The sequence below is a fragment of the Buteo buteo genome, chromosome 8 (assembly GCF_964188355.1).
Source record: "Buteo buteo chromosome 8, bButBut1.hap1.1, whole genome shotgun sequence".
NCBI lineage: Eukaryota > Metazoa > Chordata > Aves > Accipitriformes > Accipitridae > Buteo > Buteo buteo.
Window position 1 is genome coordinate 16,549,478 of NC_134178.1, and position 143,332 is coordinate 16,692,809.

At 40.4% G+C, this 143,332-nt stretch overlaps 6 protein-coding genes across 12 annotated transcripts in view; 3 read left to right on the plus strand and 3 right to left on the minus strand.

Annotated features, from left to right (window-relative positions):
- The first annotated feature begins 687 nt into the window (after positions 1-687).
- On the plus strand, positions 688-39,913 carry GART (phosphoribosylglycinamide formyltransferase, phosphoribosylglycinamide synthetase, phosphoribosylaminoimidazole synthetase). The gene is made up of 27 exons (XM_075033787.1): positions 688-801; positions 2,221-2,417; positions 3,299-3,421; positions 3,952-4,064; positions 4,305-4,425; positions 4,894-6,308; positions 9,273-9,421; positions 13,554-13,649; positions 14,379-14,553; positions 15,246-15,357; positions 16,627-16,695; positions 18,713-18,838; positions 19,721-19,808; positions 20,199-20,284; positions 20,891-21,059; positions 21,643-21,874; positions 24,700-24,794; positions 25,977-26,086; positions 26,664-26,862; positions 30,091-30,339; positions 30,693-30,845; positions 31,995-32,198; positions 32,531-32,662; positions 33,284-33,414; positions 34,952-35,093; positions 38,162-38,277; positions 39,503-39,913. Exons 7-27 carry the CDS (start codon positions 9,277-9,279, stop codon positions 39,683-39,685), a joined length of 3,012 nt encoding a protein of 1,003 aa, XP_074889888.1. The 5' UTR covers positions 688-801; positions 2,221-2,417; positions 3,299-3,421; positions 3,952-4,064; positions 4,305-4,425; positions 4,894-6,308; positions 9,273-9,276; the 3' UTR covers positions 39,686-39,913.
- A 1,990-nt stretch (positions 39,914-41,903) lies between these two features.
- Positions 41,904-67,503, minus strand: LOC142033655 (trifunctional purine biosynthetic protein adenosine-3-like). The gene is given in 23 exon segments (XM_075033788.1): positions 41,904-43,636; positions 43,638-43,853; positions 44,310-44,425; positions 45,626-45,767; positions 47,223-47,353; positions 47,686-47,826; positions 49,457-49,663; positions 50,981-51,133; positions 51,406-51,657; positions 52,234-52,432; positions 54,479-54,588; positions 55,327-55,421; positions 55,557-55,788; positions 57,906-58,074; positions 58,585-58,670; positions 59,850-59,937; positions 60,632-60,757; positions 61,575-61,634; positions 62,099-62,210; positions 63,812-63,986; positions 64,634-64,729; positions 65,534-65,682; positions 67,410-67,503. Coding segments are annotated over 22 exon segments (3,075 nt in total). The 5' UTR covers positions 65,679-65,682; positions 67,410-67,503; the 3' UTR covers positions 41,904-43,612.
- Positions 67,504-70,037: 2,534 nt separating this feature from the next.
- DNAJC28 (DnaJ heat shock protein family (Hsp40) member C28) lies at positions 70,038-73,508 on the plus strand. Of its 4 annotated transcripts, XM_075033790.1 has the most exons (3): positions 70,104-70,118; positions 70,725-70,840; positions 72,116-73,508. In XM_075033790.1, the coding sequence occupies exon 3, from the start codon at positions 72,169-72,171 to the stop codon at positions 73,285-73,287; it is 1,119 nt and encodes a 372-aa protein (XP_074889891.1). In that variant the 5' UTR covers positions 70,104-70,118; positions 70,725-70,840; positions 72,116-72,168; the 3' UTR covers positions 73,288-73,508. The 4 variants fall into 4 exon arrangements, with proteins under 4 accessions (XP_074889894.1, XP_074889891.1, XP_074889893.1 ...); XM_075033793.1 differs by lacking the exon at positions 70,725-70,840 and having other exon boundaries at positions 70,038-70,118; XM_075033792.1 differs by lacking the exons at positions 70,104-70,118; positions 70,725-70,840 and adding an exon at positions 70,130-70,273.
- A 4,878-nt stretch (positions 73,509-78,386) lies between these two features.
- On the plus strand, positions 78,387-94,618 carry TMEM50B (transmembrane protein 50B). 3 transcript variants are annotated; one of them, XM_075033797.1, is made up of 8 exons: positions 78,387-78,482; positions 85,517-85,692; positions 86,883-86,995; positions 88,044-88,111; positions 89,176-89,268; positions 89,475-89,532; positions 91,910-92,003; positions 92,105-94,618. In XM_075033797.1, the coding sequence occupies exons 2-7, from the start codon at positions 85,594-85,596 to the stop codon at positions 91,953-91,955; spliced, it is 477 nt and encodes a 158-aa protein (XP_074889898.1). In that variant the 5' UTR covers positions 78,387-78,482; positions 85,517-85,593; the 3' UTR covers positions 91,956-92,003; positions 92,105-94,618. The 3 variants fall into 3 exon arrangements, with proteins under 3 accessions (XP_074889898.1, XP_074889896.1, XP_074889897.1); XM_075033796.1 differs by adding an exon at positions 85,282-85,355 and having other exon boundaries at positions 78,460-78,482; positions 91,910-94,618; XM_075033795.1 differs by having other exon boundaries at positions 91,910-94,618.
- Positions 94,619-94,778: 160 nt separating this feature from the next.
- Positions 94,779-108,685, minus strand: IFNGR2 (interferon gamma receptor 2). The gene is made up of 7 exons (XM_075033794.1): positions 108,415-108,685; positions 103,926-104,052; positions 103,278-103,453; positions 101,188-101,336; positions 99,641-99,794; positions 98,396-98,550; positions 94,779-95,907 (listed from the first exon to the last, which is right to left on the minus strand). The coding sequence occupies exons 1-7, from the start codon at positions 108,494-108,496 to the stop codon at positions 95,734-95,736; spliced, it is 1,017 nt and encodes a 338-aa protein (XP_074889895.1). The 5' UTR covers positions 108,497-108,685; the 3' UTR covers positions 94,779-95,733.
- An 18,633-nt stretch (positions 108,686-127,318) lies between these two features.
- IFNAR1 (interferon alpha and beta receptor subunit 1) overlaps positions 127,319-143,332 on the minus strand; it is a 20,512-nt gene continuing 4,498 nt past the window's right edge. The window contains exons 2-11 of one of the 2 annotated variants that reach the window (XM_075033799.1): positions 140,678-140,798; positions 139,020-139,213; positions 138,159-138,316; positions 136,855-137,002; positions 135,809-135,923; positions 134,755-134,957; positions 133,387-133,541; positions 132,402-132,555; positions 130,354-130,481; positions 127,319-128,936 (exon numbers count right to left, since the gene is read on the minus strand). In XM_075033799.1, coding sequence (XP_074889900.1) covers positions 128,712-128,936; positions 130,354-130,481; positions 132,402-132,555; positions 133,387-133,541; positions 134,755-134,957; positions 135,809-135,923; positions 136,855-137,002; positions 138,159-138,316; positions 139,020-139,213; positions 140,678-140,798 — 1,601 coding nt within the window. In that variant the 3' untranslated portion in view covers positions 127,319-128,711. Of the gene's footprint in view, positions 128,937-130,353; positions 130,509-132,401; positions 132,556-133,386; positions 133,542-134,754; positions 134,958-135,808; positions 135,924-136,854; positions 137,003-138,158; positions 138,317-139,019; positions 139,214-140,677; positions 140,799-143,332 lie in introns of both variants that reach the window. The other variant, XM_075033798.1, reaches the window with a different exon arrangement.

Below are 143,332 nucleotides of genomic sequence, written 5' to 3' on the forward strand. Positions count from 1 at the left end.
GTAGCAGTTCTGCTGCAATCATCAGTACTTAGAGCATTTATTCATGTGACTGTTCCCTTTTAAAGCAAGAGTCAAAGCAGTGCTCAAATATGGAACCAGTATTTATTAAATCTATATTCCATAAGCTAATTTACAAAGAACTGTGAGGTTTCCACATTATAACGGGGGGGGGGGGGGGGGAGAACTATGGATCAAATCTGGTCTTACTAACAGTATTGTTGCACAATTGTAATGCTAAATTGGACTAAATATCACCCAATACTCTTTGGTTTCATGAAGTAGAAAGTTCAGTGTGGTACAAACTAAGGAGTCGCTCCTACCCGGTACTTAAAGATACCTAGGAGCATTCCCCCTGAGAGGACATAGAAACAAATTCAATCTTTACACAGTCCTACCCAGCCAACTTCATAAACCATCACCTTTACCCTCTGGAGCAATACTCTACTTCCTAGATAAAGTAAAAACAATAACCTACATATAGATAAGGGTTTTCGGCCGGCTCTAGCACCCTCCCGGCCCGGCTCAGCACGCTCCCCAGCCAGCAGCCGCCCCCAGCGGAAGATATTTCTAGACCTGAAGAACTGGCGTGCAAAAGCCAATTAGCGGGTCTCCAAGCCGAGACATTGATTACCCTTCCTTCCTTCCTTCCCTTCCTCCCTCCTTCCCGCCCGCCCCGCTTCCCGGCCCCGGCCCCCGCCCCAGGGCCGACCCGCCATGTCGCGGGGCTCCCTGGGTACTGTAGTTCGCGGCGGCGGCACGGCGGAGGATGCCTGCCGCTCCTTAAAATCCCCCTGAAGGAAAGTAAGTTTTTCTTTCGCTCTGGAGAAGGGTTCTCTCCGCGGGACGCTCGGTGTCGGTGTCGCTGCCCGTAACCAGCCTCCCGCGGCCGGGTTTGGCGGCGGCGCGGGAGGGGCGAGGCGGCGGCGGGGCCATGTGCTCCCCGCCGAGCCGCGCGGTAAAATGGCGGGGCGGGGCGGCTCGGCTCGGCCCGGCCCGGCCCGGCGCCTTCCTGCCGGCCCCTGCTGCAGCCAGAGCGCCGCGGAGAGCAGGCCTCGCCTGAAAACCCGGGCGGTTTGTTTTAGCCCGGGTCCTGCTCTGTCCCGCACCTATGGCGATGAAGGGGCGTGTGGAGATCTGTTTGGTAGCGGCTGTCATGTTCATTTGTATGTTGTAACTGCGTCTCCTGCCCAGACTGATTTCTGAGGAGCTTGATATGCAGCGGTTTTAGATGTACTGCTCTTAAAGTACTTTAAAACGCACATGGCTTTTATTTCTACGAGGATTTTTTTTCCTTTGCTCTGTTTGGCTTTGAAAAAAAGTGGTGAAATATTTGCTTTGAAGTAAATATTAAACTTCTAACCTCTCTTGTACTGGACTTTGACTCACTTCGATTCTTGCCCTGCTGTTTGTGAAGTTGGGGCTTACCAACTTTAACATTGGCCCTCTTTTTTTTTTAATCTATCCAGTAGACATTGAAATCAATGAACAGAGCTGATACTTATTTTGCTATGTTGTGTGTATAACTGAAATAATAATATAAAAAAAGCATTCCTCCCCCCCCCTTCATTCTTGTTCTCACCTAGGAGCTTCTGAGGCATCAATGGTGAAAGACACTGAGCACTTCCAGCTTCCTACACAGAGTTCTGAAGTGTCAAAATATAGTACTTTGAGGGTGGTTGTAAAACTTTATGATCCTATTTATTTTTAGCAGCCAAAATTGAGGTAATGTTTTGCCTAGGAAACAGACAATCCAGTCATTTGGAGGATCACACCAGGAGGCAAGTTGCCTGTCTTGCAGAGCCTCAATTCAGGCTATGAAAGATGTATGTTTTATTCTCAGCTCTGATTCAGGCCTTCACTGTGATGCTTGGATTTCTGCAGGGGTGCACACACAGATAATAATGATTTTCTTGTTTTGTTTTGTTTTATAAAGCAATCTGATACACCACACTATATAGCCAGGTAAGAGCCAGGAATTAGTCTTAAATAAAACACATGAGCAAAAGAAGCTTATTTAAACTCAAAGCTATAACTGAAAATCGTAATTGCTACCTGATTCTGGAGGCCTCCGAACTCCTTAAGCAACTGTTCATGGTATTGAAACCTGAGGAAATTAAAGGTTCTCTAAGGCCACATTGTTTTCCTTCAGGATGAGCCTAACGCTGCCCAAGCCTAAGCTTGCACTTCTGTCATTGCATTTTGGCCATTTTGCCGGTTTAGGTGCCATGGCTGTTTGGTTTTGTACCTTCCGTTGCACCAGCAGAGCCGCTGCACAATTGGCATGGTGAACTCCCTCTGGAAACTGATCCACACAGGAAAAAAACATGGAGAGAGACACGGATCTCTTCCCCTCCCCAGCCCTCATTTGATACTCTGATCAAACTCACCCTGTGACCATAAACAGGCTGGAGCAAGAGGTAGGAATGAGCAGTTGGGTGAGAAGGTAATGAGAAGGTAAATTGTGAAGCAGTGTTTGCCACTGATTGCGTTATGGTCTCTCGATCAGTCCAGATGATCTGAGGGTGCAGTGCACAGGACAGCTGGTGTGATGAGCAGTTTGCTGCAGCATAACCAAGCTCTTTTCACCCTCTATGCCTGCCTGCTTCTGCTGCTTCCCTTGTACTCTCTGTGGTGATCACTTCATCCCTGAGTGAGTTAGTTTAGCTCACTAAGCTGGCAGAAAAGTATTTCCTTTATATGTGCATATATATTTATATTTTCACTTTACTGGGTTGGTTGCTCTTGTAGTGTTAGCTTTCCAGCATTATTGTCTTCCTGATCCAAGTGACTGCACAACCCTTGGCACACACAGGAGGATAGAGGGAAGGAGAGACTGGAGGTGGAGAAGTTGGTGGGACCAATGGGAAGCTGCACTGGCAAAGGGCAGCGTGAGCCAATTGTGAAACACCAGTCGGTGAACCTGCAGCTTGTGCGTTTCAGCCTCCAGTTCATCTTCAAGCTTGAACGGGGTCCAGCAGTTGGCAGAGGTTCACCGAGAAGGCCAGCTCGCGGCTCACCTTGAGTGTAGCTGTGTGCACTCGTAACATGCAGCGGACTCTTAAGACATGACTTGGCCCGCTGATGAGAGCATTAATTCAGAAAGCAGAATTGCTGGGTTCAGCCTGAGGGGGGTTGGGACCACGTAACGTGGCTGCTGGCGAGTTTGAAAGCCAAGTAAAGGATGGCAGGTTCCTGGGAGGGGGTAGGCAACAGCCTAGCTGTTGGAATTGGGAGGAGGAAGTTCTAGCGTTTGGCTTCTTTTCCAATCCGTTCTTTCAATTTTTTTATCCCATTACAGGTCTATGAAAAAAAAAAACCACACACATGGTCCTGACTGCTAGGGCTAGAAACTAGCACTACGCTCAATGGGGTGGCAGCCGAATTGCACAGCCTTCCCAGTTTTGTGTTTTTCCTGTGGCCTGTGAGTCTTTATTTCTTTTTCTTCTCCTCCTGCCTAACTTCGAGAGAAAAAGTGAACCTTCTCCTTTAGTACCAAGCCAAGTGATAAGAGCTCTTCTCCAGGGACTGGGGGGTGTGGGTTTGAACCTTCTCGGTGACGCTGGGCTTGAGTTCTTTGTGTTTGGGGTAAGTGCTGTCACTGCTGGGCCATTTTGTAGCCTAAGCTCTAGGAAAGGTAGGAGTTAAGGTGCTCTGGGCAAGGACCATATCTTTTGTCTAAAGAAACTTGAATGCCTGCATCAGGTTTCCTGAATCCTTGTGTTGGGAAGCTAAGGTATTTCAGCTTTTAAATAGGCTGCAGCTAAGGTTAGATGTTACATGTGCAGTGATACAATAGATTGTTGCTGCCTGAAAGGCAGGTCTTGCCCTCAAATTATTCTGCTCGGTTCTGTTGTCCCATCCATTCACTGTTAGTGTCTCTTAGACCTTGGCTGATTGCGCTCCAAGCCAGTTCAGCTTACAGAAATCTGTTTTGGGTGTTTTTTTCCTCAGATTAGTTTTATGAAATCTCAGTGAATTGACTATGCTCAAGTCAGCACCAGAGCCAGTACAAGGAAAGGAAGAGTGTGTCTGGATTCACGACATTCCCTTTCAATGACAACAAGGTATATGAATGGGTCCAGCATTAATGCATGTGTAAATTTTTGCAGCAGAGTGTAAACCTTCTTGAGCAGTAAACCTTTTAGTGAAGGGCTGAAACACTTCGGATGCTGCACAGTGCAACATTTTAAATATACCTATGTGTTACCATTGTCACTCCACTCTCAGCTCAGATTTTGATGAAACTAAGACATGAAAAAGTATCTTTTAAAGCTACTTTGTTTTGTGGCACCTTTTTCACACAGATTTTCAAGATTTGGCTCACCAAAGCAAAACACAGTCCACCCAGGTCTCAATCATGGAGCACAGAGAAAACCAACAGCACTGGAGCTTAATTAAAAAAAAAAAAAGACACTGTCTGAAGCGGTGAGCTGCCACCAGTCATACCCTTTACTGTTTGTGCTATATTGCATAGATCTTATTTTAATTGCACCTTTTTACTGCTTTAGTTAGGGGTGATGTAATAAGGCAATGACTTATTACGAGACTCCACCTAGTTGAGATAAAATACTTAGGTAACTTGCACCACACACGTATGATACGAAACTGAAACTTGGGAAGAAATTGCTTAAGGATTTTCTTATAGAGTTACCTTCATAAATGCAACCAAGGAGCTGAGTTTAACAAGTCTGTGCACAGGATCAGTTAGAGAAAGAGTCAATGGCTCCTGTCCCTTCCCTCTTAATAGGGAAGGGGCAGCAACTGAGTTAGTAGCCTCATCTCACTTCTACCTGTATTTGAAATCTCACCATGCCTTGTGGAGGAATTAGGATGGGGAAAGCTATCAGATACTGTTGGTTTTGCCTTCCTCACTTTATTTTCTCTGCTCCACAGGCCCTGACCTAGTGGAAGAGTTGCCCAGATTCTTGGTGAGCCCTACCTTTTGTGGAGGATAAAGGTCTCTAGGCTGATGCTCGTCCCTGCTGACTTACTACTGGCAACCTCAGGGACAGGCTCTGGAAGTCAACTTGTCTTCACTCAATCTTTGTGTCCTCTCCTCTTGGATACACAGAGTGATTAGCTTGTTTTTGCTTTCCTGTTCTTACTTCATATAAGGACCTAGTAATAGACCCTTGCCTGAAATGCCATTTGTCTTTATTTTAAAACCAAACATATCTTCCTTCTTTACAATAGCAGACAATGGTTGCTGAAGGTAATTACATACCGTGCTTTGGAATCTTTAAGGATTTCACATATTGCTTCCAAATAACCTGAGTGTGTGATAATCCTTACAGAAGAAATATTTAGCTTGTGAATGGCTTTTGGTCTTTTGAGAACAAATTTTTGACTCCTGGATTAGTCACAAAATAAAAAGAAATGTCACCTCTTGGAATTTTTATTTTTAATGCAAGATCTTGCTGGGCAGCAGAGGGCCTAAACAACATCTTTCTATGACAGTGTGAAAAAGAAAGGCTGCCACTGCTAGATTTGAGCCTCCTGAACTGGGATTGCCACCAGAAGTTCTCAAGCTACATCCCTAAATAAAAGTTGCTAGGATACCACTTGTGGGATGCACAAATAACACTGAGTTTCAAAACAAATGGCTGAAATGTATTTTTTACTCACATTTTGTTATAAAATGGTTAAATTTTATTTGAACATATGATACATGGCTTGTTCTATTTACTTGCTCCCATATAAAACTTTTTGCTGTATATTATTAATTTTTTTCAGCTGACAGTAGTATTAGAATATGTTACTTCAGGGAAAAAAAGTGAGTGATTCTTTGATTGAGTTGCCAGCATGGTGAGTTACTTTAGCTGGCAACAGTGTCACTGGATCTTCAAGCCTGCCCTACTATTTTTAAGCAGTAGGCTTAATGGAGCATGAATGTGCATCATGCACCTTACTCTTTCATACTGTTGATATGCATAGGACTATGCATAGCCTCATTTTTAGATAAAAAGAGAATGTTTACAATCTGATTAGTAAGTAGTTTTTAACTGCAAAAAATACCTGGGATGGTACAGAATTTATTTTACAAGTTTAGAAACAACAGGATGTGCTGCTTCTGCTTTGCAAAGTTTTTGATCCTCACTCCGAGACCATTTGCATGCAAGTTTCTGTCCCCTTCCCAGCTGGAATGGCTGGACTTTCCCGTTCATTGGCTAGCTGCACAGTGTCGTCAATGGGGCGGTAATATTGGGACGGGGTACTACATTTTAACCAGAGTCTGCTTATCTCCTTTCTCTTTGCACATCTGAACTCTTGAGTACTACTTTCCTCAGACTGGCAGCACGTAGGATAGAGTAAGTATGTTCTCTGTTTGGGTTTAAATCTCTGCACTCAATTCTGAGGTACTTGTAAGAAAATTATGTAATGTGTATAGCTCAACTTATTATTGATAAAATTGGCCTTAAAAATTAGTATTTAATGATGACTGTCTCTGGACAGCACTGAAAACATGCTTGTTTGGTTTAACTTCAATGTATGGGATAGCTGCCTGCTACATGATAAATGTTTATTCTTTTATATTGCATTCTTTTGTCCTATGTCACTGTCTTTGTCTAATTCATCCCTTTGTTGTAGCCAGTCCCTTATTCTTTTTATCTTTTCTTTTTGCTTGAATTGTAATATAAAAGAGGTTTAGCATAACTTGGTGTCCCAAATATGTATACCATAACTGATAATTCTCACCCCAACGTGGTTTTTATTTATTGTAAGTAATCCTAGAGTTTTGTAATTAAAACATCTCCACAACTTTGCAACATGTATATTTGTCAGTGTTGATTAGAAAGCTATAGGTCTCCCCCAGCCTGAAACTACAATTAAATTTTAACTCCAGTACGTTTAGTTCATAGTGAACAACTCGGTGTTAATTTTTTGTATTTTATCCTTCTATTCATGTTTATTTTGTCTTTATTCTGACTGGATGTTTTGCCTAAGAGTATCACTCTCTGAACAAATCATTCCTTCATTAATGGATTAAAATATCTTAGCAAATGGCATATGAATAGCTTCTAAAACAAGTGTGGGCTCTTCCTGTTTAAAGTTTAGTACAGAGGGCTTGGATTTAAAAATCAGGTTCACGGTACGCATCGCATAGGGTCCTCAGAGCAGAAGCTGTTTCCTGCATAGTCCAGGTCCTCAGGAAGGACAGGTTTCTCCAGGGTCAGAACTATCAGAGCAGCTTTATTCAAGTCGAGCTGTAGCAGCTGATCTGAGGGAGAGGCACATGACCCTGCCTTATCAGTTGGCTGAAAATCTGCTTTATACCGTGCCTTTTTGCTTTTCCCTTAGAAATCTGTTAGGTTTTTTTTTTTCCTTTTCTTTTCTTTTGTTTAAGATGTGCTTTGTGCTAGTCATCCTCTCTTGTCCTCCCATAGAGGAGGGGACCACAAAGGAGATCTGGCTTTTCGCTGCTCTTGGAAATGAAGCTGTCACCTGCGTGTATTCAAGCTGCATCCTATGTTGGGTTTTTTTCTCTCAGCTCACCTTGGGAGGCACTGTACACATTGGCAAGCGCAGGTTCAATGACCAGCTGCTTAATGGAAGAGGCACAGGGAGTGACCAAGGGTTGCGTGTTATGTGTGCTGGGATTACAACAGGGAGACTCGTTGTTCTTTTTGACCAAAACTCTTATCTGGGTTGCATTCCTCATCCCGATGAATGGGAGGTGATTTGTATAGCAGAGGGACACATCCGACCTCTTTGCTGGCCATGCAAAGCCCTTTGAATAAATTGTACCATTTTCAGCACAAAACTGGTTTTGTTTATTCTCATGACTTAAAATGCTTAAGCCATTTTTTTATAGGTTTAGATTGTTATTTTGCATATGTTAAGGTTTGAAGCTTTTAGATTCTTTTTTGCAAGTAGTGCATGGTGCACTTGGGCTTAGGACCACCTGCCAATTTGTGGCTGTTCGCTTTCTGCTCCACTGAATAGCTTCTTCAGGGACTGTTTGACTTCTGTGAATAAAACTCTCACTTTAACCAGTGCAGTGGCATTGTTTGTGTGTGTAATTTTTATATGTTGGACTAATGTGACTCTTAACAGCTTATTCTTTGAATAGCTTAGGAGGCTAGCCTTTGCTTTTCAATGAACTCCAGATAAAGATACATGTACTTATTTTATAAATTATGTACTTACTTTATTTCTTTATTTACTATTTTCTGAGTTCCAGCGGGTTTTTTCAGTGTAAGTGAACTCTTCTATTCCCTTGCTGGCTGTGTGGTATCATTGTTGGGATAGCAATTCTGAGGTCACGTACATCAGTAAATATGTAGAGAATATGCATAGAAGTAAGTATGTCTTAAAAAGCAAAGGCTAACTTTCAAAGCTGCTCAAAGAAAAAAATGTAATATTGACATCACTCCAATATGTGTAAGTTATGTACACACACACAGATAATGACATGCGGAGGGCAAAACAGTTCATTTAGTTTTTGTGACCATTTTGTTTCCAAACTGCTGAAAAGGTTTTGGACAGTTTAAAATTGTAATGAAATTGCAGCCTTTGTTCATACACCTACTTTCTGCAGGCCAAGAGACTGTTAATGTATTTTTTCTAAAACTCACTGGAATGGGAAAGAGGAGTGGATGTCCTGCAGGACCTTCTCAGAGCGAGCTCCTTTATTAATGACACCTGGTATTCCCTGTTGTTTGCCTCATGGTTGTTCTCTCCTAAGGAAGGTCATAGCTGGAAGTTGATTTCCCTGTCTCATTGCTCTTAGCCTTGCCTTTTCATGAAGTATTTAGAGCTCTTTCAGATAATACCTCTAAAAACTCTTGAGTGGTCCCATTCAGCTCTTAACACTGTAATACTGTGTTCATACGGTTAGTTGATCAGAAGGGCTTTGCCCTTTGCAAACTTGGATTCTCCAGGAATTTCTATAGGCTACAAATCACAGCCCGGTCACTTGTAAGGGTTTTTCATGTATCACAGATTCTGTATAACTTGGAGCAGTTGCCAGTCTGACTAAAGGAAAACCAGGATGGATTGCCCTGCAGGTTACTTCTGTGTTCTGGAGCAGTTCAGTTTTTGACATTTAGTTTATATCACATCTGATTAAGTCAGTTATCCATTTTCAGGTACATTTTTTTAAACCAACAAAACCCTTAGAGAAATATTGTTGCCTGAAACAAAGTGACAATTCATGTCTGTTGTGAGTTGCATTGCACCCAGCACTTAAAACTGTGGTCTGTGAAGCTCTCGCTTTCCTAACCTCACGCGGCTAATTCTGGCTGTTTTGCTTGTGTTCTGGTTTTATGCAGACTAATGGCTGATCGGGTGCTTGTGATTGGCAGTGGAGGGAGAGAGCATGCGCTGGCCTGGAAGTTGGCTCAGTCCCCACATGTAAAGCATGTGTATGTTGCTCCAGGAAATGCAGGAACAGCTGACAATGGAAAAATTTCAAATTCAGGTAAAACAAAAAAAAAATACCATTTTTAAATTTGGTAACTCAGCCAGTAAGTTGTTCTAGTCATCGATCTGAAATCACAGCTGTTAATATGAAAAGATTATTATTATTACTGTTTTTTAAGGTTTTGGACACGTGAAATAGATCATATAGATGCAGTTAAAAAGAAGAAAATGTCTGAGCGAAGCCTTGCACAACTACCACTCATTTTAGATGATCTCAGTTGTGATACCTAATTCTTTAGGTTTGGGGGTGGAGGATGCAACCAAAACTCCATCTGTCTAATGCACGTTCCTCTGGGAATACAGCTCAGGGATAGTTGCTGTGGTTTCCACCTCCCAGCACCTAGCAGGGAAGGGGTGGTGGTTTCTCTTGGTAGGCACTGCAGTTCAACAACTGGTTGGTGAACAGCTGAAAATTGCCTGAAGCAAATGCCAGCACCTAAAGTACTAAATTCACTATTATATTCTCAGAAGCACATGGAAGCCCTGTGATCCCTACAACCTTTGATAGAATACTTTCTCACCTGAAATGTTCAACCATAGAAAAACATTCATTCCTTTGTCGTAGTGACCTTAAGAAGTTAAGGTTCTTTTCAAATGTTTCTCTCTTCATACTGACTGCCTGTTCTGGACTTCTAGCTTAATATGTTAAGCTCTGCTTGGCTGTAATTGAAACTATTCATAGCTATTAGTTTTGAGAAATCAAGCTTAAGGTATTTCAAATTGAGCATCCAAAATTACGCGCTGCATTTAAAAAATACTGGTAAGGTGCTTGCCTGGAGGCACACAGTGAGTCAGTACAAAACCAGGGGTAATTATTCAGAGACTCCTGTCTTTTGTCCTTTACATAACAGATCCTGAATTATGTACTTTAAACAACTGGCTTAAGTTTCCACTTTAAAACATGTGATAACATACGGAATTAAAGTTAGCATCATAAGCATGTGAACGTGAATTATATAAATCAATTTTCTGCATATATATTTATATGTGAGTAAAATCTTTTTTTGTTGCTATCTCATGTGGAAACATGAATCCTGTCAGATTCTTATACAGCAGGCAGGTAATTATCGTATTTAATTCCATTGGAATGCTTAATTACAGGCTGTTTAAATAACTTTGTCCTTAATTTCTTTGACTAGTCACAGTATTGTATTTTTTTGTTCTATTTGGCCTCTGAGGAGAGAGTGCAAGGAAGAGCCTGACAGGAAAGTCATACCTTCCCTTCTCGTCCCAGGAAGTCAAACAAAAATCTTTACCCTTGTGCTAAATGGAGTCAGTGCCAGTCTGTATGGCCTGCAGAATGTTAATTTCAGTATTTTTTTACAAGCAGTGTCTTTTAAAAACTGCTGTGCTTTTCTCTCACCTTGTTACTCCATAAAAAATACTTCACCCTCAACAGTGGAAAATATTTGAGCATGTGCATAATAATACTTGAGCCAGGTCCATGAAATCTACCATGTGTACTATAATTTTTTTTTCCTAGACTATGCGCTTACACGTACTTTGGGAGAGAAATCCTCAGGGGAGGAAGAATTTAGAATTTGTGAAGAATTTGACTTCTTTGGTTTTTAGGGAAACGATTTGTCTTACCTGCTCAGGCATTTTAGTCCTACCACTGGGGTCTAGATTTTAACTGAGGGGAGAAAATGGAAAACAGCTTTACAGAAGCATGTAAGCCCTATTGTGTGAGCCTGGGCAAAGACATCTGTGAAACTGCTACCATTGTTCCTGTTTTTTTGGTATAATTAAGATTTGGCTCTGCAAGTTCATTCTCCCTTCATGGTTCATGAGATTGCCTTTAATTAGCATTGCAACTCTGGTTCTCAGATGATTTCTGAAACATATAAAGGTGAGCTTAAAATTATAAATAACCTTAAATCCTTCAAACCTTGCCTGTATCTAAGTCAAAAGAAGTTTTCATGGTTAATTTGAGTCAGTAATCGTTTCTGACAATAAAGACAGATTTAGGTTGAGTGATTAAATATAGTTTTATATTCAATTTATATTTAATTAGCAGGGCAATTTTGATGCCAGAAACATACAGAATGGCTTGCTGAATCCAGAGATAGTTATATACGTGTCTGGGAATGGACTTTAGCATCCTGACACCTCCTTCCATCATATTTTAGCTCTCAGTGTAACTTATACTCTTAACTTTAAGCTCTAGCTTTGAAAACCTTGGTCCAAGGTCCTTCTGGCTAGTGTGAAAGGAACATTTAGCTGTCATTTTGAGAAATGAAACACAGCTACAAGAATGTCCCCTTTCAGTCTACATCCTGAGGAAAATGATGTTTGGGGGGAAAGTTAAAATTACATATTAACAATGTGATTTATTCCTTTCCGTTTGTTACTAGGACGTTTCCACATGTAAATCTCGTGCCATAATCACTGTTCATATCACTAGTAGATCAGACCTGCGGCAAGACAATTTGGGATGAAAAGCACAATCACTTTACGGGCTCTTTCCTTTCCCTGCACCCCTTTGCATGGATTAAGCTCGCGGGGAACAGGGATCGTCCCTTTTCAGTTGCCCACCAGACCTCCCACTCTCTTTAGTCACGATCTGCTGTTCTCCAGCTGCTTTCACAACAGCCCCACGGGACTGAAAGACAATATTGACCTTTATGTTAATCAGTACTTCAAAGCCAAGGGTGTTACGCTTTTGTTTTTGCTGTCTTGTGAGCCAGAAGTCAGTTGGCATAAATTGCACATGGAAGTCAAAGGCCTTTGCTACTCCTTACTTACAAATGTTGGTGGAACAAAATAATTGAACCATTAAATAGGTATCAAGGAGGTAATTTTTATTCATGTTCAGTCTGGTTTTTTCCCCCACTCCACCCAAATAGGGTAAATCTGTAACCAAAACATAGGTTTCAGATAGTTGCTTTTATGCCATCTCTTAGGCAGAAATAGCAGCTTCTCTTGTGAAAGCAGGCAATTTATTCATATAGGATGACAGGAGCTCAGAGGGCACCAACACAAAATTGTGTCTGTTTCTCCAGCAGAAGCTGCTGTATCACTGCCTCTCCTTTCTCTCCTCACTTCCCTGTAAACCAGCTGGCAGAGACCATCAGCTCCTGCCACGGTACGGTCACTAACAGGAGATTACGGACAAAACTTCAAGTAGTCCAGCTGTGCGGAGGGTGTGTTGTGCTGTACTGTGCTCCCTTTGCCAGCTTCGTGCCCTGATGCGTTAGTCTCCTCCCTGTGGGAGCAGCCAATCCACGCCGGACTGCGCTCACCGTTTTTTGGGCTCTCTCTGGGTTCGTGCTCCCATCCTCTATAGACCTTGGCTTTATTTACTCTTGATAAAAGCGGTGGAATTGCATTGCGTTGCGTTGCGTAATTTTTTTTATCATGAGACTTGACATTATTGTCTTTCATGCAAGCTTTTTCTTTTGTTTACACAGTTTTTGGCATTCCAAGTGTCGTCATATTAAATGTTTGTTTATGGAAAGATAATGGTTGTAAAAAACTAAGACCAAATATCCTTACCCATAATTACAGCACCTGTCCTTATTAAGTTCAGCCTAATGTAAGAAAAAATGTTCAGATTCCCCTTTGTTTCAGTGGGATCAGTTTAGTGCAGCAATTTTTAGCTGGCACTACAGAAAGAAGGAAAAAAGAAAAGAAACCAGTTGCAATCCTACCACCAGCCACTTGTTCCTGTCCCCTGCACTGTGCTGGCATGAACAGGTGTAAAGCTTCATGGTGACCCTACTCAGGGAAGAGACTGGCTGAAAAATGTATTTTTTGCTTGTGAGTTATTTTTCACTTGGATCTTTCGCAATGCTTCTTGTGCTGGCAAACAGGATGTTCCTAGAGATGAGACCAGTGTACTGTATGGCAGTGTTGGAGAACCACAAAATTTTTTTCTCACCTTCAAGAGCAAGGTGGGTTGACAATGCGTGTGGAACCACAGCCTTTGCCTCGGGGTTTGGTGGTGTATTTTGGTCTAAGCCTCGCATGTAAGTCTATGTATTAGTGTATGCCTCACTCTTCCAGATTCACAGTGACCTGCCATTCAAGAATGTGAGACTGGTGAAAATGCTTCTTCAGTGTTATGTGATAAATAAGTGCTACGCAACAGTAATGAATGCAGTCTTACTGCCCTTTTGTATCTTCAACAGCTGTTTCAGTCAGCAATCATGGTGCACTTGCCCAGTTCTGCAGAGATCAGGAGATCAGGCTGGTTGTGGTTGGTCCAGAGGTTCCTCTTGCTGCTGGTAAGAGAAAGCAAGCTAAAAATCATAGCCTTCATAATTTAGGAAGAAAAGTAAATTTTAGTCCCCATCTTCTGTGCACCACTCAACAGTATCTGAATGTCTTCAACAGGAATGGAAACAGATCCTCCTTGGCAGTTTCCCTGAAATTCAGGGTTGTGCTGTGATGAAAATTAATTTCTGAAGGGTATTGTGTGAGCAATATAACAGTTAAAATATCCTTAGATGTTTGTTTTCTTTTTAAGTGCTTGGGATTAGTAAAAGAGGTATCAAAGTGTTTCCATATAGGAACCTTAACTAGGCTTTTGATTTTCCTATGGAATTTTTATTTTTTGAAACAATAGTAATTTGAGACTTGGTAAAAAAAAAAGTTTATAAACATGCTGATAATTTTTCTGTTTTAATCTTTTACATGATCAACAATTGTCATCTTCCCAAAAGACTAATGTCAACTTTTTAGTTAAAAGCTAGAATAAAACAAGGAGGGATTGTCATCTCTTACCAAATGCCGCATATATTCTTAGCCCCAGATATTGCAGGGTTACCTGCTCCTGATTACAGTTAAGAATGCATCTAAGGCCCATCTGGTAGAACAGGCACTTGGTAGATTTGTATTGCTTACCATTCCTGACATACTTGTTCCAACAAATCAGTGCATCTGTAGACGTGGACTACCTGACTTCTATAAATCATCTGGTGATTTATAAAATTTTTTCATGTTGTCATTTTTAGGAATTGTTGATGACTTGACAGCAGCTGGAGTAAGGTGTTTTGGTCCAACAGCAAAGGCAGCTCAGCTGGAGTCCAGTAAGAGCTTTACCAAAGCCTTTTTGGATCGTCATGAGATCCCAACTGCGAGATGGAAATCTTTTAGTGATCCTAAAGCAGCATGTAGTTTTATTAACAGGTAAAATTCTTATCCTTTTAGAAATTTTTTTTACAGCAATATGCAGTGTGCTAGGTATCCAAAACAAACAATCAAATCGTTACTTCTGTATCAATACTTTTGGCTGTGATAGAACATCTGTAAAGGTTTTAAAGGATAATCTAACATGACACTATCACACTGCAATAAGTCTGATAATTAAATGGTTCTTATTTATTGTTCTAAAATGAAAATAAATTCCAGTGTTCAGTTTACAGGAGGATATAGGACAAGCTTTTTTTTTTTTTTTTTTTTTTTCAAAATGCCTGCTGTGGAAACACAGCTTGCAGTCTGATAGTCATATGTTCTGCCGCCCTTGTTCCTTTTCTCAACGAATATAAATTCTGCATTGGAGACTTACTTGGCAAATGATGGATCTATCTACTCATGAGAATACAATCCAGGTGACCCAAAAATGATACAACAATAAATTATTAAAAGGAAAGCAACCTTTCAGAACAGTAATGAAATTCAGTGATGGGGAAAAATACAGGAAGCAGAAATGCTTCACAAGCATAGAATAAGAAGAGAAGCCTGGTTTTTATTTGTATGTTATTCAATAAGGTAAAATGGTTGCTATGAAAACTGATAAGTATTTTGATCTTTCAACTATTGAAATGTTCAGAATGCCTACAGAGTGTTTAGTGTTGAATCTCTCTTCTCTGTCTTTGAAGTGCAAACTTCCCTGCTTTAGTTGTAAAAGCTAGTGGCCTGGCAGCTGGCAAAGGAGTAATTGTGGCTTCAAACAAGGAAGAAGCCTGCAAAGCTGTTACTGAAATCATGCAGGTGAGTATAAATGTCATGCACTAACTGGAGGAGTTCTTACACAAAATAAGTTGTTAACTGTCTTAGAGTCTCAAAGATATTCTTTATTTCTACGTAATAGGAACTTGGATAAAAGACATCAATTCTTTTACCATTATTTGGACAGCTATGAAGCTCTGTCATATTTATTGCTTAAGGCAGGGTACTCTTTTTAGGCATAGTTCCTGTAGGCTGAAATAAAATTGTTCTTAATGAAAACCCACATTTATTTCCATATGGTTTTCCTTTTTTTTTTTTTTTTTTTTTTACCACTTGAGGCTGCTGCAATCAAACAGGTACTACAATGCTGTAATATTAACACTGTGATTGAGCTGGATCTTGACAAGCAACATCAGCTTTAGGACTCCAGTCACACAGCACTTAAATGTGTAGTAAAATTCCAGTGGAATTATTTCAAGTTAAGTATACATTTAGGTAGGATATTAAAAAAATATATTAGGACCATCAAAATCTGAAGAGAAGCAAAATTAAGCAATTTCATCTGAACAGTTAGGAACATAGAGCTGGAAAATACGACACATAAAGGTCAGGTCTTCAGCTGGTGTCAGCAGCACAGCATCTACAGTTCAGTGGAGCTATGTTGATCATAGGAGATGTTATCTGACACACTTGTATTTCAAGAGTCAGAATATAGGGTTTGCACTCACATTTTGTTGTGTGTGTATGTCTGTGTATGGTTATTGGACAAATATATGTCTTAACATGTGGCCCAACGTCTTGGAACAAAAAAAACGTATGTTAGAGAGTCCTGTAGACATGCAAAATTATCTTGTCAGTGTGGGTTGGTTGTTCTTAGTTGCCTAAATATGCAGTCAGTGTTCAAACGTTGCATTGTAATATGACAATATTGCCTGCTTCCAATGTAGTCTATAGAATTGTACTTTCTTGTAAAGTAAAAGTTCAGATTATAGACTTGACAGTCATTGTTATTAGTCTCAGTATCATGGGTGCAAACTTCAGAAGATAGAGCATGAGGAATTGCTCAGTAAGTCATAAATATAATTTGCAATTTAAAAATATTTAAGCATAAAATCTGGATTTATTTAAGAATAAACAGAAAAGAGGAGCAAAGATTTTACTATTGCTGACATACCCAGGGTGGAGAATGGATTAATAGTCTCAAAACTGTGCTGCATTTTTCTTCCTGTGTTAAAAATACTTTTTCTTGTTGCATTTTGAATAATTTAAAATAACTGAAACAGAAATAAAGAGGTTTTGTTTTTACTGTAGGATAAGACTTTTGGCACAGCTGGGGAAACTGTTGTTGTTGAAGAACTTCTTGAAGGAGAAGAAGTTTCTGTAAGTGTGCATCTCACTGTAACACTTTGACTATACCTGTTCTAAACTATTTAGGAAACACTATGGAAGTACCTACAGCAGGGATGTGTAGGATTTATTACTTAAATTAAAAATAGTTATCTGTTTATAAATAAAATTGTATTAATTAAAGACAGATGTGTTAAGAACCAAACTTCCTGCAGTCTGTTAAAATAATTCAAATTAAATAAAATAACTCAAACAGTAATCAGCTGTTGCCACATGGGGGAAAAAAAATCAAACCTTAAAAATTTTGAGTGTCACTGAGCACGCAGTTCTGTGTTGTGATTTCTCTGACAGCAAAGACAGTATAAGGTGTCCCTTCCTCTCCACATTGCTACCTCTTCACTGCTGTTTGCCTTTGATTCAGTTATACTGGTTACCTGTTCATGAAGCTACAACCTAAAGACCTTTTTTCAAAGAAATCAACACCACCACCTTGCATATTTTCTGTGTTCTGCTTTAGAGCCTAGTGCCATTTGAATCAGTGCAAGTAACAGGATGGTGAAGTGCACAGCAAGGCAAGGGATGCTTGGGAGTAAGGGAGGATGGAGACTTGCTTTTATCAGCTTTGCTGATGAAGGGAATATGTTGAACTGCATCATGAGGGAGCAGTAAACTCCTTTGGAGCAAGGGAACAATCAACTCAAGGCAGGTGCAGGTGGGATCCTCTTTAACCAGTTTCATTGCCAGAGATACTGCAATGTGAAAGTGCACCTGGGGGTGAAGGACCTGGAACCAAAGGATGTTGAATGTTTTGACAGTGTTGATTTACTCTGGAGATGTAGAGAGAACATCTCCTTCATTTTAAGCTGATTCAGCTCCTTCATTTAAAAAAGTATATCTGATTTTATTAGCAGAGTGTGAAGGAGAAAAGGAGAGTGAAAGCCTAGGTTTTGAAGTGGCAGAGCAACTTGACACCTGCATCACACAAAATAGAACAGCCAAGTATCAGCTCAGGTTCCCGAGTCCTGGAGCTGAAATTGACTTATGCTGGATGTTGTGAACATTCATCTTAGAGGTGGTGGTATTTATAAAGTAAGCGATCATCTCCAACTGTTGCCAATCTTTGCATAGTCTGGTTTCCTGCCCAAAATTTAGAAATTATATGTGCAGATATTGGTCATCCTTATTCCTTCCTGGTTGGCTTGACCTTTTTAGGAACTAAAGGGTTATCCAGATCTTCATTCTCTGGTGGAAAATATGTAATGCTCTTAATTAATCCTTAGAATACCAGCAGACTTACTGTAATATAACACTAATATAAACATGCAGTTTACAGGGGTTTTTTCTATGATGACTGACAACAATGAAGAAAACATACTGCTTACCTTGCCTGACAAAATAATTCACCTTCCACAAATGACCATAGTTTTTAACACATTAATATTTTGGCATTTTGGGGTTTTGTAGGGGAATCCTTGCTTGTTTTTTAATTAGCATTATGAAATGTTTTTGAGTACTGCTAGCAGTAGTCCAGGCAGTGAACATTATCATCCAGTTGCAGGGGATGCCAGCAGGCTTGTTATTATGAAGATGTTGAGGATAAAAACATCTGCTGTATAAGTAATTTATAAATAATTCCAAAGTAAATAGTTTTATCAAGAAGGAAAAGGAAATCTTGAAAGGAATGTAATGCCTTCCTTCCAGGTCAAGGGGGAGGAAGGGGGAGGGAAGAAGTAGCTTCCGTCATGAAGTATTTAAATTTTTTTTCTAACCTTTTGAATATTTCTTTTCAGTGCAGCTACTGATGGTATAATTTTTCATATGTTCTATTAAAGGTAATTTCTGTAGGAAGGTCATACAAAATGAGACATTACTTCCTGAGGGAAAAGGGAAATGTTTAGAATACTGTAGTTCATTTTATCACGGAGACAGAATTTATACTCCTAAATATCCTTTTGCAACACTGAACATCAAATATATTTGCACTTTTTGCACTTTAATTTTAATCACGCACTGGAATTTTAATTATTCTCCTTGTTTTATTCTCCTCTAGTGCTTATGTTTCACTGATGGTGTCACAATTGCTCCCATGCCTCCAGCCCAGGACCACAAGCGATTAATGGATGGAGATGAAGGGCCTAACACTGGAGGGATGGGAGCTTATTCCCCAGCACCTCAGGTAAAAATGTATTGATAAGGAGACATTTCACTACAGCTGTACTACAGCTCTAGTATTGAAAGCATGTGTGAATTTTTAGTTCCACCATGATGAACAGGAGAGAGTGGACTCTCCTGGATGGAAGGAGTTGCCTAGAACAAACATAGTCAAGTAAAGTCCATAACTTGATAATTTTTTTTTGTCTAAAGAGGAGGATATTTCTACTGAATTGCTTTTAATTATGAAGGTGGAAGTGTTATTTCTGCAACCTTGTATTATGATTTGGTTTTTTAAGTGTTATGAAATACTGATCATTAGAACCAAGTGCTTAAAACCACATTTTTATCTTGTGCTGAACTAAGCTACTGAGGAATTTTTGCTGTAGCTTAAGGTAGTTTGGTTTCTGTTTGGGAAGGAACTTCTGTTTGCAAAAGGACTTACTTTGCTTTCTCTTTACCTATGTCATAGCCAGTGATTTTTCTTTTTTTATTTCAAAAAAATAAGGGGTTTGTTCCTCTATACTGCTATTAATTTTGTTTATTGAATAAAATTTGATCATTCATCACTATACTTTCCAACTGTGATTTGTCTCTGGGAGGCCTTATCTAAATTTCAGTATGTCTGTGCAAATGGTTTGTTCCAGTGAAGCCAATGGGATTGCTTGCACATGTAGATCTAAGAATGGAAAAGTGTCTGAAGAAATGCAGATAGTTGTCTTAATGCTGTGGTATGTTGTCTGTGGAGAGAGAAAAAAATATTAGCTTTCCTTTGCATGAAACATTTTGGAGTGAGCAAGAGACCATTCAAGTGTTCTGCTTGCCTCTTAAAAACACTAGCCATCACAGTGGGAAAAATCATGCAGTCCCTTTTTACAAACACTGTTTTCTAATCCTGTTTTATTAGATTTCTAAAGATTTACTGGAGAAAATAAGAGATACTATTCTTCAGAAAACTGTTGATGGTATGAGGAAAGAAGGTGTCCCCTATTTTGGTATGTACAAAAGTTTGGGGGTTTTAATCATAAGGAGAAAGACTTTTTTTTTTACTTTGTCCTCTTTGTAGGCCTAATTCACACTGTGAGTTAAGGAAGATAACTTTGATTTATTTGAAAACTGGGTTTGGTATAGTGGCTTGATTTAGAGTCCACTGAAATCAATGGATGTCATTTCACTCATGGTGGATAATCATCAAGTAAGGAAGAAAAGAAAAGAAAATATTTGAAAATAAGCTGCAAATTGTAACCACAACTATTCCTCAAGTGTTAACATCCTACCTTTAAATGAGCACAGGTGGCATCCTTATTAAAACTATCATGCATAGATGCAAAAGAAATGACCTATGCAGTTGCTTAGATAGTCTTTTATATAATTTTTTATTCTAGGTGTGCTTTATGCTGGATTAATGCTTACCAAAGATGGACCTAAAGTTCTTGAGTTTAACTGCAGATTTGGTGACCCAGAATGTCAGGTGAGTTATTTTGTAGATAGATACAGTTTGGCTTTATGGGAGAAGAAAAGTCAGTTACCATCTACTGTTATCCTTAACTTTCAGATGAATAATTAGCTAATTGTACTGAGATTTAAAATGTTTGGTTTGGTTATTCAAGACAGAAGGTCTGTTATGAGATTGTTCCATTCCAGAGATTTCAGCAGGTTATACTCAAATATGGGATTTACAAGGGTAAGCTTGAGTGAAACTCAGCACCTTTTCTGGAATGGATTTGGATTTTTCTTTATGTTATTAAAGAAGTGAACACTTCTTTTCCTGACTCCCTGTTGACAACTGGAACAAAACCCTTCATTTTTATTCTTCAGAACAAATAGGGTTCTTTGGCCTCTACCTTTTCCCCTCCACATGTAGCAGTTCTTTTACCCATAGAAATTATCTTCAAGGAAGAGTATTTTTAAAGGTACATAGATTAGGCACAGTATGTATATATGTGTGAAAATACAGTGTATGAACATACTTATTTAATGTTATTTTTACAGTTGCATTAGTATTTTTAAAAGCTCAGTGAAGAAAACGTAACGATGTACATTGTTTTCTTTAATTTGCTAATGTGTATTTTTGCAGGTAATTCTTCCACTGTTGAAAAGTGATTTGTATGAAGTTATGCAAGCGGTTATCAATAAAAAGTTGTCTAGTTCCATGCCAGTTTGGTTTGAAGACAGTGCAGCTGTGACAGTGGTCATGGCTAGTGAAGGGTATCCAGGAACATATCCCAAGGGTTTGGAAATAACAGGTAAATATAGCAGGAGAAACTGCAGAATTCTGCTTCCTCTCCTGGCCTCTTTCCGTTCTCTCTTTTGCCAGATAAAGGTCAATCAGTGTAACTCAGATTCATAGAAACTGTAGATCTTATGGTTATGGGTCAGCAATAGATGACTGAATTTTCACACATCAAAGTTTATTGGTAATGCACCCATTGCGTTTTCAGTTCTCCACACTATATTGAGTTCTGTAACTTTTCTTTAATATGTGTTACAGTAAAGTAGTTCTGGGCTGGTCACTGATTCTTACATGATGTTGATGCTGGTATGTTTTGTGGTCTCTGTGTCAGTGAAGTATAAAAATCCAGCTGGAATTGGATGTTGTATGCAAGTGTTTCAGCTAAATACCTCTGAGCATACAAGTAGCAGACTTGTCTCTCCTCAAAATGTAGTTTTTACAAATTTATTCCTATTTCCCAGCACGATCACACTGAGCTCGATTGTGGTTTCTAGACACAGTCAATAAGTGCTCAGTATCTATTCATTTGTAATTTAATAGGGAATGTTCTAATCAATTGCTTTTTCTGCATTTATTTTCTTAAACAACAATCACAGGACTTCCTAAGGCTAAGCAACTAGGATTGGAGGTGTTCCATGCAGGCACAGCCCTGAAGGATGGCAAAGTGGTGACTAGTGGAGGAAGAGTCCTTACAGTAACTGCTATTAAAGAGGATCTAATGACAGCACTGCAAGAAGCCAACAAGGGAGTAGCAGCCATACACTTCAAGGGTGCCATTTATAGAAAGGACATTGGTTATCGGGCTATAGCTTTCCTGAGACAATCCAGGTAGATATTTTAAATACTTGAAATGGAAATAACTGCTGTAGAAGGGACTTAAATACATCACCAGTTTACATTAATAAACTGACGTTGATATTAGGTATAACTCTAGACAAGTTTTAACTAACATCATTGTAAGCAATTTAAGCAAGACCAGCCAAGGAAGGAACAGGCTTTTTGATGGCTCTCTCATCCATATTCTTATTCTCCCAAGTCTGAGTTAAACTACAGCGACAAGCATATAGGAATAACTTGTGTGTTACTGTCTGCTATATCTGTTCAGGGAAGGTGAATTTCTGGTTCTTGGGCTTTAAAACATAGCTTTTGCTTTAGATTTGTATTGTCCATAAGCCTAATAGTAATATAATGAGATGTATATACAAAGTTTGAGCTATTTTATTGATTCATTTTAAAATTTTTAGAAATGGTTAAAATTATCTTGAAACACCTACCCTGTTGGGATATGCATTTTAATGGAATAGCTGGCTAACAACGTGGGTAGGATTTATCTTTCCTTTTTATTATTATTCCTTTTATTTTCATGGTATTCAGTTTAGCAGTCTTGACGTGATATGGGTATGGGGTTTTTTTTAAAGCAGTGTGTCCTACTGTCCCTCTAATGTTACTGAGAGCTTCTTGCAGGTTTTTAGACTCATTTTTACCTAATATGAAGCATATCTGCCTGCCTATGCTCCAATTAGCTCAAAACATAACTTTTGATAATAGGTTATTTTGTAGTCTATGAAGCATATTAATAAGAGTTCCATTTTTGCTGACAGTGTACACTGATTAGTATATTGTAAAAATGTGATCAATAAACTTACTAAATGAACAAGGGCGTTCATATTTAGTCTTCTTTCTCTCTCAAGTACTGTGCATCTTTTGAGAAATTTATGTGAAAACATGTAATTGGTATTTGTACTGTAGTAGAAAAAAATCAGGTCAGCGTGTGAGGCAAGAGAAGAAGGTACTTCAATGAGCAGTTCTCTAAAACACCGAGTTCATAGGCCATAGCCAGCAAGTTTCTTGACTGGAGTGCCTGGATGCTGGGAGGATCCCTAGCTTATGAAGGAGACTCCTGGGAACCGTTTACAGTCAGCGCCTGTGTCACTGGCCTTGGGTCTGCACCAGCTTTTTGCTCAGACATCCTAAGATTGGAAGAACAGGTAGTGAGGCGTGTTTCACTTTGGACTATGTGTTGCACACAGTTAAGGAAGAGTGATGGTTGGCTCTGTAAAGTTGGGGATGCACCTCCTCTTGGCAGCTTTGCAGGATTAAGCCCTATGCATTTCACCTTGTGAAAATATCCATAATATTTATTTAATAAACAATATTTTAGAAAATTTAAAGAATTAAAGATTCATTTAAAGAATCAAAGTAGATACCATGCTTTTAAAAATAAGGTGAAAATGTGTTGAATATTTAACATGTTCAGACTAAAAGGGCCTGACTTTGGTCTCTTGTTATTGCAGGCTAGTATTTCCTTGAGTCTTATTCACAGGCTGAACAGCTGCTTCTTAAATTATTTTCCTCTTGCAAATTTTTGAGCAGTGATATAATGTGAGTGCAGATACCTTTGTATTTTCTTGGTAGCACCGGTCTTTGGCCAGTTGTTTTGTTGTATTTGTCCTTGTTAATCCACAGCATGTTTCACCCTTAGAATTTAAACTTAATACTTAATTACATCAATAAGAGAGCTAAAATAGGTAGGAACCTAAAATAGGGATGCACCAGGTAGCCTGGTTCACGCCACTGACAGTGTAGAAATAAAATTGCTTAACTGGACCGAGATACATTTGGTGCAACTAGTAATTAAAAGTCATTAACTCACTGTCTCCAAAATGAAAATGTCCTTCTGTAGATATGGGATGGTACTTAATGTCCCCAGTGAGTCGTAGGGACAGACAAGTTACATATACCAGTTTGTACTAAGTGTGTTTTCTTTATGGTGTGGCTGTATATAAAAAAACACCCAGAGTTTATGGACATTTCTTTCTAGATTGCTAAAATGGACCTTAGGAACTTAGGTATTTTTAAATAAACTTTAAAATATATACTTTAATAGAAAGTCCATTTAAGTAAAAAAGAGGTGTGGCTGGTTTTGTGGTGGTATCATTCCAGGTGATAAGGAGAGACAACCTTTAAGCTACAGTTGTAAAACTCTCAAAGTATCATAGAGGACTACTGATTTATGTGATACTTATATTTTGAAAAGGTAACTTGAGCTTGATCCTGCATGGTGCTGAGGTGTTCAGACTTAGCAGTGCATTTCTGTATATGTTTTGTTTTGAGCATAGGAACTATACTACTGACACCTCAGTATCTGGACCAGGGATTCAAACCTTGCAAAATCAGATCCATTATTCTACCTATTTTACCTTGTTGGGTTTTTTTGTTTGGTTGTTTTTTATCTTGGTATTTGACTGGATAGCATATGATACTGATGCTCTGATGCTGTATTCAAGATACCTGGAACTATTTGAATACTGCTTATGGCAGACTCTCTGTGGCGCAAATCCATGAAGTTTTGTTTCTTTGGGATAATACTCCCTTATCTTCAGGTATATGTGTGAGGTCAGGTTCCAAACAGCAAAAACATTAACCTCTGAGCCATTGAACCTGCCTGAAATAAGTATTGCAATATTTAGAAATCATTTTATATGAGCAAAGTTACTGTACAAGTGGGCAAATAGTGGTACTTGACAGCAGAATAGGATTCTGAATGGTTAATCCCCTAGTGATGCAATGATGTAAAGAAGTAACTATTATTTTAAAAAATATCTTTGTGCATTTAGTAATCAATTGCCGTAACTTTTTTAACATTCTTTCAGAGGCCTGACTTACAAAAATAGCGGGGTAGACATTGCAGCAGGGAATACTTTGGTTCAGAAAATTAAACCCCTGGCTGCAGCCACATCAAGGTCAGGTAAGACTTGTACCTTCTATTCCTGTTTCAGTCAGTTCATGGCAATGAGGCTTTTCATTTGATCTTGATACAAAAGCTCATATTTATGTGTTCTGCATGTTTCTAGATTACATAATAAATATCTGCAGTAAGCGAATGCCTGTGATTTCTTCAAAACATACTTCCTTAAATTTACAGATTTTCTTCCCAAAATTACTCTAAACTGTATCTCCTGAATGTCATGAACATTAGAAAATACAGTTCAGCACTCTAAAAGGATAAATGCAAGCAAAAATCCTACCATTTACTGCTATTTTTGATTGCATGAATTACTATTTCTGGCACAGTGAATTATACAATTGTTTAGATGAATGTTTAGAAAGGTCTATAAGATGCAGAATTCCTCAGAGATACTATCTATTGCTTTAGATAGGTAGGGAAGACACCTCTTTTGCTTGGTTAAAACAGAATCAATTCATCCTTCTTCTGTTGTGATCTCAGGCACATCTTGCTCTAGCAAGTCATTGTAATTCTTTTGATAGTTTTAAGGTATCATTCATTTATGAGATAACCCTTTTACTTCAAATTAACTGAGAACCTTCAAATAATGTCAGATACACATAGAGATAAAAATATAGATACATACACACACACTAGTACAACTAGTAATTTCTTAGCATTCGTAGTATTTTCTACTCATGTTTGTTTCACTCTTAGGATTTAACCAAATTTAGTTTTAAGGTTACCGTACTTACCTATCACAACCAGTCTTAGGAACATGGAGTCTTAATATACTATAAGTAGCAGTATTAACAAGAGATAAGAAATTTCAGTTGGAAAATGCCTAATTATCATCCTTTCCCAGGAAGCAGTGGGCCTCAATCTGTTACCATAATTCCTTTTCTGTTTTTCAGAAAAATACTAAGTGCAAAGGTGAAATATATCAGTCACAGTAATTATTGAATGTTCAATCCCAAAGTTTTGGATTTTTAGCCTTAGGACATTAAGAAGAAAAAAGAAAGCAAATGCAAGACGATTAGGAGCTCCCATGCCTCTGTTAAGAGGCTCTAAACATCAGAGAAAAGTTTCCTGGTGACAAAGCAAACTCATGTTGACAAACATCATAGAGAATTTGTGTTGGAGATCCTGGAGAAACACCTGAAAGTAAAAATTTACTATTTTCTCCTGTTTTCTGGCTCACAGGCTGCAATGCAGAACTTGGAGGATTTGCTGGCCTCTTTGATTTGAAAGCAGCTGGTTATGAAGATCCTATCTTGGTATCTGGAACTGATGGTGTTGGCACAAAACTCAAGGTAATGTGAAGATCCATGTAAAGGAAGGAAAATAGCACAGAAAGGAAATTTTTTAAACAGAAAATATCAGTTCTCTTTTAAAAGTAACTATTTGTCTTCCTAAAAAGGGAAGGAAAAATGAAATTGCCCTCCTTCAGGCAAAAGAATTAAATACACGTTTAGCTTCTGGCATGTAAATAGCCATACTTGAAATGATGCTTAAAATAACTCATTTTTAATATTAAGTACATAATCAGGGACTCCATTTCATTAAGGTAGAATCTCCACCCTCAAAAAGATTACTCATGAGGAAAAACATTTAATTATACGGTTCCTATTGTGTTTACGCAAGCTGCAATGAAACCCTTTCCAGTTCAGTCCTCTTCCATAAAGTGCCTTTTGTACTTGCCAATTAGGAAAGTAACAATTCCTAAAATAAAATGTTAGGAGAGGCTCACAGAGATGGTAGTAAATGAAGCTGCTCCTCAAAAAGCGCCTAGAGGAACTGCGTGATTTCGACCCTCTTCCATTGCAGACTCTCCGCTTGTGTTTCAGTTTCTCAAAGCTAACCAACGGGTTCTCTGGCTGTGTTTTGCAGATTGCACAAGCGTGTAAGAAACATGACACCATAGGTCAGGACCTGGTTGCCATGTGTGTCAATGACATCTTGGCTCAAGGAGCGGAGCCCCTCTTCTTCCTTGACTATTTTGCCTGTGGCAAACTTGATGTTGAAGTGGCTGAGGGTGTCATTGCAGGAATAGCTGAAGCTTGCAAAAAAGCAGGATGTGCTCTTTTGGGTATGAACACTCTTCTTTGAAGGATATGAAAAATCTCATGCAATATCTATAATTGGTTTTAATGTGTTGGTTTTCCTACTCTATTGATGAATCTTAAAAGAAGTGAAAAAAACCCAAAGCGTCACACGTCTTTGCTTTCAAAGAACATAATATCTACGCACTGGAAGAAGACAGTACTCTACAAATGTTGCCATTAGCTCAGGAAGTTGCATATAAAATTTCTTATTCATATCTTTTCATTTAACTTTGTAAATATAACAGCTACCTAGAAAACTAACAAGTCATGTATTGTAATTCTTTGTATTTTTCAAGTAAATTTTAAAACATGCCAAATAGGTTTGTTTATCCTTTATCCTAAAGGAAATCCTTAAGTTTTCCCCTAGAAACAAGATTTGTATGTGTTACTGTGCATGTACATGTCCCTGTGTGTGTACATAATATCCTTCGAACCTCTTGGCTGATTTTAACCAAATTTGACAGGAAAGGTAGAGATCTCATAGCTATTGTGTTCCCACAAGCTTCAAAAAACTAGAAAGCCTGAGAATGTCCTTATGAATGCAACAAAAGTGTCAGCTGGAGCTCACTATTTAAGACACAGAGTTAACCACAGGACAGAAACATAAGAGAAACCAGGTTTTGTTAGTTACAAAACTAATAGAAAAATTATTTGTCTACTGAAGACTCGCTGAAGATTTATTTCACCGAGATGAGCATATTCCAAGACATTAAGACTCAAATTTAAACATTGTCCTTTTCAGCCCTATCATACAAGTACATAATACACTTTACTAACAAATTATGTATGTATTCTGGTGTACAGTAATCTAGTTATCCATGAAAATGATAAAATACTTCACTTCTTGAATCTTAAAAGATACAGCTTTAACACTGTTCAACTCAATATTTCTAGGTCAGTGAAAAATATGTTCTTTTGTATAAGTCTTTAGTTTATAAAAAGAGTACAACACAGGGTTAAATTTTAATGTAATGAAACCCAGAAAGTTCAGTTTCCTCACATAGTTTTTGGTTTTCCTTCTTTTTTTATAAAAACAGGCATGGAGAATTACCATGATTTTTCAAAAAAGACCTTTAATTTGAGACTAAAAATGACATTTCAGGTGTTTTACTTTATAACTGGTAATACAGTAATTCTGACATTTTTCCAATTCTTTAAGAAAGTTAATAACAAAAGTCTTTTCTAAGTGAGTGTGTGTCATTTTGAGGTAGTTTACAAGCTTTGAACAAGAGGCTGTTTATGTTCTGGTTTAATTTTTTCTGCATGAACTGTTAGTCAGCTTTATATTTGTCTTAAGGTGTTCTTTTAGTTCATCAAATATAATCAAACCATTCATACTTCAGCATAAGTACATGTTACGTGAAATCTTGCTATGAAACTACTTACTGAAATTTCAAGATTTTATTTCCAGTTGGAAGACTTTAAAACTACAAAGGGCTTTGGATGTTGTAAAGTAATTACCAGAAAATAATTTCTCAAAATTGTAAATGGGTTAGCAAATATCTTTTTGTGTTAATATAATAATAAGTCTGGACTCATAAATAAAAGAACCATGATTTGTTCTCCAGATTTCTGGCACTCTCAGAAAAGAAGGGACAGAGATGATGCAGTAGCTCTGAACCTAAGGAGGAAATGCTTTTCCATAGCCTGGATCATTGAAATAAATTTCAGTTTGGGCTCTAACTTCATTCATTTCACTGTGCAGGCACATAGTGTGTAGATCTGTCTTTGTATAGTATCATCTCATAAAAGCCTTGTTTGAAGCATGTTCCTAAATTCCTACCTTGCATTTCTGCAGTAGCTGAATATTCAGCTCAACCACCTTAAGCTCATCACACCACTTGATAGCGAGGTACTGAAGGGCTTATCTACGTGCTTGGTTTTGCACAAACATTATTAAATACAGATTTAAACAGAGGTATCTAAGCAAATTATCTTTGATTTTAAAGTTGGTTGTAGCACTGTAATGTAGAAACCTGGAAAAGCTTGCAGAGAATCTAGTATTGAGTAGTGTTAAGTACTGAGGACAAGAGCAGCTTCCACCATTTCTTAGGTAAATTTGGAGCCCCTCAGGGACAATTCCTGAAAACAGAAGAATTCTGTATTGAATGAAACCTGGTGAGTGCAAAAGAAAAATGAGATGGTACTTGTCAGCAGGTTGGGCAGAGGTCATGATATAATGGCAACTTAATCATTGTCAAGTTGTTTTCTTGTAGACCTCATGACCAGCAGAGGGGTTTGAGGGAGAATAATGAGATGACTGTGAGGATAGCTGGGGAGAGTTTCTTCCCTACACGAGGGGATAGTGTGAAGATGCCTGTTTGGAAAACTTTGGAACGAGCAGTAAATGCTCATTTCATGTACCAAACACAGCAAGTTCCCCTCTCTAGACTGAATGAGCCTTGACAGGCAGGACACAGGTCTTCAACAGTGAAGGCCATCAGCTTATCACCAAAGGGCAGGAGGGGAGCCAGTGTGGGTATGTGGAGAGAGAGAGAATGCTGTCTGAGCTGTGCTGTGCATTTCTGTGCAAGCTGGGAAAATCACCTTTTCAGACTGCACTCTGAATGAGGTCGGCCAGAATAAGACGTGGTTTTCAGGACAAAGCAAGAGGATGTTCTAATAATCAGGATATAAGATAATAGCCTAGACAACAGTTCATCTGCACAGATGGATAGGAGAGGTCCTCTTTTAGAGGTGCTTTCCCAAAACACTCTATAAACCTTAGATATTCAGAGTAGGCCTGATAACAAGGGCCAGGTTGTGGGCAGGAGTGGCAGGAGAGATAGCGCTATGTACAAAATCTTTATGAAGGCAAGTGAGACTAATAGCTATGTTGTTCCTTTGATGTCCTTGTATGGGTTTCTTGTACCTCTTGTATCTTAGAGGTTTTTCATGGAGAATATTAAACCTGGCAGAAATTTGGAAATAGGAAGCACTAAATATATGCTTTGATTTTAAAATGTGAATGCGCAGCAATTTTATACTGGTTGTCAGAGTGAGGGAGGAAATGTTCTTTCCCAATTTGCTATTGCTTGTTCAATTGAAGGGCCTGTGACAAGCATGTTTTTCATTATTTTTAATGTTTGTTTATCTAATTAAAAAACCTAGTCTGTTAATGCCTTATGAGTTTAAAACTTTGAAAAATTGCATGCCTACTGGTGCCATTGGTTTTCCAACACCCACTTTCTCTTTTTTTTTGGTTCCCATAGGAGGAGAAACTGCTGAAATGCCAGGCATGTATCTACCTGGAGAGTATGACCTGGCTGGCTTTGCTGTTGGTGCAGTGGAGCGAGGGCAGATGCTGCCCCAGCTGGAGAGAATTGCTGATGGAGATGTGGTTATTGGAGTAGCTTCTTCTGGGGTTCACAGCAATGGGTACAGCCTTGTAAGGAAGATTGTGGAAAAGTCATCGTTCGATTTCTCTTCTCCAGTTGGTGTCTCCGGTGATCAGACATTAGGTACCACTTATAATGCAGTTTTTTGCATTATAACTTGAACTTCTGAACAGGCAGATGTCACACAATTGTTTTGTCTGTGCCTTTGCTTTTATAACTTTTCTAAGGTGCTAAAAAAATTATTCCGTTCTCATCTTCTTTTTTTCTTGTGAATCACTTAAGCAGGAAAGAAATTAAGGGAGGGGGATAAATAACTAATTATATGCCAAAAAATGTAGAACATTGTGGTTTTCTCTGTAGTACAATGCTCACTAGTATCCAGCAAATTAATATTTTGAGATTTCCTCAATTTTATATTGATTAACATTTCTTTCTGTGCTGTAACTGGTCTTCTTTCATCCTCTTTTCGTCTACAGGAGATCTCTTGTTAACCCCAACTAAAATCTACAGTAAGACTCTGTTGCCTGTCCTTCGCTCAGGCCATGTGAAAGCCTATGCCCACATCACTGGAGGGGGCTTGCTGGAAAACATCCCCAGAGTTCTCCCAGAGTCCTTTGGTGTCATTTTAGGTGAGATAAAAAGAAAAGCTATGGAAACATCCTCATGTTAATATGGGTTGATGTGGAAGCCTGTGTCCGTGGGGCCATGTCAACTGACTTGCACTGTAAGAGCTAGACTTACCTGTCTAGAAATGTTTGGGTTTTTCTTCATTATTGCTGAATTTTTCTTTGTGCCAAAACACTTTGTAGTCTTAAGACTGCCACCCACTGAATTCACTTCCCCTGATGGTGTTTTGTATTGCATTTTTAGGAAACTCTATCCATACTTGCAAAAATAAAACAACTTTAAAAGCAATCCGAAGTGAGCTGTCACCATTTGCAATAACCTACAAAATTATTGCTAATTAAATGATACTCATGAAGTCTTCATTTAGTATTCAAATATGGTTACTAGCTCAAGTACATCTCATGCTATTCAACATACCTTAATTAATCCTCACCACAATCTCGTCAGGTATGCTAGAAAGAGTATTTCACTTATGGAGGAAGTGTAGTATGGAAAGGTGAATGACTTACTATAGGTTATGCAGTGTTCATGGGGTTATAGAACAACATAAGGGAACTAATATTGAGTTTGCACTCCAGAACTGCATGTAAATCACTCTTCCACTTGTCAACAGTGGACACTAGTATATATAAATGGGGATAATACCATTTTAAAGATAACATGACAAGAAAGAAACTTACTGTCTTTGGAGTTCCTTTACAGTGGCATGTCCAGAAGCATTTCTCCTGCTGCTATAAATCATCCTTACCTTGTTGGAATTGGGGGCAGTGTGAGACTTTTGTGACAGTTTTTAAGGCTATCGTTCTGGTACGATAGTTTCTCTAGAAGCAGAGTTGTCACCTTCAAGAAGCAGATTTTCCAAAGGCTGCCTCAGAACCCATTTTGAATTACTGATTAATGGATTACAGTGGAGCATTATAATTAATTTCCTCTCAGAGTGATGCTTCTTTCTGTTCCCAAGTCTTTTTCAGTAAGGAAGGAAAAAACATCCTGTTTCCATGCATGGAAGCTGGTTTCAGTCAAACTAATGCTGCTGTGGGACTTTGTCCATGCTTTCTATCCAGATCTTGCTTCTTAATACTCTAATAATTACAGTATTTGTCCACTGGTAGTGACTTCCACTCCTCATTTGTATTTTCAATTCTCTTCAGATGCTCTTACCTGGAAGATTCCTGAAATCTTTTGCTGGCTCCATAAAGAAGGGAACCTCTCTGAGGAGGAAATGACTCGGACATTTAATTGTGGGATCGGTGCTGTCTTGGTAGTTCAGAAGGAGCTGGCTCAGCAGGTCCTCAAGGACATACAGAGACACGAGGCAGCCTGGCTGATTGGGAAAGTTGTCTCCCTACAAAAAGGTTATTTAATTTTTATCTTCCTTAAAAAAAAAAAAAAAAAGCAGAGCTAAATTCCTTAGCTGGTGAGTCTCCATGGAGGTTAGCTGAAAATCTCTTAATTGACACCTCCATGGCTTTTTTGCACAGGTTATTAAAATAACAGTCCTTACAACTTCAGTCTTAGTCCATAGAACATGTGCTTAGCAATGTCAGATGTCACCAGAACTATAAATAAATAATGAGAAGTAAAGCAGTGCCATTAATCTCTTTTCATGGGTACTTTTCTCCTCTCTCTGTTTCTCCCTTTATTTATGTGTTGTTTTGTTGCATTTTTTTTTCTTGTACATGTTCAGGCTCTGCCCATGTTAAAGTCCATAATCTGCTTCGAGCCTTGCAAGCAAATAGGTCCCTGTCTGTGCACAGCCATATCCAAGGCAAAATCCAAACAAACAAAGTGAAGGTTGCTGTCCTTATCTCTGGAACAGGTGAGAGTTATATTCTTTACCATGATGTAAAACAGACTATTGAAAAAGGAACTTCAGCTCAGATATAAAATCTCTTTAAATCCTTGCAATTCTCCATGGAAGCTCTGATACGGTTCTAACAGGCTTTCAGTAACAGACAGAATAGTTTTTGCCCATGGATTAATTTCAATCACAAACAGGATGATCTTTAACCTCTGCTGCAAACTGGCTATGAATTGCATCTGTGTTCATTTTATCTACAAATTTCTGCATGTCTCCAGATGCAAGCAACCACAGCATTGCACTATAGGGACAGCAGTATTATTTCACAAATAGATCAGAATTTCTTCTTGCCATATAGGCACTCCTAGGGTTTCCAGTGTTCTCACTTGCTAAGTAGACCATCATTCCAATACCATAAATTACAGTTTACAAATTTAATTGCTAGTAAAAGCCCTGTAGCCTCCAGCTGTCAAATTCAGCTCCCAGTAAGATCAATTAAAAAAGGATTATTTTTAACATCAGTGATTTTTGGATTGGGTCTCACCCACATTGCTGCTTATTTAAACCCTCTTCTAGCTGTTAACTGTATTTATTCTCCAGGAATGACTTGAGATTCATAAATTATTTTTTCACTCATAGGGACAAACTTGGAAGCCCTCATAAATAGCACAAAGAAGCCCACCAGTTTCGCACAAATAGTTCTTGTTGTTTCTAACAAAGCTGGTGTGGAGGGGTTAAGGAAAGCTGAAAGAGCTGGTATTCCTACAAGGGTAAGTATTTCTCATCTTTTTAAAATCAGCCATCATTAGCTCTGACTATAGCAGGAAGCTACTGTGAGATAATGAGTTTTACTAGGGTAAGAGATGGTTTGATAGGAAGCCTTAGCTTTTCTTCTTTGGTCTGTCATGAACTTGTGCCCTTGGGTAAACTACCTAACATGGGAAGCAAAATACTTCCTTTTCTCCTTCTCAGAGATGCTGCCAGCCAGCAATCCTGACAGTTTCGGGAACAGTCATTATATTAAACCAGTGCAAAACTTTCACGGTTACAGTTTAAAAAATTACTAAAGTAACAAGCTATTTTATCTGAATTTAATTTTCAAATTACATGCTAAACAGACATGGTAGTTAATTTTAATGAAATAGAGAGGTCAAACTCAGTGGGACCTTCCACTGACTCCAAGGACATTGCTTCAGGCTCTCCAGGATTCATTCAAAGCAAACTGTGTTTTCCCTAGTGTCACTGGATCTAGTGCTGCATTACTTTGCCCTTTGTGCAGTCATTTGTATTACAGATGTGAAATGCTACTGTTCTAACTTAGGAGCATTTTACAGTCACTTTTCACTGATAACTGCAGATATAGGGAAGATTTGGTCCCAAGGCAAACTTTGTTACTAACTTTAATAGTAGCAGGATCTGAGTGTTAAAGCTGCTGTCTCTTATTTGGGAGTACACGAAGATCACAAGTGGAATATGTCCATGGTATGCAGGGGAAGAACAAACATACAATGAGGAAAAAAATATAGTCTGGGAGAGCTGTTGGTCGCGGTGGTTAAGAGGGAGAGTGAGCGGTGAAGCAGAGGCACTGAGGGGTACATGCCCTGCCAGTTGTTACCTGGTAGTTCCCGGCAGAGCTCAGCCCAGTGCTGAGCTGGGCTCTATTTCTAGTGCCCTCTGCCACCTTTTCAGCTAACCAGTTCTGGTTTTTCAAAACTACCATGGTAAAGCTGGTAGGGATTAACACTTTTATTTAAAAGACTGTGGATGTTTTAAGTTATGTAGCATTGCCTTCGTCCTGCTTAAATTAGGGCATGTATCCTGAATGGAGAATACTTCAAGTATATTGACCTTATGCAGTAGGAACTGTTTTATGGGTTTGTGATTAGCCTTTCTTTCAAGGTTTTGTGATATAGTTTTAAGCAGTTGAACTTTGCTGAAAATTATCAGAGGCCTTAAATTGAGTGAAATCATTGTAAGGCTTTAGGTTGTCTTAATGACCTAGATTTGTAGGTTGTTAAATTGTGTCAAAATGCCGGGGCCTACAGCTGTGGGCCTAATAAAAAAACCCTCTTGTTTATTCTGATGGTTGCTTTGTATGGATAGGAATAAAGACTACATGTTTGTTTGTCAGCTGCATGTATTTATGAACTGTTCTTCTTGCTGTGGATGTGCACCCAACTTGAGCCACACATGGAGATTTAATTGGGTTTTCTTTATTACTCCAGGGTACCATTTCATTGTGCACTTAGGGCTTTTAGATTAAATTAACCCCGTGTCCATATTTCTTTGTCTTTTGGGTTATCACAGGTTATTGACCATAAATTGTATGAAAGTCGCACTGAATTTGACAGTGCAGTTGACAAAGTCCTTGAAGAATTCTCAGTTGAACTGATCTGTCTGGCTGGATTTATGCGAATACTGTCAGGTCCTTTTGTCAAAAAATGGGAAGGTAAGCACAGCATAGTAGTGTATGCATTTAAAAACCAGTAACTTTATAGCTTATCCTCAGGAAAAAGAAAATGGGAAAAATATAGAAAAGGGACCATATTAGTTCTGGGTTTGCAGGAAACTAGACTCTTCCCATCTTGTAAGGAAAAGGATGAGAAAGAGAAAGGCAGTATTTTTTCCCTTCCCTCTATCATTTCCACAGAGGTTTAAGGAAGTCAGGGGCAAATGCGGATCTTGTAGTCTTTGATTTATTAGAAAATATTTTAAAATAAGGCTGTGAAGACTTTAGACCTCTGCAAACATGAGGTGCAGGGCAAATTGTTGCCTAAGCAGTAGGTCTTGGTTGGAGAGAGGTGAGCATTCAGCCACTGAGAATTCCTTTCCCTAACAGATGAGTTGCTTTGGCTGCATATAAAACTGCAAAACTGAGCAGCAGTATGCAGTTCCTGTTAACAAGACCTTCAATCTTCTGGTCAGACATCCTAGGAGCTGTCTGAATCCAAGGGTGGCATGTTTCACAGGCAGATTCAGCTCTTGTTTGTCCAAAGTGTTCACAGTGTCTCCATTCTGGTCATTTTACAATTTTTCCAGGTCTTTGTTAGAGCCTACTTCAGTGGCTGCTCTGCCTCCCCCAGTAGTTGCATTCTTATTATTATTATCTCTTTCTCTTCCTTTTAAAGAGTCCTGAATCACACAGAGGCACCTGCTATTCTCACTGTTTGCTCTGCTTTGTTCAGTCATGGTTACTTAAAACTAGTTGTTGCTCATACCAGTTACAGGCTGGTCAGCCTATACATTGCAGCTCTCCAGGCAGCCTTTATTGTTCACATGGTGACTTTTGTGTTACCCTGGGTGTGTCTATGACACAGACCTTTTACACCTGAACTACTTTTGAAACCTCTCTTTAGAATCAGTGGAGCAAAACAGGCATTCCTAGGAGGCAATTCATTTTATGCTAAAGCTGTCAGCTAAAGTAAAAGTCAGAGGAATTGTTCTTGTTTCTCTCCGTTATGGAGTCCGGAAGATGAGGATGTAAATGTCTGTGCTGTAGACAGCTGCAGTTAGGAGAGAGAGGAATCCCTCACTACAGGAGACGCGTTTTGAGCAGAGTATCTGCGTAGAGGATGGAAGAGAACTTTCTCTAGTGCAGAGATCTTGTACAAATAAAGGATGAGTTTAGTTCCTCTTGATTTAGGGACAGAGCACTTCCAGCGCTGATGATCGCTCTGTACAGTGCAGGATTTGCATTACATGTATACCTGGCCTGAGAGCAAAGGAAAAGACTTTCTTCGGTACAGGACGGCTAACTGATTTTTTGGATGTCCAGTACTGAATTGAGCTTCAAAACAGGTACCTACCTGAGCTCTGACCAAGAGTATGCTTCAATTAGGTCTTAGATGTGAGCTCAAACATTCAGTTCAGCTCAGCAGTCTGTGCCAGCTAACAGAGGCCTGCTGTAATACTCTGACCCAGCCATGCCTAGGCACTGACTACCCTAAATTATCCAGGAGTAATCAATTCTTGTTGCTTCTGTCTTAAAAGCTCTTACTTTTTCTTTTTCTTGCAGTCACAAGAGCATAGAACATGAAGTTAGTTATGAAACTCTTTCTTTGTTTAACGGCCCTGAAATGTTAATTTTGAATGTTAACATAAAGGACAGATTAAAAAACAAAACTAAAACAAGCAAACGGAGAGCCACATTCCTTTAGAGCAGTTTCCGACAGTGCTGTAATGAGAAACTGGGGAAACTCATACAGATGTGCAGAGTGTTTTTTTCAGCTCACTGTCCCAAATACCTTTTGCTCAAGCAGCAGGCAGGGAGGTGCTGATGCTTAAAAAGGGGTATTTTTGAGATACAAACCACATTTGGGATACTGTTGAAGATCAGTCAATACATTTGCCTCTTTAAGTTGCACGGGTCAGTATCTGCATGAGTTATTGCAGTGAGAGTGCAGGTTTCGAATGGTGCTGCCAGAAATGGCCTTCATTTCACATTGCAAAATCATAAGCCTCTATTTTGGTACACCGCGGCCTCCGCCAGCATATGTCAGCTCAGTCTCGCTGCTTGGCATTTAGCTGGCGTTCAATGAATCCTTATGACATGCAGTCTTCCTAAACAGGAGGCATGCAGAGACGGTGTGGGTGTAGCATACTGTGGTATAAATAGTATCGATGGCCACTTTTTTTTATCCTGTAAGGGTCTGGACTGAATCTAAGAGAAGATCTAGGGCTATCAAGCACCTTTTGACTTCAGTGTGGTCCAGAATGGGCGGGAGGATTTGTCACAGACATATTAGGAGCAGACAGGGGAAGTCTGCCAGAAAAAAGTAAGTTTTCTCGTAGTTTAACTGTCGCATTGCTGTAGTGGTGAGATCCTGAGATCACAGGCAGCCACTCTCCCCTACTTTACAGCTAGGTAGGAACTCAGGCATATGCTGTCTCTTTTAAGGGAAATGTAAGGTACAGGCTTCCCAGGGTTATAACCACGGTCACACCTGGTTGAGCATCAGAGCATTATCAATTTCAAGATCCTCCAGCCAACTTTCCGCATGGAAAGTAGTAGTGGTAGACAGGTGCTTTTCAGAAGGACAGAGAGAAGAGCTCCTGTATGAGCAGCTGTTGTCTTTTATTAAGCCAAAACAGGTGTGGAGGAAAAGTCCAGGCTAAAGAATTTTTGCTTTGTCACAGGGGAGTCTGTTATGTCATTTGAAACTGCACTGAGTTTTTTCAGGGTGATGGGTTTGTGAGAAAGAGGTATGTACTTGTGATCAAAGAAGAGAAGAACAAGATGCCGAGGGAAAGGACAGCTACATCCAAAAAATTAATCATTATTAATCGCTGGAGAAATATGCTTTAGCCATGCAATTAATCGTAACTGATTGCTGTCTTTGATTTTTCTGAAATGCTTTGGGCTGGTAATCTGTCAGTATCATCAAAAAACAAATGTATACAAAAGTCGTGAAAACTCTTTTTCACAAATGTATTTTGTTCCTCTGTTGATTGTGGTACTTTGAACACTCTGGTAAGGCTGAATGCTAAAAGACAATGACCTCACTTATCGTTTTCCAGGAAAAATATTGAACATCCACCCATCTCTACTGCCTTCTTTTAAGGGAGCAAATGCCCACAAATTGGTGTTACAAGCTGGAGTCCGAGTCACAGGCTGTACTGTACACTTTGTAGCTGTAAGTACTTCCTTCTCCCTTCCTTTAATTCATTAGTCTTAAGATTTTTCACCTTAGAGCTTGCTTGGAACACCCGTATACCATCATGTTTGATTACCTTTTCTCCTTTGTTCATTTATAACATCATTAGACAATATAGTGCTTTAGTTTGCTGTCCCTGGAGAAGGAACTTGAAATGAACAGTCTATACAGGAGTTTAAGCTTTACCTAAGTTAACTTCTTCCCAAAGCATCCCACTGCTGCCTTCCACCAGTTGGAGTGGGGGTACTAATTCATATAAGGCCTTGGCTAACCCAAAATCTTTATTACTACACAGCATCAACTTCTTAGATTTTATTATACAACTTTCCTTATGTGTTGCTTTCAAGAAAAAGAAAAAAGGAAAAAGAAAAAAAAACAACAAACAACACTGGAAATGGCACAAGAAGCTTAGATTTGTTAAGAAGTAATCCAATGTTTGTGGGAACAGAGAAAAACTTAATTTATGTTAGTCAAAAACTAAGAAAACAAAAGCCAGAGATCTCTCAACTTGGAAGATGCACATTCTTATCAGTTCAGGGAGCATTTTTACCATTTTGTTCGGTTCTCAAGGTTGACTAGTCTCCCCTCCTCTGCTGCATTCTTCAGATTGTCTTCCCCTTTTTTACTGCTCCTGAAATCTGTTCTCATGATTTTTGCTTTCTCTTGGAAAAAGACAAAACTATTTTTCCAGATAGAAGGACAAATTGCATTCCTTTCTCCATGATATGACTTTGGGTTTCTTCTCTGTGTGGCAACGTACTGAGAAACAATAACTAAACAGCAGGGATCCGCCTCATTAACATGCAAAAGAAAGATCTGCTGGGTCTTCTAGTCCAGCTCTGTGCCAAGGCTTGGCTAATTCACTCTTCTGAATTGAAATGTCATAATTTTGTCCTATTTAGCCTGTCATGTCCCCAGTTAACATGGCTTTTGTTTTCTGTAGCAGAAATGCTACTCACTGGTGTTCTCCCTACCTCCTCTTTTTCTTTGAACCCTATACTTACTTCTGTTAGTTCCTCACAGGCCAGTGTGAGTGCCAGCACCTTTTCTGCAGTCCTCACACTAGCCCAAATTCCTGTTTCCTGTATTAGCATAATGATAAACAGATTCCCGAGGCAGCTGGATTGCATTCATTGTCATACAGCTGGGCCCCCTTCTCTCTCCTCTTTCAACCGTACAGACTTTCTGGCTATTGCTTTTACAGGAGGAAGTTGATGCTGGAGCAATCATTTTCCAAGAGGCGGTTCCAGTTAAGGTTGGTGACACGGTGGAGACCCTGTCCGAAAGGGTGAAGGAGGCTGAGCACCGGGCCTTCCCAGCTGCTCTGCAGCTTGTCGCCAGCGGGGCCGTACAGGTGGGGGAAGCTGGCAAGATCTACTGGAAGTAGGAGCAGCGTGTCCGCCGACGTCCTCAGATGGGAGAGCTGGGGTGCCTTAATTGATCAAAACTGAGGTCACAGCCTAATAACACACACGCTCTATTCTCTTCACAAAGTGTCCTCAACATAGAGTTTACCATGTCATGTTCTCACTCAAATGGTTAAAGATTCAAAGTAAAATCCGGAGAAAGCCACAAATAGGAATATTAAGGCAGGGGGCTGTTCTCAGTAGTTTCAGCAATGGCTCTGTTACATGCTTCCTAATTATAATCACTTCCTTGGCCAACATTTCAGTTCTCAATCACTTTCTTAGCACAAAAAAAACCCTATTCAGTTGGTTACAGAGAGATCTGAGCATCTCTGAGATTAACTTAGGAATATCAGTATTACTCTCTAACAGACCATACAGGCTGTAACAGGGGATCGTCTTTTCATATGCTGTGAAGGATTTGTGAGGAAAAGTAATGGAACTAGTAAAATGGAAGAGACAGCTAAAGGCAAAAAACTAAAAACCTCCAGCCAAAACAAGAAAAGCTGGCCTCCCAAAACACTAACTATTCCTCCACATAGTAAAATGGATTTTTTTTCCATACAGTTTCTGTTTTAATGGTGGTAGATCTTGTGTGGCCCAGATTCTGGACATATCCCGTAATTTCAAATATTGGACCTACTATCAATCAGATGCTAAACAGAATTAAATGTCTGCTGACCGTTTGCCTTCGAGCATCCCCATGTGAATCCCCCTTACAGATTTGTCCAGAACCAAAAGGGTTGGGTTGGGTTTTTTTTGAATGAGCAGGAAGGGAGTTAGGACTAGATACAAAATGTGTTCTTGGCTTGTGAGACATTCTTCAGAAATTCTGCTAAAGTTAAGTGCCTTTATTCTTGGAACAGTATTTTCACCTGGAATAATACTGATGGAAACCCAGTAAATGCTATCAATCATCTGAAAACAATGAGGTTTTTCGCACAGCTCAACTCTTGTGAAAAACACACGGTTTTCTCTTAATGTTTTAGTATAGTTGTGAAAACATTTTGATGTATTTACTAAAATAATCAAATACAAACCAGAAGCATCTGACTGAAGCTGATTACGTATGTTTTAGAGCTCCCCTTTAACACAGAGAAAGCTGATTTGTATTCTGTGCACTGATGTCCTTATGGTGCTTCCATGTTGACAAAATCTCAATTTGGATTTGAAATAAAGTCTAATAAAGTTAAAAAATTAGATATCAAAATCTTTCCTTGGAATTCCTTTACCAGGGGTATAAGCTGGAGGAGGAGTTTGTGAAACAGAATTTAACTTCGTCTACAGTGCAGCAACTGTAAATCAGTTTGTGAGGTTACAGATGTGTGCAATCCTGCATAAGTTAGTAATGATTCGTGGAGTGTGGTGACTACTGTTTCAGTGGCCAGATGGTCCATGATGAAGAAACTTTCTGACAAAATATTCCTGTCATCATTTGTCACCGAAGATAAAGCTCAAGCAAATACAGAGGAAAATGACATGGTCAGATTTAATTTGCTTGTAAAGGGCAAAGAATAAAAGCTAAGCCTTCATCCCAGCATTTTTCTTTACAAACCTGCCCTCTCACAGAATGGCCTCCCCCGCAGGCAAACTGCCCACCAAGGCTTGAAATGCAGCCTGTCTCAGTGAGAATGCAAAAGATGCAGGGAGCATCCAGCTCTGGGAGGGGTACAGCCCGCACAAGTTCAGTGCCTTAGTCATGACAAAATAAACATTTTACAAGTCAAAAGAAATTGTACCTAAATTTACTCACATGTTAGAGGGGGTAAGACTACTAGGGGTGAAATCAGTACCTGTACAGTTAATAAATAAAACATTATTTTAAAAGCAGTTTAAGCACTGCCAGCAAGGTCAACAGCGGAAGACCCAGGCACTCCAAAGCCAATACCCCACATCATCACAGACAGCTTGATGAAGACTTGGGTATTTTGCCATCTAAGGCTGATGGCAAATGGGATTTAAGCACCTATCAGCATTTCTACAAATGCATAAAAAGAAATTTTATTGTGAACTAGATCTTTGGCTAGATGGCTTTGCTTCAATTACCACTCTGTAAAAAGAATTAAATAGATTCATAGACTATCACCACACCCAATCTCAGAGGGATCCCAGGAACACAATTAGAGAAGGAGTTGTTCAATACCATAGTGATCACCTGGAGACCTATCGGAGCACAATAACTAGCACCCTATTCTCTTTTAACGTTTTATTTGTTGAGTTTGGAACATTCAGTCATGCATGCTATGCAATTCAAATAATATACAACAGGAAGTTACTACACAGTTACAGCAGACTGAAAGCAAACTAAGCAATGTGTTTATCATAAAAATTATCTATATATACCAAACATTTGTTAATCTTGCCTTGTTACAGTTCTTCCTATTTCTCCCAGATCATGAAAAATACATGTTCCTTGCTCCAGTCATTGGAGTGCAAGAGACAAATACAGATTTCTGTACATAAATGGCAAAGCTTACAGGAGGGATCTGAATCTTTCTCCCCTCTTGAAACACCACTAGCTACACATTAAAAAAAAAAAGAAAAAAGAAGAATTTAGACTTTCTAACTGGAGCTGACTCATGTTCTCAAACAGCCTGATACAGCCAAGAGCAAGATATACACTATGCCCCGTACTAGTACAGTACAGGTAATACCAAAAGAAGAATACATTTTTTTCACTGCATCTAATGGCTGTTAGTGATCCCTCCTCTGGAAAATTCAGGTCTGGCTACTTCTGTTCTAGTTTGTTCAAGTAGCTTCTTAGCTAGCTTTCTTCCTCTGATTTGTTACTTGCATGCAAGTCATTATTCCAGCAGATATAAAAAAAGCTTCCACAGCAAAAGGCTTATTTAACAGCAGTGACTCCCTAGACCAAGCCAATCATTCAATCGACAAAAAACCCTGAGATTTTCCTGCTACTGCAAGTTAAGCTGAGGGTGTCTTGTTCTGCTGATTTCAAAGATTAAGGAAGAAAAAATGCCTGAAATCCAGTGTTTCTAGTCCCTCTAATCAAATTTTCATCCCTCAAGATCAAAATGTTTTAATATGAAATTCTGGGAATGTCTATGCACCCCTCCCTTTCAAGGAGCAGGGGAAAGTGTCTACATGTATGTTCAGTATGCACTATTACATCATATTGACAATCTGTGAAAGGGAGTTTGTTTCATTTTGGTTTGCCTTCTGAAAGTTCCCTGCCTTTTTGGCCTTCGGATCTTCTGCATGGCAGCTCACTAGACTGGCTCCCACAGAGGTGCATGTTTACATGTCCGCTTCTCCAGTGTACCGTGAGGCGCTCCCACGGTGGTGGGGATCGCAAGGATGAGGTCTTTGTAGGCTCCCACCTCCTCCCACAGAACTATATGTTCATCCCTAGTGCTCGTTCACTCCCAAATCCACACCGTGCCAGGCTGGGCCTCACTTCTGATCTGCCCCAACATGTGTGGCCTCTTGCATCCAACAGGAGCTGGTCACCCTCTTGCAGCAGCATGGTTCCTGTTTGTAGTTGCTTTGTGAAGCTCTTGGTGCTCTGCAATGTGATGCAGCCAATAAAAATTGATCCCTTGGAAGAATTCATTTCCCTCTGAAGCACTAGACCACTTTTACAGCTGAAGCCCCCTCTTTGACTTGTAACACAGTATGTCCTTTACAGATGAAAAAACAGAACAAAAAGAAATTCAAAATCTGAAATGATAGCTTGGCTTCCACCGCCAATTTTGCAAAAGGAGTGTACCTAAAGCTGCAAGCTAAGGGAAAAGAATCACGGCTCAGAATGGAAACCTGTGACACTGATATGCCTGCAAAGAGAAGCACATGGAGGGCAGGGAGGAGGAGGGAGGAGGGAAAGATGAGCAGAGAGCAAGCCACTCATTAAACTGGCTACACCACATCATTTTCTTGAGGCTCCAGAGCTACGAGAGAGGATGTGCAGTCTCTCTTCTCTTCTTGAAGACACAGACTTTGACTCTCTTGTTTCCAGTAGGTTTTACCATCGGCTCCTAACTGCACTGCTCCACTGGCCACCAGCTGCAGGGCGATGGGAAAAGCCCGACACTCGGCTTCTTTAACCCTTTCTGACAGTGTCTCCTCGGTGTCGTCCACCTTCACAGATACTGGCTCCTGGTGGATCACTGCTTTTGGACTAGATTCCTCCTAAAATGTGGATATTGGGAGTCTTTTAGAAGAGGCTGGTGAACTGTCTCAGGAAGGTTATGGATGGGCAGAGAAAGTCTCATGAAAGATCTAGGCAAGCACATGTGTAGTTTTGTGCAGGAGGCTTAAAGTACATCTGGAGAGGCTTGCCACCTCCATTATGGGGACCTACATTACATCAGGGCGTATAGCGGGAACAGAGACATGGGCTAGAAGATACAGAGTGTAGTTTGCTGACAGCAGGAGAAACTGAAAACCCATAATATGAAGGAAGAAGATGGGACCTCAAGAAACTACAAATGCAATGTAACCCCCAGATCTTCCTGGTTTTACTGGTAACAATCCCAAGATTTCCACACATTCCTGTTACCTCTTCCTGTTTCTGCCTTCAGAAAGAAAAGAAAAAAGCAAATTCCTTTTCATAACTTACTCAATGTTAGGCAAGAGGACACTTACCAGGACAAAATGAATGGTGCAGCCTGTGACTTTGAATCCACTTTGCAGGGCTTGCTGATAGGCATTTCCATCCTTGATTGGTGGGAAAAGTGATGGGGAGGCATTCAAAATTTTCCCTAGGCATCAGTGAGGGAGAAGAAAAAAAGAAAAAAACATCAATTTGAGCTGAATTTCCTTTAAAAATAAAAGTGAGATGTGATTGTCAATTCAAAACAACAGCATTGAGCACCACTCAGGAGTTTAAATGGTCTCAACTGCAGTCAGAATGTAACAGGGCATGTTCAAAACATACACATGGTGTTATGATCTCTAAGGAAATCCAAGGAAGCACTGCTCTCATCTGAGGAAACACTGCTCTTCCAGGAACACAGGTGATGGTGTGCAGGCTTTGGCAGTAGCCAGGCAAGCATGTTTCAGTTAAGGCCAAGGACCTCATTTGCTTTTGCGTCTGTGGATGGACAGACGGAGTGGTAAGTCTCTCCCCTCCCAGGTGACCAGCCCTCATGCTGCAGATGAGGGGCTTGGAAGCGGAGGATGTCAGACTGCAGCCTCATGCAGAGCCACCACACAGATGGAAGTGATTTTCATAGGAAACATCATTCCCAAAGGAACCTGTCCAAGTGCAATCTGCATAGTGAGTAACTTCTGAGCAAGGCCTCAGGAGCTAGCACGTGGTGCCCTGTGCCAGCAGGAAAGAGGAGTGTGTGTTCCAGGCTCCACTGGCCTGGAATGCGTCTAAAGAAACCTCTGCCCGACAGCAGAGTCACACTCACTCAGGGGTCTGTAACGGCTGTATTTCCAGCACACACTACAGAGTAGTGCTATGCGGTGCAGTCCTCAGGGCAGCACAGGAGGGAGATGAACTGAGAAATCAGTCTCTCTCCCATTTTTTTCTGAGTGAGAACTGCAGGGAGTAAGTTCAGCACAACTCCCCAGCACAGCTCCTTGACAAATGACACAGTTGTTACACTACCTGTCCCCTACTGCAGACAGAACCAAACTCCTGCCTGCTTCTCAGGCATTTCTCCTTCCCAGAAGGAAAGCACACAGACCAACTTCATGACCCTGATTTTGCCCCTCTGTTACTCCTTATGCCAGCACAAGGCATTTCTCTAACAATACACAGTCAGAATCCCAGCACAGTCCCACTGGCTGGAACGAATGAAGGCATAGGGCAGCCCCACTGATTTACATGCAAACCTCAGTGTCAGCAAGGCTGAGAGAGATTTAACCAAAAGACGAAGAACTGACTGTGTAATTCTGGTGAGAACAAGCATCCATATTTTAACTTCTCTTCTACACGTATAATTTCTTACCTTTCCATTTTCTGAGAAAAGGACTGGACAAAATTCTCATAAATCCTGAAAGACATATTAGTTCAACAGCAAATTCTTCAAGAACTCTGTCAATCGTGCTGTCAAATTCAGAGCGACTCCCATATAACTTATGATCAATCACCTAAAATATTAAAACACATCAAAAGCCATATCAAGGAAATAACTTCATGTGAATGAGAGCAGCTACTTGGGCAGCAAAGAGAAAGCAAACCGTATTCATTCCAGGACAATCAAGGATTTAAGAAGCTATAAGTTGGTACATTATTTAGGACATTTGTGATTTTCCACATTCATATAAACATTCCTGGGAACACCCCAATCACTTGCTAGCTAACACTAGCTGTATCACACAGGATGCTTTCTAGGACGTGTAGAAAATCTGCACAAAAAGAAGCCAACTGTGAAAAGAGAAACAGGTGGGTAATGTGGTGTAGGGTGAAATAAGGGGGAACACATTGGAAGATACTGACGTCTTACTCCAGAACATCTAGCCAAAGACTAAAGTAAAAATAGTAATGAGTCACTGACAACATCACCACTAGTTAGTCTGTAGTGGCTTACTGAAAACCATGAACTTACCTAAAAAGACAACAAATTGGCCAGACATTCTGTGTAAGGGGAGGAGGAGTCAGGAACTTTTTTATTTCTACTCCACCTATCAGCCTCAGCTCCCAAGGTAAGTATTGATTCCTGACTCTGTTGATGAGGACATTAAAATAAGGAGCTAACAAAGCTGTCATGCTCTTGCCTATGAAAATGTGAATGAATAATGTAACTTTTTTTCTAGAGATGAGTCTTTATACCTCCAGTAAAAAAGTAATGTGAATCCAACTCAGCTGTTGAGGAAGCTTGCTGAAAACTTTATAATGCATAGAGCCTCTAAGTATTTATTTCCATCTGTGCATAGCTCTATGAACATGGTAACTGCTCAAAATCATTTTATGTTAGAAAGAGATGTTCCTGATGGGCTGCATTTGAAATCCCAAGTTGGTGAAAGTTTTCAGGAGCCATGTTCTGTACTTTGACAACTATGATGACATGATGGTAGGCCATTTCTGTATTTTTTTTATATGAAACAAACCAGTGAAAGTTTCTGTAACACAGTGCTACTCTATTGACCACAGGCAGGAGAAAAGACTTATTATGGTACCACCGAAAGTGACTGAGCACAACATGAAACAAAGGTCTTTCTAAAAAGGGATGAGCCAAGGAGACAAAATGCTTATATGTTTTGCAGACCCTGAACTCTTACTGATTTCAGTTAAAACTTGAAGCTGCATGGGCTACAGTCTCAGACCAAATTATCAAAGCACTTGCAGTTTTAGTCCCTTCCTAACTCTGGACTGTAGCACTCGCTAAAGAGTGAAAGACTCACAGCCTCCAATGAGCACTGTCCATACAGCTTTCAGCTCTGCCTCTACTCATAACTTTGACAGCTTTGTGCCACATCCACTTATCCACAGTAAAAGTTTTAAACAAAAGTGAAACATAAATGCTTACCAAGCATTTCATAAAAACCTATGGATTCAGTAGCTGTGAGTTGGTGATAAAAAGCAAAGGAAATGTGTGTCTTTACCCTGGTGGGAATTCCAGCCCGGGCTGCATTTCGTAGTTCTTCCACACCAGACTTGTTGGAGATGACAAGGACAACTTGAGCACAACTGCCTGGCTCTTTTGCATAACTGATGAGCGCAGCAAGGTTTGTGCCTCAAATGAAGAGAGAGCAAACATTCATGAAATAATAGGTGAGCAGCTATGTCACTGAGAATTGGCTCTCAGTCACGTTTATCTAAAGAAAAATCTTGTTTTCAACAACTGCACAAATAGAAGAGGACTAAAGGAATTTGTGCACTAATAAAGCTCATTTGTTAAGCAGTACAATACAACTTCTTGACTTCCAGTCAAAATGCAGCCTTGGTTTTGGAAGGCTCCATTGACTCTACTGAAAAAAAGGCAAGGTGGATGCAGTTGTATCAGGGCTGAATTCAGCCTCTCCTTTGTGAGGACATTTCTCTGTGTGATGACAAATGAAAGCTCACCTGTTCCGGAGACGAGAACAGCTACTTTAACTTTGTTCTTTCTGGGTTGGTGTTGACTCTCACCAACAGTGTTATTCAGCAGATGCTGGGGGCTGCTCAGCTGCAGAGCTTCTAGAAGATTCTCGACTTCGATGTGAGAACCTCCTCCATATATGTGAGGAAAATGTTAAAACACCTTAGACTTTACTTTTCCATCCAAATTTACTTCGTATAGTTTATTAATCATAAGTTTCAATTATCAGCAATGAATTTATGCTAGCACTAACTGAACTACAAAAATGTGTACTAGTTGAACAAACCATCTCACACTAGTTGTGCTGATCTCTTTTGTGTTACTTACTTGCAGAATTGTTTACAAAGGCCTAGGTATGGCATGGTCTTTTCAAGGATTATCCCCATCTTTTATACCTGTCTTCGTCTTTCTCTCTTGTTGCGAAATTACACTAAAAACTATGTTGACAAAACTGAGGCTGCATTTTGGCTGCCCAAACTGCTCCCCAAGCTGTTTGTTTCCCAGAGAGATTTTGGCTTAAGCCTTGCTGTATGTCAATCAGTGAACATACCAGAATGAAGACTTAACCATCACATATGACTATACACAGCTGTGGCCTATCCTCAATCTTTACACAGGATCCATGTGAGTAGGGGAGGGGTTGAAAAGGAGGTGGGATGATTACCATGATTTTGGTAAAATATAATCAATTAATGTTTGAGTCCTTATGGACAGTCATGAGAGGGATTTACTCAAATCTCAAGCAGATACCTAGGTTAGATATTATTCAAGTAGTGCCGCTCTGAAAACAAGACATTCACTTCTCACTATATTTAATAATGAAATCTAGATATGAGGGTGTCAAGTAGCCTCCAGCCTAGTGAAATGATAGGCAACAGATGTGAACTACACAAACTTTGCAATAGGGAGTCTCCTCAGTGCCTACTGTAGAAGATTTTAGAAAATTTAGGACTGTAAGACTGTTAGAAATTAATATAGAGTGGGTTAAGGTTATTAATGGCAACAGAGCTGCTCAACAGGCCATGAACAGCGTCCTCAGCCTGCCCCCCCGTATAGCCCCAATTCAGGACCAGATTAAAACCCAATCAAGCTAATTGGTAGAGACAGATCAAACAAAAGATGAAAAATCAGCAAGATACAGGTGCATAGCTGGGGAGTGAATAAAATATGTAGAAATTACAAAGATGAATGTGAAATGGAACAACCAGAGTTTTTTTCAGAATTGTGTAGGTACGAGACCTAAAGCAAAGGGGATGAGAAGATTACTGACCCAAGACGGACTTCGAAACCCACAGGATGATGACTGGATGGAACAAAAGAAGAATTGATGAGATAAGATGATGATGAATGATAACGACATGGGAACCGAGATCAACTGGAAAATTACAAAGACTTTGGACTGGGATAATGGGTGGTAAAAAGGTATATAAGAATGAGAAATTTTTGGAAGGTTGCCATTCACTGTGGTGGTGGCCCAACTCTGAGTTGTTAATAAAGCAAACCTAGAGAAACCCATGACTGAAAACTCTTTAACGCCTACACAGCTGAGGACAACTGGTGCCTTGCAGGAGATGCTCAGCACTTCACAGAATCACACTCTAAAACAACTTACCCTGTATCAACTTAAAAATGAAATAGCACATCCTTAAGTGAAAACCCCTCTGAAGTGAGACAGATGAATCTGCTACACTTTGAATCAAACCACACTCTCTTTAATTTTTGTGAGTGTCTTCATTTCCCATTAGAACACCTGCTAACCTGTGTGACAAGGGGCAACAATCTTTCCAATCAGCCAAGCTTCCTCATGTCTCTGTATGTCCTTGAGAACATGCTGAGCCAGGTCCTTCTGCACAACCAAGACTGCACCAATCCCACAATTAAATGTCTGAGCCATCTCCTCCGCAGAGAGGTTTCCCTCTTTGCAAAGCCAGCAGAATATTTCAGGAATCTTCCAACTGAGAGCATCTGAAAATGATTGAAATTTGTATATGGTCAGCACAAATGTTTGCTACCCATCTTTTATTACATACAATAACAGTGGTATATTACAAGACCTGATTGATAGAGACTAACTCTTGCTATTCTAAGAATACTGTCCAAGGAGGAAACTGACCCAACTTCCAGTCAGCTTTATAGGTGCTGCTTAGCTAGAGGTTTCTAGCCATAATGTGTGGGAGCCAAGTCTTCTCTAGGCCTTCTAATGAGAACATGTATGAAATGATGGCGAATTAAAATGTATTCATCCCTCATCAGCCAGAAGGAAGAAGCTACAGGTGACTTACACCTCTTCTGTAAGAGATGAAGGAAGCATGGGACAAAACATCTTCTGGCTTTTTTGGACTACTTAAGCAGATCCTGGTTTTCTGTTTTAAAGACTCAATAATAAAAGTGTATACTTAGTTGTATTGATGGGCAGACTGGAACAGGGCTGAGTGTTCTACACATGGATGGGAACCATGGATGGGCTTTCACAGTGATCCTACTCACACAGGCATGGCCTTGGGTTGTCTGTGGAAAGCTTGATAGTGCAGACTTGCCATCTCAACTTCACTTTAGAAAACTAACAAACCCTTGGGTTTGTTATGTTGTCTGTGGTTCCAGGCACTGGCAAGCAAGCTAGACACCACCTTAGTAAGCTGGGTTTATTTCTTTCCTTTTTAATTTCATTCTAGAGAAATACAGACAGACATACAGACACCTTCCTTCCCACCTCATCATCCCCACAATATTTTTGGACTCACATGAATATGTTTTTCTTTAGTATTTTGAACTTTTGAACACTGCCCAATTTCAGCTTCAACAGAAGAAGTTCTACCTTACTTACAGATGTCAAATGCTAATCTGTTGTGGGGAAGCTACCACCTACCACAAAACTGCATTAAATGTGTGTGTGCACGCGCACACGTGCACATGTACTGTGGAGCAAATAATGCAAATTAATTCTCTCAACAAGCTTCACTGTTTGGTCAAAATGTTTAGTATGGAGAGGTGTCCTGCAGAACACACAATCTTCTTAAACACCTTTTGTCCTAGAGATGAGCTGCCTTCAAACTCTCCTTAAATTTGCCTATCCAAAGAGACAGTGGTGCTCATCAGCTGATGCTTACTTGAAATAGAAATGCTTTTGGTAGGCTCTTTGGAAAAGCACTGACTTCAGGTCATTCAGTCTCCAACTATGTAGACACATAACATTTTTTAGTATCTCTACAACTGAAGCTGAAAAGTCAAGTCCCTGCTGTATATAAATTTTGTCAAACAGAAACAGTTATCTTTGATATTTACCTAGGACAGCACTGACGTGTTCTGGCAGGATTCTGGAGATGCCTTCCAGCAACCCCTCCTCAGCAATGAAGGCAAAAGCCTTCACATGCCCTGAGCGAAGGACAGGCAGCAAAGATGGACTGTACATTTTTGCTGGGGTCAGCAATGTATCTCCTGCAAACAGAAGTGTCAATTCAATCAATTTGTTTAAAAGATCGTTAGGTGTTTAGTGGGAATGCTTCTCTGAACAGGTTCCCCTCTGCTCTTTGTGGCAGACAACCTTGGAAAGCAGCAAAAAGTGCTGGCCCACTCTTCCAAAACTGTAGACACAAGCCCACATACCTACCCCAAAGACTGAAGTAAACAACCCTTGGCAGCACCTAGTTATGAAAATGTCTGAACACAATTCACTTGCAGGTTTGGTTTTGAGAAGAAAGATAATGTACCTAGAGTCTTGTCACCACAACTGCCAGGCGCTGGTGAGGAGTAGTGTAAGGAGGACATTAAAAGGATCTTCCTTATGATGCTAAAGCCACGGCCATGAATCCCAGAAGAGGCCAGTCCAATAAGCACATCCTCCTCATCAGCTCTCTGCAGCCTCAAAAGCATCTGCCCTCGTTCCACTGCACCAACCACAAAGCCAGCCAGGTCATACTCTCCAGAAGAATACATGCCAGTCACCTCAGTCATCTCCCCACCTAAGTGGGGAGAGAAAGCAGTCAGCACTAGCTGTAAGTATGTTCTATTGTTAACTTTAAATCTATAGCATTTCCTAAAATAAGCAACATATCCAGGATAGCTGTAGAGACATGCAGCCTAAGAAGTGCATTCAGATATATTTCTAAAATTCTTCTTGGTTTCTTACCTCACCTCAAGGTTTCAACAAAACAAAGCTTCATGAAGTTACTGAAAGAAGAAACTTTTTTTTTTCCATGCTACTTATCTGGCACCTCCTTTCTATAACTGAGTATCAGAGAGGGAATGAAAACCTATTAACACTTCAAGAATGTGAGGCATTCAGTTTTACTCTCCTTTGTACAAGGATAAATAAGCAAGAATTAGGATGCAAATGCATGAATAGTAAAAATTATCCCTCTGTGCTGACCCATTTTACAGATAAGGAAGAGTTTAAGCCCAAATGCTTGACTGTTTTTCCACCAAACAGAAATCAACAGGTCTAATGCCACATACTGCCTCTGCCTACAAAGTCTATTTCACTAGTAATCATTTCAACATCAGAATCTTCAAATCTCAAAGGAGAGGAGTGTTCATACCCAGGAAAGCACATCCTGCATTTCTGCAAGCTTCAGCTATTCCTTCTTTGATTGTTTCAGTCACTTCAGCATCAAGTTTGCCACAGGTAAAATAACTGAGGAAGAAGAGAGGCTCTGCTCCTTGAGCCAGGATGTCATTGACACACATGGCAACCAGGTCCTGACCTATGGTGTCATGTCTTTTACATACTTGTGCAATCTGCAAAACATGGTCGGAACCAGCAGTGGTGACAAGAAATACGCAAAACTCAGACATTAATCAGTCGAAAAAAGCAGAAATCTTCTTTTCCCTGAAAAGAATCAGTATAGAACATAGAGGCAGAAGATAATCTGGTGCCTCATCCAGTTTAAATCAAGAAAACCAGCCCATTTTCTTACAGAGAAAAGAAAAATCTATTTTGTTTTTTGAAACATTAATTAAAATTCTAGCTCCAGCTACCCAGAAATTGTCATTTTGGGTTGTTTTTTTTGTTTGCTTTTTGGAATATTATGTCAAATCCAGAATAAGAGGTGTCTAAAAGCAATTACAAATTCCCAGGATATTCAACCTGTAGAACATCCTACCAATTTCCAAAAATAAGAACAGATTGCTCCAACATTACAGTGTGTTCTGCTTTACTTTTGTCTACTAATTTCACTGGTGCAGTGAAACAATTTATTAGGTAGTTTTCTTCTTCTTCCCTCTACAGGGAAATAAAGATTCTTCACTCCCACCCTCCCCAAGAAGTCTTTTGATCTCAGCTATCTCATGTCACAGGCAAGAATGTGGGCCTGGTCTGTAGGCTCCCTTGAAAGACAGGTCTTTCACAAAACAATAATATTTCCCTCAGGAAGGTTGCTATTTGTTTTTTTAAAAAAGTTAAAGGCGTTTGCATCCTACAAGTAATGAAACCTGATTCAGACGTCATGGCTTCTATAAAGTGGTGACATTTACACTACTTTATTACAAGCAGGTGTTGCTACACTGTCAGGGATACAGCAGAGCAGTTCCGCTTGTGCCAACTGCTGATGTAGATGCACAGCACCAGCTCACACAGTGCAATTCATCTCTGTCACTTACCATTTCAGGGTCTGAAATAGGACAAAGACTGCATATATATGGATAAATTTTCAAGGAAACTACCTTTTACTGACACAGGTCTATCAGTGTAGTTATACCAGGGCAGAAAAACTCAGTACAGAAAGATGGGCAAGGGAAAAAACACAGATAAATACTAATCACTAGCTTCAAAATGGTAACAGATCGGCACCTAAACAAACTCTGTGTTTGGATTACAAGCCTGATTTCTTTCACTGGCTGGTGGATTTAGAAGTGCTATGGAAACCAGTCATCCCATGTCCTTTGTTGCATTGTAACATCTCCCTCCCACTGATCTAGTAACAATTCGTATAGGCATTGGCCAACTTTTCCTGGCCAAAGAAGAGTCTTGGGAACAGTCTGTGTAAACACAGTTGGGAATGTCTCTCTGCCAAGCAGTTGGAACAAAGACTCACAAGAGCCAGCACCAATCACTTTTTCATGCTCAGGGGTGTCCAAGGATGTAAGCCTGCAAAAGACCTTCTGAATTATTATGTTCAGTCTCCTGCTGTTGCAGGAAGCCACACCATATCGTGCTGTTACTAAAGGTATAAATAGCAACTTGAAACAAGTTAAGTGGCTGTGCTTGACCAGTGAAAGGCAGCTTCAGACCTCCACTCCTCTGATGACTGAAAGCCTTCTGATTCAATATATAACTATATTCCTGGCTCAACTTATCCTGTGTGTTCTTGTATAATTAGCATTCTTTATTTGCTTCTCTTCCCCATTAATGTATATCCCCTCCATCCTTCTTTTCCCCAGTGCCCTAAGAGAGCTAATCATGCTACCTCTCTGCATACAATTTATTAAGCTATGTCTGACAGTTATCATTTCCACACTCCCCTGTACTCCTCTGAACTGATCTTTTTCGAAGCCAATGGACCCTCTATTTTACAGCAAAAGTTCTGGTTCTTAGTTCCTTAAGTGCTCCACTATATTTTTTAGTTTATTATCATTTCATCACAAAATATCCAGAGCCTCCACATTCTCAATAACATATGCACAGGCCTTGCTCAAATTATCATCTACAAAGTTCAAATGACCATTGCAGTGGACTAGAGATGTATTTATAATGCTCAGAAGGGTGCAGATAGTGCCATTGGTTGTGGCATTTAAAACAGCATTGGGAGATAACATAAGCTTTACTACAGTCAAGTTTCAAGTTACCTGCAGTTTAGGTCCAAGGCCTTTAGTTTGAGATACCAAGATAGGATCATCATAACCAGATGCTTTCAAGTCAAAGAAGCCAGCAAAGCCTCCTACTTCTGAATGACTGCCTGCCAAGTACAAATATGTCAAGGATCATTTTTAAGGGAAATAAAAAGACCCAACACACTCACCAGGGCAAGTACTGCAAATTACGATTTCTTGGAGAAGACAGCACTGTGTCCACTGACAGAAACATGCAGAGCTTTATGAAGCATGGACCCCAAAGTCACATATTTCATGGTGTTGTAAATAGATCTTTATTATTCTGTATTTGTGACCTATGGATTGTGTATAGCAAAGGTTAAGCATTTTACCAAACTGTTAACAGCTCACCTTTTTTCTTTATGTAGCTACTTTTTTCTCAGGGGAAAAAATCAACAAGAAATTTTCCTCAGTAGATCACTGCTAAGACTAAAAGACATAGTCTGAAGAGCAAATAACAATTTTGGTGATTGTAAGATACACCCTAATAAAATAATTGTTTGGATGTTGCACTCATATATACAGCTGGTAGGATCACTTCTGTCCAGTGATGTACAAAACCATTCCATTAATCCAGGAGTTAATTCTGTTCACTAGACTAACATTGAAAAAGTGCAATCATCTCCATGGTAAGCCAACTATTTTTTAATTAAGCAAAAGAGGAGTGATGAGAAAGAAATTAGCTTTCTTTCTTCATGGTGATCCCAGCCCAGCTTCTCAAGCTCAGTTTCAATGCCAAGAATGCATTGCTCACCTCCTGGGGAAAAAAAAGTTCTGTTCCATTCAATATACTGAGGAAATTAAAAGATTCTTCCCAGTCTTACCTGATCTGGTACCACTTACAATTGATGTTTCCAGCTGATGAAACAAAACATCACTGGTTAAAGTTTCCACATATCTCTCTTTGTGTATTAGACTCCTGCAGAGAGTAAAGGACATGCTAGCAGTGGTAGTGACATTTTCTGCATAGACCATCATTTATCACACAAAGGAGAACAACAGATATAAAACTTTGGACTAGCATCTATTTCTGCTAGTGCCTTTGCTTACATACAGAGACTGTTTGAGAAGACGTATACCCCGACGGCCAATGTCCTTCCTGTAAGTGGCACCCTTGAAACGTATGACTGCTACACCCCTGTTGGCTTCTCCCAATGCTTTCATCAGGTCCTCCTTAACAGCAGTAATGGAGAGGACTCTGCCACCACTTGTCACCACTCTGCCATCCTTCAGTGTTGTGCCAGCATGGAACACCTGCAGCCCTAACTCTTTGGCTTGCAGCAGACCTACAAAAGCAAAAGGAATTCTCTGAGTATTTTAAATCACATACTATGTTGGCAAAGCAGTGAAGATTGAAGCCCTTTCTTCAGTCAAGGGAGAACAACCATAAAGCTTCCCACCTTACCTTTCTTCTGAAAAACAGCATTACCAGTGAAGGGTATCCCACTCCACTGGCCTTAAGACTCCCTTCTTAGATGTCCAGTAAGGACACAGATTGCACAGGAACAGAAATAAGGGATCCAGGAGCCACAACAGGACATACAACTACACTGTGCCAAGGCAAAGCTGTGCTGTATATTGTAATTGTGAATAATTTGTGCAGGGCTTTCCTGTATAAAAATCACGATTCATAGCAGTTTACTGCCTGGGTTCTCCCTGACATTAAACCATTAACACTAACGTTACCTCAGCACTACCCTAGCTATTCTGCTGTGCCCATTCCACACAATTCGCTACCACACTTGGAATCAATGCTCTACAAACACTTGCAGGTGGCTGCCCAATAGCTAAAACATATGAAATATTTTGTTCTTTTCATTTGTCTCCATGTATTTTCCTGTTAGAGGAAAGCAAAATTGTTCAAGGGTTTTTTAGATTCATATTCTGAGGATAGGATAAGGGAAGAGGAGGAACTGCTGCCATCACCTGGAAAAAGCAAAACAAAACACAGTTTTCCCCTTGCTATTAGCTACATTGATGTTATAAACAAGTAAAAAGGATCTTTGTACTTGCTGAACGTACAGTGTGTTACATTGCCACAGCACTGCCTTGACAAGGTCAAAGCTGATCCCCAGCTGGCCTTGCTGCTATGGAAACCTAACTCCTTCCCATCACATTTTAAGGAATACTCCAGATTAAAATGTTTGTTAAGCCATTAAAATGTAGGAATCAATGTGAAAAATAGGAAAAAAATAATAAAACCCGCACAAGTCCAGAGGTTGGAGTATAATAATAAAAGAATGAATTGAATTTCACTGGGTTTTTTGTGATTAACAAGCAGGGTGGTCATACCACCCCATTCGTAAAGATATGAATATCTACTTGAAAAAAGTTAAGTTCCTGAGTCTGACTAGTGAAAGGTAGCTCACTAGCAGAAGGATTTATTCAGTTATGTAGTTTGGATTTTTACAGTTACAGAAATGCAGAGTTCCCCAGAATATCACTGACAAAATAAATACAGTGAGGGAACTGCAAGAGGAGGGTGGGTGAGGAGAACAGGACAGCAGAAATCTTGACAAGGGAAAAAGCAATATAACATGACCTTCTCCCTGTGTCATGTAGGGTAACTGGAGTTCTGACAAAAATAAGGTGGCCTTGATACAAGATCAGTTGTCTGGGTTGCTTTACACAAGGCATAGTGTTGGACTGGCAAGGCAGTAGCTGAGGGGAAAGGAAATAGTTCTGCAACAGCTCCCTCTGTTTTTAAACATTTTAAAAATCTTAATGAGATATTAAACCACAACAATTTTAACACAGAAAATGAATATTGATCTAACGCCCACATGCCCACCTTTTCTAAAACCCCTTCAAGCCCTATGAAGAAGAGGTCCGTATTAGTATTACACAGCAATGACCCTGGCTGGCTGACACAAGGGAAGGAACCACACTGATGGTGGAGGTATGCACTGCTCCTATTTTAAAGGCTGTAGGTCCTCAAGTCTCACCCTTATCACCTGGTCAGGCATTAGCTAAGATAATGCAACCTCCTGGCAAGGAAGCAAAGCTAGGAAAAAGCAGTCATGTGCTGACAACATCACGGTCCACGTTTCCAGCAGTTTGTGGAAGTACTCCAGGTGGACACACCAGAGTTGTTCCAGGAGTATGTAATTCCCCATCATCATCTTATCTCAGCAACCAGCTACAGCCAGAGCTTTATAGAATGATGTCACTTTAAACATTTAGCCCCTGTGCTACTTTGGACAGGCATACACTTTAGTTAAAAGATCTTTCTGAGCAGCTATCCCTTCCACAAGGACCAGGAGTGACAGATGAATAGGACCCTCTGATAGAGTGTGAGGGGTGGGATGGAGGACAGCTGTACACATCTCTGGGAGAAGAGGTAAATGCAAACCTACTGAAGTACTATCCTGAAATTAAATAGTAAACAACCTCCTGCAGTTACCTGTTACCTCCATGCCTTTGTCATAGTCTCCGGGGTATCCTGGACTTGCCATGACCACACACACAGCTGTACTATTTTCTGACCAGGCTGGCATGAAGCTGCAGAGTTTGCCATCAATTGTTGCTTGAATCACTTCATAAAAATCATTTTTAAGCAGTGGCAGAATTACCTGCAGAAAATTTTCGTAGTGATAGAAGTTAATTTTTATTTTGCTGACTTGCTGAAATTCAACTTAGGGAAAATTCAATAAATAGAATAAAATCCGTACCTGCCAAACTGAAAATACTGTATTTCCCTATACCAGTAGATTTGGAAACTATAGGTGAGCATTAATTTGCAGCATCTTTTTGCAACAGTCATAAATTTACAAACATGAGATGTGAGATTATGTAGAAGGAACATGAATTTAGGCCCCTCCCATTCTGCTTCTATCCAGAAAAATAAAATCTGAGGAACAGTTCTTTAATTTAAAGTCTTTAACCAATAATTCACAGAAGCTGACTAGACAAAATTTTAAGTTACCTCGTACATTGTCCAAGACATTCACATTCAGATCTGCACGTTCAGGGGAAGGAAGACATAAATCCAAATATAGCATGCAAATTTCCCTAGAGGTAAGCCAGAACAGTCAGAGGTAAAAGAATGAAGCATATTTAAGTTTCTGGTATCTTTCACTCACCTGGCACTGAGGGTCACCAAACTGACATTTAAAGTTTAAAATTTTCACACCATCTCTGGTAAGCATTAAACCTGTTTGCAGCACACCTGAACAGAAAGAACGCAGCCAAGCAAATTAATTTAAAGGTTTATTTTTCAAGAACTCCTTTAAATGCAACACAGTATTTTGGAATGTGGGATGCATTTCTACAAATCATAAGGAATTAGGAGCAAGGATTCTGCAAGCACTTATATGCAAGTCATAATAATTCCACAATAACCAACAAAGTGGCAAGCAGCAACCTGAGGAATATTGCATCACATTTTAGACTAAATACAACAGAAAGCAACCCCTCTGCATCATAAAATTGAGTTCCGTTTCCTGCTACAGCTCTCTAAATGCAGGCATTCAGAGATCAGAAGAAACTGACAGGATGAAAAAAACAGTTCTCATAAAACCCCATTCAGTACGCAGACCTTGCAATTTTCTTACCATTAAGTGCACTATTGTTATGTATAAATATAGATGTATAACTCTGTATTTCAGGCAAAAATACCAAACCAAAATTCACTACTGCTACTAATAAAAAAAAACTTATTGAAGTTGGTATCGGCTAATTTCTACAGCAATTCACATATACGGATATGGTGATCTAAAGCAGGCCTTTCATTGTATTATCAGAAAGCCAATCCCCAGAGAATAACAAGTGTTAAATTTTAAAACCCACAAAGCATCAGCTCCTCCATCATCATCATGAAAATGTTCAACACCCACTACATTCTTACTGCGGATTTGGGCACTGTAAAAAAGTTACCAAATAGCAGAGAATACATCGCAGACTGGAACCCAACTTTTTACATGTACGTGATCTCAACAGCCTTCAGTACCAAAAGCAACCATTGGCATTAAGTGACAGCTGTGAGCATCACCTTCCTTTTCAAAAACAGCCTTAAGACAAAGATCTTAAGAAAACTTACGTTGCTGTATATAGGAATGAACACTACAATTGAACTTAAGTATATATTATACCCTGAACTACAAAGACTCTCTGTTTGCAACTTTTAATAAAAAATATTTAATAAAAATACAGTATGTTCTATGGAGAAAAGACAAAATTTCTCTCCAAAGCAGGAGCTATAAACCAAACCAGCGAGGCTTAATACTGCATGAAAAATTAACAACTTTTTTTTTTTTTAAACAAATATTTGGAATTCAAAAGCAATCTTTAACAATGAAACTAACCTTGATATGACTTTACCTTGTTTTTCAGTTGAATACTTACTTACCTACATATGCTGTTCCTTCTTGCCGCATACTGTCAACAACATGTTGAAGGACAGCATCGTTGATTTTCTCTAGAAGAACTTCTGGAACCTGACGATCAACATCAAACTGATTGAGACAGTGATGACATTTGCTGGACTAGCTCATAGGACCTGGAAGGACTGAGGTAAGTAAATGCCTCAACTATGTTTTCCGCTCTCCCACCCCCAACCACTGTACTCCTTCCATTAGGGTGCTGCTGCCTTAAGGGCAGATACACTGATCCTTTGCATCCCAAGACTTATTGTTTGGTTCTTTCTTTAGAAGGCCATTTTTAAGGAGGTTTGAGACACTGGCAACCTGGGCTGTACACAGCAAGATTGTTTCTGTACTTATAAAAAACCACACTAATAATGTACTTGAGCAGCATATTTAGAACAATGCAGTCAGCTTTAAGAATCAACAACAACAAATCCAAGGTTATATTCAAGACACAAAGACTCCAGGCATGCGGGGAATTTTGCAGGGACATTTCAAGTGATGCTAATAGGAGCAGAGAAACACCAAGTTTATGAATAATGGGAAAGGTAAAAGAGAGACCATTCTTCAGAACACTGGCTCATTAAATCCTTAAGAATGACTACTAAAGTTTGAGCCCTGTATTGTGCTTACACAAGCAAAGCATCAATGAATTCCAGAAGAAATCTGGCCTATGTGATAAAAAACAAGACTGGGCCCTAAAGGAGATCTATTAACCACAGATGTGATCAGCCTTATTGCAGGCTGAGGAGGAGGACTGCTATACCTGAGGAACCGGGCAATAGGCTCCCATCCCTCCAGTGTTTGGACCCTGGTCACCATCCAATAATCGTTTGTGGGCCTGGGCTGGGGGCATTGAGGCAACAGTGACACCATCCGTGAAGCACAAACACTGTTAAGAGATGCACACAACATAGAAACAGTGACAATGTCCCGTCCTAGGGGAAGTTAACACTGCTGGTCACAGGCTGAGGCTCAGTTCTGCCAGCAGAATTTAGGAATCAAAGATAGAAAGCAACAGGATCCACTTATTCTGCTGCAAGCCCACTGATCTGAAGGATTGAGCTTACTTTCTCAATTTTAAATAATCAGGAGAAATGGTGGCCCTCATAACAATTCCTCTCTGATGAATTAGATCTTGACCTATCAGTCACATGGACATATGCTTACCTTAAGGCATGTGAATAGTCTTCATTGATTTGACAGAATTACTTATATGTTTGAAGTTAAATCTGTGTGTTTGCAGATCTGGGACTTGTATGAGTGTGAGGTATTCTCAGTGCAGGACAAACCTGCACAAAGAACTTGTTTTCAGTTTTCATGTGGCATAGAATATGCATGCTTAAGTTTTATCCTGCCACTGAGTAGTAATCCATGGTAAGGAAAGTGCTAAAATAGGCACTAAACTTTAGCACAAAATTATTGATGTAACAACAATTTCCAAGACAAAGTCCATACAAACATGTTTTAGGTCACCTTAGGAAAAAAAGGTCATTTTCCACCTAAATTGATCACCATAATTGCAATTTTATGGCTAATGTAGAAGAAAATTCTACTGACAACATATATTGATTAGAATGATATCAAATTGCTTAGATTGCATATTTATTTATGCAAGTGCAAATAAAAAACTATTTGAAACAATAAACTTGTGTTTATGCATAGAGCATAGCAATAACACTGAAGAATAAAAGTACATAACCACATACAGAAAGTTCTTCCCCTTGAAGAAGTTCTTCAATAACAACCATCTCTCCAAACATTCTGTCCTGTACAAAAAAAAATTCCTCAGTTAGCAAATATGACTTCTACTGGCTAAATTCTCTCTTTATTTTCTTTTAACAGAAATAACAATGTATATGAAAAGTACCAGCTTGCTTGAATTCTGGTACGTTGAGCAAAGCCAATAGAATCTCATTTGGAGATAAGGAAGAGACATTGAAATATAACTTATCAGACACCAGGAGCCAACAAAAAATTAAAAAGTTGGAGGGGCTGGGCAATGGGACTCAGTGCTGGAACAAGAGTTCAGTCACAAAGTCTACAAAGCCTGCTCACTGGCCACTATCTGGAGCAAACATGAGGAATTTGAGAATTATACCCAGAGAAACTCCTTAGTCAAATGGGCAAGTTTCTCCTGAAAATACTTGCTTCCTGTGGCTGAATTTACAAACTCACAGGCTACAGAACATCAAGAACTGGATTCCCACTGATTAATTAAAGATTTATCCACCTGCATAATCTCTTGGACAGCTCTGCAGGCTTCCTCTTTGCTGGCTGCAATAGTCACTTCTTTTCTAGCAGCAGGGCCCCTTGCCCGTACAACTCGTGCAGGAAAGTCTGTGCTTTAAATGAAAGCAAAAGTGAGATTCAAGCATCCCTACTGCATCCAGTGAAATTATAATTTTTAAGCTGTACACCTCTCATATCCTTCCTTTTTTTCTAAATGGTTGAAGAATAACACATCAGAAAAACACATTCCCTGCTAGCCCATCCTGTCATGGAGGTGAATGGGCATTTACAGCCCTCGGCACAGGACTGTGAACCAGAAATCCATTAATACTGTTGTTGGTTCTGACACCAACTCAATGTATATCCTTGGACAAGTCACTGAACTTTAACACCATGCAGTTTTTTCCTCTTTTCCCTGAGTTGTGTTACTATTTTATTCCTGTCATAGGCTTGGAAAGATGAACTCATTGATGAACACCAGATTACAGTACATAATGCTATAAACCACTATGGAAGTTCTGTTTAGGGTTGTAAGGTTAAGGCTAAGTTAGGTCTTGCACATAAAAGATATATTAGAACTAGTGTATTAACACTGTATCCCCAGAATTGCTCCACTGACTCTTAAACACAAATTAAATCTAGAATCAAAAGAAAGAACAAAACAGTGTAACATCAACATAGTTTTAACTACACTTTATCCATTCACCTCTCTCCAGCTTGTGGACAGTCAAATAAAATGTTCCTTTTGAAGCACTGATTCTACACACTACTAGCCTGTTTTCTGAAACAACATCTCATTCGTCCTTTCCACATTATGATTTATACTAGGATAAATCTCAACCCTAGATTTATACAAGCAGCCAAAGTAGGCTCACACAAAGCTCCCTTTCTCCACATCGCAGTGTGCTGACCTGAGATACATTTTTCCTTCTTGAGTCTTATGCATGCTTACAGACATACAAGTTGTTGGCCTGTTTCTCTACATGGCAGTATTACAGACTAAATGCTGTTACAGAACAAAGTCAGTGAAAAGGTTGTTTTTATTTAAAAAAAAAAAAGTTCCACTAGATTATACCACATGTAGCATGTGACAGCAAAGACAAGAAGTCCGTAAAACCAACAGACAGCCACAGACCAGTGTAGCTGAACACAGCAGCTGCTGTGAGACTGGACCAAAATAGCCACAGCGGTAAGTTACTCTCCTAAAGGATCCCCAGTGAATTCAGAGGCATTACCACTCAAAGCAATTGCAGAGATATGCAGTTACAATTCTCTCTCCATGTAAGAGAGAAGCTGTGTAGCCTTGAAGAAATAAGAGTATCGTCCTTAAGCTATGAATATTTAAGCAGTACCTCCCAAATCACTCCACAGATAGCATTTTGCTGATACCTGTCTGTGGAGAAATGATTCTTGCCCTTACAGAAATATTTGTTGAAATATTTTTCTGTCACACTTTTTTTGTCTTTTAAATGGCTAACTAGCATCCTGAAGAAGCTGATCAAAGGGAAGAAGAGCTGTGATCTGTGAACAGAAAAATCAACCTGTTTAAGTTCCCTGCACCTTCACCATCTGTCTCTAATTACAAAACGAATTCATTCAGTAGCTAGCTACTTGAGAAGAACAATAGTTGAAAAGTTACCAAGTTCTAGGTAACTATCGTGGGCCAAACACACAGATAACTTGACAGAGGAGTTTCCAGTATCAAAATATTTACCTGATAATAAACCTACAAGCTTCCTGAGGATTGTTGAAGGCTTTCCATCTTGCTGTTGGGATCCCATGTCGATCCAGAAAGGCTTTGGCAAAACTGGTGTTGGATGCTAGCTGGGCTGCTTTTGCAGATGGTCCAAAACACCTAACTCCTGCTGCTCTCAAGTCATCAACAATCCCTAATTATCAAAGATAACAAAAGAACCAAGTTGTCTCTTTGGAAACATCAAGTCATTTTGACAAAAGGAAAATGACATAACCATTCCGGCACTCTGTTACACTTTTCCTTGTCTCAAACAGCTATCTCATCCTTAAAATAAGGTTCTGCATATCTAAGGACCTGTTTCATCATTTAGTTTTAAGGGGTCTTTAGCTCTTTACATTACTAAGCACTGTCACAGTTACTACCCCATGACTACTGTTAGGACTGTCTGCTACTTCTGTTCACTATTTAAGACATGGAGAACTTACTGTACCACATTACAATAAATGCACATGATGGTCTGGGTACAGTTGCATACAGCAAGAATGTTAGGGCTATTGCAAGAAAATTCTTTATAGAAAGGAAAGCAGAACAGAAGACACAGGTGTACTTATAACCATTACTGATTCTTGATCCTGCATGATTTCCTCTGCTGATTTCTAACATACAAAAAGCAGCATACAGCTATGAAGCCAAATATTTTCAGTGACTACAATTTACATTTACAAGATAATCCAAATTTTCTTGCTCTTCAGTTTAATTAAGTCAGTGTGTGTCCTAAGAGCCAAAAGAGGTAATTTTAAAGCAGAATTCAAGGTGCTGGTTAATTTATTTCAGCCTTACCAGCTGCCAGAAGAGCTTCTTGTCCAACTAACACAAGTCCAATGTTATGATCTTTGCAGAACTGGGTAACAATAGTGTGATTACTCACTAACACAGCTGAAAAGGAAAAGGAAACATATTAAGTTACCACTGTAAAGCCTAAATAAGAGATGGGAGATGAGAATGTCATTGTTCCATCTCCCTAATAAGTATGATTAAAATAATGAAACAGCCCATGAAGGGCACAGTAAAACAAACAATATAATAGTAAGAGTCCAGAAGGAACAGTGAGCATTTCCAATTTGCACTACTGGTTTTTATACACATCTGCTAACTTCTTACATGTATTTTATTTGATATATGTAATCAGTATAAACTTTTAAAAGCTGCCTGTCATAACAGAATAAAAACTTTAAAAAATAAAACTGTAAGTTCACAAAGAAACTCAGATTCAACACCTGAGCAAAGATTTACTCAGTGCCAGTACATGATGTAGCTAAATTTAGCTGAGCAGCCTGGGCAGACACCAGTGAAGTTTCTATCCAGAAGTTAATAACTTTGAGCCTTCTATTCCTCTGTTAAGTTTCACTGAAATTGGTCAGTGAATTCAAGCATAACAGTGGGAGGAAAGAGATGAGGTGTAGAAACACATAGTCTCATATAAGCCTCACTATCTTAACAAGCTAGGCTAAAAACAGATAAATAGATATAGTATGATATTTTACTAGGCAGTTCTAAAAATCAGAAACAAAACATACAGAAAAAATAAATATGTGCCTTAAATAATTTGTGGTACCAGTAAAAGAAAAGAGTAATTGTTATCTCCTACCAACTCAGTGCAAATGTGGTCAGTTTTGTTTCTGTTCCAAAACCCGTATTACTGATTGCTTGGCACAATAATTTATTCTCCCCCCTTTTTACCTGAATTTGAAATTTTTCCATCATCCGCTGTTCCTGCATTTCCTGGAGCAACAAACACATGTTTTACATGTGGAGACTGGGCCAACTTCCAGGCAAGCGCATGCTCTCTCCCTCCACTGCCAATCACAAGCACCCGATCAGCCATTAACCTGTGCAAACCAAGAATCATCATATATAATACTATCCATTTATTTCACAAACCCATGTAAAAATAAGCAAATATATATAAATTATATATCTCACTTATAATTGGTAAGTAATATCAATCCAGTCTGTATTAGAAAGGTATCTGTAAGACATCTGAATAAAGTGAATGTACCAGAAGTGTCACTGGATGCATGCATTATTCATATTTGGTTTAAATACTGACAACAGTGAAATCACTGAGAATTTTTTCCACTTGTTTCAGCATAGTCAAGACTTCCTCTCTTAAGTATCCAGGATGAAATAATCTTGTCATGACTAGGTCTCATCAAGTCCTTTGCACAACTACACAGGACAGGACCAAAAGTTTCATACAAATGCTCTAGGTGACTTACTAGATAAATATATTTCAAACTGAATACTGTGGTCAATCTAGGAACTTTTATGAATGTAAACATCCTCAGTAATAAATGGCAAAGACAGTTTTCAGAACAGATTTTATACTTTGACAATTACTAAGAGGGCAACTTCAGCAGAACAGCATGCTCAATAAAAGAACAACTGTTAATTTCACTAGCACACTGACATTTAAAACAGTTTCTCAATAATATTTCTAGGCAAATTAGTTTTGATTTATTTCAGAAATATTATCATACTCAATGTAGGTCACATCTGCAAACTTAATTTTTCCATATGTGCTGAATGTGGACAAATGTCAGAAAGAAAAACATCCCAGAACATGACCTTTAAGGAAGATGCTAATGGCATAATCCAGTCGTTACCGAGAAAATAGATAATAAATTAAAGATACCATAAAACACCAGCTTTGCAAGCAACATGTCAGCAGTCTTTTCCCAAGAAATCATAGCCATTGGTTTGAGTTCATTACATAGCTTCCAAAGGCAAACGGAAGCTAAACGGTGACACTGAGATAAAATATTTCAGAAAAGATGTTCATAGAACTGTGATAAATCAATAATCATGTTTAACATTCCCAAGGCAGTATTAAGACGTCCTAACCTTGTATCAACAAAATAAAATTTAACTATATTTTCATAATTATTAAATTGTCCAAGTACAATGTAAGTACTTCAATGTAAGTAGCCTGTCCCTGAGGACTACAGACCATTGTGGATTATGCAAGAGATTAATTTTAAGTTTTCAGTATTGTGCTCTAGGCATATAAACACAGAGCATATGTTTAATGCTCTATCAATCACCAGATTTCCTTGCAAAAGACTTTTCTAAGTCTTTATACTGTGTATGTCAAACTTTGTCTTCCCTTTTGTCACTACTTGACAAATAATTCTGGAATCACTAGGAAGTTGCGGTGAACTTAAAAGTAAAGGGTTACAACCGCTCTATCTCTAACAAAGACATCAACATGCTCTCTACAAAGCTTCATTAGGCATTACAGTCCAACTGTTATTAATAAAAAGCAAAGTGTTTTTAAAAGCAAAATTATTTTTTTCCTTAAATACAATTTCACAATTGACTGAGGTTTTCTAAGGCAGAATAAATTAAAGTTCCTGGCTGGGAAGAGAGTGAAACCAAGCAGTGCCTCCTACCCTGTGGAAAAAATGCACATTTCCATTCCATGTCATAGTGAGGACACTAAAGACATTTTTTGCAAAACAATTCAAAAGTGTGGTGGATAAAAAGCTGGTAAGACAGTTGGTCCTAGAGGAAAGGCTGTAGAGAGGGACTTCTCACTTGAATCATCTTCTCTTACCGTGTCAGACCGCGCTGTTTGTCCACACAAAAGGCTGAGGAGTCTTTCAGACAGATTCGAGTTCTTCCTTCACCTCCTGCTTCAGATCCAAATGATTTCTGATCTCCTAAAGCCAAGGATAAGGGTGAGAGGGTGAAAGAAGCAGACAGACCTGCATGCTGCCCTGCCCCCTTTTATCCTCCTATCTAATGGGAGGATCCCCAGCAGGCTCCCCTTAATGCTACCCGCCCTTAAAAACAGGCCTTCCCACAGGCTTCAGCAGTGTGGACCATTTTCCTCTCTTTCCATTTTTCCTTAGCTCACAACAAAAACAACTCCTCCCCACCAGTCCTACAATGTTAATAGTATTCAAACCTAGGAAAAGGAAAAAAAAAAAAGCAGCTATGATGTGGTATCAAAAAGCTGAGATCATTGCTCGGTTCCCATGTTAAGAGCAATTTTATATCCTCCAACAAATAAAGAATCTCAAAGGCTACTTGTAAAAACAAAACATAGCTTTCATGGTCTACAGCTAAACAGAAACACTCCAGTTAAAATCTACACACATAACTCCCACAGATCTATTCTTTGTAATGGAACGTATCCTTAGATGTATATATAAAGGTTATTTTAATATCTAGCACACACTGGAATTGTGTTCCTCTTAATTACTACCCTTTTTACCTTTTGGGGAAATTTAATACAAGCAGTGCCAGAGATACAATGTATATAAGTGTTATTTTATTCTCGACTGGTTCCTACACCACCCTCTTCACCAGCCTAATCCTTTCATGATAGTATCTGAAATCCTTTGGTTAATGTTTGGCAAGCTTGCAATGCTGGCATTCCCTACTGAAAACAAAATTAACGTATCCCAACATAGCACTGAACAGTATCTCTGTGTCTTAAAGTCAGGCAATGCGAAATAAAAAAAACACAGTAATAGAAACACAAGCCATCCCTTTTACACCACTAAAACAATTTTTAAAGGAAATCTGCAAAGTTTGTTTAAAACTTCTATGGAATTAATGGCTTGTGTACTGTTGAACAGATGTACTAGAACTTCCCAGTTTAAGGAGATATGCCTGATACAATAGCCTTAAGCATCACTTACTGAGTATATGTAGATTTCCTTCCTTAGATTTGCAAACTCACAGTTCTACATTTTCTACCCACGACTGAACCATCACAAGGTTCAGTGGTGGCAAGCAAACCACCACAAGGAAAGAATAATCCTATTTCTTATAGGATGATAAAATTTCTCTCTCTTTTGCAACAGTTTTTGGAGTTTTTTCTTCTAGCCTGGAGACTGTGACAATTTAAGTCAGAAACAGAACTCGTGCAGCCCTGAAACGTCTCTCTGCTACATGACTGGCCAGAAGAAGATAATTTAAACTTGCATTCATTCCAGCGGGTCAATTTGTATTGCAATTATTTGACCAAATTGTTTTCTTAGGTGATGAAGTGAATATGCACAGAGAAAGACAATAGACTCAGAAACTTCCAATATCAAAATCTGACTTTTACAGAAAGCAAATTTGAAATGAAAAGAATATAGAAAACCATTGCCTAATGAATAGAAGAGAAAGTCTCTCTGAAACAATGTATTTTAGTGTTGTTTATTCACCAAGATAGCATACTGGCAAAGCTGTAGCAGGATGAGCCGTCAGAGTACGATAGCGGAGGCTGTAAAACAAAGCAAATTTCTCTATGTGGTTGTTGCTTCCTTTCAGACGTCAATGCCACCTTTTCACTGGCTGGATACGCAGCATGCTCAACCATACCCCATCAACTACCACTAACAAAAAACACAAGGGGTTGGTTGGTTGGTTTTTTTTAATAACAGATGCTGGTGTTCAGAGAGGAAACAAATTATCTGTCTTCCATCCGTTGGGCCTTTAGTTCACCCACCTGGGTCCTCCTTTCCAGGCTGAGGATGACAACTGTTTCTTGGCTTGGGGTTTCTTTAGCTGAAGCTGCCATTCCCTGACAGCTAGCCGATGCCACGCGCAGAGGCTGTAGGAGAACCCACCAAGCAACGCAGCAGAGGCCGGGCGCTCTGGGTCACTACAGGACTGGCACAGCCTTTTTGGGTGAGCCCAACCAATGCCAGCTTACCCTGCCGCTAGCGCTGCTGCTCAGAGACACTCACCGCATTTTGAAAGCAGTGTTATGGGCAAGGACGACAAGGCTGTGAAAGACCAGGCCTTTGTCAGGGTAAGCGCTGCAGGGGAAGCTGTTTCACAAGCCCACGAAGAGGCAGAGGAACTTGCCACCTGCTAAGGTGGAATGCGCTCAGGAGAACAAAGGCTAAAAAGCAGTTAAGCTCTACATGTATAAGTGTACACATGAAAAAAGAATAAGAAAAGCTGCGCCTCCCATACACCCTCCTCACGGGCCGCCCGAGCATCAAGCCCGCCGCCATGACGGACACCCCCAAGCCACCGCCCCCCCTTCCCTCCCCCCCCTTCCCCCCCCTTCCCCCCCATTGCGCATGCGCAAGCCTGCCGGCCCGCCACTGCCACCTGCCGGCTCTCGCGGCCCGGTCCACGCGCCGCCCAGTCACGTGCCCCCAGCACGGGCGGCGGGCGGAGGCGCGCGGCTGCGGCGGGCCTCGGGCTCCCTCCGCTGGCGGGCGGGGCGGGGCGGCCGGCCTCCCCGCTCACACATGCGCTCACTGTCGGGCGCCCCGTCCTAACGTCAGGAGGGACGCCCGTCCTTGAGCGAAGGGTAAAAGCAGCCGCCCCCCCCCCCCTCCTCCTCCTCCTCCTCCTCCTCCTCCTCCTCCTCCTCCTCCTCCACTGCTGGCGCGCTGCCCCCTGGGCCCGCGCTCGGGCCTGCGTCGCTGTGCGGGAGGGGGACGGGCGGGCGGCGGCGGGGAGCAGGTGAGGCGGGGGCGCTGGGCAGCGGGGCTCCGGGCGAAAACGTGCGTGTCGCGCTGCGGGGAGCCTCCCCCGCCCTACGTAACGGGGAGGGGAGGGGAAGGGTGCCGGTGGCCGCTTTCCTCAGCCCTCCTGCGGCACACCGCCTCGGGGCGCTCGCCCCTTCCCGTCCTAGTCCTCGTCCCCGCCGCCCGCGGCAGTTGGGGAGCAGGCGGTGGGGCCCTGACGGCCGCGGGGCGGGCGGGGAAGGCTGTCTCCGCTGTCTCCCGCGCCGGGCCCAGCGGGGGAGGGGGGCGGAGCGCCCCCGTCGGTGCCGCCGCCCTCCTCGGCCACGGCGGAGGCGGCGGGGGCTCGGTCTTGTCCCGTCCCGTCCCCCCCCCTTACCTCGCCCCGCCGGGGAGAGCTGAATTCAAACCGCTGGGAAATAAAAATTACACCCCACCCCACCCCCCAGCCGGCGCCCTTCGGTCCCGTGGGGTGAGTGCCATACGTACAGTTTGATACGGTTTTTTAAGCACCAGTGTATTCAATTCAAGTCTGCAGAGTTACAAGAAAGCCTGCTTCTGATCGGTATGTTGAATTTCAAAAGTGTATTCATTGATCTTTCCATTTAAATAGTAGTTATATGGGGTTTTTATGGCCGTACATAAGTAAATTACTATCTTTGCCAGCCACCTGGAAGGAAAGAAATCATGATGTATATCATAAATGGGAAAAAACCCACCATGTTAATAAGGTCCATTATAATAACCGCAAGCTGATGACTTAGTAAGTTACCTGGATCAAAATAAACTAAAAACATTCAGGGTTGATCCAGTCGTTCATCCAATCCCAAGTACATCTCCTTCCCCCTTCTCTTTTCAGATGGGTTAGTGCAGAAGGGCAGCGTGTTACATGCAGAACATATAAACACTATTTATTCCTTAACCTTGATTTAACCTAGTTTTTTTGTTTGGAAAGGAAGTCAGCAAAGGATATGCTGCAGTCACTGATGAATCTGTGAAAGGAGACTCTTTAGCACCATGTACGCAGCCTTTGTCTTAGGATTTTCATTTGTGTGTGCAGCTCATATGATAGTTTTCAACTTTTGATTTTACGTGAAGACTTACTTATGTTGCCATTTGCTAAAGGTGTTCCTTTTGCTGTTTCCCAGAATAATTCAGAAGCACTGGTATTCCTGACAGAATGAGACACTGTCTGGTATTGATCTGTTCTGAGTTCCAGTTTTATAACCTTACCTGGCACAAACAAAGGAGATTGGTCACTAGAATGTGGGAGCCCTGCTGGGAAACAAGAGTTAATCTAAATGAATCTATAGTCTGAATGCTACGTCAGTTGCTGTGAAATACCAAAAGGGTACTGTAATGAAATCCTTTGAGAATGTACCAGGTAGTAGATCTTGAGGCACTGATGTATGTGAATAGAAAATTCAGTTGATGGCTGAATGTGGGTGTGTAGAAGAAAAGGGAGAGAGTTGTTTCAGGAGAGTTACCACTCAACATAAAGCATATTTCCAGTTTACATTGCACTGAGCTTGCAGAAAGGCAATAAACCTTTGGCCTTTGGGGAATTCTGAACTGCAAAACAAACGGATGGTACTGTTGCTGTACCAGGAGAAAGCTATATTGTGAATTGATTTTCATTTACATAGTAACACTACTACTTCAATAGTAATTAATAAGAAATGCAGATTTCGATATTTGTCTGTAAAAGAAAAGAACATTGCATACTGTTCTGAAATCTTGCAGGGATTTCTTTAAATAATACAACAAGTTAAAGATAAGACTTATGTGACTTCTTTTAAAAAGCATATTTAACACAATATTTATGAAAATGTGTTTATAGGTCATTGTTTATAATGTAGCTGCATCTGAAGAAGTACAAAGTGGCTTTGTGTCATGCTGACTAACAACATAGGGCATCATTTCATGGTACGTCAAGCAATGATTCCAAGAAACCTGAAACCGTTTCCCTACATTTGTGGCAACAGAATGTTGTCGGGTTACAAACCTAAAAGGAACATCAAGGACTCTTATAAAATTCTTGAGCTTGAGGAAGGATGTTCCCTTGATGATATCAGAAACTCATATCGAAGTCTTGCCAAAAAATACCATCCAGACAGCGGTTCTGCCACAGCTGATTCCGAAGCATTTATGAAAGTAGAAGAAGCATACAGAGTTTTGCTCAGTGATGTGGCGACCAAAAAGAAATCAAACGAGAATAATGAAGAGGAGGAAGATCAGTTCAAATCAAAAGCACCACAGCATAGACACTACTTGAGTTTTGAAGGCGTTGGTTTTGGAACACCAAGCCAAAGAGAAAAGCAATACATGCAATTTCGAGTAGACCGTGCTACCGAGCAAGTGTTGGAGTACCGGAAGCAAAGACTTGAAAGCCAGTATGCTGCGACTGACCTAATGAAAGCCAAAGATGTGAGGCAGAGCAAAAAGGTGAAAATAACTCAGGCAGTTGAGCGGTTGGTTGAGGACCTCATCCAGGAATCGATGGCAAAAGGAGACTTTGACAACCTCAGTGGCAAAGGAAAACCTTTGCAGAAATTTTCAGACTGTCCACATATTGACCCTATGACTCATAACTTGAACAGGATTCTGATAGACAATGGATACCAGCCAGAGTGGATCCTGATGCAGAAAGAAATACGGGAAACTATTGAGCGGTTAAGGAAGAATATAGTGGCATCTAGAAGTAAGCTTGGAGGGCCAATGACACCATATAGGCAAAAGCAATGGAATCATATTTGTGAGCAATTTATAGAAGATATCAGGAAATTAAACAAAAGAATTGACAACTTCAATTTAGTTGTTCCTATTCTGAGCAGACAAATGGTGCACTTCAGTGCAGACAAAGAAATTGTTCGAGCACAAAAGACTTATGAAGCTTTGATGGAAAACAGAGATGCTTCTAATTCAGACACAAAGGAAAATGAAGAAGAAAATGTTAAAAGCTTTGGGTGGAAGTCTTCTCTATTTAAGTGGTTAAACCTTACACTGAAATAAGCTAATACTAATTCATCTGTCTCATCAAGATTTTGAATGCACTTTATTAATTAAACTTGTAGCACTAGAGAAATTTCAGGTACACTGAAAATGTAAAATCCAGCTGTCCACTCTTACACCAGTTAAAAAGAATTCGGTTGTCTGATGTGCATTTGCAGGTGCTTAATTGATGTATTTGTTAATATTGTTAAGGAATAAATAAATTCAGTTATCCTCTTGCAGCTCATTTTACTTCTGCTTAAATCAAAATTGACATTTCACTTTAGCATAATCACTTTTACAGTCTGTTATCTCTTCAAAAGGTAAAACAGGCATAACAAAAGCACATTAACAACAAAGTGGAAGTAAAAGTCTTGTTGTGCCCTGTTTGTTCGACCTTTATCCTTTGTTATTTAAATGCTTACAGCTCATAAATTGTTGACAGGTTTCATGTGTTTTTTAAAAAGTACATTCATCTCTTCAAGGTTAAATTAAATGGCAATGAAGGGAGGGTTCTGGATGTCTGGGCTTGGACTGTACATTCTGCAGAAGTCCGTTTTTGGATCTGGCTTTTAACACAGAAGGAGGTCTCTGAAAGCATCCGAGCAAATAAGGAAGACTGGCCAAAACTGTACCCTAGTCGCAGGGCATTTTGGAGGCGAGAGGAGAAGGGAATATTGATTTTTCAAAAGTAATTGCACCATTTAAATATTTTAGAATATTGGCATCAAAGAATGCACTGTGAAATATTGCCATACTATTAAAGTTTCTGGGCAATGGCTTGGAGGGTGGGAGAATCTCCGTGATGCCAAAGATTTATTTATCTTTAGTAACCTCTCAGCTCCCCACAGAATCTGATTTTCCTGGAGGACTTTGCCTTTGAAAAGGCGTCACAGGATATATTGGTATCTGTGTGGGCCCCTTCCTCACTCATGCCTCTGTGACTCAGACTGTCACTGTCTCCACCCATGCAGGAGTTCTGCTGTGCCCTGCCAGTCTAGGGAGGTGTCCCGCAGGCTCTGTTATGCCACGGAGGGGGAATTTCCACTCTCAGAGTTTCAGGAATGAAAGCTAGATGATGATCACAGCCATCCTTTGGCAGATGCCCCAGCACCAGCAGAGTCTGGGTTAATGCGTTTGCTTTTGGGCAGGTAACGCTGCATGTGCTCCTTTTGGTCTTAACATGCAGGCAGAATATTACTTGTATTTGTTGGGAATGGATTAATTGAAGTATCATTTGTCAGAGGGTATTATATAATCTAGTAATATAATTGAATATAATTTATTTATTGGTAAACACTATAGGTCTTTCGAGCCCTTGCGTTACAGCAAATAAGTAACAATGACAAGATGTTTGTCATGTTTAAGAAAATAGGGCTAATCTCAGCTTCCTGTAATATACTTTTTGATAGGAATTAAGGTGGCAAAAGTAAAAAGAATGGCGTTATGTGCAGACTGATCTGTTGCCTCTAGGTCATGCTACTAGGATGCTTGCGCTGTGCCGTGCCCTGGTGTTGGCAGAAAGGATTAGATCGTGGCTATTAGTTCCTGTCTGCTGAGATTCAGTTAGGCAGCAGGGATACACTAGCGGTGCGTGGATCAGTTGGGCCAGTCAGTAATTAAAGTACTCTTCAGTGGCTCTCCAGGTCTGCAGAGATGGTAAGAAATAATGGGTGTCTTACAGATACAGGAGTTAAGTCCCATATAGTGGTAAAGCGGGAACAAAATGTGTGTGTGGTCTTGATCTGCCATATAAGTAGCTTGAATCTAAATGCTCAGAAAGAAAAATCAGGTTACATGGCAGTCCTCCGTTTCTGGGGTCTCAGTAAGGGTTCAGATTGCTGTCCTTTCCTTTGTCATATGGATATGATTCATTGAGATCCTGGTGTTAGACCAGGTGGTACCAGAAAGCTTTGCCCTCTTAAGCTCCTCACTCATTTTAGTAGCTGTGTGTATGAATGTCTGTTTATTTCAATAACTTACCTATACATTCTTGCTTCTAATGAAAACTGTAAATGAAACATACTTTTATGGAAGTCCTTTGACGTAGTACTCTTACAAAGATCAAATTTTGATTCTCATTATGATCTACAGGAATTGGATCTGAATTGCTGTTTAAACTAATCCAGTGACAGATTTAGAAAGAGCTAATTGCAAATCGAATTCATTGCACAAGAGTAAATAGAAACCAGACTGCAATAAATCCAGCTTTGATGGAATCCACTTTGGCTCACACTGAAGATAAGTATCAGCACTGTAAATATTTAAATTGCCATAATGGATGAGTCAGCATACTGAGTGATTTTTATGTTCCTTTTAAAACTACTTGGTTTTAAATGGAGTAGATGTGACCTGACTCTTGGCACTTTAAATCAGCCTTACGCTGTTGTCATGAAAAATTGCCCGGCGCAAAAATCCACTTCTTCAACATCTACACCAATGATGATGAAAAAAATAATTTAAATTTTTATTTTCCCCAGGTGTGTGGAGGAGTATATTTTTGCAGGGCTGGTCTATTTTTTTGTTGCTCTGAGCTCACAAAATCCTAAGAGTAGTATTTATTCAGTACTTCTAGAATAAGTAATACCAGGTACTGCATACCAATTAGAAAAACCCAGGAGAGAATGGCCCTCAGAAGTAATTTTTCTATCTGACACTAGACTGTTAATTTGAATTTTCTGTTATCTTATTACTGACCTCAGAAGGACGATTGCTGATTCCAGATACAAATACATGTTGCTTATTCCCAGAACTCCCTATGTGTTGGTCTAATTACCATACGTCTTGGGGCTTGAAAGGCTTATCTAGATGACATATTAATACAAAGACAAAATATTATTTATATTTATTATTAGGATATATTAATTAAGGTATCAGTTTTTCTCAGGGTGAGGAGCTTGTTTCTTGCCCAACAATCTGATGGCTCTTTCAAGCACTGTTAGCAAGCTATGCAATCATACGTGTTGGTGCTTTCCAGTAAAAGGAAAAGACATACAGCTGTAGGCTATCTGAAGTAACGTCTCAGGCTGTCCTATAAACTGAAGAGTGTCTGTATATGCTGTAAATGTTGAGGCCTGCTGAGTATCTTTCTGTTTCAGAGTAGTAACAGCTCTCAAGATGCACATGGAGTTACAGTGAAGGTTCTGATGAGAAGGAATAAAAGTCATGAGAAGCAGGGCATGCTCTAAGAGACAAAGACCAGTGGTAAATCTTTATTCTTAGTGGGAGAAACTGCCACTGTGCGGGAGAAGGGGATGTGTGGTGTCTCCCTTAGAAGTTATTTCCCTACCAGTTGTGTTTCCCTGGATGTGGCAACCACACAGTTTGCGTTTCCCCAGCTGTTAAGAAAACAGAAATATGTGTGTGCATGGGGGGTGGGGTGGGGGGGGTGATAGGAAGGGCCTGGAAAGGAGAGAGGCAGTTAGGGGGAAAGTAAACAGCATGTGATGCTTCCAGATGAGGGTGAGAAGATGGTGGCACATGTATTAACAGGGGTGGAGGCTGGAGAGTAGGCACATGTGAAGTACAAAAAAAAAAGGGCTATGATCCTTTCCAGTGAACAGCAAGGCAAGAGTTTCGTTACGAACTCTTTCTTTGTGGTATGGTTCTGAGCATCAGGAGTAAGAAACAACTGTTGATATTGGTCCTCTCTGCAGTGGATAGCCTCTTCTCTGGGCCAGGTAAAGTGAGAAGGGAAGAGTTTCTTCAAAAGAAGACTGTGGCTTAGCTCCGGACCTGGTGGAACACTGTGAGCACCTATAACTGACAGAAAAAAAGGAGGGGAGGTGAGAGTAGAGGGCTTTGAGTACAACTTCTAACTTTGAGTGGGATTTCGTGGGACTACATCTTAACTGTCTTTTAACAGGAAACTGAATGTTCTGTTGCCATTAGGTTGCATCTTTATAGGCCTTTCTCACAGTGCTCCTTTTCTTGCTTAGTGCCCCATATTGCTCGTCATTGTTCTTGAGCAATATCCTTGAAATGCCTTCCTGTTTTCTTGTTTATGCTGTTCCACTCTTAAATTTCTACTTCTTGCTTTTCAGATTGATTCTGTGCCAGAGTGCAAATTTTCAAGACTAATCACTTCCCTAACTTCAGTACTTAAATTAATTCAGCTGCAGTGTTCTCTCGAAAATCTTGCTATCAAATCTTTTATAATGGGCATCAGTCTGTGTTTTAGAAGACGATGGTTCTTCCTTAAGGTACCTGTGGTGCTGGTATGGCTTTCTTCCCAATGCTTTGGCAAGAAACAGGCCAGAAAGCCAGAGAAAGAGAACTGAATCCTGTGTGTGGGAAGCATGAAGGGAATTCATTGAGAGTCAAAAATTCGGGGTCGGTTGGTACGTTTTGGGCAGGTTCAACAGCACGTTGCAAGCAGCCACCCATTCACGTCCGTTGTCCAACCGCAACGTGTAGAAACCCTCTCAGCTCTCTAGGGAGAGGTCCCGGGGCGAGTCGTGCCGGGCAGGGCTCGCCGTTGGCTCGGCCCCGGCCCCTGCTCGCTCACCGCGGCCGGGAAAGGGGGGACGCGAGGAGGAAGAAGGCGACCGTCGGCAGGCTGCTGACGAGTGCGGCGGGCGGGCGGTGCAAGTGCTGCTTGGGGCACGCTGAAGCCGGCTGGGAAACGGGGTGAAGCAGCGCAGGTGCTCCTTCCTGGACAGCTGGAAGAGGAACGCGGAATGCCTTATGGGCTCCCTCTGGCTTCACCCAGCCAGGCGTAGGGCTGCGGGGGGACGGCGTCCTGTGGCGAGGCACCTCCGCCGCCACAGGGGGCGGCTCGGCGGCCGCGGAGGGTCGCGCCTTGTGCTGGGCTCGCGGCACAGCCGCGCGGCGGCATGCGTCACGCGCGCGCTGGGAGCTGACGGCAGGCGTCTCTCGCGGCGCCAGCCCCGCCGGCCGGGGGGAAAGGGGGGGGGGGAAGGGGGCGCTCCCCCGGCGGGGGGGGCGGGGCGAGCCGGGCCCCCGCCGGCAGCGGCCTCCCCCGCCCAGGAAGAAAAGGGGCGGGGCTTGCGCCGGCAACCTCCTGCCGCCGGTCGCTCCTGTCGCTGGCGTGGGCCGCCCCGCCGGCCAATCGTGGCGCCCCGTCCTCACCCAGCCTCCGGTGACGTGCGGCGCTAGCTTCCGATTGGCGGGCGGCCGCGTCGCTCGTGGGTCTCTCTGCCCCACCCCCCCCACCCCCGCTCCCCGCAGGCGGAAGAGTCTCGCCCAGGACGGGGGTACGTGCGGCCGTTGTTTTCCTGACGCCCCGCTGGCGCCGAGGGGCGGCGGGGTGGGGTGGGGGCCGCGTGCGCGACCGAGTCGGGGGCGGCGGGCGGGTAGCGCGGGACATCGTGTCCGGCCGCAAGCGCGCGCGCCCCCTTGCTCCCCCCCCCCCCCCGGCCAGCGGCCGTCGCGCGCCCCGGTGCGCGGAGCCGCCCGCCCCGCCCCGCCGCCAGGGACCCTCCGTCGCCCCCTCTGCCGCGGGGAGCAGCGCCTCTTCCCTCCGCCTGCGCTGGGAGCCCGGGGCGGCCCCGCCGGTCCCGGCCCGGTACCCGGGGCTCCCGCGCGCCCCTCGGTGCTGGCCGGGGGCGGGCGGCGTCCGGCCGCGTTTCCCTGCCTCCCACGCCGGGGCCCGTGACCTTTTGTCGTAGCGCGGCCGCGGGAGGTCACGGGCCTGTCCCCGGGGGCCGGGGTCGTCGGGGCGGGTGGGGGGGCAGCAGGGCCCGTCCCGTCCCGTCCCGTCCCCTCCCCGTTCCCCCCTTGCCGCTGCAGGGCCACGGTCAGGTCTTCCTCCGGTCGCCATCGTCGGCATCTGGGAAAGGGAGCGGTGGTGCTTTAGCATAAAGTTTGAGGTCCGTAGATGAAATTTCAAAAAAAGTGACTTATTTCTTCTACATAGTGCTGCCCTCGGCGTAACAATTACTGCCAGGACTTTGATTGCAGCTTTGGGGTTCTGCCTCGTATTGCCCCGTCATGGCTTGAGCCCATTAAATAAATATTGATGCACATAGGATACTCTTATGAGCAAAAATAGGCCTGTGGATAATTGCAGAATTGATCTTTTTTCTGCCTCTCTCCAGTCTTCAAACTTTAATAGCCCTCTTAAAGAATACTTGCTGGAGACAGCAGTCACGTTGCTCTAGGTCTGAGCATTGCACAGACTTGTGTAAGGCGATTACCTGTTTAATAATTTTGCTACATTCATTTAAGAGTTCAATTAAAAGTTCCTTTGTTTCCTCCTTCTAGCATAGTGCTATGGTGTATGGGAAACTGAAAGTGAAACTGCATGTAATTACTGAAATGAGTGAGTGGTCTAAAGGTCCCCCTTTAAAAAAGTTACAGTGGACTTAACAGAAATGTTCCCATAAGCTCCTTACAGTGGTCATGCCAAAATATCTTTTCATAGGATACGCATGTGAGAAAAGTATGTGGCTTAAAGCATATTCTGATTGGTTGCTTGTGGAGGATGCTGTCTTCTTTGAGGAAAACAGGGTTTTCTTCTTCACTTTAAATTTATTCTCCTCCTGCTCTCTATCTTTTACTTTCTTCTTTGGAAATAGGAGGTTCCATTCTTCACTAACCTGACAGTATTCCAGGGCCCTTGCACAGCTTAACACAGTTTTCTTTTTGCAGACTTTTTGTATTTTCTTGCAACTGCTTTTAATATTTTATTCAAGTGAAATCAATTCATTTTAAGAGAAGGAAACTGATTTTCAGATGAAAATTCCAATTCTTGTGTTTTCATTTCACTTCATTTGTCTGAATAACATACCAGTTGTTTTAACTGGAGTGCTGGTGTCTACCAAGTATTATTTTAACAGTGAGTGTAACTGTCTTCAGTCACTAGTTTGTCCTTCTAGGTGTTCTTGTGTTTCTGTTTATTGGACATGAGTGAGAAATGTTTCCAGAGAACAGTGGGAGAACCCGTCTGCCCTTGGAAAAGGGGAGGAGACGGATTGTAGGAAGGGCATTGAAGGACAGCTAACGCAAGGGGTTTTTCCTGTTTCCTCGCTGTGAAGTATGTGGATATAAAAGTTAAAACCAAGAGAGTGAGTTTTGTACTTTTATTCAGGTAAGAAAGTCCAGCTGAAAGCATCTGTCTTTGTCAGAGTTTTCTGTCCGTGTAGAAGGATATAATTGGGCTAAAACCTATGTATGTGTCCGTATTAACTCATATGAGGATAAACTGCAGCCTAGCTCTTGTGGTCTTGATGGAGTCTCAACTTCACAATGTCACTGGTCTTTCACAGTTGAAATATAGCTTATTATTTTCTTCATTTTTTGCTAGGGCGGTTGAGAACTACATACATATGGAACATTATTACAGAATCATAGAATGGTTTGGGTTGGAAGGGACCTTCAAAGATCATCTTGTCCAAGCCCCTGCCATGGGCAGGGACACCTTCCACTAGACCAGGTTGCTCAAAGCCTCGTCCAGCCTGGCCTTGAACACTTCCAGGGAGGGGGCATCCACAACTTCTCTGGGCAACCTGTTCCAGTGCCTCATCACCCTCACAGTGAAGAAATTCTTCCTTACATCTAATCTAAATCTACCCTCTTTCAGTTTAAAACCATTGCCCCTTGTCCTGTCACTACAGGCCACGGTAAAAAGTCTCTCTCCATCGTTCGTATAAGCTCCTTTTATATATTGAAAGGCTGTAGTAAGGTCTTCCTGGAGCGTTCTGTTCTCCAGGATGAACAACCCCAACTGTCTCTCACCTGTCTTTGCAGGAGAGGCGTTCCAGCCATCCCAAATGGGAGACAGCCGTTTTTGTGGCCCTCCTCTGGACCACTCTAACAGGTCCATGTCTGCTTGTGCTGGGGACCCCCAGAGCCGGGCGCAATACTCCAGGTGGGGTCTCACGAGAGCAGAGCAGGAGAATTGCCTCCCTCAACCTGCTTCTTGTTATGCAGCCCAGGATACAATTGGCTTTCTGGACTGCAAGTGCGCATTGCCGGCTCCCATCCTTTTTTTCAACAGAGCTGCTCTCATTCCATTCATCCCCAAGTCTGTATTAATATTGAGGATTGTCCCAGCCTGTGTGCAGGACCTTGCACTTGGCCTTGTTGACTTCATGAGGTTTGCACAGGCCCATTCCTCAAGCTTGTCAAGGTTCCTCTGGATGGCATCCCTTTCCTCCAGCGTATCAGTGTGTCCCTTCTCTCTAGCATATTAAAACCAGTATTGTATAATAGCTGGGTGTTTATTTAACAGCTTGTGAGAGGGTGGCCAACCTGTTGCGTTTGGGTTGGCTCTGTACAGTCCATCCTTCTAGGAGATCTGATCGGCACTATGCTTACCTTTTAAATGAGAGCAGGGAAAGTGGTTGGTTGGACTTCAGGCTGGATGAATTGTTCTGGCATCCTGCAGTCTGCTTCCTGCCGTCCTTTTTTATGGAAACCCCACAGCCCTTATTTGTCATGCCCTCCACATGTGGGTGCCCTCCGTCAGATGTGCTTTTGATCAGAAATGGCATTGTCCTCTCACAAAGAGAGGAATATCCACACATTGGTGACAGAACGTAGGCACATTCAGTAATGCTGGAAGAAATGGTGCATCACCGCTTTTCAGTTGTGTATCTCTGAAGCCTGTACCCATATGGAGCTATGTCAGTAGTGAGAGAAATGTTTAATTATTTTTACTGTTAAGTGGAGCTCTCTTGAAATATCTCTATGAAAGACTCCTTTGCAGAATTCTGAATGGCATCAGTTAATGTTTAGATCATCTTAGAAAAAGGGCAGCTGCATTAGCACCTCTGATTCCTTTTACTGCCGATCGTATTCTCACATGCCTGCTCTAGCACTAAGCTTTCTTTGTGAAATCAAAGCTGGTTTCTGGCATTAGACACGTGTAGAAATAATTCTAGAGTTCTTGTCTGTGTTCTATTGCAAATTCTCTGCACCTTGTTTCTCCATGTTTGTCATCTTATTCCAGTGAAACAGAATTGTGTTGTCAGTTACTAGTCTGCTGTAGAAAGACCTCCAGCAAGTAGTGTTTATTTCACCTATTTACATTATATAGGGTGCTTCTCTCCTGAGCACAAAGATAAGGTTAAAGCAGAGTGCAGGTTTGTGAGCCAGTATCAAGCACCAAAAATACAATTTCTGATAAAATAATATGCTTTTGTGGACGGTTGCCATGTATCTTAGAAGATATTAAAAAAAAGCAACTTTTTCTAGTCTCCCTAGCTTCACTCATTTGTCACTAATGCAGTTGTGAAAACTCCATTTGACATCCAATACAATTAAGTATTGAGAGAGGTTTTGTCTCAGATTTCTGAAGGGAGCCAAATGGCTGTGGTTTGTCACCTGATGTTTAAAAAATGCTTAATAGTTAAGACAGGGTTTTGTGCAATGTATGGTATCCGTAACGTTTATCATTACTGACTTTGCAAAATTGAAAGGGTTTTGCTGGGATAAATGCTAGTCAGTTTTTGGATTGGAAGTTGGCTTAATTATATTAGCTGACAAAACAAACTATATATCCCCTTTAAATCATAGAAGGGAATGAATTTTTTCATTTTGTTTCAGCCTTTTGAACTAGAACAATTTTTGTAGAAGTAATAAGATTTCTTTCATTAAGTCATCCAAGAATTTAACAGGCTATTTCTTAAGTATCACAGAAGGGTTGAGGTTGGAAGGCACCTCTGGAGGGCATCTGCTCCAACCCCCTTGCTCAAGCAGGGCCCCCCAGAGCCAGTTGCCCAGCACTGCGTCCAGACACAGGCATTTGAATTATCTCCAAGGATGGAGACTCCGACAACCTCCCTGGGCAGCCTGTGCCAGTGCTCGGTCACCGTCACAGTGAAAAAGTGTTTCCTGATGTTCGGAGAGAACCTCCTGTGTTTCAGTGCGTGCCCATTGCCTCTGGTCCTGTCACTGGGCACCACTGAAAAGAGCCTGGCTGCGTCCTCTTTGCACCCTCCCTTTGGGTATTTATATACATGGATGAGATCCCCCTGAGCCTTCTCTTCTCCAGGCTGAACAGTCCCAGCTCTCCCAGCCTTTCCTCACAGGACAGATGCTCCAGTCCCTTCACCATCTTCGTGGCCCTTCACTGGGCTCTCTGCAGTGTGTCCATGTCTCTCTTGTACTGAGGAGCCCAGAACTGGACACAGCACTCCAGGTGTGGCCTCACCAGCACTGAGTAGAGGGGAGGGATCACCTCCCTCGACCTGCTGGCAACATTCCTCCTAACGCAGCCCAGGGTACCATTCACCCTCTTTGCAGCAAGGGCACATCACTGGCTCATGTTCAACTTGGTGTCCACCAGGACCCCCAGGTCCTTTTCTGCCAAGCTGCTTTCCAGCGGGGTGGCCCCCAGCACATACTGGTGCATGGGGTTGTTCTAGGTGCACGACTGGGCGCTTCCCCTTGCTGAACTTCATGAGGTTCCTGGCAGCACATTTCTCCAGCCTGTTGAGGTACCTCTGGATGGCATCCAAGTAGAGGGTGAAAAATAATTTCTGTTGTTGTTGTTGACATATCTGAAATAATTTTTTCCAGTGGCTTTTCTTGATCTGCTTTCTGAATTGCGGTAGAACTTTATGTTTGAAGGAGGTGGTTTTATTTAGATACATTAATACTATTTAAGTGGTCCATTGTAGGAAAAAAATTACAGAGGAAAATACAGCTTTGAAGAAATACAGCTTCAATCATTCTGAAAATGACTGAAAGTGTATTTACAGGCAAGGTAATAACTGGTAGATTTGGTTCAGTGGGGAGAAGTAGCACAGCATGTTTGTCTATTTACTCCTGTCTGTGGCCAGCTGCATGCAGGGTGAGAACAGTGCAGTCTGTAGTGGCAAAAGCAATGGGAACCATGAGCTGTGTTCCAGTGTGGGTGGGCAAGGAGCTGGGAGGGGAGGGTTTACTGCTGGGTGAGGAAGAGACACATTCGTGGTTTGAAGAGGAACAAATGAAGTAGAGGTGGAGCCATTTTAAGGGTGGAAAAGAAGGAAGGGCTGTAGGAGCAGTCGTAAATCTAATAGCACAGTGCAGCAATTTTGTGTGAAAAATGTAGAAAGAATAGGGATCTGAAAATTGCTAGGTAAAAGTGTAATCTAGGAAAATAACTATATGGTGTAGTCCAGATACTGTACAAAAGTAAAATAATTTTGGAATTGAGTGATTGATTTTAATGCTTTAAGTTAGCATCATAACTATGGATGGATTTCTGGAACTAGACTCAGGAGAACAAACTTTTTGTCTTATTCGTTGGACGTGGCCTGTGTTTGTAGTGCAGGCAAACTCTATTTATTTTTATTTCATTTCTTAGCATAGACTTCTAATTACCATTATTAAGCAGAAAAATGTTCTACATCAGTCTGTCTTGTAACATAATCATAACAGACATTTGTCTGTTGTTAGCCTTTAACTAGTATCTGGAAACTATTTATAGCAGGTTGGGAAAATAGAGAAGCTGACAATACTAAAACAAAATAGAATGGCATTAAGAGTGGTTGTGAGTCACTGCTAAACAGAAAACTGGTAAATATTCTAACTTCTGACACTTAAACTATATATGCTAATCTTTTTAGTGTGAGAATAGATTGTCAGAATCTTTTATAGCTACTGTCTCACCAAATTGAGAACTGTGTTTTTTCAGTAGTTGCTTTGTAACACTAATTAACTTTGCTTTCCTCTTCCTGTATGTAAAGTTCTGTGTTATCCTCTCTCTGTGAAGTGGGACATTCTTTACCCTTGGTATTAGTTGATTCATTGAGTTGATCCCTTTTCCCCTATATTAGAAGGGCACTATATTATCCAGCTTATTTGGAGACTGGAAATATGGGTATCTTATGCAAGATTCCTTGGCCTGACTCAAAGACCAAGTTCTGGTCTGTGTATGAAGCCCTGTTGTATGTATCGTACTTTATTTTTTAACTGCTAATGCGAGGGAGAACATTGTGGTTTGAAGATGAAAGTTAGATTGAAATATTTGCTTTTTTTCTCCTGTTTTTTGCTTGCTTTTATTTTTGTGTTTCATACGTTTGAACAAATAGTATATTCTATTTAATTTCTTTTCTGTTTCAGATAAGATGATTTATATATAATACATGAGGGTTTTGGGTTGTATGATGATATTATTTTGCAATTCTGTTTGAAAGGTAGGTTGTTTTTTTAAATACAGCTCAGTATAGAATCCATAGAGTATCTGGAGTACTTAATTCTGTAAAAAACCCCATATTATAAAAATTGCTCATCAGAGTTGTCAAATGTCTCAAGATTTTGCTACTTTGTATAAAATGCATCTTTGACTGTGTTTCAGGTATTTAGGACACAGTTGTTAATGGAAAAATTAATGTATAAGTACCAAATAAGAAGGGCAATCTAATCTTTGAGAAGATGGCAGGATTCCTAGACAACTTCCGGTGGCCAGAATGTGAGTGTATTGACTGGAGTGAAAGAAGAAATGCCATCGCTTCAATAGTTGCGGGTGTATTGGTAAGTTTTGAGAGGATGTGAATCGTAACTCTCTTGAGAAATTTGGAAGTACGACAGTTACACTTTTGTGTCAAATTTGTGAAGTTTCACTCTTAACTGCTGTCCTGATTTCAGCTGGGGTAGAGTTAACTGTCTTCCTTGTAGCTGGTGCAGTGCTATGTTTTGAGTTCAGTATGTGAAGAATGTTGATAACACTGATGTTGTCAGTTGTTGCTAAGTAGTGTTTAGTCTAAAGTCAAGGATTTTTCAGCTTCTCATGCCCAGCCAGTGAGAAAGCTGGAGGGGCACAAGAAGTTGGCACAGGACAGGGCCAGGGCGCATGACCCAAACTGGCCAACGGTGTATTCCATACCATGGGACGTCACATCTAGTATAGGAACTGGGGAGTGGGAGCGGGGAATCACCGCTCAGGGACTGGCTGGGTGTCGGTCAGCGGGTGGTGAGCAATTGCCCTGCGCATCATTTGTACATTCCAATCCTTTTTTTTACTACTGTTGGCATTTTATTAGTGTTATCAATATCATTATTAGTTTCTTCTTTTCTGTTCTATTAAACCATTTTTATCTCAACCCACGAGTTTTACTTCTTTTTCCCAATTTTCTCCCCCATCCCACTGAATGGGGGGGAGTGAGTGAGCGGCTGCGTGGTGTTTAGTTGCTGGCTGGGGTTAAACCACGACAACTGCACGTCAGTCCAGTAGATTTCTTTAAAATTTTTTTAAGTGTAATTGTTAGACAGCTTTTTTATGAGTCGCATAACTTTGCATTTTGTCTGATAATGATGTACCATTTCTGCTATCTCTTCTTTGAAAAAGATTGAAATTCCTAGTGGATTGTTTTCATAATTAGATATGTTAGAACACCTATGTTATACATAGTTTGTATCTTGTGTTTAGAATCTGGATTCCTGTTCTTAAAGCTGTACAGGGAATTTAACCATACGCTGGTATTTAATTTGAATAGAAAATGTGACCAATTCCCAAATACTCCTCTGAAAACATCAACATTAAGGTTTGTGCAGAACTTGCATATCAGACAGATTTAGAGTCCAACTTAAAGCTAATAATTTTCTAGAATAGTTTGTGTGTTAAAAGACAATCAAACCAATGGTATGCATGAATATTTGCCATGTTTTGTCTGCCTGTCTCTGTACCCTTCCAGCCTCCTAATACTGGCCTATTTCATTTCTAGTTTTTCACAGGTTGGTGGATAATGATAGATGCTGCAGTAGTTTACCCTAAGCCAGAACAAATGAACCATGCGTTCCATACCTGTGGGGTGTTTTCAACACTAGCTTTTTTCATGTAAGTGTATATAAAGGGAGTTCTTATAAAATAAACATGAGCTGTTAAACACAGTTTTTACTAGACAATATGGTATATGATAAATCTTTGAATCACTTGGTTATAAATTACGTATGAGTAATCTTGTAACTTTTTGCATGGCAATGTAAAGGCCTTTTTTCTTTTACCTGTGGCCTTTGTTTCTGATTGTAGTCTGTTTATTCATTGTCCTGTTTAGGGTAAATTGCTTTTCCTGTGCACTTTGGCTGAACGTAAGAAAGCAGACCTTGGTTTATGCAAGTGGCTTTCTATAATAAGTGTTTAGATTCCTAGATCAAAATTCATTTAATGCTGCCCAGTTGCTTACCTCAATTATAAAACATTTGACTGCATTTTCCCCTGCATTTTTACAGCTGTCTGTGGCCCAAAACTTCCTCAAGTGGGAGAGGTAGTAGTATTATAGCTATTGTTATAAAGATGCAAATGTGGCAAGCTTGAAGGAGTAATAATAGCTTTTATTGAATCATACAATATTGGTGAGAAAAAAGGATTCATTTGGATATGTAAGACCTTCTTATCACTTGGTATCTGGAAGTTTCTGGTTTTTTCCTCAGCAGTGTAACTCGTTTTTAAGAAAATGTATTGTCCCTCCTTACAGGGTATCTCTCACTTGAATACTTACGGCATTCATTGTGAAGGAAAGCAACTTGTATCATAATCATGAGAGCACTGTGTTACTGGCTGTTATTATTCCTGTGAAGTGGCTTTAGATATTTTAAAAACCTAAACAGACAGAAAGTGACCAGGAATATTTCAATCACTAAAAAGGGCAATTCTTTCATCTTACAGATCCGTTAATATAAAAATTTAAAACTTAGGAAAAAATACGAGGTTTGCTTGAAATCCAGTTGGAATCCTTCCATTAAGGGACATGTAATAATATGTGACTATACAGAATGCCAAGTAATTTTCCCAGAACTTGTTGCATCTTAAAAAAAGCTAGCTTTTTACTTAAAACTTTAAATTGATTTTCTAATAATCTGAAGCATATACACTTTTTTCTTCCTAGGATAAATGCTGTATCAAATGCACAGGTGAGAGGGGACAGCTACAGTGATGGATGTTTAGGAAGAACAGGTAAATTAACTCTAAAAATCATGTTCAGTTGAAAGACTGATTATTTAGGTGTTGGGTTTGTTTTTTTTTTTCTAAGTGGTGGTTAAACAAAAAATCAGAAGTCAAGGAGTAAGAGAGAACTACTGTGAAGTTAATTTCTTTACAAAATTAACACTTGAAGATAAGTACTGTCTCTGCTAAAAAGGTGAACTTGGAAAAATTTGACTTCTGTATATCTTGAATACCTAAACTTTCCTCTGCAAATCCTGTATAGCTGCTGGGAGAAATAAATTTTTGCCTTGTGGTAGGCTGTGGAGCAGACACTACTTAAGAATGTCTTATTTTAGAATGTATCACAAACATTCGGTTTCCTCTGTATGTCACCTACTGTGTGGTGTCTGTGGACCTGCTGTCCCCTCTCTGCTTTCATTCATAATTCCCTTACTATTTCCCATGTGGATCCCAGCATCTGTTTTTATGTGACCTGTAGAATGCCTCACTGGAAATCCACTAGGGTTTACTGATTTTTGAACTAGTGTATGACACTTTTTTGTGTGTCATTCATAAATCAGCTTGAGAGAATCTTTATGTAGAAGTATTTTCCTTTCCTATGAGTGAGCAAGTTGATTATTTTCAATGGCATCATCTTCCTTTTTCAGCAGGTAATATCTGGTTATGGTAGATGTTGCCCATGTGAAAATATCTTTCTGAAGTAAACACAGCAAGCGTTTGTTTTACATACCCTATTGGAATGCCATCTTTACCTCAGAAACACCATAGCTTTGGCAAAGTACCTCATCATTAGTCCACTCCAAGTTGTGTTAAATGATGTTATAGGCGTTCCCTACAAGTGAGGGGAAATTTCTGGTCGTTGTGTCTGTTCACTAAAATAATGGGAATCCAGACACTGTGCTTTACTGGAGAAGGCAAATTTTGGTTTATCTTGTCCTTGATACAAGGTTTAACACTTTCCCTTTGTGCCTTCAGCAAGATAACATATTGTGTCATAACAGTAGTAGCTTGGATCATCTGTCACTATGGATAATAGTCTACATGGTTCTTAGAGGTTTTAATATTTCCTGCAGGTGCTCGTGTCTGGCTCTTCATTGGCTTTATGTTGATGTTTGGTTCACTTATTGCTTCAATGTGGATTCTCTTTGGAGCATATGTTACACAGAGTAAGTTTGTCTATTTTCACATACAGAAAAGTACTTTTGCTGTCAGCCAGAAGGCAGAAAATCTAGAAGAATGGAAATGTGTGGTCTGTTCTTGTCAGAGCCATACTATCTACTTTTGTAATCACAGAATGACACTATGGATAGTGTTTTAAATACACCTTCCAATGCAAAAGAACTTAATATTTCCTTTGCTATTTACTTTGCAGACACTAATGTTTACCCTGGATTAGCAGTGTTTTTCCAAAATGCATTGATATTTTTCAGGTAAGTTATCTGGGCAAATTTCCCTCCTTCCCAAGGGGTATCTGGCTTGCCTGCTTCCATGCACATTGATACTCCTGGAAAATAAGTTCTGAAAGCTGGAGGCTGACTCCAGGCTTGGACCTTCCACAATATGGAGTTTGCTGCTGTCAATGCAGGACCCCCTGTATTTCAATTTGTTACCCACCCTGACCTTTACTTGAGGAGGGTGGCATGTAAGCCAAAGGGACCTCTTGGGTCACTGAGTAAACTGACATTGTACAGAGAATTGTGATATTATTCAATGCATAAACTGATCAAACGATTTCTTAAAAACTCTTTTTTACTCTGCTACTTTTTTCTACTCCCTTTGCTCCAGTGCTTAGAAACAATGTTTTATTTGCCCCTTCTTAGCCCATAAGAGGCTCTTTGTTCCCCTCATGTTCCTGTTAGTCCAGCTCTTTCTGGTTTCACTGAATTTACAGCTCTAGAATGTGGATGACTAAGAATATAGACAGTATTCTGGGTGAGATATTGTCAGTGTCTTTGGATAATGGCAATAATGCTTTCATCTCTGAACTACAAATACCTTGGCATATATCCTAACAGCACTAGGTGGGAGATCCTATTGCCCTTTTCCTGACTGTTTCATATCAATGGATTGATTATCTGATAACTGATACACCTAGATTTGTTTCTACTGGATGAGCTTTCAGTTGAGAGTGATATTTTTTTTTCCTAAGAGCATGATGGTATGTTTTGTAAGATTGCACTTAAATCAATTTCTTTTATTTCGCTTAATATCATGAAGTATGACAGTTTGAAACTATCTGTATCTGTAATAATTCTTTTTATATGTATAATGCATTGTGCAATCCATGAATTTTATTAATAAAAGACAATGAAAGCATTAAATAGTGTAATTTATGAGATCAGTCACTGAAAAAGTTTACATAACCTCCTCTTTTGCAAGTTCTTACTCACTTAAATTACTGTGGTAACAATTTTCCTTCCAGTACCTTATCAAATGCTTTGCAGTGAGCTAGATCGACTGGCTCCACTGCGCTTCCCTGTTCAGAAAATCAGTTACGTTCTTGCAGAAAATAGCAGTTCCTAAATCTCTCTGTAGTCTTGCACATGGTTGAAATGGGATACTGATGAAGGCAGACTTTTGAGAATAGTTTCACTATGCCTGAAATCTTTATTCTCATTTCAGTAGTTTGATGAACTTACTTCTGAAGCTTTTTGTTTCTGAAAGTGTCTTTCCACAGTTTCTATTGTATTCTGTATGTAGATATATTTCAGGTTTATTTGTTTTCTTTTGTCTTCTAAAATTTGTTTTCTAGGTATGAACAACCTTTTTATTTAAAAAAAAAAAAAGTCTTTGTTTTTTATCCCACCACACACTTTAGGCAGTAACGTTTGATAAGTCCATCCATTGCCATAGACTCCTTTCCTCAGACCAGACCTGGGTCAATCAGCGATGCCCTTCTTAATGTCCTTATCCAAAACTTTTGTTTTGATTGAATCAGGTTCTCTTCCATCAGTGTTGTTGCATAATGTCTGTATTCCCTGAACCTTGTGTCTCCTTCAGGACTTGTGCTTCAGCCCTGGTTGTTACTCCACCAGTTTTTTTACTTAGTTTAACATGCTCTATTAGCGGTTCTTTTCTCTGGTTAATTGCCCAGTTGTCTAGCTTGTTTTACTTATCATTGCTTGTTACTGTTGTTCTTGGTGTGAGCATTCCTCATTTCCCTCCCTCTTCATTCTCTTACGATTTAGTATGACTGTGCCCTTCTTTACCACCTGTTTGTTGGCTATAAGAAAAAAATAATTTAAAATATAAGGAACAATAAGGAAATCATGCTTGGTTTTGTTCCCTCAACATTTTTGTTTTTGATTCATGACAATATGTAATTGCATCCAAAGTTATAAAAGGAATTTTGGAAATCAAATTTTAATTTGGATCTCACTTATCCACCACAGGATCAATATTCTTTCTGATTTGCTCATAAAAATTTAATTGCTTAGATTCTAGCTAGGACATGATGCATTACATTCAGCTGATTGCCAGATGCCAGGATGAGACTTGCTGCTCTGTAACTCTATGGATCGGTCCTAGAATCTCTTAAATACCAGAATTTTTTCCTTCCTGCTTTTACTGTGAGACTGGCTATTTTTTCATTTGAGCAGTTGCATCAGCTGGATCTCATAGTTTTAGCAATGCATAGTAAATGAAATGTAAGTACAAAAACCAGATAGTGACTTGAATAAAAGTTAAGGTTACTGGAGGGATGTTGATTTGCAGTGTAGATAGGATAAGATTATAAGGATGCTATTAAAATTACCTTTTCCACCTTATGTATGGTCTGTTTTTTTGTTTTTTTTTTTTTTCCTTTAGTACTCTGATCTACAAGTTCGGAAGAACAGAAGAGTTGTGGGGATGAGAGATCACATATAGCATTGTCTATTCCATAGTTGCTATGTCGTACTATGTATGTAGATATATTTACATTTACTTGTTCTTGTTTTGCTTTCTAAATTGTATGAACTGAGACAAATTACAGTTTCTGTAATAAGCTCCTTCTTTTCACAGGACAGATTTGTGAATATGTACATATGACTGTATATATCTTAAAAAGGGAACGTCGGGCTTTCTTTCTGAAATCTTCAGGCTTATTTCTTCAAATACATTGGTTTCTGTCAACTCCTAAGACTTGATCTTCCAAACCTTTACATGTGTCAGAGGCTTCAGTGGAACTATTAGTGAAAAAGCAGGATAAAGCCCATACCCTGTAAAAGGGGTTATTACTTTTACACATAGGTGAGCTAGAGCCAGTATTGCAAGGGCTGACAGCAAGGGCTGCCGTGTAACCTGGAGTAGTCGTCAGTGCATGGAAGTGACCCAGCCAAGACTGTATTTAATGAGGGTAAATTCTATTGTATGCTGAGATAAGAGCTAATTTTAAGAATTTTATATAACTGTTCAGAAAAATATAAAGTAGCTGGTTTTTTGTAAAAGGTTATGAATTTTTAAACAAGGCCCTATATTAAGCAGGTTCTGCATGGCAAATTGAACTGTTCCTGACTTCTGATTGCTATAGCACAAATGACATTTGGTAGCACTGCAGTCCTTAGAATTAATTTCATATTGTTCAGTGTAATAGATACCAAATAGTATTTAATGCATTTACTGATATTAGAATTTCAAAAAAATAGACAAACCAATGCCAGTTATACTTAAGGAATATAAAGAGTAAATGAGAGTCAGTCTAACATCTCTAAAATTAGGCTAGCATAATTTTCTTCAGGGGAAGCTTTTTGCTGATAAATGAACAGCTACCCTGTTACCTATTATCTTTTCTATTTAAAAGGCAAGCATTTCAAGTGGGGATATAGCAGATGTATTTATTACTCACAATCTTACCTTGGAATAATTGCCTGTTTTAGGACTGCCATTTGCCCCAGTTAAAATGTATTTATCTCCTAAATTTCATGGGCACTTTATTGAATACTTCTATTATTGAGATCCTGTTTCTTCTAGCTGGAGTATACAGAAGGGGAGAACAATGATGTTGTACAGCTTTGGACTGATCTGCTATATTCATTTTGCTGTTGGTGACTTCCTTATCTTATGAGTTCTATGTGGTTTTTAAAGCGTTTAAATCTACGTTGTGTCTACAAGCTTTTATAACTTTCTCTGTATAAAGATTGCTGACCAAATGGTATTAAACTGCAGAATGTAACTTCTGTGCATGGTTACTGTATACTGTTAGTCATCTAATTGCTCCCTTGTGGGAATCTCTCCAGTGGACAGAATATGAAGCAAATACTGCAGCTGAAATTGTGCTACTGGCTAGACTAACTTCATCCCGATTTCACCATCCTGCAGTGAGTTACGATATATTCACTGGTGTTAATCATAGCTTTGTACATAAGTTGTCTGTTTGGTTGTAACTTCAGAAAAACTGCAATAAACTTTATCTTACATTCTCAAAATAGTGAACTTCACAAGGTAATTAATTGTACAGTAGTACTCAACAGCTCAAGTAGTACTGACCTTTAACCAAGGCTTGTGTTTTCAGGTGTGGTGGCTTCTTGCTTAGGAGCTTTGGAATGTTTGTTGGCTTTTTTACTAAGTGAGAAACAAGTGTGGCCTGTAACTAATCCCATTTACAGTATCTTGCACCTCACAGTTGAACAGCACAAGCTAAGTGTTTGACTCTGGAAGAACTCTTTAAGAGTGCTTTAATCTAAGTTCCTGGCTAAAAGAGTTTTCTTAAGAGCAGGGCAAGAGCTCTTTCTGAGGTTCCCTGCATTTTCTACTAGAAGTTTGCTTTCTTGCAAGTACTTCTTGACTGTCCCTTCTGGTTTTAGAGAACTGGAACAGTCATGCTCTCTACACAGCTAGTAAGAGGAGAAAAGAGACAGCTCTGAGCATGTGTCTCTTCCAGTAGCCTAAGCTGATAACAGGTGTGGTAAAAGAACCATGCAGCCTTCATTCAGGGTAGCCTGAGGTCCACTTTTACACCACAGGTAGTTCCAGTGCAGGCCAAGGTGGACAAGGATGGCTCATTTCAGGTAATGCCTTGGCCTGCTACAGTTGGTAGTTGCAAAGACAACCCTTGAGTTACTCCTAACAAAAGGTTTTTAACTTTGGCCTATTTGTGTAACTAAAAATATTTAGTAACAACTATCCCTAACAGAAGTCTAGTGTAGAGCTTATTCAGGAAGTTGTATTGCTGACTATTCACAGAGTATGTTTTTAACTGCTGCCTTCTTTATGTCCTCTGTCATGAATTTAGGTTGTTCCTTTTGTGAGCCTGTAGTGGTTCATTTGTTTACAGCACAGTACATAAAAAGAACATGGATGAACTTAAAAGCAGGTATTATGCAGCTTGTGGCTGACTTGAAAATTCTTACCAGACTTGAAGTATGACTAAGTAACTCTTCAGATAGATAACTATGTTGTCTTGGCATGTTGCCTAATCACAAGTGATGAGATTAGTTTACGAGGAAACAACCTCATGAAGCTTTTGGAAAAAAATGTTACTGATTTTTTCATGCTAGTCTGGTGTATTCCTGGAAGGGGTGGAAAAGCATTACCTCAGATAACCCACAGCTCTGTCAGTGACCAGGGTCGTTAACAGACCTAAGTAACTTGAACAAGTCATCTGCAAATAAACAAGCATATTTCTTTTTTTTTTTTAAACAACTTGTATCAAACCCAGGAAAAAAGTCAAATAAAAACAATCATTTTAGTACAGAAGTGGTTCATTTGTTCTTTGTGCTTTATTAGACACCTCCCAGATCCCACAGGATTGTGATGTGAGGCTTAACTTGTAGTCTTCTGCTTCTGCTTTAAAAGACTTACTCAAAACACAACCCTCAGTCAACTTTTCATTTGCAGGACTAATCTGATAGTCAACAAGAGATTTTAGTGTCTAATAATTACTGATACATGTTATATAAATTCTGAGCAAAATTATTTTAAAGTTTGTTTTGCTGTGACGAATGGTTGTCTCACTGCAGGAGCAGAAGATTAATGCTTCTCACAAACGTGTTAGGAGGCCAATATTAGGAGGCCTTTCTTGGAGCAGTTCTTTGCACAGGTTCATGCTGAGGAGGGTGAAGTACTATAAAATTTCTCTTTAGGCTGCCATTTTTATCCAGAGGGAAGAAGCTGCCATAGAAAACCACACACACTTAAAACGATTCAGAAAAACATACTGGGGTGGATATAATAGATGTTGAGTGCTAACATGGACTTCACAAATAAGGCAACAAAATAAAAGCCACTATAAAAGTAATTCATGGTGCAATTATTCACTTACTGAAAAACTGCAGGTTGTACTACTTCCTACCATAAAGTGCTATTATTTCTCAAAGCTTTATTTCAATTTGGGGTGGGAAATACGATGATGTTAATATAACCATTTTATAACCATCTGTCTTTCTTCAGGCAAAATTTAGTGTTCATTTCCCTTTCACATTCCACCTTTTAAGTCTCTTTGGCAGAACACAGTTGCTGTTGTAGCACAGCAGAAGCCATTTAAACAAAGGCTCAGGGTCCACACTATTCCCGGGAAGCAACATCTCACTTAGGATTGTCAGTGGCTGCATTTTGCCCAGAGCTCGTCTGTCCTGACAGCAGCCACAGGGCAGGAGCTCATGGGCAGGAGCCTCTGCAAGGACTTGGTACAGGCACCCTCACTAGGGTGCCGCTTAAGTTACTTCACTGTCACTGGAGATGCTGTGTGAATGAGCTTGACCATCCAAACTGCTGCCACAGGCTTGGCTTCCTTCTCCACAAAATACAACAGATAAGGAATCGTGGGGATCATCCTCAGCATAGTTGTCCAGCACCTCTAAAACAGGCATGCTAGGGTCCTTCAAATACTGGAAAAAGGCATAAACAGCAGTTTAGACATCTATCCACAGAACAGATGTATTAGAAATTACAGCAACAGAGCAGGTACCACCACCTATAGGCAAGTTGCTTCAGACTAGAATTCACAGTGAGAGCTGCTAAATGTATATTCTATTCTGGATTTCCTTGAAATTACATCAAACAAGGAAAAAGTTAGTTTTAAGGAAAAAGTTTCCCACCTTATTTCCAGGGGGAGGGGCAGGGATATCAATCATGCAAACATCCATTTAAGTGAGTTAAAGCCACCTGCATTTCTTGGTTTTTTTAAATAAATTTTGGCCAATATTCTTTTCATGTCAGTTCAAGCAAATTGCTACTAGTTAAGAACAAACCACAGAAGAAAACACTTCTTTATTACACTGCTGGGGACATATTCTCCAACTGCAGGAATCTAGCAACTGACAGCTTGCCTAAAGCACCGATGGCACAAACAGTATCTAAGATTCTGATTTAATCAGTATCAGGCAACTCGGATCTGCATCTTTTACCATTACCAGAAAACTCTAGTGGCATCCTTCTCTTGTAGTTACTTTTTGCTTTGACTTCCCCTCTGCTCCCCTTTCCTCCAAAATTAAGTCATCAGCTTTACAATGAATGCATAAAACGTAGGCCTGAGAAAATGCTTTCTGTTCCTCCTGCCATCCCCATACACTCTCCTTATCACTAAGCTGATCTTGTATTTCACAGAGGATTGGAGCCATCCATCACTTCATGTACTGAACCAAAAAATAAAATCTGCCATTGAACATTTTTATCCTGATTAAAAACAAAAGAAAACAAAAATGTCCAGAACACAGACACCTTCACATTGTTAAAACATAGCTTGTCGTTTTACTCAAAAGCTTGTTCTGTACTGTAGGAGGTGTCATAATCTGACTGAGATGGGACCACAGCTCAAGTCATGTCTGTTGTGGGACAAAATGAACCTTAGTTTCAATTAAGGCACCGCTTTCTCTGTAATCATAGCAAGGCTAATGGGCAACAGGATTATTTTTTCAGGTGTATTAAAACCAAATGTTTCATATGGGAACCTCAAATACATCCACTTTAGCAGAGTCAAGACATAAATGAACCTCAGTTCGACTTTGCTCTGTGAAGGCATTTCTGCGGTAGAACTGTTCCCTACAACTCAAGACTCTGAAAGCTGAGATCTTTCTGTAAAAGAAGGAAACATAATTTTTCTGAAAATGTAAAAGATTTTTAAAATAATTGGTACTCTGTACTCATGGGAAGTGTTTTACAGAGAAGAAGCCTCAGGCTGGTTGATCCCTGTTAGAAATACACATTTTCAAAATTCTGCATATATACTGATTTTCCTTCATTTCTTATCAGTGTTTTGCCCAAAACTAGGCTCACTATTGTTCAAGAGTATCTACTTTTGCTGCATATTTTCCAGATTAATACAATTACTCTAGAACACGATGATAGACCCTATTCTTGCAAGTCCTTTGCATGGAATGCTGCACTATTTTAGTATACTGTACAAGGATTTTTCTTCTCCTACATTAGATACACTTCTCTTGATATGTGATACAGCCGTCTCCACTGAGCCCCCATGAAACGGTAGCTGAGGTAGCATGAAGAGAGAAAATTATTTACTCGGGTCTCTGCAGAAAGTCTGGGTTCCTTCACCCATACGTCTATAAAAATCTGGAAAAACAGCTCCACAATCACAGAACTACCATAGTAAAATGGACTACTCCGACATGCAGATATATACAAAGAAATACACCTCAAAAAAACTGCAAACAAATACAAGCTTTTAAAAATATAGAATGCATGCTGAACAAGAATTTTTAAATCAAGAACTTCACATAAAGACTACTTCCTGTTTCAATACTAAAAAGAGGAAGATGAACAGGACTGAAACAATATCATTTAGTACAGAAATGTGTGAGCTACAAGGAGAAAAAAAGTCCCAGGATGACTTTTTCATCCGAGTATTGCTAAACCTACAGGAAAAAAAGAAAAAGCCCAAGAGCATTCCCCTAGGTAGCCCTTAGTCTTCATGTCAGTCCTTGCTCTTAAAACTATCAGTGTTTGCTTTTCCATATTTGATTTCTAATCAGAGGCCTAGGTCCCAAGTACATGTCCTGCAGCACACATAAGCTTTTTGCTTAAAGTGAGCAACTGTCTCAGGCCTGGTGACTTAGATAAGCAAAGAAATGGGTAGACAAGGGGTAGTCAAGGAACAAAAAAAATCTTACTCAGGTTTTGTAACAGGATTATAGCAGCATTTGTATCTTAAGGCAGAGAAAAAAATAATTCAGTTCAGTAAAAGAGGAATAAAGTGGGAGATCCCATATGAGAAAAGTAACAGTTTACACTAAGTCAACAATTTTTTATATCTTTCTGTTATGCAACAACTAGCTTTGTTCATATTCACTCCAAGATCATCACTGTCTTTTACAGGGGGAGGGGGGGCAAGGGGGAGAAAAATAAAATGCCTATACATACCTCTTCGAAGTGTGATGGGATTTCTAAAGGTGGCCGAGACCAATATTTAATTGTTTTGTGGTGTCTCCACAGAAGAAACAAACCAACTGCTACCAGATTTACAAAAAGTAACACCAACACAAATATTAGTATAATATATCCAGCTCTGGTTGCCTCTGAAAAAGAAAAAAACAAAAACCATATACATATGACAGGTTCATATTTATACATCATCAAATGTAAAACAATATACAGTAAGCTGAAATTTACTATACTTGGTAATCAAAGTATAATTTCCAAGGCTAGGATCACAACCCTACCATAGATGCACTTGAAACACCTGTGTTCAGAAGTAGCTTGTTTTGTGATTCCTTGTGGAAGTCACCAACTCCCATGAGCTCCTGTCCCTTAATCACACAGCCTAAGGCAAGCTACTTGACACACTAGCAGGGCAAACGCAGAGCTGGAGGAATCCCTGCTGGTGGGCAGGGGGCAGGCGGGGAATGCAATCTGTCCTTCCACCCTGAAGTTGCCAGCAAGGGCCATTAATGCCAGGGGCTTCTCTTTCAGAACATGCACCTCTCCAGCAAAGGAGCATCACAGACTCCAACATCACAGCTCAGGGGCTTGCGATCAAATACTCGGTCAATACTACCCAGGAGGTCAGCTCCTTTGGCGCTTCAGAAACTGCGTAAGCAGGTTTCATCTACACGTCTTCCAGTGTAGCATGCTAAAGATCGGTTGTGCCTGCGTGTTGGTGGTCACACGGAGAGATTCAAGAGAGGGACCAAGTCCATTATCTTGCACATGCTCTCTCTTCCCCTCACCCTCTCTCTTATCTCATACAAAACCATGCAGCTCAAAATGCAGAGAAGGAAGCAGGTCGAAGAGGAAAGGGATGTTCCTGTCCTGCAGGAGGCAGTGGCTGAGGGAGATTTGCAAGAGTAACACCACCTCCTTCATCAATGACTTCCTCTAAAGACCAAGTATTTGTATGTTCTTTCTTTGCATATTTCTAGAAAGTAATACCCATAGCTGTATTTATGAAGGAAAGGATGAGGGGAAAAGTACAACACAGGCCCTCAATTACTGACTGAAAAATTCCTTATTATTTTGCCATTAATGACAATTGTGAGCTACTGTAAGTGGTGCTCTCTTAGCACTCCTGACAGATACGCGTATGTAAGTGACTAGTTACACGATCTAAGACTCGTGTATTACGCTCGTCCCATTATATACAAAAAATAACAAAAGTCAGGTTTATACCACTAATTTTAGTTCTGTAACACTCTGGGATGCTTTGCAGTCCAAATAAATGGAGATCTGAATGTGTCATCAATTCTACTTGAATTTCAAAACAATAAAGTGTCCATTCCTTTAGACTTTTGATTTTGAATAGTGTACTGCTCGTCTTTATCGCCTGTTTAAAAGACACAAAAAAAAAGTTACTGTAAAAACCAGACCCGTCTTCAACACAAATCCCCTCCCCATATTTACGTTTCTCATTCAAAAAAGCACAGATTTTACTCTTCGTAATTCAGCCTTCCCAAACAAGAGAAACAGTGAAATATATTTCAACTTTCCTACTTGAATGCATTTCAAATCTCATTATTTTTAAATGAAATTAAACCTACACCATTTAAAACCATCTGTAAGGGCACAAACAGCAGAGGCATGAAAACTGATGCAAGGTCTCATTTTATCCACAATATGCTGCTGGAGGCTTTGACGCAGCTCACCGTGACAGTGAGCACAATACAGGAAGGGGGAGAGAAAAACAAGCCATGGGAAGTGTCTCCACCATCAGGGGAAGCTGACGGAAGTGTAGTTCAGTGAAGAGCTTCCACCATCTCAGCTCCTTCTACTGAAGAGGAAAACAGCTGACGGGCAGTGCAAAACCTCCACAGTCTCCACACAGCCACCATAGTCTTTTGGGAATTTTTAACCTGTAAGGGGCTAGGATAAGGGCCTCAGTGAAGCCTACAGAAGCATACAAGAGTGACTTCTTGCCTGAATCTCAAACAAGAAGGTATTTTACGTATGTCAGAAAAATACACATTGGTGCAAGAGAGGAAGGAAGTGGAGGCGTTTCAGATTTAGCAAGGTCTTTGAAACAAAAGGGTTTTTTTAATATATTTTTTCTGCTTCTGATTTTTAAACATTTGACTTTAGAATGACGTTCTTTTGAATCTTCTTCCTCTTTTTTTTTTTTTTAAAATGTGATTTAATCCCTCCCTGCAATGCTGGCCTGTCCAGAACATAATTACCAGGGCCCCAGATAGCAGCATACACACATGTGACCAACACCTCTAAGTCTCAGTACGAACAGGGACAGCTTATCCCAGCTGTGTCCAGCATGTTTCTAATAACTCTGCCTTTCTCTGCCCCAGGAACAGGCGACATCAGGCCAAAGCAGCCTGTTACTGAAGCTGCCAGCACAGACAAGCCCAGCCCAGGAAAGGAGGAAGGATATTTCAGAGTTTTCAAAATTGCCTAAGCAAACTTCGGAATCTAAATATCATTTTAAAGCCACCTTTGACACTTTGTGGATTCTCTCCCTTGATCTGCAATGTGATTTAACCTTCATTTCATATGAAGGAAAAAAAGATGTTTTTGAAAGTTTTGTAACACATGCAATACTTGTGCCAAGACTAAATTAACTTTTTTCAAGACACCAAATGGTGACCTTCACTGCTAGAGAAAAAAAAATTACATTAGTTTTCTTCCTCCACTTCTGCCATTCTGCCAAGAGACACCGACTTATATCTCTTAGAAAGGCATTATGAACAAAATAAATTAGAGAGAATTCTTACTTTTTTAGTAGTACTTGTTGTGTTCTCCCAGTAGGACACATGATACTGAAGAAAATCACCTGCTTCGAATCCAAAAGGGGGTGTGACACTAATGAGAAGTGAGTCAGAGCTTTCAGTCACGCTGTTCACTTTAGGGGGCCCTATAGTAGCTGAAAATAAACACAGAAAGAGCAGTGAACCTCTGGGATGCAGAACAGCTCATCATACTGTCTTCAGCTTTACTTAGATACTCTCAGCAAACATGCTAAATATTGACAGCTTTTTCTCAAGAAAAGGAATACAACATTTTCTCATCTACATACTGCATTTAAGATATTTACTTCATTACGAATCTAAGGGAAAAGACTTGAAAGCGTAAGTGAAACTAGGTAATTAAAAAAAATAAATGTTAACTTTCCCTGGAAATTCAGTAAATATTCACTAGAATATATCTGCATTTATCTGCAGTTAATGGTGATACAATTTTTTTTTCCTTCAAATAGCCTGCCACATATTCCACGTTCTCTAAAAAACACAGTTTGCGTCAATAGATTGGAAGAGGAATAACTAGTTTCCTCCTCTTGCTTTGATGTCTCCATCTGCCCTATAGGGTAAAGATGATGACTTCCTTTTGTGTCATGAAAAATATTATATAAAGTACTGTCAGTCCTAATACAAGAGAGTTGTGTGATCACAGACCTATATGGTCATTAGTCATTTATCCTTTGTATCTTGACTTCTTTCACCAGTTAACTTTATCGGCATTTGTAAAGCACTCCAGGATCTCAAAAAACCCACTCATGCAAACATTAGAGTAGTTAACAGCTGCTTGCATACTGAAGTGGGGTAATTAGTAAAAATCAATCCTTGCATGCAATCATTGCTTATTGTACCTCAAAAATTCCAGCAGGACCTATTCTGTCCACTGTTACTTTAGAGAAAACTGGCCCCCATGATCTTTATATTGATAGAGAAATTTCAGTTTCTTTCTACTTCCTGTTGCTGTACAACTGCAAACACCTTGTTGTGTGTCCTCACAAATTCCCGAAGCTCCCCTCTCAAGTGGGACAGACCCAAACATTAAAGGAAGAGAACAGCCTGACTGAGTAGCCCATGGTCTTGCTGTCTAGGAACTGATCTTGAGGGCAGTCACCCAAGAATGATCACACAATGTTCCTCTTTCTCCCCCAAGAAACAGACACACAAACCTCTCTCTCCCACACCAAGCCTCTCCTTTGTCTTGTATTCCCATTAGCCAAGCGCTTTCCTAACCCCCAAAGGATCCCACTCCCAAACAATCCTGCATCACAAACTATGGATACATCACTTGTAATCTTCAGCTAGGGATTTGGGTAGTTCCTCATCCCCACACTCTTTACCACTAGAGAAAATCCAAGATTTAGAACTGAAGTCACCAGGGAAAGTATCATACTCTTTGCAGCATGGACCACCACTGCTCCTCACAAGGTATGGGAGAACTTGAACTAAAGAGTTAATATATCCATTCCTCTGCTTCGTTATTGTTTTAGAGGTATTTTTAAACTCAACATCTACTTTCTTCTAATCCTGAAACCAATCACAGCAAGGCAAAGAGGAGATCTTATAAGTGTGTGAACAAGCACGTTGCTGACCTTTAACAGGATTTAAAGCGTGCCTTGACCCTTCCACAATGCAGTCAGGACAGTTTATATTTATGAGAAAAGGGATCTGTTCAATAGAAACAGGTAGTTTGTACTCAGACTACCACAAATCAAGGGGGGTGTATGTGTGCATGCGGCAGTGCTAAGTGGGGAAACAAGAAAATGGAAAACTCTCTACCATAATATATGTCGTAGTTTTTATAAGACTTAACCATCCAAGGAAACTCCTCTGTTCCTCTTTCGATACCTGTTGAAAGAGCGCACTGCTAACCCTATTACAGAGGAACTAAGTAGTATCAAATCCCTAGTGACACACAGAGACATTGTACTCTTTTTTAACTAACACCTACAATTCTCTCACTTGGCTTTGGGTACATAATAAAGTCAAAAAAGCCTAGAACGGACAACAAACATCTTTTTCAAAGAAATCTCCTTTGAGAGAAACACACTGAAATCATAAATAGCACTTACTGTTTCTCTCTGCCACAAATGGATCTGTTTCCACCCAGTCAGAAGTAACTTGCCCTAGCTCAGCCCTCACACGCAAAACAACAGTCCAGCGCCGCTCCTTAAGTGACCAGGGGAAACTGCATTCAGTCTGGGTGATACGGGTGCAGTTCATCTCATCCCACTGGTTAAAGGCACCTCTGCAATGCAAAACAAAGGACAAATATAGCATCAGCAGAACAGCGCAACCAGCTAAAATACAATCCCTCCCACCTAGACAATTTTTGTAACAACAGAGTATGTTACAAAACTACCACTTTCATGTGGGTTTAACTCCACAGCCCTTTCAGCACCTGCATCTCCTCAGTATCTAGGGAGAAATTAAAATTAGTGAGGGAGAATTCGGTAAGGCTAAAATTATTCAGGAAACTATGCAACCTTTCTGGGTGCTTTTCAGGTCTTCAATCTTTGCTCAGTGTAGTAGAAATATCACAGGCTGAAAGACTGTCAGTCTTCAGAAACTGCTTTCAGATATATATAAAAGCATCTGTGATAGACAACTCATTCTTTCATTTGCTTATTAATTTTTAGGTGTTTGGTTTTTTTCTTAACCAACTGTGTTACTGGATTAGAAGAAAATCAGTTTGGTTGGTTTTAGATCTATTTACTTACGTTTTAAAATGGACTGTATATAACACCAAGCCTCTATCCACTTTAACAGGAGACCATCTCAGTGAACTACGAAAGTTATAGGAATAAACCATCACATCCTTTGGTGCCGGCAAATGGGGAGAAGATTCTAAAGGAAGAAGAGGAATAAAAATGACTACTAAAGCATTCAAGCATACAGTAACTAACTTTTGGTCTCCAAACTCCATCACCATATATTACATTTTCACTGCTTTGCACGCAAAACCATTCCTCCTCCTCATTCCATTTCTAGGTGCACTAGTAGCCGTACATTTAAGTCCCTACTATCCACAAAGCACTGAACTGCAACTTACTGCTTTTATTTCTTCCACACAGAACACAGCACTGAAAGTACAAAACAGTAAACCCCACCCAGCTCCCTCATGAAGCTATAAATTAAGGTCCACTGCCACTTGTCATGACAAAAGCTCATCTATTTCAATTGTCTGCATCTCACATTTTACTTTGTTAACAACTCAGAACACCTTCTTCCTGCTAACTTGTTTGAAAACTGCGTGGTCACTTCACTGAAGCTTTCCAGGAAACAGATTAAAAAAAAAAAAAAGCCTTCTCGTACTTAAACATATACGTTCACAAACACATATGGCACCATTCCACTTGCAAGCCTGAAGTTTCACCAATTTTGAAACCGATTTCACAATGTAGAGGAGGACAGAAACCTCTGTTAAAGGCGTGCCTTCTGCTAGGAGGAATGTCCACCCAAATTCAGTCATGCTATAAACTCCTGGGGGCGAACAAAGGCTGCGAGTGCTCTCGAGCAGCTCGTCAGGAGACAGCTGAACATCCCACATCTAGGAGCCCACCCAAACTCAGGCAGCAGCAATGAGGGAAAGGATGTTGGCTGAAATCCCAAGCCTAGAAGTCTTTCCTGAATGAAGGCAGAGCAACGCAGTAGCGGAGAGCAAACAGCTGTGTCTCTAGTGCAGGAGAAGAACCACTTCCCTGCTAGTGCAAGCAGAGCAGAGGAAGAAGCCGTCTATTGGGACTGGAGCATGGCCAAAGGCCAGGCACCGAGCTGGGCACGGAGGGGTAGAAAAACCAGTGGAGGGAGGGAGGGCAGCCAAGCAAAAGGCAGAGAACCAAGGGCTGGGGAAACAGGGGCGAGTGAAGTAGAGAAAGCCCGATGAGAAGTTAAGTGGGGGAGCAGCTGGAGGGAAATGTTAGCTGGCAAACAGGACAAAACAGCAGGCTGGAGAACCAAAAACCACGGAAAGACAAGACGACCAACGGAAAGGAACTGAGATAGCCCAAAGAAACAGACTAAGATTACCACAAGTAAGCTGTGGCGAGGAAGACAGGAAAAGGCAGTTATCAAATGCCCCTAAAACCAGAAAAGCATCACACTTTTAACCACAGCACTGCAGTCACTCAGGAGGGAACGGCCCTGGGGAGGTCTCCAGTCCAAGTCCCTGCCCCGAGAACGGCCAGCTCTGACATCAGAGCAGGCTGCTCAGGACTCTCTCCAGGCAGGTCCTGGAACCTCCAAGGACAGAGCCTGCACAGCCTTGCTGGGCAACAGCTTCACCACCTGCCTGTCTTAAGAGGGAGAAAGGTTTTCCTTCTACACTTGACTTGTATTTATTTCTCCGTGTAGTGATCCCCTTACACCACTAAACATACTAGGTCAACAGGTTCTAAGGTCAAAGACACCCATGACATGACACGATATGATATTCCACATGGTAAGATTTCAATTTTTTGTTCTTAAGATAACAGTCTCCTAAGATACGGTTTGTTTATTTTTACACAAATAAGATCAGAAGACCAAGCAACTTAAGGTAAATTCTGTCCCCAGCCTTCTTTGGCAATATGGGGATAATGTTAAAAAGTTTCTTCTTTTTGACTTCTACCTCTGATTTTGATACACAGCACTAGACAGCACACTGATGCTGACAGCACTATCTTTCAGAAGAGACATTACGCCAGGCTCTTAACATCCTCCATGTACAGGTAAAAGACAACACGAATCTTCATAAAGTTGCATTAAACCCTAAGTCCAAAATACCAAAGAACTAGTTAAGCTCTCAAAGTTTTAATTAGGAATGTTAGAAGTTGAGGCTAAGAAACTAGTGAGTAGTGCTTTTAAGTAAACGCACATTGCCTTAGGCTACAGATCGATCATTCAGCATTGCATACCTGTCTGAGATTCCTTACAGTTAGAAATGATACCTGAACTATTAATCTCTCACATATTTTAAAGGCCACTAAGTAACCTTTTCTTCATTCGAGACAAGTTTTCACTTTCCAGTCACGCAGATTCTTTCTTGCACTCTCACTGCTGGTCTGGCATGTGGCAAGGTATCTCACACCATCAGTAATCTGTGCACTCAGACATCCGATACAAACTAATTTTACAAAATTCAAGAAAGCTGTCAGAACGAAACACAAGTACTAGCATTTTTTTTTCTTCTCTCCTCTCCCTCTTAGCAAAAAGAAAAAAGGAAAAAGCAATGAAGGACAAGGGCTGGTACATCTTCTCCTCAATCGAGACTGCACACTGATTATTTTGCCTTATATTAGCATTCAGAAACAGATCATTTCCCCTACCAGCTTCAAAAACACTGAAAAAACTATCAAATCTATGGCTCTGTAGCTGATCATCAAGGTGTTCTACTACTGCACTGAGGAGCTGTTTCTGTAGCACACCGAAGGAACGCATTCGTATTTTGGTTAGATACCTCAACTTGACAAGGGAAGTTACTTAAATTTCTGAAATCACACACTGAACTCCATAATGATCATTAGCTTGTATACCCAAAGTAACAAAATGCCCACTTCAGATAAAAAGCACCTATATATATATATGCGCAAGTATCCTAGGAAAAAAACAAACTACCTTAGCCAGGGAAAGGCAGAAATGCCCTGTCCTTTCTGTCTGGAAGGTGGTCTTGCTGAACCGGTTCTTTTAAAGCATCTGCCAAACAATGCTCAGATTGTTTTTTCCTGATGCAGAGACTTCCTAACTCTTCAAGCCACAAGTCAAAGCTTTCACATAGCAGAGTGTGAAGCCACAAGTTACAGTGAGTGAAAGCAGCTCAGCTTGGCCTAGCCATCTGTTTCACAGATGCCATTCCCGCTCCTGAATGATTTCTGATCCCTTCCCCTGCATCAGCCTTAGACCACATCATTTTGCTAAACAGCAAAAAAGAAGTCTCGGGGGTTTTGGATGGACTTTTACTGTTTTAGTGTACCAAACTGGCTTCTCATATTGTCAGACAAGCACCAAAGCCTACAAAAGGTGAACAGCAGAAGTGTGTGGCCAGGTGGGGACAGGTGATGACAGCTGGCTATTCTTTTGGCTCGGATTTTAACATGTAGCATCTCCATTTGCAACAGAAGAAACACAGCACGCTGTGCCTACGAGAGAGAGCGCAGAGGGGGAGGGGGCCCTGCGTAGAAGCCAAACACAACAGCTCCCTGGGAAATCCCACTGCTGCCGATGGCATGGGACTGGGCAACACTGACCACAGCAGGTCCCCACAGCTCGTCTCAACCCACCCATGGGCATTTGGACTGCTACGTCCAGCCACAGACTGCAGGCCTGGAACAGCAGCTGCCTCCGAACAGCCAGAGAGCCCCATGGGACTCACCAGTCACAGGCTGGCCAGCCAGCCCTTGACGAACAGGAGAAAACGTGACAGCGGACACGCTGAACTCAGGGAGGTACCCGAGTGCCTGAATAAGGACCACGCTGTATGCATACCTCATTCAAGACATGTCACAGCAGCTCTTCCACACTTTCCGGGATACACACTGAAGCCAGCATTGTACCAGCTATAGGGCAGACCCGACCTGAAGAGCAAACCTCCCCTCCCTGCAACAAAGCATTTACATCGAAGTCTAAATCCAATCCTACCGAAACCGTCGATTCACAGTTGATGAACGGGTGCCACATCACAAACTACAGCCGCATCAACGACTTACGCCGTACCCATCCCCCCCGACGCTAATCCCGTGCAGGTTTCAGCCGCCCTCTGACAGACGCGGCCGGTTTGGGGCCAGGCTGCCCGGCAGCTGGCCCGCAGAGCCAGCCTCGGGCGGGGAGGCGAGCCGGTGGCAGCCCAGACGACGGCAGATTTTCGAAGAGCAGCGACCCGGGGTTCGGCAGGAGGAACCTGGCCTTGTCCTTCAGAGGGGCTGGCACAGGCGGGGTGAGGGAAGGGCGAAACCCGCCACGGCCCCGCTCTCCCCACTGCCTCCTCCCCCCCCTTCCCCGCTGCGGCTCCGGCAGCCGCCGGGGCTCCTTCAGGGGACGGGCTGAGAGGCACGGCCCCGCTGTCCCCCTCCGGGGCCGCCCCAGCCCGGGCCCTCGCCCCACAGGCTTCCGCCGCCTCCCGGGCCGGAAGGCCGCCGGCGAGGAGGCACCCAGAGAGGCGCAGGCCGGGCGGCAGCCTCCAGCCCCGCGCCGCCGCCCACCACCGCAGCGAGCCCCGCGCCGCGCCGCACCCACCTGCGCCCGAGGCCCGGAGGGAGCCGAGGAGGAGGAAGAGGAGGAGGAGGAGGAGGGAGAGGAGCGGCGCCCGACACGGCATGGCCCGGCTGGCAGCGCCCCGCCGCCCGGCCCCGCTCGCCGCCAAGAGGCAGCTCGCCGGTCCCTGAGGAGCGGGGCCGGCGGCGAGCAGGCCTAGCGGGGCCGCCTACACACCCGCGGCCCGGACCGGGCTGCGGCTGCTGGCGGGGAGCGGGGCGGCCGCTCCGGCCCGGCCCGGCCCCGCTCCGCCCCCGCCTGCGGGGAGGCAGAGCCCGCCCTCGGCCCCGCCTGCAGCGCCGCGGGGGTCTAGGGGGGGCCGGGCCGCGGGCTCCAGCGGGCGGCTGGGCGGCCGCCGGGGGCGCCGTCTGCTGCGGGCCGACCCCGGCCCGGCCCGGCCGGGCGTCAGGGCGGGCTGTGGGCGGGCCCCGCGGCCAGGCAGCGGCTGCGGTGGGGGCGCGGAGGGTCGCGTGTGCGTTCGCGGCGTGCGGTTGACGTGAGAAAGTCTTGCCGTGAGGTGGTTAAAGTTCCCCGGCTTTCTCTGGCTGCACCTAGCGTAACACCAGCCCGCGGTTAAGCCTAACCGCGTACCTTGAGCTGATGCTATCGATGACACAACATCGCCATTAAAAAACCTGGAGGTGATGCCGGGGGCCTGCAGTCCTCCCAGGTGATGACTGTTTCGGTAGAAGAGTTGTTCTTAAATAATTCACGCGGCAGGGACCTGTTGTTTTTAAGAGCTCGGACACGACTTCGGTTGGAAGCACCCTAAAGCAGAGCAGTATTTCATTTGTCTCCTGAACAAAGTCAAAATACTCTCTTAAACGCTTCAGAGAGAAAACACATCTTATTAGTACAAGACTGGGCAGTCGGCAGAATTATGACCGGCAGGACTGCCAGCAGAGGAAACCATGCAGAGCGAGGGTACTTAAAATGTCTTTAATTAATTTTAATAAAGGGGATCTTTGGCCACCTGAAGGCTTCCTGAGCAAAGTTTAGAACACTGCCATCAGATTTCTGACAAAAGGAAAGCAGGCAAGTACAGCAAGAGTATCTTGTGTTCAGAGCTCCAGGTAAGGGCTGGGCAGCTTTGATTTCCAACTAAGCTTGTATGAATCACTTGATTTCACTGCAGTTCAGCTCTTCCTCAATCGAAAGAGAGATTCCTCCCTTTCTCTTAAGTCCTGCATGGCCTGCTCTTATCAATTGCAAGCTTTCAGAGCACAGACCCTCCTTTTGCTGGGAGGTACAGTAATAAAACAGGCCAGAATCTCAGTCAAAGCCTTTCAACACTGACACAAATTATAAAAGCTAGAAAGGAGTATAAACAAAGGTGGGGAAAAAAAAGCAAATGCTGAAAAGCTGACTGGTTGCTTGGTTGCTTGATTGTCAAAAGAAGATGGGCTAGAAGGGGATGGTAGAGGTTGAAGTCATTCAGTTGTAGACTGAGCCTGTTTTCTCTGTGCTTAACATGTTTGACCTCTTTTTGAACCCTTCTGGGAAGAGTGACTCAACTCTCTCAGTCAAGCAGCACTGTTCTACCAAAAGCTTCCCACTCCACAAGCTTCACGTTGGGATTTCCCCAGTGCCAGGCCTGTGCTGAGACACAGATTCTTTAATAATGATGTCTGAAGCCAGTGGAGGTATTTCAGTCATGCGCTGTTAGCATGACTTGTGGAGCATTTCTGGCAGCAGGTAGCCAAGCATGTAGCTGGGAAAGCCATTGGCAATTTCTAACTGTGAAACTTAAATAGCAAAAGGGCATGTCCAGAAGGCATGTTAATTTTGATGGTATCTCTAATTCATGCATTAATGGGATTTTGATTCACAGAGGAAATTAGGTATGTTAAAGAACAACTCAAAACATGAATTCTGAAGTGGGGTTTCCCTCTACCCTTGCACTGAAAAACACATATTTACTGCATTTGTTAAAGAAATCCCATAACCGATCATGTGTGTTTTCCCTTTGCCAAACCAGACAGGAAACTTTTGCAGGCTTTTGGTTTTGCCGCAGCTGATCTTTCTCTTACCTTGAGCTTCCTATTCAGTCAAAGCCCAAGAAATTATTCCCTTAGAGTCTAGCAGACTCTTAAGAGGGAAGCCAAAATGACTAGTTGTGCCTTCATGAAAAAGAGGTAATGAAAATACATGGTTTTCACCATCAGTGGATGAGGGATGACTTCTTAAAACTGCTAGCTTACGGAGAGCTGAAGAGAGAGAGGACAGAACTGAGAATAAATAATGATTTAATGAAGACAGAGAGAATAGAGAACTGGAGTCAATGCAACATCTGATCCTATCAATCGTCTCCAAAAGAAAAAGAAAAATTAACCCAGGAAATCTGTAGAACCTACAGGAGTTCAGAGAGAATTATGTATATTGCTTTCTTTTCTTTCGAGCTTAGGAAGCAAAAAGCAAAGTTAATGTCAAATCAGAAAGTAAGGGATAAATTATTTTTTCTTGCTGGTCCCCTTCCCTCACTTAAAGCTATCAACATGAGAAAGTGAAAGGTAGCAAATGAAGGTAGAAAGAAATACATTTCAGAGGAGAAATACCTCCATCTAACACTGCAAGTTACAGGCTTTTAAAATCATTGAGAAGTCTTATGTGTAGAAAAAAAGAAAACTCGTGATGGCACATAACTGCAATACAATGACATAGTAAATAGTTTTGGGTGTATTTCACCAATGCAAACTATTTACTACTCTAAAATCCCAGCCTTGCCAGTTATTATATGTGGATCCCTGGGTTCACCCTTGTAAAACTGAAACCAACTCATCCATAAGAAGATACTTAATCAATATCAAGGCAATCGTTTTTCTGCAGCCAAATTTCTGGCGCAGAATCTTGAAAAAAACTTGAATCCACAAAAGATAAGGAATTTTTCCAAAATGACACATAGATAGAGGTGAAATGCATCCATTGTAAGACTTGGGGATACCTCATACATCAGGTAGTGATCGGTAGGTGAACAGTTTTGGGACCACAGTGGTCTAAGAGGGAAATGAACCACTTTCCTTGTGTTCCTCCATTACCCCTCTTCTAGGCATCTCATGTAAAGAATCATGGCTAACTCAGTTACGAAACCAAAAAAAGGAAGGAGATAAAAAGAAGAATCCCCCTTCCCCCCTCAATTTGTAAATGACCAAAAATTTTTAACAGGCACTGGAATTCATCAGTGGTATTTACGCTGCCGATGTTTCAAGTAGTATGAACTTACAGATGCTTGCAAAATATGTCATTAATGTGCAAGAAACAACACAAATGTACTAAGAACAGGAAATAAAAGTAAACACAAACAAGGCGGCCCACTCCTGTTCAAACTATACTTCAGCAAGCCTTAAACAAATTAAAAGCCTTATTTTGACAAAAGCTAGTTCTTCAAACTCTGACCTCTTTACTTCCAACTCATGGTGTTTCTGCTATGATTTTTACTCTTCTTCCTGGAAGAGAAATGTGATTCAGTTGTTTGATACTGGCCTAACATGGGGAAAAAAAAAAAAAAAAGAAATTTGTAGGAAAACCATACTGGTCTGTTCAGACACAAAGCCTCCCCCTGCAAAATTTGCTTTGGTAGCTCTAGAAGCTTCCCCTATGTCTGACAGAGCCAATGCCAGCCAGCTCCAAGACGGACTTGATGCTGGCCAAGGCCGAGTCCATCAGCGGCAGTGGTAGCGCCTCTGTGATAACATATTTAAGAAGGAAAAAAGTTGCAGGACACACGGAAACAGCAGCTGGAGAGAGAAGTCAGAACACATAAGAGAAACAACCCTGCAGACCCTCAGGTCAGTGAAGAAGGAGGGGGAGGAGATGCTCCAGGCACCGGAGCAGAGATTCCCCTGCAGCCCGTGGGGAAGACCACGGTGAGGCAGGCTGTCCCCCTGCAGCCCAGGGAGGTCCACGGTGGAGCAGATCTCCACCTGCAGCCCGGGGAGGACCCCACGCCGGAGCAGGTGGGTTCCCAAAGGAGGCTGTGACCCCGTGGGAAGCCTGCGCTGGAGCAGGCTCCTGGCAGGATGTGTAGCTCTGTAGACAGAGGAGCCCACGCTGGAGCAGGTTTTCTGGCAGGACTTGTGACCCTGTGGGGGACCCACACTGGAGCAGTCTGTGCTTGAAGGACTGCAGCCCATGGAAGGGACCCGCGCTGGAGCAGTTTGTGAAGAACTGCAGCCCCTGGGAAGGACCAAAGTTGGAGAAGTTCATGGAGGACTGTCTCCCGTGGGAGGGACCCCACACTGGAGCAGGAGAAGAGTGCGATGAGTCCTTCCCCGGAGGAGGATGAAGCGGCAGAGATAATGTGTGATGAACTGACCGTAACCCCCATTCCCCATCCCCCTGCACCACTGGCAGGGGTAGGTAGAGAATCTGGCAGTGAAGCTGTGCCTGGGAAGAAGGGAGGGGTGGAGGGAAGGTGTTCTGAGATTTGGTTTTATTTCTCATTACCCTACTCTGGTTGATTGGTAATAAATTGAGTTAATTTTCCCCAAGCTGAGTGTGTTTTGCCCATGACAGTAATTGGCAAGTGATCTCTCTCTGTCCTTATCTTGACCCACAAGCCCTTTGTTATATTTTCTCTCCCCTGTCCAGCTGAGGAGGGAGGGGGGAGTGATAGAACAGCTTTGGTGGGCACCTGGTGTCCAGCCACGGTCAACCCACCACACATATATACCACCCTCTGTCTTTGAATGTACAAGAGAGTGAACAAGTATTTTATCTACTCAAAAATGCATGGAAAGAGGTGATTTGGGGTGGTGCTAAAGAACTGATAAACATCTGTTTATTCTCTTTCTATTGTCCCTTGACACAGCCACCTAAGTCTTGGTCCCCCATGGTGAGACAACTCTCTTCTCTGTCAGTCAGTCTTTAGCACCCATATCTGTTTCGCTCTCCCAGCTGCGTTTATGCTCCTCCAGCTGCTGTAGGATCCATTTCTGACGCTTCCTCTTGAAAAAGGTGAGGGAGAACAAAGGAGAAGAGAATCCAAAACTGCGAAAGAGGAGCCAGGAAAGCAACTGGGAGAATAAGCGTGTGCGAACTGCTGCACAGCCAGCCAGCATCATGGCAGTCAGGCTGCAGCGATGCCTGCGCTCAGAAGGAAATCCTAGGTAAAAGAGACTTCACCCTGCAAGGAGACATGAGCACCCACAGCTACCAGCAGTGCCTGCACCCTGCTCCGGCCCCAGGGAGTGTCAGAAATACTTGAGTTTGCATGTGACGCTGCACACTTGGTATTCTGGTGACTCTGGCAGCAGGGGGGGCCTGATGAGGTAGGCACCAGGGCACAGGTTTTCCAGGTCAGCACCTTGAGGAGTCTGACTTCTCACCAGCTCGTTGCTGAGCCTCATAGTCTTCATCATCTCTCAGAAATCAGCAACTCTGGTAGTAAGATCGGTGTGCGCTAGTTTGGGAATTCATTAGTGCAGTGCCCACTATGGAGAAAGGCTCTGCTGCTGACTACAGGGGATTCCCACAGCCTTACACAACCAGAAAACGCCTGAGTCATGTGAAGGGAGGTTTTAAAGATCAGCCCTCTCCTCAGGGGAAAAACATTACCTTATTTCTCTGTTCTGAGTTAAGTTTATAAAGTGAAAAAGAGAGTTAAGGAAGCTATGTCACACTAGTAGAGAGATTTGCTTCGTGTTTTAGCTAGTTTTTGAGTTTTAATTGGAAAGTTGGTGCTGTCATGCTTTGCAATTCAATCTTGTAGCACAGGGAAGTGTTGTCTTTAATCGCAGGGCATAATAGTTAGCAGTTAATATCCAGGCAAAGGGTAAGTAGGAAATATTTTTATTTTTTAGTATTTAATACAAATGTATTACAGCGGGAGCTTGGCCCCACTAAACTCTCTGCAGGTTGTCTTCTCCCACTCACAGGCACAGCAGCAAGCTGTACTCATATGAGGTTCAGGTTATACTGTTTGTGCCTGTCAAAAGGAAAGAACACAGAGCGATCAGGAACAAAAAAAGAAACACCTCTCTCCCTTGATCTTGTTTGCATATTCTGAATTAGAGCATTATTTAGGATATCTACTGGTGAATTGAGCAACTAGAATAGGCTTACCTAGAGGCCAATGGATTTGAGCCCATTGGATTTGAGCCCATTGTGGTGTTTGCATTTCAGCATGCTATGGTGCTTAAATAAAAAAAAAAAAAAAAAAAAAGAAGTTTTAGCAGTTCATTTACAGTAACTGTCTGATGAAATAAAGTCTCCTAGAAACAGAGAGGAAGTATAATCAGTTAGTCACGGCATGCCTATTTAGAGCAGTTTACATAAGCAGCAGAAACAGAGAAGTGCTTTTGTGGATAGATAAACACCCCATATCTGCTATAGATAAACTTGTCTTCCAGATCATTATTTCTAAGACAAGGCATGTCTTGATGTCTGAAATTGATCATTAATTTAAGATGCCTGGGTGTCTTGTTGATAGCTGTAAATGGCTTTATTAACAAAAGGATTACAGTGACAGAAAAAAGTAAGTTCCTCAAATATTGACATTTAGATGCAGAATTGTTTGGAAGATACAATTTTTAGTGTGGGAATTTTCAAGGGGACAGGGTAGGAGGTTAAAACCTAAGTGCCCTAAGGCACATTACCTGATCAAATATAATTTCTGGTAATGGAAGGCTTGTGGCACTGGGAGATGACTTACAAAAGCACCTCTAGAAAACATGAGTGTCCCAAAACCGTTGCATGTAAATAATTCACCTTTCTCCTTTGAGTTCTTGTCTACATATACATTTCTACTGTGGCCAAATACAGGCAGTGAACACTTTACAATGCCTGTGAAAGAATTGCTGGCTTCCTACCTGACCAAAAGCCAAGCTAACCGCACAGTCAATCGCACCGTAAAGAGGAGGCTGCGTCCCCTCTCTGGCTTGTGGCACTGGTCTAGCCCGCTGGCCTGGCTGATTTGCCACAACTCTTCTTGGGGTTAGTTGAACCGATGCATCCCAGCACCATGTAGTTGCTAGATCCAACACAAGGGAGTGAGGAAGGAGTTGGGAGATGAAGGCTTGAGGCTGGGGTAGAAGAGAAGCAACACTCCTCCAGTCCGACAGCTGTAAAATCAGCTCTTCTATAAGGTCCAACCTCAACCTGCAGGACTGCCTTACCCTTAGCAACATCTCTCTTTGATGCGTGAACTGGACCATAATGCTTACTGAAAAGCACAAGTGGAGATCTATAACATGACCTTCTGAATCTCACCTGTTACTGGAATTTCAAATGGATGTTGCCAACACCACTCAGGCTCTTGACGAACAAAATCCTAGTCAGACTTTGAGGCCCTGTCTCAGCTCCCTCAAAAGTTTTCAAAAGCAGCTTTCCACTGGGACATCCTCCTCTGGGCACAGACTAGGATGGTTAAATCACCTTGTCTTCAGGCTATGACAAAGCATGCCTAAAGTAAGAGAAGGCTCAAAAGTAGAGCTTTGAATTTTGTAAGACTTCGGAAGAAAACATATGGATTCACTCAAACCAGATGATTAAATTCTGGCACCACCTTAGGTTCTGTCTGAAATTTATCTCAGATAATTAGTTCTTAAAAAAAAAAAAAAAAGGGGGGGGGGGGAGACTAACAAGGTTTCTCTTTAGGGCCTGAATCTCTCCCACCTATCTAATGGAAATAACTGCTACCAAAAAGTCAGACATAATGAACAACAGTGGAAACAAACTGCTCAAAGCGTGTTCTCTTGCAACAAGACTAAGGCCATGCACTGCTGGCTGCTATTGCATTGCTTCTCCTTCCTTATATATTTTGATCATTTTTAGCCTTGTATTGAGTAACAGGAAACTATTTGCTTTTGTCAGGTTTTTTTTGTTGGTCTCTCTCCACCCCACACACACCCCACCCCCCCCAGTTTACTGAGCTCTGGTGAAACTAGCTCTGGCACAAGACAAAGGGTGGAACTACTGTCTGGGGAAGTGTGAAAGCAGCAGGTAGGTTAGCTTAGGGTGCCGTGAAATGACAGCCTGTGTTTAAATCCTGTTAAGAAACTGGGTCCTTCACAGGAAGAGTCTAGATAGGCCTTGCGAAAGAGATAGAGATAAACAGAATGGGGAATGACAAGTCAAAGCAGCTGTCAAAGGACTTCTGTTTACTTCATACAGAAAAATGAGAATTTTTCCAGATTCCAAATTGCAGCCCAAAGGGAAGAGAAACAAGCATTACAGATAGGAACATAATTGAACCTCAGCCTATGAATGCCAGCTGTTTTGCTTTATAGGCTTTTCTGGAGGACAGCCACTTGCTGTTATTGCTCCATTTTTTGTGGAGAAAGAGGAGGAAAATTGCATGATTATATTCGTCTCAGTCTTCCAGCATCCAAGTGATGGGGTATGTGCTAAGAGTCAAGTGAAGAATTTGGCCTGGCAAATTGACAGAAGATCTGGAAGCAAAGACAGAGACCCAGTTTTTCACAAGAGCCTTACGAGACCCTGATACTAAAACTATGTGGGCCCCATGGGTGCCCACAGAGCCCACTCCTGTCCTGACATAACCTCATTTGGTGACAAAAGATCTGGGGAGAATTCACATCTCAGCTTTTCCAAATCAGAATGGCTTAACACAGGGAGACACCAGTTTGCAATTTTTATTGACCTCTGAGGCAAAGATCTTTGTCTTTAGTTGTCCATACTGTGAAATATGCTTTAAAACAAACATTTTCTGAATGGCCAGTTTGGCAGGGAAAAACTCTCACAAAGTCCATCAATAAAACTCAGTCTCTGGGTGCTAAATAGATCTAAAAGTTGATTCCTGCTAGACTACTTTGCATGGTTAAGAGGATCACACTCCACTTTGCTGTCTGTGTAACATGGTGATATTACGTACCATTCCCTGAATATGATGTCCTGTGATACCGGGAAGAAATATTTGGCAGGCTTTAACTGCAGGCACTCTGGTTGCAGCATAAGTGTCTTCTAAAGCTTAAGAGGGCTCAAGCACTCAGTCTCGCAAGGCATATTCCCAAGCAAACAAGGTAGCTATGCAGCTGGCAAACCGAGGAGTGGGAGGGGAGGGAAACAGAGACCAGGACTTCAAAGATAACATTGAGTTTATCATTTTCTGAGGTGCGGAATCTCTGTAAGCCAGTCATCCCATTTGGGTGGTCCCCTTTTGCCTGAACTGACCACTTAGCATTTGGTCCTGCCAAAGTCTCTGTGCATTCATGGAAAGACAAAGAGAGGGATGTGACTCTAAATTAGGAAAGGTTTGGGATCACTATGAAGCCAAGATACTTCTGATACAGGACTTAGATGTGATGTCAAAATACGCAGCTTGCAGACTGAGAGATGTGAATTAGTCCCTTTATTGAAAGGGATTACAGATGCTAGAATAACTGTACCAAATTTTAAAATATGTAGATAAAAGCACTTAGGTTCCTGAGATCTAAAATGAGCCTCGAACCACCACTCTTTCAGGAAGTAACCGGGAAATAGTGACTGTTACACCTCTTTCTCTGAAGGTGAATAGGAACTGAATCCATCACTCTCAGACTGAACAATATTATGAGAATCTCCTCCAACAGGAGATTGAGTAAGGTCCCTGAAAAAGAACTAGGCAAGATGGGTTTGGAAATGGTAATGCTTTAAGTTAGTTCTAGACATCATAACCAAATGCTATCTACTTGTCCAACATTACAGTCTGCCAAGTGTGATTAGACATTTACTGCAACACCCTTTGCGGACGGTAATTTTGGGGCCTCTAAAGGGGAACTGGTGACTAAAGCTGGGAAAACTGTATTGATTTGTGTCCTTTAGGTTACTCTCAAAAGTTCTTTAGAGTCAAGGGCTGCAGTGCAAATATGGCTGAACTAATTTGATGCACTAATGAAAACTGCTTACATCTCAGAGGCTTCTGTATGAGAAAGTTTTCACAAAAGAGCAGATATGTAGTATGGGCAGAAAGTAGTTTTCCTCCTAGGGGTAGGATTTGAGATCTTAAAAGTTTTCTGGAAAAACCTTGGTTGAACAAAGCACGTAATTCCAATTGCTAGATACTATTTTCTGCAAATACTAAGCCCTCAGCACTTCAAAATGGAAATTTGTGGCTGAGACTGCCTCTGAAGGACAACTGATATGGCAGTGGATCTAGCAGGGAAGATGAAGGCACTGGGAGAATCCAACTTTCTGCCAAAGATGCATCTAGACCTCTAGTATCTGATACAGACTTTGTAGAGTTTCTCTGCAACATAAACAGATTGATCCTGCGACTAGAGAAAAGACACTGTTTTATGTATAGGCAATGGCATTCCTTTATGGTCTCTGACACAAGGACAAGGAGTGTTACTTGTCTTTGATCATGCATGAGCAGGTAGGAAATCACAGCTGGAGATGTAACACAAAAGGACCTGGAGCTCTGATGACCCTCTCCTGTAGTCACTGTAGGTAGAGAGACAATGGAGCAAAGGTGAGGGAACTATCAAAGATCTCACGCTGCTTCTGGGGTAGGTGAGATCTGGTTTTCTGATGAAGAATGCTCTGAGGCCACCTCAGAGAACAAGGAGAGTCTCCTTGCTGTTTTCTGGAAACAGCACCATAGAAGCCTTAGTCTTGACTGTTAGTTGCTACCATCATCGCTTGCACGCTCAGCCTTTAGTTGAAAAGCGAGGCTGGTTATACCAACACATGCTCTATTTTCTTTGTCAAAGCAGTAAAGATAATGACAGTGGCTCTTGCAGGAGAGGAGACCCTTCCACTACAAGAAACTTGCCTATGGGCAGCCAGAGTTTCAGAGTGGTATACAGAACCTGTGCAGAAGAATCAGTATGAAGAGAAAATGGGGGATGAGGGAAAACTGGTCATACCAGCAAAGTGAATAAGCTTTTAGGAGGTCAACAAGGGCCTTACAAAAAATTAAGGCAGTTTTCTAGGAAGGCGTGAAAGGAAATTTGCTATGACTCAGTCAAGAAATTCAGAAGAACTGAGAGGAGGGGCACGCTGCTCCTTTTATAAACATATAGGGCATGTACAGACAGGAATGACTGATGCAGCCAGGGTAAAGAATAGTCTAGCCAGTACACCATGTACATGTAGGCTTCTTATTGTGGCTGCAAATCTAGGTTTGTATGTGAAGGAGAATTTAGACTGTATCCCATTTATACATTTACAACCTTAATGCCAGCACAAGTTAAAAAAGAAAGGGCAGGGCCCCAGTCCTGCAGACTGAGCTACAGCAAAAAACCATACATGTTTTCTGGGGCTTCGTTTGCAGGAACAGGGCCTGTAAACTCAAAGGAGGAAACAAACTCCTAAAAACTTTCAGTGGAAAGCATGCTCAAGAGGAAGGCAGATACACCAGTGTATCTAGGCATGTACATACGCCACACACATTTATTGAGAAATTATTTAAGAAAAATCTTTTTAAGTCTCTCATGGAAAGATTTAAAGTTTTTGAGGTATCATCATTCCCATAGGGGAAAGACACAAAACTGCTAACATCTTTTAGATTTTTCAGCTTTCTAATTATGAACTTTCTTGTATGTTTTACTTTAACACAAAAAGATAAGAAACTGTGTGCTATGATCTTTATCATATGTGGGAAGGAAGAGACGTGCTATCATACAGACCTACGAAATCCCCCTTCTGGCCTTTCAAAAAAACCCTCTCAAGTTGCGTAAGAACGCAGGGCTGGGGACACAGAGGTTTGACAGTGGGGATGACTGGAGGGCAGCACCTTAGATCCTACCAGGCCACAAACAAAATTAGTTCACCTAGCAGGAATTTTTCTGGCAAGTCTGTGCATACATTTTACATGCACTGTAAAAGACCTTTTGGCTCAAAATGCCAACAGGCACCTTTCTTGGGATATCACGCAGGGTCTTATGGCTAGACCTTTTCTACGATTGTTTATATGACAACCTCCCTCAAATGCCTAGACCTTTGGGAGCTCAGTATATGTTTGTTTTGTATATTATGAAATGACTCATCTTCTCAGTGGAAGGTTATATGGAAGGAGAGTGTCTACTCCTTTAAAGGCATCTGGTCCAGAAGCTATTCCAGCAAGGTTCTCTGATCAGGGACCTTATCAATTAGGAAACCAGGGGAAAAAAAGGGAAACCAGAAAAAAGTATACAGAGACACAGACCTGACAAAACAAACCTCACCACTCACACTACTAGATGGACTCCTCAGAAACTACAGGAACCCCTCCCAGGCCTGGGAAGTCCCAGTTTGGAATCTGTGGCTGATTAAGATTGTGAATGAGGGGAATCCCAGGCACCTGGCTGGGAGGTGTTCAGGAATCAAGAGAGCTGTACAAACCGATGAGAGGACGTGCAGAGGGAAGGGGAAGCAGGAAGGAACAAAGAGGGGTGTAGACAGAAAAGGGTATAAAAGGGGCTGGTTGCATGTAGAACAGGGCCAGTCTGTATGCTTGTCTGAGCCCTGCACCTAATCACTGCAGTCTGACCTATCTTCTTGTATCTTATTGTTAAATCTTAACTATTTATTTCTCCGTGCAACCTCATTCTCTATCCTGAGCGTATGTGTACAGCAAGGACTAAGTGCCAGCTACTGGCGAGAGCGGATTTGACACTGGAGTCAGACCAGGGTGGTGGTGTCAACTACTGGAGTAGGGGTCTTTAACCTCCAGCCATTGGGGCAGGAATGGTGTGTGTCCTGAAAACCAGGTCCTTGGGGGGACTAGCAAGAGCAAGGCTAGTGAGGGGCTCAGCACCGGCAGCTGGAGCAGGACTGCGGGTCACAGCCTGCGTGCCTGGCTGCTGGCAGGGGCAGGGAAACGACGTGTGTCTGTATCTTCCCTAATCCTGGTGTGCATGGAGCGTGCGTGTGTATTTGCTAGCCAACTCCAAGCTGGACTAGCCAGCAAGCAGGCAGGCAAGGGTTTGTGCTGGTATCCAGGGGAACTTGCGAATGCGGAGTGCCAGTGGGACAAATGGGTGAGTGCATGTCTTTGCCAGCAACCATCAAGCTGGACTAGCCAGGGAGCAGGGGACCATGAAGCAGGGAAGAGGGTCTGGGACCAGGGCAGGGGTATACCAAGAAGGTAGAGGGGCCATGCCGGTACTTGGGGGATCAATAAATGTGTGCGTGCTTTCGCTAGCAAGCTTCTGTCTGTACCAGCTGAAAAGGAGTAAGAGGACTTGGCTGTTTGTGTTTTACCTTGTCTGTGGCAGTCTGCGTAACCAGCCATGTCAGTGTCCCCTGTGTGTGCCCCTGGGACGTGCTCAGCTTTGCTACTGCTCGAACCTGCAAACAGGATAGTAGCCACATCCTTCAGCCTGGGCAGAGACCCCAGGTCCTTGGGCTGGGCTCCAGTGGCCAGGCAGGACAGGGTCCTGAGGCAGAACAGCTGGAGAAGGGTGAAAAAAGACAGAAATTGGCAAAGCTAACAGCGATCTATACACATGAAACCTGTTACAGTATTAATGAACACAGAAATTTCGTTTCCTTTGTCATACACCTTGTGGCACACTACGAATCATTTCACTAACAGTACCTGAAAGCTTTTTTGGAAAGGGACCTCTTTCTGAAGTTTTACTGTGTTACTAGAACATGCTTACCCCGGGGTTTCTGTAGAAATGCTAATTAGAACACTCCTCACCCCCCCCCCCCCCAAAAAAAAACCCCAAACAAAAACGCCAAGGAAGTGACAATGCTGAAACAAAAGGGCCGAGAAGTGTTTATAAGTATCAGTTAATATGGATATACATATATATCAGTCTAACCTAGTTTACATATGCAAGACTCAGGGAATCTGTGCTAGAGGGAATGGATTTTGGACATTTATTTCAAGAGGAGTTAATATCAGAGTCCTTAGTGGATATCCTCAAAGAAACAATGCTGGAGGATCCATTAATGAGTCAAAAGTCTTATGAGTCAGTATAGAAACTGGCAGCACATGCCTAAGCAGCCACATGCTGTTCAAATAATTGACAAACAGCTGTGGCCTTCTTTCTATTTGGTATTATAGAATAATAACCTTTTTGTTGTTGATACTTACGATACTCACATGCAGAACACAGAGACAATTGCCATATATAAAGTACAGGTTTCTTTCAGAAGTCATTAGCTAAAAAGAAGTGGTTTTAAACAAAATTATACATTTATACACTGACCTCGAATCTCATTTGAAAATAGAGGAGAGAAAAAAAATTACAAAACAGTATTCTGATATACTTTAAATCAACAGCTTTGCATTACTACATAGCCGGTCAGTTACAAATATATATATATGGATTATGGGCAAGGATCTAAGGATAAGGTCTTTGTGGTAGAAAATTACTGGATAAATTGTTTGGATATTTTAATTTGAAATCAGTCTCCTTTTAGGAGACTGTTTAATGAATCTGGGGGAAAAAAAAAAGTATTTTGACAAGGCTGTTTGGATATTGCCCCATCCTTGTCCCATCTTAACTCTTGGGTGAGGATTGTTAATTTCCTGTTACAGGACCAGCAGAGGGAGCTCAAAACTTAGGTACCAACACTGCTTCTAGAAAGGTGTGCCGGGGAAAAAAGCCTCACTTCTCATGTGATTGGGTAACAGTAACTGGCAAGTTTAGTAAATAAATGACACTCAGTAAAAGAAAGGGAATATAGTTACTGGAAGCGAAGCAAAGCTGCCATTGACACCAGTTTCTTTTTGAATATGCTTTGCCTTTGCTGTCTTAGGAAAAAGGCATCAGCAAGGCAACGGAATTGGATCTGGTACTAATTAGATTATTTCCAGGATGCTAGAAACTGCATAAAAAAGAAAACTAGTTAAAAAGTATAGGATTTTTCAAGTTTGGTGTCTCCATGACAAAACGTTGGTACATGGTCAACCAGAAGTTTCTCTGATTCTGTTGATTCCCTGTCAGATTAACTAGATCATCTGTTGCTTATATGGTGGTAGCTTCCACTAATTACAGTAATTTTGCACTAACAGATGCTTAGATGGTCATTCTGGAACCATCAATTCAACATCACTGAATAAATCCCCACAGTCTGTACCTACCTATATTAAAAATAGGATTTCCTGGTATTAGTTGTTTCCTGTGCAAAGAAAACAAGACAACAGTTGCTGTTCAGTGATTTAAAGATTTTTTTTGATTGTGTTGTGAAATCAAGAAACTTTGACAATACAAATTTTGCTAGTGTAAAGTTTGTCAAAATATTTTCCAAGCAGCGAAATAATTTGTCCTGACTGCTCACAATGTCATGTTGTTTTTTTGAATGGGATATTAGATACCTAGGAGATATCATCTGTGATGAAAACAAGAATTTACCAAGACCACCACTACTCCAATGTAATTGGAAAGCCTTCCTCACTGAGATCTGTGCGGAATTCACTTGCCAGTTGGCTGCAGTATCTGACATGCAGGCAATGTCAAGAGGAAGAAGTTCTACAAAGACCAACTATGTTTTCTGTTGGTTTGCTCTGCATTTAATATATACTGCACATGTATCCCCAGTTCTGTAATCCAAGTGCCTGGAGTAAATAAAGGGTTGATGGTCTAGGAAAAGATCTCTTGCTAGAAAACTTGCAGGCAATCTTGCTTACATTTCTAGAAGTTTACTTAAAATACCCGGTACGTGATCAATCACTTAAGCAAGTCTTTGAAAGTTCAGATCATCTGTCACAGCCATTTATCAAAAAGTGGCACTTGCTATGATGCCTTGGGATTCTTAAAACATATTATTGCACTTTTAACTGGGTGCTACAGATAGGGAGATTTGGGGGATGGATAAGTGGACAGTTAAGAAATGCAAGTTAAGTGTCACAGAAATTTCATTTTATACTGATGACTATCAGCCTGCAACAAGGGTATCCTTTTCCTTAAGAATTTACCAGACAACTTCTCTTCTAGTGCCATAAGCCTATCTGTCAGAAATTTTCCAGGCTTACCTGCAACCCTAACAAACTGTGATTTGTCAGGAGGACTACACCATGTCTGGTATTCCTCTAGCTTAGTTTAACTGCTCAGCACTGAGACCGATTATTTGCATGTGACTGTTTATCAACTACCTCATGGTCTGAAGTCTGCCACAATTATACTTTTAATGGGGCCTTGACAGAACATCTGAAAAAAAAACCAAACAAAAAACCACCAAAACCAGAACAAAAAGTGGCTTAGTTCACGTCTTAGATGTTTTGCAATACTGTCCAAAAAGAGAGAAGAATCACAGTACCACAGCATGGCTGAGGTTGGAAGGCACCTCTGGAGGGCATCTGCTCCAACCCCCTTGCTCAAGCAGGGCCCCCCAGAGCCAGTTGCCCAGCACTGCGTCCAGACACAGGCTTTTGAATTATCTCCAAGGATGGAGACTCCGACAACCTCCCTGGGCAGCCTGTGCCAGTGCTCGGTCACCGTCACAGTGAAAAAGTGTTTCCTGATGTTCGGAGAGAACCTCCTGTGCTTCAGTGCGTGCCCATTGCCTCTGGTCCTGTCACTGGGCACCACTGAAAAGAGCCTGGCTGCGTCCTCTTTGCACCCTCCCTTTGGGTATTTATATACATGGATGAGATCCCCCTGAGCCTTCTCTTCTCCAGGCTGAACAGTCCCAGCTCTGCCAGCCTTTCCTCACAGGACAGATGCTCCAGTCCCTTCACCATCTTCATGGCCCTTCACCAGGCTCTCTGCAATGTGTCCATCTCTCTCTTGTACTGAGGAGCCCAGAACTGGACACAGCACTCCAGGTGGGGCCTCACCAGCGCTGAGTAAAGGTAGATCATTAAAGTCATCAATCCTTAAGAAAGGCATACATGCCCCAAGACTCTACCTACATTTCTTCATTTACATCAAATACTGTGTTTCCAGGTACTACTGTACTTATGAATTTCACCTTAAAATGATCACTGGCATGCATTCATAAAATACTTGTACTAATAGGAAGAATAGAACACAGCCGTCTACCACAGTTCCTCCTCTGCAGATTCTCCTCTGCTTCTCCCTACCCAAAAGACACTGAATTACTAGTAAAGTCAGAAATAATCCTACCATCATGCAGCTTCAGATTTTTTTCTTTGAAATAAAGTCCTAATGTCAAACAGCAGTACATAACACTAATAAACATGCCAATACCTCAGTACAAAGTACAGTCAAGTACTAATGGCATTGCACAAATACCATTCAGTAAAGCATCCCTACGAAAATGACCCAATATCCCACAAAGATCTATCACCAGTGTTCTCTACTAACTATACTTTTATCTGTACATTCTTAACCATCAGCATCAAGCACATTATTCTGAAATTATATTTATAAACCCAATCCTAATAACAAAATCCATTCCAAAAGCAGAAGTCATGGGAAAGTCACAGCATGTGTGACCCAATATGCAAAATCATTACCAGATGCTGGTTTCCTTTCAACTAACAATCCCATGACAGGAAACTTCTGCTTCATCACGCCTCCTCACACTGAGTCTTAAAGCTGATTATATTACATGTTTTCCACAATATCACCATTGGTTAAGTGCTTCTAGTTTCAAAAACATTGGGTTTAACGTGCTTGTTATTTTTACCATTAGTACTGACAAATCCAACTCTACATTGTCCAGCTGACAGTACTCAATTATTAATAGGGCTGTATCTTATCCCACTGAATAATTTCAGTGAAGAGTCAAATATAGTTCCTCCTCAGACTTCTTCCATACCACATAATAAAATTAGGTTTCTATTGTTAGAAATATTTTGAACAAGGAAAGAGAAAAAACACTTCAAGGATCTTATTCTTTAGAAAGACTTTGGAAATTTAAAAAAAGACATTTAAACAAGGTTCCTTTATGCACTGTAATAAACTGCTCTTAGAATGTGAACTGTAAAAGCTCTGTCACATTATTTTTCTAGCATTTCTGGATACATTCTGAAATGTATCAGAATGAGATTGTGTCAGGTATTTAGGAACTTTATTTTCCAGTTTAAGTATTAGGTATTGTATAAATAGAATGAGTATTTCCATCTTACAGTTCTCATTTTGCTCCTCCTGGCAACAATGAAAAGAACTGATAGAAGATTTTCTGTAATCCATCTTATAACCAAACTTCAAGTTTACATATATATTCATTATCACTTATTTGGTTCTACATTCTGAACAAAAATGTGGATTGCCTGCAAATTATGAATTCTGCCTATTTCAGAAACATTCACTGTACACTGCTTTGCCATAATTTGAAATCTTGACAGTGAAATCCTTCACATTAAATAGCTTTCTTCCAGAGTGCTGAAACTCCAGGAGGCAAATAAAATCTTCTGTCACAGAAAACAATTATCAAAACAATAGCCCACAGTTAGCTGCTGAAATAGCAGATGAAACCTTTTCCCTAGATGAGCAAAGAAAAAACAAAACCCATAACCCACCACACCTTACTTCAGAAAACGTGTTTAGAATAGCTTCACTTTTGAAAATCCCCCAAATGAAAATATGTCCCCAAACTCTACTGTAGAAGTAGGTCACAAATAAGAAAAATAGACTGAAATTGAAGTTGTCCAGGAGAAAAAAAAACACCCAGGAAGACCAGCTACAGCATAAATCACTAAGAGGAACAGCTGCATAAATAAGTTGCATCCTCACAGCAAACTTAGATTATACTGAAGAGACCACACAAATACAGACAACTTCATACCATCCTCCGTTTAAGTATCTCGCAAGAATTTGGAGATGGAAGCTATTTACCAAAGACCACAATGACTGGAATGCTCACATTCAGTGTTCTCATTTTAAGCCCTGATTCAGCAACTGAATTAGCACTTTCTTTCTAATTTGTCCAAATCATGCAACACTCTCAAAGTAAGCCCTAATTAAATTTATATATGATGTTCTTCACACTGTTTTTTTTAGGGAGGTCAGTAACTGAAGACTCATGGGAGCTTCCTAAGTATCCATGGTGTAGCTTCAATGTCACTACATCAAAAATATATGGAACCAAGAAAAGCATAAAGAAGTAAATACGCAAAATTTATTATGTTCTTCAATGAACACAGGGATATAAAATTTATAAAATTAGTTCACATCTTCAAAATAAAAAAAATTATAAACACCAACAGTTGCTTGTGAAAACAAACAATGAAGCTCAAAACCAGTTTACTTTAAATCAATTTCTTCATAAAAAATAAGCTACTTTTAAAAATTACTTCAGAAGAAAGTGGCATACAAATTGAAACATTATTGCAGCATATCCTTTTAATCTGTACAAGGAAAAATCTGTTGCCAAAATGAGACTAAGCTGAAAAAGCTCTGAATGACAAGCATCCTCACCATTCTGTTAATAGGCATTTTCTAAATTCAACTTGGGTCCTTCTAATTACAGAAATAAGTTTCCTCCTTGTTAAGAGACTCACATTTCTAAATACAATTCAATTAGAAATAAATATTTTACACACTTCTGGTTACATAGCCATGGGGGAAAAAATAATCAAGAATATGCCTCTTAACGTGCCTTGTCATTTAAAGTAACAGTATTCTTTAGTTTCTTCTTGCAGCATACATCTTGCTTGGATGTTCTTTTTTTTTTTCTATCCTAAATGCAGTGCAAAACAATTTGATCCAACCTCATTTACAAAGAGCTTCTAGTTAGAAATTTTTCTTTATAGTAAAGTGAAGTGAATCTCCTTCCTGCCTTTTGCCCTCCCCATACTTGCCCAGATTACTGAGTGCTGTGGGAGAAGAGCACCCTGATGCAGGGACACAGATATAGAAACAAACAAGTGGGCACTGGGAGCATCCCACAGCCATGGCCCCAAGCAATTCTACAAGGAGGCTCAGAGGAGCTACCTCATTGACTGTTGGTCTCTTTGCATCTTTTGCTCTGGACCTGCTGAGCCACAAAGCACTGCCCCTCAGGGGGCTGGAAGAGGATGTCAAAAAAGTTATTAGAAGTTGTATCCATCAATTTCCTTCTGCCTATGTAAACATCTTACGATTCAATACTGGAATTTAAGGCTTCTGTCACAGTACACACTGGCATTCAAAACAAACTTCTAAGATAAAGAGAAATTCTTCCTGTGGAACAGGAGTAGGCTTTCGCCGAGGTTATCAGGTTCAAGTATATAAAGTGTACAGATCTGCTCCTCTTTACGCAGATGGTATTCTTTTTATCATATGATGAAATGTCAGTCAAAATGGCGTAAGGTACAAGGAGTCAATTGTGTTTTAACTTTAATCATCTTGCAGCAGAGAGGGTATGTAACTTTCCACTAACAAAGTGCAGATTTGGAAACCTGAAGACAAAGATCCCAAAGTCATACTGCCTTCCTTAGGTTGTGACTTTCATAATAAAAAAGTTTTAAGTGTTTATTACATTGCCAGTCCCATATATGAATTTTATTTTCTTAAAAGTTATACTATTTCCTTTTCTAGTGTTTCTTCTGACACTTTGCTCCCTGAAGTATCGTCATTAGAGTAATTTCCTGAATCTCGACTGCTCTGTTTAGAATGTATGTAGTCTTTAAAATCAGTTTGATTTACTTCTTCTGTGATGATAGTCTCAATTATAGAACAATTTTCTATTGGTTCTTCTGTAGTTGACAGATAAGGACTGCTTAAGAGCTGTCCTCCAAAACCCTGCAAAAGGAGAAACAGAAGAGATGAACATTTGTACATAATACCTACATAATGATTCTGCTTAACACCACAGCTGTACAAAACTGGTTTATCGTATTCAGTAGCATCATGAGGTTTTCTACCTATAATATGCCATTTGTTTCCCCAAGTTCACAAACTGAAAGTTAGGATGAAGTTTAGTTGCATGTGTATAATCGAACACTAAAGAATAAGTCTAGCATTAATCTTAACTCTTTTGCTATGCTCGTAGTTGTCAATCATCTATATAATTGCAATATGTCATTGATTATAGCCTTATGAGGTGACCCAAGAAGTAAATGAAAATCCTAATTTACAACACTTTCAAAAATCATGTGGTAGCATGGGAACGACAGGTGTGTGTTTGCAAAGTCTACAAACCATTAACAGTTATAAAGAAAAGTTTGAAAGAAGGAGAAAGTGATCTGCTGCAGCAGGATACCAAACCTTATACAGCTCTCAACAGTGCACTGCTGTCTATCCTACATGCTTTAAATCTATTCTCTGAAGTTGTCATTTATATCAAATCCATCACAAAAGGTTCTAAATATGCATTAATTATGTTACCAGTATTCTACTGAAGAAACCAGCTAAAATGCTGCCTTCCTTACAAATTAAATTCAGATTAGCCCTTGTAAACTATGAGACTGGTTTTAAATTACAACTTTGCTCAGAAAGCTTTGTATACTACATGTCCTAGGAGCTTCAGTGAGAAGATGACACATGTTAGGAAGGCCATACACTGCTCAACATCAATGTTCTCAGAGACACAGCGAAAAGCAGTTCTTGCTACATTTCAAAATATCCCTACACTTAATGTGCTGCCCTGTTCATGCCAGAACAGGATCCCTGCTAAGTACTACCTGTGCCAAGCTGAGCTGGAAATTGGACATCACCTGCCTTTTTAGAGACCATCCAGGCCACTAGGTCAGGAAATGATACAAGCATTTGCTGCCTGCTACACTGAAATTTCATCTAAAGACTGGGCTTGCATTTTTGCCTCCTCTGAGTTTTAAAGGATGGCAAAAAGGCTAGAGCATGCTCTTTCAGATAACACAATGGAAAAACATTTCTGGTCTCATATAGCAGGGCAAAAGTACATTATCACATTGGGTAGACACGCACACTCTCTGGAATAAAGGATTGTTAGCAACACTTTTGCACAGACAGAAGAAAAACCATAAGAGTTTAAATATTTGCTAATCACAGAATTCTAGAAATTGATACTACCCATTTTTTTCCATAGGAATTCCTGCACTTTGTTAAAACCTATACAGTTAATCCTGGCATACCCATAAGACCACAGGATAACAGATAAACACTTTTTCATAATATTTTCTGTTCATTTTTTCTAAAAATACATCTGCTTAATGAATGAGAAAAATACATCTCATCTTACCTCTATGTTCAAAGGAGGCTGGCATGATGGAAAGAACACGTATTTGATTTTGTTGTAGACTTGGTACAGGGCAAAACCAAGCGGTGTAGCCACAAGAAAGACAGCAATCAGGGCAGTTACAAATGTTGCTAAAATGACCAGATGTAAAATTTTATCTAAAAAAAGTTAATAAACCCCATTCAGTCTAGGTATTCATAAACTATAAAGGTCAAAGAGCAAATTACCTCCAAATCTCCTACAGTATTTATCGCAAAATTTCACATTTCTATAGTACTATATGCAGCCATAATGATCATTACAAAAATTATGCCATTCCAGTATCTTAAATAATCTTATTAAAAACACAGAACAAAATATTTATCAAAAAGGGGCTTATAAGACAGAAACACTTTTTACCAAAGCCTGTAGTGACAGGACAAGGGGCAACAGTTTTAAACTGAAAGAGGGTAGGTTTAGATTGGACATAAGGAAGAAATTTTTTTACAATGAGGGTGGTAAGACACTGGAACAGGTTGCCCAGAGAAATTGTGGATGCCCCATCATTGAAAATGTTTAAGGTCAGGTTGGCCAGGGCTTTGAGCAACCTGATAGAGTGGAAGGTGTCCCTGCCCATGGGATCTTCAAAGATGATCTTCCAAGGCCCCTTCCAACCCAAACCATTCTATGATTCTATGGTCCTGCATTCCTGTATTAACCCAGGAACTGTGGAAAATCTAACAGGCTAGGCTCAGTTCCAGGACTTAAGGTTGGGACCTTATGGCAGAAGGAGTTTACATGACAGAATCCAGTTTTTGATAGTAAGATAGTGTAGTCAAAGAAACCTTTTATCTGTATAGTCATAAGCTATTCAGTGCTTAAGTTCAAGAGTCTTGCAAGCTTCCTTCTCCCCTCCACTCTTATGCTTTGTAACATATTCTCTGGCACTATCTCAAACAAATGAACTGAAAGGAGTTTGAACATAACTAAAATTAATACATACCAGGAGACACTTCAGAAATAATCAAAGATGAAACAAGCAGGTCTTTTTATCTCTATTTCCAGTTAGTATGAATGATCAAAGAATGAAAGATTTCCATACCGGGATATAAGAACATATGGGAAGTACAGGGCAGGATCTGCATGACTGCATCTCTCAATATAGAGCCTTGAATGTGCTGCTTGGTCTTAAATAGGCTCATTGTAATAGAAGGATATGGGGAAGACTAATAACTAACTAGTAAAATAGATTAAAGACTTTCTCTTATTAAGGTAAAAAGAGTAACATTTGTTCCTTTTTAGGCTTGATAAAGACAAAGCAGCAAGGACTACAATATAAATGAATCCTAAGAACTTAAGATGTGAGAAAGTAGCATTACTATTATTACATTTTCTTAGTTTTAAGTCAGTTTGAATACTTAGTAATTTTTCTAGTGTTACAGCCTGTTAATAGAAGATAATTGGCCAAATTAAATTCAACAGATAACTTGCTCTCGTGTTCTGAGTAACTGTAGTCCATCTACAAATGTATTCTCATTTTGCACAAAGGAGAGCTTTTTAGCTATGAGTCCAATGATTTGTCTCCTCACACTTTAGTGCAGGATTTTTTAAAAATTTAATTAATTCACAGAAGAATTAAGACAATTTCAAGAATAAAATATTCTTGAAAACATAGCATTTAGTGATTTGTTGCACCCTCCTAAAAATATCTTAAAAGTACTGGAAATTAAAGCTTGCCTGTTAACAAGTCATTGTACAGAACTAAGTTCAATTCACAATCATTACAGTTATTAATCTGAGATAATTTCTAAACTGAGTTGTGTGGTGGAATAACCAGAATGTAATTTTTATTAGATCAGAACAGAAGCAGTTTATTAGTTTAGCTATAGGAGACAACACAGAGCAGCTAAGTGACAGACTGCTGATAGGGATCTCTGCCTAACTAGGTGCAAAGTCTGTAAGGCCAATAAGTCATACTGCAAATACTTTTTAAACTAGTGAGACCTGCAAAGGCCTGTGAAGGGTTAACTGTTTTATTTCCAGAAGTGTAACAATTCCCAAGCTCTTCCTACCTCCAGGTGTTTTGATGCATTCCTCTTTGCTGTAATGACTGCTTTTGTTGTAAACTTCTGAGAAGGCTTGTACTTTTACACAGTACAAAGTCAAGGGTGTTAGATCAGAGATTGTCCCTATTGTCTGTTTTATCTCTTTCATTTTGATTTCCTCCTGAAAAAGAAAAGTTGGAAGAATAAGATGCACATAAATAGTACAAGAGTCACTCAGATTAGAATTTTGGCCTCTGCTGAAGAAGTAATTCTGTAAGAAGTTAGACACCATTCTGTACTTGGATTAAATAAAATAAAAGGAACCACAGAACTCTCTCCTAAGCAAACACATTCAGGAAACACTTATCAGCAAGAACCAACTGCTTTTGCCATACTGAAATTTTACAGTTCAAAGCTGTGTGCAGAATGAAACTTCTTCTTGAAGTTTGGTTTCTTCTCTTCTTCCATGCATTTACACATACACATTTACCAATTACTGTAAAATATTTTACTGTAAGAAGCATTTAAAGAATATGGAAAGATCCATTAAAATGTGAGCTAAAAGCATGCAAGACTTCATTATTTTATGATACATATAGCTATAAAGCCACAAATACAGAAAAGAACAGAATTTGAGGGGCCAGAAGCTACATTAAGACAGCGCACAGAGTCATACTGCAAGAAAGACAGCATCACAAGAGCCCTACAACTTCTATTCAGAAGTGAGCCATTTAGCAGCTTGTACAAAACTCAGTGCAATTCTGCAAATCATTACATACAGACACATAAATGGAAAAAGACTAAAATTTCAATTACTTTGTGATAAAGGTCATCTTGACCAGATTTTTAAAAGAATCTTCCAGGGGAGAAAAAAACCAAAACAAACAATCGCATGATTGATACACCATATATGTACCTCTTTTGAAAATAAGCTTCTTGAGGAGAACTCAAACTCAGTATTTAAGTCACAACAAATTTTATACACTGGTTTAAGTATTTAACTAGTTCATACCTCATTATTCGATGAATTCTTCCAATACAGAATCCGGTAAGACAAGTCATAATGCTCCCTCATGACTTCATTCTCAGATCCTCCTGGAGGAGAAATCTGGATATGGAGCAAAACATCACTGATGTCCACTTTTACACCAGGAGGGCCAATTTCATCTTAAGACATTAAAAAAAAAAGTTAAAAATAAGACTGAAAGAATCCAAATAAACATATTGCATGAAATACTATAATTTAAATCTATGACAATTTTTAAGAAACATACACTTAAAAGTCTAACTTCACTAATAGCTTTATTCAGAATCTCAAGTCCCAAGAAGTATTTCAATTATTTTCTCTTTCCACATTCATATGTTGCTTCTGCAAGTTTCAGTGAAACACACAGACAGTGGGATTAACTCTATGCAAGTCAAAGTGAAACTACTGAACACTTCTTAACTCATCAGGATGTGGGCCCTCCTTTCCACATATACCCCCTTTCACAGTTACAGTATAGTTGAAAAGTGAGAAGTATTACAGTTTGTTGTCTTTTGTTGAATTATTTACCTAGGTCACTGTTATTGTATTAAAGAACTATCTAATTACCAAGAGCTTGGACAAGGGAAAACTGACATATAGAATAGCTATTGATTCCATCTTCAGTATGGAAGGCAATGGAATATTACCCTACATACTAGATATAAACATTTCTTGACATTTATGAATGATAACTTTTTTGAAGCCAAACATTTTAGTAAGGTCCCATTTCTCACAAAATCAAAGAGTGCACCAAAGATAAAAATTATCATCATTTCACTCTGGAAAGTGTTATGTATTTTTTACTTAGATGTCACTATCATTTAAGATTGCTTTTTCATGAAGCTCTTCAGGGTTGTCTGTCAATGTAATACTGCTTCAACACAAAATTCAGGGGTGCACTGTGCAGGGGTAGAGAGAAGGAGATGAGAGTAGATGCACAAGAAAAGAGAGGCAGAGGATTCCAAAGTTATGTGACTTCGGCATTGTTTTTCTAAGATATCAAGAAGTGCTCCCTGTCAATGGCAAAAGTCAGACTAGAGATATTTCTGGTACAATCTCACACAGCGATTAACATAGTATACAGTGAGATTATAAAATGCCATACAATGCTTTTTGGTTTAATTTTGTAAAGCAAATGATATGATTCTAAATATAGTGAAATACTGGCTGTGCTGAATAGAGAAACCATGGAGAAACTCCTTTTTAACTTGATGAGGCCAGGATTTCCAACACAGTTTCTGTAGGGGAACTATGTATTCTGTTTCATTAATCTAGCAAGTTTCTTTTGGCAAATAACAGCATTAGACATAAGTTTGTTGAGAAATGAAAAGTTAAGAAAACATGTTTGCTTACTTGTTATCAGAGGATCTACTTTTACTTCATTAGACACACATGATTTATTATATTCACTCATGGCCTGCACACGGAGATAATAAATTCCAGAAGTAGTAGAGATGATAGATGAGAAATTGCATTGTGTATCAGTGATGTTTTCACATCCAGGTACACTGAGCCACTTCATTGAGTAATCATCATGAAGTTTCTTTAGATAACCACTGCAAGAGATATTTTAATGATTTTTGATGTGAGGTCCTTGAACTCAAAAAAAAAAAAGAAAAAAGCATGTCCACTTGTGCTACATAGGTTTTTTTATTTTTGGAAGAATGGGCCTCTTAGATAATTTTTCTGTTGAGGCTTGATTAAAGCACTAATTTGTATTTCCTTATCTAGTTAACTTAATTGTTTCAGTTATAAATGAAAAATCAGTATTCTAAATATCAGAAATTTCTATCAGGTTTAGAAATTTTTAAAATCCAAATTAAGATTTTTCATATCGTTCTATTAAGTTGATTATTTTTCTGTCATGCCAAAGGAATTCCAAAAGAATGCTAGAGGTATCCATCCTCTTCATTTAGATGCTGGCCACACACAATACTTATGTGACAACTGGATATTAATATACAGGTTTAGAGACATGATGGTTTTTTTCCATGTTAGGATCCGACCAGAAGTAGTCAACATAAGTGATAATTGAAACCTTGAACACCTACATTTTTGCTGACTTTTAGTCATCCAATTTCTTCATATTCAAAAAGATATGAAGCAATGCAAACTTTACATCTTTTAAAAATGTTACTTAGCATATATTTAGTAGTCCATTCCATCAAGTGTTTAACACTCTTAAAAGAAGCCTACTACCCTGAAATTCCAGGATATGATGCTATATGCAATCCTTTTAAAAGCCACACTGTGTCCAGATGGGGTACCCAATGTTTCAATGAATACGTTAAGTCACTTTTGCCAAGTATTTCACTCTAACTTCTAGGAACTATTTGCAAAATACAATGAATGGCATTTAGAATGACATAACCTGTTTAAGCAGAGATAAGGAAATTGTTTAACTCACATGAGATACTGTACGTTGTAGCTCACATGTTGCTTATATCGATTATTCCAGTGCAGATGAAATTTCATATTCAAAGCAAGAATGCTCACATCTGTTGCACAGAGTAGGTCATTCACTGCTCAAAATGAAAAGGAAACGCACAGTAACTGAAAAGCTCTATATTATGTATAGCGATTTCTCACTGAATGGGTATTTCTCACGTAAATGGTCATGGTACGCTTTCAATAATAAAAAAAAGTTGTCTGTTTTCATTATAAAGATGGCAAGTCAAGGTCTCTGATACATACACCATATTAAACCTTTAGTAAATAAAGTTAAAAATCAATTCAGAAAAAATTAAGTACAGAAACATTGAGATTAGTAGAAATAAACTGGTACTGCAACAACTCGAGAAAAACATGTAAAATACACACAAAGTAATTTTGACATACCACCCGTTCAGTCTAGTGTTTGACCTACATTCCCACCCACACTGTTATTTTTTTCCTGAAAAAAACATTTAGAAGTACTTAAACTGACACCTGAACAGCACACAAAAGAACTTAAATTTAGACATGCAAAACAAGCAACTGGTGGCAAACTGCCACTAAGCCATTCTTCAGAATCTGTAATAATAAATTCACCAAGGCTTCCATAAAAACAATTTTTTTTTTAAGCTTAACTCAACTTTATATGCATTCATTTAGTGCCAAGTATACAAAAGGCTTTTGTTTTACCTACATACACATCCCTTTCCTCCTGATTCAAAGTCACAAATTCAAAAATACCCATTTTCCAAAATACAGAAAGTAGTTTTTGCGATCCAAATTAATGGACAGAATTTACCTCGGAGCAAAAAACTTTTTGTACTGTTAAAACTCTAATATTGATAGGTGACATATTTTACATTGATTTAAAATAGAAAATGTACGTAACTGTCAAGATTGCTGTTATACCAAAATGAGTAGGAACTTGGCACTTCTGCATATTTCTATTGCTTTAGAATTTAGTTTCCAACAGTTTAAACTGGAGTAATCATTTTAAGATAAAACAAATTTACTCTGTACCTTTACGGGTAGTTTTTACACAATGAATAGGACTGAATAAGCCTTCTTGCAAGTCCAAAGGAAGGGTTGCCTGAACTTTCAAACAATAGGTAGTGTCTGGTGCAAGATCATCAATTGTGTCAGTAGGAAAAATACTTTGACTTCTGAACTGTAAGAAACAATTGCAAACAGCATATGAAGAGAACTGTTCTTCCCGATGAGCTGATTTTTTTAAAGTATCTTTTTCTTTCCCCAGGTTTCAGCCCATTTATATAATATGCCATCAAAAATGCTAAAATAGGGAATGAAGGACAATATATGAGCTGAATAAATGCTAAATGGAAGTATCCAACTTAGCTACGTGATTGAGAGGAAGGAACACGTCGTGCTCCTTTAACACATGAAAGTAGGGACGGATTGCGGCACTGCTCTACATGATGCATAACTCACCACACAAATATTCAGGCACAAACTCAGAAGCAAATAGTACACTTCTGTCCCTCAGTTCATTCAGCAAACACTCCCCCTTCCTCCTCCAGCTACTTCCCTGCTTTTAGTTTACCAGACTTCAGTGAATGACCTTTGTACACAGCTTGTACTTATTTTTTCTCCTTTGATCTGTAATGATTATGACTATGTCTTCCAAGTGAACACAGGTACCTCTCCAATTCCTACCCTAATCTAGCTGGCACCCATTCCCCTAAAAGGATAAAAAAAGAAAGACTTTTTCTACTTTGGTCTTTACAGAATAGCTATATGTGCTGTGTGAGATGCACGTTATGGCTTGGAAACTAGTTCACAATTACAAGACCTCAAAAGAATCCCTAAAAAACCCCAACCTACAGTATAAAAACAAAGAACTTAGTTAATGACACAGGACAGTGTGCTGAGAGCTGTAGTCAAGCTATGTGGTCTCAGCAAGACCAAACTAGCCTCCTACCTCTCCCCTCCCCTATACCTATGCCTTACTGTAAATGCTTCTTCCCACTGCCTTGAACTCTTTCCCCTCCCTGTTCCTGCTGGCTGAGAGTGGCGCCTGCTCCAAACACATCTGAGATGGTTTTACCTTCTTCTTCATTCATTGAAAAGTGGCTCCAGCATTTAACAGAAATACGAACTCTTATCACAAATCTAATAAAATCCTCTAGTGAAAACAAAACCAAAAACCCCAAGAAAACAGCCCCTCCCAACTTTTAAACTGCATAGCAACAGTTTTACACAGCTACATAATTAAACAATTCCATTTTGTAGCATGACACAAAGTACATCTCTGACAGTTATGTTAAGGTTAAAAAGTTAAAAAAAAAAAAAAGGAGTGATCATACCTCTGCATTTGATGAATTTTCCCAGATAACAAGATTATATTTAAAACGTAGATGAGCTATCCACATTTTTCGGACCTGATTTGCTTCTGGAGGAGAAATCTTAATTTTTATGACTCCATTTATGGACTGCAACTCTACTCCTGGGGGACCAATATGAGCTGCAAATATTAAAAGAAAAAAAGTCAAGCATGACTATTTAAAGAAAAAACATCAAAAAAGTAATTTACATTAGTAAAACCACAGTAACTGCCTATAGTGTCTTATTTTTAATTCTTCTGAGGGAGTAACAAGATCACAGTAATTGCCTATAGGATCTTAGATTTCATGAATCTCAGGCAGTATCTAATAAAAGCCTAACCTAACAAACAACCACCATTACCTGGTTCTAAAAGCAGTAGAGTTAAAATGCAATATTACTAATGAATGTTTTCCAGAATCTGCAGTGAAAATCAGTATAAGTTATTCTAAAACATGCAAGGCAAGAAACCTAGCTCAAACAAATCAATCCAACATTGAGGGAAAGCTTCAGTACCACACTATACTATAACTACCAAAAACTCACAAGGTCAGAAGAAAACTTCCAGAAAAGACCACTGTCAAAAAGGATTTTTCTGAAATCTAGAAAAATACAGTGTGACAGAAAATTCTGTCAGAAAAACAGCATCGCTTACAATACTTTCCCCTTTCCAGAAAAGGGAGAATCATAACATTCCATGACCTGCAAATACCTTACATTATGTTAAGGTTGAAAAAACTACTAGATCATGTTGTTTTGAGCCATAGAAACCACATGCATTTTTCCACAATAATGTGCAGAAGGACATTTAACTAGAAATGCTACAGTATATATGGAGCTCATACCTATAAGATAGGGATTCATTTCAAAAGTGCTAGACCATGGAGACACTTCTTCCCTTCTTTCAGCCCTTATACGCACATGATGTGTATCATAGTATTTGGTTATTGCTGAGGAAAAGTCACATTCCGTGTGAGTAACATTTTGACACCCAGGCAACTCCTTCCATTCTGTTTCATTTGTCACAAAGTCTTCAAACCTGCAAGAATGAACACACCCCCCAAAAAACAAACCAATACACAATTTAAACTTGAAATTCTTTTTCCTTTTCTTCTTAATGCTAATAAATATCACACCATTTAATGCTGTTTTATCACCAGCAGCAGTGTAATCAGTGTTATCTACTTAGTTACCCCGGAATTCATATCACCTTTTAATTCATTAATTTAATCTATTAATTTATTAGTTCAGCCTTATTACCAAAGGTTAACTATCAGTCTGCAAAGTCTGATACCAGTTTGCTTTATTCACCATGTAAACACATGGTCTCAGAAAACAGCACCAAAGTACTGTCAAAACCCAGAATTATATCCTTAGTACATGATCATAGTCTGGCAATGATTCTATAATTCATTGGAAGAAATTTAAAAGTCTTGATGGCAAGAAGCGCTTAAAAGAGCATAAAAGCAGCAAACGCCAATTCTAACATCAGCAAGGAATGTAGATTAGAGGAAAATTAAAACACAAAGGAGAAAACTGGAGTTCAGCAGTAAGTGTTGGAATAATCAGCTTTACAGAAGCTATTTTTCTTGTGAGTTAACAGACATCCACACCTTATTTAAGAAAGAGACATTTCATATAGAGATTAAAAATGTCCTGACCAAAAAAAAAAAGGCACAGACTTGAAGTAGTAATTGTATATCCTCAGCTCCTATCTTATCTTTCAGACCAGTATTATGTTTTTAAAATAAAACTATTTTCAGAGCAGCTGTTTCTCATCTACACATTGAAGAAGGCAAGCTTTTTTTTTTAAAATCCAAAATCATACACTAGGAAATACTAGAATCAGGAACTTCTTAAGTGATTTGATGTTAGAAATGTTTTTTTAAGATTTACTTGTAAGGGAAATGCTACAAAATACCAAATGTATATGTATATGCATGCGTAAGTATTGGTATATGAAACAATTGAAGAAAACGAAGCAAACATTAAATTACAATAAATAAAAATTAAATTATTTCATCTGGTGACTAAAAGTTGCAGATGAGAAACCTGAATTCATAAACACTGACAAATTATTCAAAAGCCACACTGAAAATTCTCTCAAATTGTCTGTGTGTGGCCACAATGTAGCTTAATTAAAAAAAACCCAAAAAACAAAAAGAGAATAACTAAATCTAAATACTACATTTCTAAGTGTACTGGTTAATCTTCTCAAAGAACCACTCTAGTATTAAGCATTACTGCCAAGTGTATTCTCCATTTAAAACATGTCGCTATCAGTGACCAATCTAATTTTACATATGAATTAGACAAATGAAGGACAATACTAGGATTCCACTTCATTTCAAGACTTAATCTTCCTGGCCTCTACTTTCTGGATTTCAAAAAGTCTCCAGAAGTTTTACATGGCAGTATCAAGAAGCATAGTAATAAATTAATATGCTCTTCTACACAGATAAGCATCAGACATTTCTGGCTCAGAATATAAGTTTCTACTTACCATCGGTATTCTGCTGAAAATGTCACATTGGTATCACTCCCAGTGTAGTTCCACCTTAGAGTGAAATTTGTATTTACAACATAGACCTGAATATCCTGCGGACTCTTCAGATTAGTTTGGCCTACAAGAAAATAACATAAATGTATATAAAGACTGGGATAAATAATTTGTACATAACTTAAGAATAACTTCTGTTAAAAAAGTAGAGATTTATAGTGAAATTAAATAAAAAACATAAGAGTTAAGAAAACCCCATGCTACTCAGCAATTCAATACATAGCTCAGGAGCTGTGCATGAGGCAGCTGCTTTGCCTATTTGACTACGCAGCTCTTTCCTCTGTGCTTAATGTCTTTCTCCCCACACCCCTTTAAAAAGAGTATATACAGTTGCAACATTCAAGGACTGTGTTCACTGTCATGCATTGATTATAAGCAGTCTGAATGCATTTAAACCAGTATGTTATTGGTTGGATCCAACATCTGGATCTCAGATGCAAAGTGCTAGGGATTGACATAATGTTGTTATTTCACAGTTGCAGAACAGATTGAGCATAGCAGACTTGTTTTATGTCACGTATTACTGCCATAAATTCAACACAAACCCCTTTCAGTGAGGCTTCATCACATAGCAGATCTTGTATCTTGCTCATTCTAATCTTGTGTTTTCTTTTACACAAAGAACAGTACATAAAATTACTTATGGAGGGTGAGGGCTAAGTCTCAGGACACATGAGAATGCCCCTAACATCAAGGAAAGGACCAGATCATGAGAAGATAAAGCCTAACAGGCAGATTGCCAACAGGAGGGAAGCATGCATGCTAGAATCATCTGCAGGATAGCTCTCTCCCCTCTTTTTCTTCCACCTTTCAAAAATAATTATTAAAAAACCCCAAATGCCTCATAATTAGCTTATATTCTACTTCCTAAAGAAGACTTCCTCACCATTAATTTTGAGATATGCAGAATCCTAGGTGTCCTATTTGGTATACAATTCAGGTATCAGAGGACAGATGAGAGTCACAATGCTATGGGAGAAGGAATTATTCTGATACTTACGAAAACTGAAATTTATCTAGCTGTTTATAAGGTACATTTTGCTTTGAATTATTGCACATCAGTCTATGGCACTACTTCAAAGCAGTGAGGCTAAGGAGTTCCAATTAGGGCTGAAAGTTTGGACTGCAAGTTTTCTAGTACTAGAAACTAAACCACACTGTGGCTTACAGAGCAAAGGGAAACAGTGTGAAGGCACAGGGAATACACGTGAACTGAGGGAACCTCACACAGAAGTCACTAAAATTATACCAAAACCACCAACTAAGCAGCCAAGCCCAGATTTACAGAGCTTGAACTTCATCTAAGTTCTTCTGCCTGGTATCCTATACTAGCTATCTTTGACAACCCAGGCTATGTACAATTTAGGCAGTGCATACCTCTGTCCTCTTACTAAGAACATACTTTCAACTTCTAACACATCAGGGGAAAAAAATAAAATAAAAAAGTAATTAATAATAACAATACTAAATAAAATTACCACACCTCTCTGACTTGACTTCCTATTTTAACCAGTTGTGTGTTACAATATTAATCACTTCCCAATGGCTACAACTTCTAAAAATATGTTGGTGACCATCACTCTGAAATTGCTTTTTGATGTCAGTCTAATGTTTGATTATATTAGGAAGAAATCAGCATAAATACATCCTATTGCACCTAGGCAATCAAAGTCTCTTTACACATCTAAAGGATTATTCTGAATTTGATTTTAAGAGGGGCTCTTCATTGCAAAAACTATTTCCTATTTTACCTGATGACCAAGTTCTCGTTATAAAAAGGAAATGTGTGTGGAAAAGCAATCTATAAACTGAAGTCTGCAAAATCCTTTTGGAGAACAAAGTTAAAGTGGTATCCACAGACTACAGACCCTTAGAAAAAAGTCCTGAAAGCACAAAACTTGAAAGGAAAATAATTCAGTAAAACCTCACAGATCCCACTACAGAATTTATTTCCAGGAGATTCCGAAGGTAGATTCTTTACCCTGAACAACATAGAACCTTGGAGTAAACCATAAGAAGGCAGGATGAGATAACATAGTATTAGCTGAGAACCACATTGTACCTACAGAGCTCCAACACTGATAAAAAACCCTACTATATGTTAGGACTATTATTTTTGTTTGTGTTGGGTAGAAAATCAAATATTCACTGCACTTCCAGAGTATCTTTCCCACATTTTCAAATCCTTATTCACAGAATGAAGCTTTACAATAATTCTTATTAGACCTTTTCCATTTGAGATCAGAAAAAGGAAGTCTGGAAGCAGAAAAAAAATTGTTTCAAGATTCATGTTCTAACCAAATATACTTTCTCCCCAAGCTACAAAAAACATGGTGATGTAAGACATCTGACTAATGTTTGAAGCTAGGCCAGCTTTTTCTAAAGCTGGTAAATACCACAGCAAATAATCACATTCTCCCTCTGGATACAAACAATATTGTAAAAATACAGCTCTGGATGCTGACATTTGGAAGAAGATACAGCATTCCAGTCCTGGAGTAAGAGCACACACAGCGAATTAGAACAGATTTATTCCGGAACAGCTTTGGTTAAAGGCCCAAAGGATGACTGTTGCAAGTCTCAGATTTGCCTGCCTTT

Bases quoted from the DNA above. Each gene is read 5' to 3' on its own strand.
- IFNGR2 (XM_075033794.1), bottom strand. From the start codon at position 108,496: ATGCCGTGTCGGGCGCCGCTCCTCTCCCTCCTCCTCCTCCTCCTCTTC. The intron at 104,053-108,414 runs GTGGGTGCGGCG...TTCTTCCTTTAG, and splicing joins CCTCCGGGCCTCGGGCGCAG to AATCTTCTCCCCATTTGCCG. The intron at 99,795-101,187 runs GTAAGAATTCTC...TCTTTTAAACAG, and splicing joins CAACAAGTACTACTAAAAAA to GCGATAAAGACGAGCAGTAC.
- TMEM50B (XM_075033795.1), top strand. From the start codon at position 85,594: ATGGCAGGATTCCTAGACAACTTCCGGTGGCCAGAATGTGAGTGTATT. The intron at 86,996-88,043 runs GTAAGTGTATAT...TTTTCTTCCTAG, and splicing joins TCAACACTAGCTTTTTTCAT to GATAAATGCTGTATCAAATG. The intron at 89,269-89,474 runs GTAAGTTTGTCT...TTTACTTTGCAG, and splicing joins TGGAGCATATGTTACACAGA to ACACTAATGTTTACCCTGGA.
- DNAJC28 (XM_075033793.1), top strand. From the start codon at position 72,169: ATGCTGACTAACAACATAGGGCATCATTTCATGGTACGTCAAGCAATG.
- GART (XM_075033787.1), top strand. From the start codon at position 9,277: ATGGCTGATCGGGTGCTTGTGATTGGCAGTGGAGGGAGAGAGCATGCG. The intron at 26,087-26,663 runs GTAATGTGAAGA...TGTGTTTTGCAG, and splicing joins GTGTTGGCACAAAACTCAAG to ATTGCACAAGCGTGTAAGAA. The intron at 30,340-30,692 runs GTACCACTTATA...TTTCGTCTACAG, and splicing joins CTCCGGTGATCAGACATTAG to GAGATCTCTTGTTAACCCCA.